This window comes from Odontesthes bonariensis, chromosome 14 (genome assembly GCF_027942865.1).
Source record: "Odontesthes bonariensis isolate fOdoBon6 chromosome 14, fOdoBon6.hap1, whole genome shotgun sequence".
NCBI lineage: Eukaryota > Metazoa > Chordata > Actinopteri > Atheriniformes > Atherinopsidae > Odontesthes > Odontesthes bonariensis.
The window spans coordinates 2,041,031-2,185,209 of record NC_134519.1 but is presented as its reverse complement, the minus strand read 5'-3'; the positions used below and the strand labels follow the sequence as shown (position 1 = coordinate 2,185,209).

At 39.1% G+C, this 144,179-nt stretch overlaps 4 protein-coding genes across 6 annotated transcripts in view; 3 read left to right on the top strand and 1 right to left on the bottom strand.

Annotated features, from left to right (window-relative positions):
- The window catches only part of smg7 (SMG7 nonsense mediated mRNA decay factor), a 32,333-nt gene extending 23,992 nt beyond the window's left edge, over positions 1–8,341 (top strand). For 2 of the 3 annotated variants that reach the window (XM_075482508.1, XM_075482506.1), the window contains exons 18-23: positions 1,339–1,488; positions 2,011–2,097; positions 3,229–3,379; positions 4,587–4,757; positions 6,211–6,371; positions 8,146–8,341. In XM_075482508.1, the coding sequence (XP_075338623.1) occupies positions 1,339–1,488; positions 2,011–2,097; positions 3,229–3,379; positions 4,587–4,757; positions 6,211–6,371; positions 8,146–8,259 (834 nt within the window). In that variant the 3' untranslated portion in view covers positions 8,260–8,341. The remainder of the gene's footprint in view (positions 1–1,338; positions 1,489–2,010; positions 2,098–3,228; positions 3,380–4,586; positions 4,758–6,210; positions 6,372–8,145) is intronic. The other variant, XM_075482507.1, reaches the window with a different exon arrangement.
- The window catches only part of LOC142398498 (uncharacterized), a 462,406-nt gene extending 439,341 nt beyond the window's left edge, over positions 1–23,065 (bottom strand). Inside the window, exon 1 of the mRNA XM_075482533.1 lies at positions 22,817–23,065. Within this exon, the coding sequence (XP_075338648.1) occupies positions 22,817–22,988 (172 nt within the window). The 5' untranslated portion in view covers positions 22,989–23,065. The remainder of the gene's footprint in view (positions 1–22,816) is intronic.
- Positions 23,066–29,035: 5,970 nt separating this feature from the next.
- On the top strand, positions 29,036–36,951 carry trdc (T-cell receptor delta constant). Its single transcript, XM_075482621.1, has 4 exons — positions 29,036–29,117; positions 33,515–33,796; positions 33,905–33,931; positions 36,532–36,951. Exons 2-4 carry the CDS (start codon positions 33,646–33,648, stop codon positions 36,639–36,641), a joined length of 288 nt encoding a protein of 95 aa, XP_075338736.1. The 5' UTR covers positions 29,036–29,117; positions 33,515–33,645; the 3' UTR covers positions 36,642–36,951.
- Positions 36,952–50,315: 13,364 nt separating this feature from the next.
- On the top strand, positions 50,316–114,519 carry LOC142398568 (M1-specific T cell receptor alpha chain-like). The gene is made up of 5 exons (XM_075482618.1): positions 50,316–50,385; positions 109,176–109,373; positions 109,473–109,514; positions 109,606–109,713; positions 114,263–114,519. Coding segments are annotated over exons 1-5 (390 nt in total). The 5' UTR covers positions 50,316–50,345; the 3' UTR covers positions 114,265–114,519.
- The last annotated feature ends 29,660 nt before the right edge of the window (positions 114,520–144,179 follow it).

The following is a 144,179-nucleotide window of genomic DNA, read 5'->3' as shown; positions in this document are numbered from 1 at the left end:
GTTTCCTGTGGTGGAACACCTGCAGATCCTCCTTACAGCCTCACAGATGCTGAATTTCTTTACAACATCCCTTAAAGGGACAGTTCGCCTCTTCTGACATGAAGCTGTGTAACATCCCATATCAGCAGCATCATTTCTGAACATGTTCTTACCCCCTGCTGCGTCCTGTGAGCAGAGTTCCAGCCTCGTTTTGGTGTTGATGAAGGTAGTCCGGCTAGTTGGCTGGGGTTTAAAAAATAAAGCGTTTTGCTTCTCAGAACAATATGCGTTCAACAGAGTAATACATTTGCATCACAAAATGGTTCTCCAGGAAAAAGTCAGACCTCACAATCGCTTGGCCCTATTTTCTCTCCGGCTAGCACCATGTATAAAATATATTTTATAAAAATATTATTATTTTATCAAAATATTATATTTTTATCAAAATATTATATTTTTATAATAGTTTATAAAATATATTATTTTAAAATGTATTTATTTTAATAAAATATCATGATAAAAATAATAATTATTTTATTATTATTATCAAATAATAAAAAAAATTATTATAAAAAAAATTATATTATTTATTAAATTATAAAATATATTAAATAATGAATAAACAATAAATAATTTATTAAATAATAAATTAAATTCGTATCACTGCCTGCTGTGCAGAGCGAGCAGCAAACACCGTAAGAGGCGCGGCTGTCGGCAGCAGGCAGTGATACAAAGGGAGAGAAAATAGGGCCAAGAGATTGTGAGGTCTGACTTTTTCCTGGAGAACCATTTTGTGATGCAAATGTATTACTCTGTTGAACGCATATTGTTTTGAGAAGCAAAACGCTTTATTTTTTAAACCCCAGCCAACTAGCCGGACTACCTTCATCAACACCAAAACGAGGCTGGAACTCTGCTCACAGGACGCAGCAGGGGGGAAGAAGATGTTCAGAAATGATGCTGCTGATATGGGATGTCATACAGCTTCATGTAGAAAGAGGCGAACTGTCCCTTTAACTTGAATGTTTTTGTTAGGCTTACATATTCACACCATTTTCAACCTCCTGAACTTTAGCTTCAGATCTGTGTGTCTGTGGACGAGCCCGTAATCGGCGATCAAAGGGAAACTCCACAGATGGAAACAAACAAAGACGTGAATTTTTAGTTGTGCAGATGGATGTGAAGGAGGTTCTTCTGCCTTCCGGCAGCTTTTTGACAGATTTGATTGCTCAGCTTGCTCTGTAGCTGTCGGTATAACTCCTTCTTTCCACCTCTCTCACTGGCTTGCTTCTTTCTTTTCTCTTGTTTTCTGCTCCTCTCCCTCTTTGTTCCCCCTCTCCTGGCATCATCTCTCACTAGGACAACAAGAGCTCGCCTCTTCTACCTCCTGACCTGTTAAAAACTCTAGCAGATTTTGAGGAAGAGGAGGAGCTCGTCTTTGCTAAGCCTCCTGATTTCTTCCAGGCCTTGGCTGGCCCTCTTAGCAATGCTCCTGGACCAAATATATTTGTATGTAGCCCTGTCTTCTTCATCCTGAACCCCACCTCCTGCATCCCTGCTCACCCCTTTGCATCTCTTTAGTACTGCCTCACATAAAAATATGTAATTTAGCCGTTTTAAACGGTTCATCCAAAGAGTTTTCCTGAAATGTTTCAGTGTAGCTGTTTTTGATTTTGGCTTTTAAATCGTTTTGAATGTGTTCAAACATCGAATGAAGTGATGGATCATGGAAATCTGGAGATTTAAAGGAACTGAAGACAAGGAACAAGCGGTTTAGAGCAAAGATGACTCGTTGTAATTAATAGTTATTAATTATTTTCTCATTAAAGACAAATATTTTAGGGAGACCCTGAAGTCTCCTTTAGGGCCCCTCTGTGGTCTTTGGGCCCCACAGCTGACAGATGAGTTACAGCCTCACCCGCAACATGTAAAGAGCAGAGATCAGTAAACGTAATTGATCTGATCGGATGATTTGTACAAATACAGATGCGTGTTGATGTTTTTCTGTGATCCTCCCGCATTTCTCTGCAGCTGCCAAACCAGACCAGGATGGAGAGTGGCCCCGAGGTGGTCAGCCAGTCATCCTCCCTGCTGCCCATACCTGGCTTCCCCATGCAGGTGAGAGCCTTCACCCGACCCCTCAAACATCTTTTATCTCCCCTGATCAAACGCACTCTTACACTGTTCCCCACTAAAATCCTCCCAATCTGTGACAGCCCCATTCCCACAGAGGCTGTATTCCTATAAGCGTTTAAACAATCAATGTTTCAGCTGATGGTTTGATGTCCACTGCAAAAAATCTAAATCTTATATGTGTCTCATTGAGTATCTCATTACACTTAATATCAGACACAACTGCCTAACAAGTTCCATTTCAGCCAGATATAGGGACTTGTTTTAATACAAAACATCTGGAATATCTTGTTAAGTGAAAAAGTCTTGAAAACATCTAATTTTGAGTCATATTTCACATGAAACAAGCTTTTTTTTTCCATTTTAAGAGGTTTTTAAGCTAATTTCAAGATCACTTTTATCTTAAAAGTCCTAAATATCACATTTTATTTCAAGAAATCTTGACAAGCTGATTTTCACTAGTTCCACTGGCAGATTTTTTTGCTTATTTCAAGCAAAAACGTCTTTTATTTGTTGTTTTTTTTACTTATTTTTGGAGGGGCATTTTTTCCAGTGTCGGAGGAAAACTGAATCTTCTTCTGGCTGAAAATAGATTTTATCACTTCAGATATTATTCAGTTGAAACAAACAATTCAATTAAGTGTTATGTGTATCGACAATTTCTCCCTGAAGCGCTCAGGTCCAAAGATAACAACTTCAGTTTGTCTGAATTTAGAAGCAGACAGTTCTGAGTCATCCAGGTCTTTATGTCTTTAAGACATGCTTGTAGTCTGACCAACCTATTGGGTTCATCTGGTTTTACAGATAAGTACAGCTGAGTATCATCAGCATAGCAACGGAACTTTATGCCATGCTGTCTAATAATGTTACCTAATGGAAGCATGTATAAAGTGAAAAGAATCGGTCCAAGCACAGAACCCTGGGGAACTCCATGACTTACTCTGGTGTGTGAGGAAGATTCTTCATTTACAAGAACAAACTGAAATCTATCAGATAAATATGACTTAAACCAGCCTAATGCAGTTCCTTTAATCCCAATAACATGAAACCTGGGGCTGTCCTTTATGTACCGCTCTGAAGCAAGCTCCTATGTTCATAACATCTGTGTGTGTTCAGGAGTACAACCAGAACAGCATCTTCAGTCAAGCTTACGGCAAAACCCTGCCGCCCAGCTCCAAGCCCGACGTTCCCATGGTGCAGCAGGAGCCGTCGCTGTACTCGCTGTTCGAGGGGACTCCGTGGTCCCCCTCCCTGCCGGCCAGCTCAGGTACGTCACACCTGCGCAGCTCAGATTTAAAGGGATAGTTCGCCTCTTTTGACATGAAGCTGTGTAACATCCCATATCAGCAACATAATTTCTGAACATCTTCTTACCCCCTGCTGCGTCCTGTGAGCAGAGTTCCAGCCTCGTTTTGGTGTTGATGAAGGTAGTCCGGCTAGTTGGCTGGGGTTTAAAAAATAAAGCGTTTTGCTTCTCAGAACAATATGCGTTCAACAGAGTAATACATTTGCATCACAAAATGGTTCTCCAGGAAAAAGTCAGACCTCACAATCTCTTGGCCCTATTTTCTCTCCCTTCATATCAATGCGTTCAGCCACCTAGCGACTGCCGCGCCTGTTACGGTGTTTACTGCTCAGAAGCAGGGGGCTGCTCGCTCTGCACTTCGTCTGCACAGCAGGCAGTGATACGAAGGAAAGGAAGGAAAAGAAACAAAAGGAAAGGAAAGAAAACAAAACTAAAGGAAACGAAAGGAAAGAAAGTAAGAAGGAAAGGAAAGAAAACAACAAAAGGAAAGAGAAGAGAAGAGAAGAGAAGAGAAGGAAAGGAAAGATGCCTGCCGACAGCCGCGCCTGTTACGGTGTTTGCTGCTCGGAAGCAGGGGACTGCTCGGTCTGCACTTCGTCTGCACAGCAGGCAGTGATACGAAGGGAAAGGAAAGGGAAAGAGAAGAGAAGGAAACCAAACGAAATTAAAGGAAAGGAAGGAAAGAAAGAAAGAAAGTAAGAAGGAAAGGTAAGAAAACAACAAAAGGAAAGGAAAGGAAAGAAAACAACAAAAGAAAAGGAAAGACGCCTGCCGACAGCCGCGCCTGTTACGGTGTTTGCTGCTCGGTCTACACAGCAGGCAGTGATACGAAGGGAGAGAAAATAGGGCCAAGAGATTGTGAGGTCTGACTTTTTCCTGGAGAACCATTTAGTGATGCAAATGTATTACTCTGTTGAACGCATATTGTTCTGAGAAGCAAAACGCTTTATTTTTTAAACCCCAGCCAACTAGCCGGACTACCTTCATCAACACCAAAACGAGGCTGGAACTCTGCTCACAGGACGCAGCAGGGGGTAAGAAGATGTTCATAAATGATGTTGCTGATATGGGATGTTACACAGCTTCATGTAGAAAGAGGCGAACTGTCCCTTTAAGGCTTTGTTTAAGGGATACGTGTTTCTGATGTAAGCTGCGCTCTGATTGGCAGACCACTCCACCCCGGCCAGTCAGTCTCCCCACTCCTCCAACCCCAGCAGCTTGCCCTCCTCCCCCCCGACGCACAACCACGGCGCCATGCCCTTCTCCAACTTCGGGCCCATCGGCACCCCGGACAGCCGGGACCGCAGGGTGATGGATCGCTGGAAGGCCGACAAGCCCGGTGAGTGAACCGAGGGAACCGGAACTGTTCCCAGAGTCTCTGTAAAAGGTTTGAGACGCAGTCGAGTTTTCCAAGCAGAAAACCCGACTCGCTCCAGTAATTATCCACGTCCAGCAGGTGAAGAGGCTGTGAGGGTTTCACATGCTGAGGACTGGGAACCATCTTCCTCTGTCAGTGTGCACGACCAGAGAGTTCTGCTCATGTGTCTCAGCTCAAAGGTTCATTCTACAACATTTTAATAAGGAACACGCTTAAAGGGACAGTTCGCCTCTTCTGACATGAAGCTGTATGACATCCCATATCAGCAGCATCATTTATGAACATTTTCTTACTTAAATAAAGCGTTTTGCTTCTCAAAACAATTTGCGTTCAAAAGAGTAATAAGGACAAACCTTTGTTATTTTATAAAACTTGGAATCCATTTTTAAATTATGTTGGTATGGAGAGTGCACAGACTCTACAGAAGGGACTTATCTGGTCTGAGTTGAGTTATGAAACCAACTAAACATCATAGTAACACCTGGATATCACTTTAACTGAAGAACAAATCTGAGCTCTTTATGTCGTTGTACGGTTTCTTTTTGTTTTGGTCCTTGTCTGTACTTCCTATTAATCTGTTTTGAATAGATTTTTTCCTGTTTTTTTTTTTTGTCTTTCCTTTCACTGTGTGGGTTTTTGCTGTTGTATGGTTGTTTGTTTGCTTGTTCACCTCGTTCTGTGTATTATAAGGCGCTTTCATGCTTCTGTACAAAGCTTTTCGTGTATAATTTCAATAAGCAATAAAGATATGTTTAAAAAAAGAGTAATACATTTGCATCACAAAATCATTCTCCAGGAAAAAGTCAGACTTCACAATCTCTTGGCTCTATTTTCTCTCCCTTCGTATCACTGCCTGCTGTGCAGACCGAGCAGCAAACACCGTAACAGGCGGCAGCAGGCAGTGATACGAAGGGAGAGAAAATAGGGCCAAGAGATTGTGAGGTCTGACTTTTTCCTGGAGAACCATTTTGTGATGCAAATGTATTACTCTGTTGAACGCATATTGTTCTGAGAAGCAAAAGGCTTTATTTTTTAAACCCCAGCCAACTAGCCGGACTACCTTCATCAACACCAAAACGAGGCTGGAACTCTGCTCACAGGACGCAGCAGGGGGTAAGAAGATGTTCATAAATGATGTTGCTGATATGGGATGTTACACAGCTTCATGTCAGAAGAGGCGAACTGTCCCTTTAAAGTATACGTGAGTGTCGTACGAAACGAGTGAACGAACTTCTGGTTGTTAAATCTTCCCGTTTGAAGTGGTGCGACTCGGACAGGATAAAGAGAAAACGTGTCGGTTGTAGCCAAACTGCTTGGGACCGGCAGCCCAAATTCTGCTGGTTCTGCCAGAAGCTTCTCCGGGTCTGAGCTTCGGTTCCAGGTGCTGACGTGTGCCCGTCCTGTCGTCTCTCAGGAACCGTCGGCGGGTTCGGGCTGGACTACCTGCCGGCCTCGGTCTCCTCCACGGCGCCGGACACCAGCTGGCATCAGGCCGGGTCGACGGGCAGCTCCTGGACCAATCAGGAGTCTCCGATGGAGGAGTCGTCCTCCACCGTGCTGCTCGACAGCCTCAAGGTGGGTGAACATCCTGTCGGGCACAGTTTTGGTGCTCTGGACATGTTTAATGATTCAGTTTTCAGAACTGATTGTTTATTACAAATCCCAGAAGGGTTTAGGCCCAGAATGCATCTGTGATCTGTTCAGAGAATATAAAGCCAGCAGAGCTCTTAGATCCAAGGACTCAGGTCAGCTGGTCCAGTCCAGAGTCCAGACTAAACATGGAGAAGCAGCATTTAGCTGTTATGCTGCAAACAAGTGGAACAAACTGCCAGTGGAGATTAAACTTTCACCAAATGGAGACATTTTTAACCACTTATTGTCGCATATATGCTACAAACCGTTTGACTCAATCAACCAGCTGAGATAGCATCTTTATTCCCCCAATGCCGGTTAGTCCATGTTCACTACGGACCCAGGAACCTTCGACAAGCACTTGTTTCTAGTGGGACCGCAAAGTGACGGACTTATTTCCTGTTGTTGTTGTTATCTTATTATTGACCATTATGCCTGGTGTTGCAAATTTGCAACATACCAAAATTTCTATTTATTTTTTGTGCAAAAGTGAAATGAATAATCTCGGCATTATTTACCATCTACTTAAAGGCTAAAACACACACAAAACATTTTTTTATATACAGCTATATAAATTCAGGCGTTTAAGGGGATAAATCCAGGTTAAAAACATTTATTTTCTCATGTGTCTATGCATGAAATCTGCACGCTATCTTTGAATTTATCTGGACTGTTGCTGGTTTTTAAATTCATTTAAATGATTTTATTTGTTTCTCTTTATATTCTGTTATGTATTTTTAATGCTTCTGCCACTCCCTGCTGCAATGCTTTTATTTTATGTGAAGCACTTTGAATTGTTTTGGACATGAAACGTGCTACAGATAAATTTGATTTGATGATTTGATTTAATTTTCTTTAATTTGATTAAACTTTGAGAACGGATTGGATTCTTTTCATAAAGTGTGAAGCTTCGTCGGTCTCAGTGGTTCTGTGTCACGAGTAGGGTTGCAAAGTTTCCGGTAAATTTGCATGGGAAGTTAAGCTTGGGAATTTTGGATATATTCCATATTGGAAACTTTCCATGGGAATTTAGGAGAACTAACTGGGAATATATTATATCCAAGCATAAATATAAACAGAAGTCATAAGAAAACATCCATACAAAATGTTTTCAACAGATATTTCAACAGATTTATTTGTAAGTAGAGAAGAACATGTTCTAATTACTTGTTTCAGGGATGAACAAAAACAATATTACCCATCCCCTAACTCCACTCATTCAAAAATCTCCACAAAGTCCCATTCAAAATGTTAAATGCCACTCTTCCTCCAAAACGTCCCATTAAACATGCAAATCTTCCTTCGAGCAATCCTCTGCGTTTTTGTTCAGTCAATAAACTCAAAACTTACTTCACTTTGTTAAGTCCACAGACTCAAAAGTGTGGTCCAGTCTTCTGGAAATCTTCTGTACACGTGATGGAGGCGTGCACAGTGCCAGTAGGGGGCGTGGTCTCAATAGCCATGCAGTAAGCAGTGTGCTCTGTGCGTGTGATTGAGGAATGGCATCTGTTTGTTTTAGTCAAGATAATGCTAAAATATACTTTCCTCAACTATATTTAAGTTCCCTAGAGGAGCCAACCTTATTATTCCCTTAGATTCCCATGGAAAGTTTCCGTCTTTGAAAATTCCGGGAATTTTGCAACCCTAGTCAGGAGTTCAGGAAGTTTGATCATTTCCGCTCAGCGGCTGTTTGCTAACTCTCGGCTGTCCTCCGCAGTCCATCTGGTCGAGCTCCATGATGCAGCCGGGCCCGTCGGCGCTGGAGCAGCTGCTCCTGCAGCAGAAGCAGAAGCAGCAGCGAGGTCACGGCGCCATGAACCCGCCTCACTGAACGGCAGCCCGAGGCGGTGCTTTGTGTCCGCACGTCAACGAACCACCACCAGGAGAAACGGAGGGGAAAAAAAACTCAAGTTTGACCAAGACCAGCTCCAATTGAAATGGGATATTAAACCGACGAGAAGCGGTGGAGGCTGGGGAGGCGACACGACCCCCCGACGAGGCTGACTCACCACCCCCACCCCCCTCGGCTGTTCGAGGAGCGGTGATGCCCCTCCTGGATCGGAGGGCGCGGGATCTCTTCGACCGCGGCGCCACGCTGCCGCCGGGTTTCCTTCAACCTGCGCACATCTGAACTTTAAGGGAACACCCCCCCATCCCCCACTCCTCACCACAACTAACCCTCCCTGATTTTTAACTGCCGCCACATCCGCACAACTCCCCTCCCCCCCCGAAGGACTTCCTCTTTCTCTGGAACAAACAAAAAAAGTTAAAAAGAAAAAACACGACCTCCTGGACGTCTGCTCGGCCCTGACGGAGCGCCGGTTTTTAGCGTCTCCGCCGCCGCAGACTGAAGCGGGGGTCGCTGTGAGAGGGCGAGGACGGTGTGGTGGTCGGGTTCAGGGGGGAGGTCGGGTGAAGCGCAGGGGGAGAAAAATAACTGGACTTTCTGATCTCTCCATTCATTTTCATTACTGTGGAGGAGGAGGAGGAAGGCTCTGCAGCCGGGGACGAAGGACGGTTTGGGTTACAGCTACATAAATATATATCGCCATAGTTGGACTGTAGGCGGGTTGTCTCTTAGCCGAGTTTGGACCGGGACCGGACGCTGCTTCGCGGAGCTGTCTGTCACGTCTCCCGCTCGCCATGTGACCTTTCTGAGGGAATAACCTCGAGGCTCCGGGATGCCGGGGAGCATCGCACGGCTGGAGCGGGTGCGGGGGCTAAGAAGATGAAACCCCGTCCATCTTAGGGATAGTATCGCCGTTAGCTTCAAGAGATCGCAGATATTAACAAAAAAAAGAAACTGTGCTTTGTGATTTGTTCGTAGCAGTTTTAGCTTCACGCCCTCTGAAGGCCGACGCAGGTTTATCTGTTAGCTTCCTGCTTCGGTTCTTCCGGGGGGGCTCTTCCTCTTCTTCCTGTTCTTCTTTAATTGCTGAAGAAAAAAAACAAAAACAAAAGGTGTAACCCTGCTTGCTAACTGAACCTTTTAGCATTTACTCTTTTTGTTCATGTTCTGCCTTTTTTGTTTCTGTTACTAGTTGGAAGCAGCTGTTGCCTCCTCTGTGCCTGCTCGCTGTCCCGTTACTTCTGATCTCTGTACAGGCAGGCGGGTGCGTCCGGCTCAGCCTGAGCGCCAGCCGTTAGATTCAGGTTTGCGATGAGCGTGGCGTCCCACAGTCGCTCGCTCTGCTTCTGTTTGATGTGGAAACGAAGCCCCCAAAAAAAATCTCGTTTTGTTTCTGCTGCTTCGTCGCATCCGACGACCCGCCGGGCCGGAGCGAACGCTGGTTCATCAAGAGGACGAAAGTCCCAACAGTCTGTGGCGTCATCGATCCAAAAACTTCAACCTGAACCTGAAACGAATTTAAAGTTTACAGACAAACGGCGGATTCTAACAAGGTGTTCGACCCGCCAACGGTCGGCTGTTTAGTTGCATCACGGTAATCTGGAATCTTCTGTTGGGACTCAACAACGCGATCAGCTCTGCTTTAATGAGACCCGAGCGGACTCGACCCGGATCTGTTCTGGTTCAGGTTTTTACTTCCGCTCAGTTTTTGTTTGACCAGCAATTTATTGTTCCATTAATTTATCTTAATGTCGGATCCAGGCAGTTGATGATGTAAATATTCAGTTGTGGTGACACAAAAAGCTCCAGTTTTTCACACTTTGTTGTTTTGTTCAGAAAAAAAAGTGTGAATTTTAGAACAGTTTCTGCTCAGCACTTCGTTTAAAGACTCGATGAAGGAACCGGTGGAACGTCGGCTCACCTGCGGGAAGTTTTCAGATTCATGATTCAACGTTTAAAATCATTTTGCTTTCACTTAAAAGAAAAGCAGAAAACACACATGAGACGTGAGAAAAGTGCAGCTTCTTTAAACAAAAGAAAAAAATCACCGTCAGCTCGTGTCGTTTTTTTTTTTTATTTGACTCGTAAAAGTAGAAGCCGGCCCTGAAAGTTCCCGGTCCGGGATGAGGGTCCGGATGGTGGAGGCGGACTTTGAGTTTGGGCTTTATTTTCTGCGGTTTCGCCCCTGCAGGACATCTTCACACCAGCTGTGTCATTTGTTTTCAGCCAATCAGAGCGCAGCGAGCAACAGCTGACCAATCAGGACACCTGTAGGCTTCAGCTGGACGTGACGGTTCAGACTGTAACTTCCTGTTCGAACCAGCAGAAAGCTGCTCCGTCTTTATAGAAGGGCTCGTTGTTTAGTTCTGAGGAGGAAAGAAAATCCTGTTTTTATTTCCCCGAGCAGGGCGTTTTATTAACTTCAGAGACGTGTCTATTTTCCGTGTGATTGTGCTTCATGTTGCATTTACAAAATGTATTTGAAAAAAAAACAATAAAGATGAAATCTTAATGAATGTGAGGACAGATGTGGCCAGAAGCATCAAGGAGAGAAGTCGTGTTTGTTTTCATGTCGGAGGCTCTCCACGAGGATCGGAGCCGGGCCGGTTCTGGTGGCGGTTTTTGGAGTAAGAACTAGATGTTCTCAGATCTGTCTCCACTCTGAGATGTTTGGAAGGTTTCAGGGCGGCAGGTCCTCGTGGTCCGGTTCAGATCTGAGCTTTGACTTCTTGTGTTTGTCTCTCTGTAGACTTTAAGAACTGGTGGAATCAGCCTTTAAATAAACTACTTTCTCCCTTGACGTTGTGTCCGCTTCTGTTCATTTTCAGCTCGATTTCATGATGGTGCCTTCCAGAATGTAGACCGTACCCAACAAGGCAGACCTGTCTCCAACCTCAGACTTTACTGTCGTCACAGCTCCATGAGCCACGAGGTCGTTAGGGATCATGGAAACAGGAAGTGAGGATTTAATTGGAAAAGCTATCCCACCAGACAGAATTAATTTGGTAGTTTCCATTGTAAGACTTAGACACACTTGACTAAAGCTACAAACATACAAATCCAACTCTGAGGTGGCAAAGTCTGCAAATCTGTAGTGTCGAGTGTCTTTTTGATCATTGGAGAATCTCGGAGGTCTAAAGGTTCAGAGCCTTCTTATCCAACTGGGTCCAACTGAATATCTGGAGGCTTTGAAGGACTGAGCTGAGGAATATAATGTTAATGTGGCTTTTGGTTGTGAATTGGTCCTATTTAAAATTTGTCTGGTGTAAAACATTCAAACACAAACAGCTGCTCGCAGCCGACACCGTTTGGTCTCGTCAAAGCTTTTACGGATGTTTCTCGTCCAGTCAATGAATTCACATGTCAGTAGGATGTAACTTATTTTAATCAGATGTCGCAGTAGGGTGCCTTCCAGTTATCTGTCGGTGTCGCTGTGACTACAACTCAACGCATCTATGAATGGGCTCAGACTGGAACTGATGAAAGATATAAAGTTTTTTAAAGGTAAAGTTAAAGCCATATGTTCTTTTTAAAGTGTTGACGGGACAATAAATCCCTTTCCACAGGTGCCGCAGAGATACAGCTTCTCACCTGTGTGAGTTCTCATATGAACAACCTAGTTGCAACTTTTCCCACATATTTTGCAAGAATAAGGCTTCTCACCTGTGTGAAATAACACATGCCTTTTAAGTGCAGATGATATTGAAAATCTTTTCCCACGTGTCTTGGCTGTATGCCTAAAAGTTTCTACATAAACATCACGTTGTACAACCCTTTTATCTGTGTCAGTGTTGTACTGATTCTCTGTCAGAGTAGAGTTGTCTGTATTGATAATATGACTCATCTTTGGCTTCACATCTGCATTTCTAGTGGATTCCAAGTCTTCATTGCTACCTTCTTCTTGATCTTGGTTCTCAGCTGCAGGTAAGTTGTGACAGAAGAGCTTTTCACTACTTGGTTCTTGTTCATTGTAGTGACTTTCCTCATAAATAGGTGTCACAATAAAAGTATTAGTCTCCTGCTTCGAAGCAAACTGCTTTTCCTCCTGATCTGTGCAGAGTTTCTCTTGCTCCTCTTAAACTTGAGGAGGTTCTCGTTCCCCCAGGTTCAGACTGAAGGTCTTCTCCTGGTTACAGAGCTGCTGATGGAGAGAACATCCTCTTCTTCTCTGACATGTTGCTGCTGAAGCTCTCGAAGGACAAAGTGAGACAAGGTAGGACAATGACAATGAGGTGATTTAAAAAAATAATAAAAAATCAAGGAAAATATATTAGAGTTTCAACCATTAGCAAAGCTCCAGAAGATGATTAGTCATATTATGAATAAACAATTTAGGGACCCATAAGTCATTCAAACTAGTCAGAATAAATTAAGTCACTTCTGTATGTAGCTGCTGTTGCTCGTCCCCCTAAGACATTACAGTCCGGTTTTATACTTTAAAACATGAAAATGGTGGTGAGTTAAACTATCTGCTATTTGTTAAGTCTGTGCAACAAATCCCTGTCGTCCAACTCAATCTGTCGTGCATTTGTTGTGTTTGTATGCCAACAACTCTGATAGTTTATTATCAATCCAAGACACACAAAGAAGCTGTTTTAACTTTGCAAACAGCTGCAGCACTACAGTCTACACCATGAATTAAAGATAATAATATAAAACAGCAACAAAAGGAACCAACATGTGAATGTAAATCAGAATAAACATTGAAGTAGATGGAAATGTGTCAAAAAGATTCAACTGTACTTCTACTGTGAAGCTACGCTGCCACCTGGTGGTCATTCATACGTATGGAAGTTTCTGCATTCAGATGATATTTGCTGCTCGGTGCTGCTGCTCATCGTTTATTAGTAAAATAAGAAACCACCCGTACAGTAATTATCAATAAATAACAAATTGAGCGAGTCAAATATCTTGAAATCAATTCTGCTAAAATATTCACCGACCTTGATGTCTTAGTAACTCAGTATGTTACGCACAAAGCAGCTCAACAAGTGCATGTAGCTCAGAAACTGTCCCATAATAATGGGCTAATTGGCTCAATCGCAGAGCAAATCCAATGAAATTCAGTTTTTTTTTTTTATGTTTTTCAACTACCATTATTTACTTGTGTGGTTAAAATAAGCTGAAATATGTAAAAATAAAAATTCTCAAAGTTCAAATACATTGAAGTTAGAGATGTCATATAATATTTTTCAAGACCTGATTTTGACTCGGAATCAACATTTTTGTACAATTTTCATTTAGATAAAGCAAAAAAAGTCCAGACCTTGTTATATTTTTTATTAGAATTGAAGCAATATGGTGACACAAAGTTCTCCAAAAGCTGAAAAGATACTTGAGTATTTTAAGTGAACGTCCTAATGATGATTGCTTTGTCCCTTTATTTTTTAAATGAACTATATCACTGATAAATTATTTAGTCATAAACAGACAAATTACTGAAATGGCCAAATTTCTATTTTATTTGAAAGGAAAAGTTTGTTTGAAGATGAATACATCCATTCACAGAAAATCTTTTCTATTGAATAAAAAAACAGTTATTTTGTGAGTTAAACTGTTCATTATCAAAACATTTATCAGTGACAATGTTAAAATGGAATAAATATTTATGCTTTGATCTGAATTCTGACTAAACTTATTTGAGACATTATTGTCACTTCCAACAAGCTGCACATGTTGTTTGTGACAGTCAGATTCAATTGGCAGCTCTTCCTTTCTAATGTGGTCAGATTCACTGAATTTTATGGTCCTTTCAGCCTCTTCTGCAGACGAATGAGTCTGAACCTGCCTTTAAAATGCTGCAGACAGACATGCAGGTCAGTGCTTTCGTTTATAGAGTTTATCCATCATGATGTTTGAGCTGTGATTGAGTCAGCAAACTAGTTATCCTAATTAATGTTGTTCCACAGCGACACAATTAACAGCGCTCCTTCTTTCAAATCTTGTCAGGAGATTTGAGAGCGATCTTTATCTGCCGAGTCTGTTTTTCATCATTTGTTGAGGACTGTCGCGTTTGTCAGTTCTATTGAAAAATGAACCCATAGTTCAAAGGTTCGAGTGAAGCAAGAGGAGAATGGGCTGCTAACTGAGCAGACACAGGGAGATGATGACCTGCACAGTCTCCACCTGGTGTGTTTATAAGGATTGTATTTAACATCAACTCTCAATTTTAATTTCCGGCTATTCATTGTTTTATTACAGAAACATGTATGCTGCACCACAAATCAAGCCAGACTAGCACCCTCTGAAGAGGGTTTTATGTCACTCAACTGGAGCTTCATGTTCAGTTTTACGTGGATTCAAACTGAAGTGCTACAAATGAAACTTTTCCCGTATATTTTACAACTGAATTAACTTTGAGAGTTCTCATTTGGACCAACAAATTATCACCACGCCAAACGTTTAAATCAGCTGGTGATGCCTTTAAGTCAAAGTACCTATTGATGCATCTAGTGATAATACTCTTATTTATAATTATTCAACTCTAACATTAAATCACACAATCTTTCCTCCATAATTAACATCCACTGTCACCAAGGCATACAGGTAGAGTAGTACCACGAGATTCATTTTTAATTGACTTGGTAAAGTTGGTGATGTTAAACATTTCAGAAATTTCTGCACATCTTTGTGAACAGGCACGATATGATTCATACAAGTTTATGAGCCAAGCCATTCCCATTGAGAGGGTGGATGTGGGCGTGAATCAGGAATCCAATCACACGTTAACCTGCGTTAACACCAATGTTCTGTCACAGCACTCATGGTGTTAGCTTTGACATTCGTGATAAAATTATTACTTGTGAATGAAAGCAAGATGTTTATTTTGTGGGTTGCAACAAGTTTTTCACATATTCAGCAACTTCAAAGGGTAATGTTAGCCTGGGAATTCCCATGCTGCTTTGCGCGCGATTTCATTCACGCTGCAAAGGCAGCCTGGAAACCACCGCCCTTATTTTTGCCTGAGTTAGGGAACCAATCACAGAACGGGGGGGGGCACCAAGACGATAGCGACGTCTATGTGCGACACCGAAGCTTGTAGAGTGTTAATCCAACATGGCAGCGGACACAGCGGAGGTAGCTGGAGAAGCTTCGCCTGAGAATTCGCTTTGGTAGCTTTGGTAGCTCGTGACATCACATTAGAATGTTCAATTCTTAAAGGCCCGGCTGTGCAGCACCCCCGTGAAAAAAAACATGAGGAAAGAGAGGGCAGGGACACGAATAAACGTGTTGTTATTTACAATTTGTTATACAAGATATACATCACGTTACAAATTATGTAAAACTACATTAGGTACACCTGAGAAGAGCAGGAATAGCAGAGGCAGCTGTGAAAAATAAACTAAATTTGAAATAAAATCCGAAATAAATCCGAAATAAAACTTAATTGCAGGGAGAAAGGTATGCGTGGGGTTACTACACTATTGTATTGAAGCACTCGACACGGCAATTGCAACAGTCTCAGGATTAAACGACTATTGTTTGGATAGGAAACAAAGTTTACACGTCTGTTTCCGCGAACCCCGCGGATTGTCGGACCCCTACAATCTGTGGATTGTCATTGGTTTTCGCCGAACCGCGTCATAGCTCATTACCATAATGTTAGCTTGAGTTTAATCGCTGGAATCCGCTCTGGTCGCCCAGTTAGCTCCCCCTCCATAGAGAAATAATGATTTCCGGCGCTCAGGTAGCGTAGGTCGCTCTTGGTGTACACGCAGCATTAGAAAGTGTTTTAAGTAGCTTAGAACGCAAGTTTACTTTTAAAAAAGAGCAACGTCTTCTCATACACAGTAAAGCGTCTTCTTCTTCCTCGTCGAATTTCTGTCGCTCTACATACGTCATCTGGTACAAGTGATGCAATTGGCTATGAATCGCGCGCAAAGCAGCATGGGAAGAACCAGACGCCATTTGATAGACATTCATAGCGCCCAATAAACGGCTCTAGGCATTCGTAAACCACGCCTCAAATACGAGAAAATGCACACCTAGTTCCCAGACCCCCATCTCATCGAGATGTGGACGCGTCAGCCAGGCTAGGGTAATGTAGCATTTCTTTACAATACAGTCTGTGGATTGATCAAACTCACCATCACTGCATAAAGACATATATATAGATATTTAAATTTTCATGTGGACCCAAACTGAAGTGCTAGAAATTAAACTTTTTCTGGACATTTTACAACAGGATGAGTTTTACACTTTGTGAGTTCTCATGTGTACCAACATATTGTCCCCCCGTTTGAACCTTTCTCCGCATATTTGACAGCAATACGGCTTCTCAGCATTGTGAGATCCCATGTGCCGTTTCTGTGTACGTGAGTCTTTAAATCTTTTCCCACAGGTATTACAGGAGTAAGGTTTCTCCCCAGTGTGAATCCTCATGTGGGCGGTCAAATGGGCACTCTGCCTAAAACTTTTCCCACAACACCTGCAAGAATATGGCCTCTCACCAGTGTGAGATCTGCTGTGACGACTCAGTTTCTTTTTTTCTGTGAACTGCTTGCCACAGGTGCTGCAGGGGAATGTTTTCTCTCCGGTGTAAGGAGCAGTCAAACTACCACTTTGTCCAAAACCTCCACCATTTGTCTTGTGAGAAAGTGGCTTCTCGTCAGCGTGGATTATGAGATGTTTCTTAGTTTGAGACTCAATCTGAAACGATTGTCCACAAACATCCCATTTTGTGGACTTTCTTCCTGCGTCAATATCAGCGTAACAGTCTGAGATGACAGAATTGGTCCCATTGTTGAAGTCATTTTTGTTCCAGCGATGTCTGTTTGGCCTCAGCTCTCCATGTCTTGCTGATCCTGAGTCTAAATATTTGCTTTTGTCCTGATCTGGGCTCTGTGGTACAGGAGAGTTGTGAGACAGGAGCTGGTCACTGTTTGGTTTAGGTCCACTGTGGTCACTTTCCTCAATAGTGGAAGTCACCATAAAGTTATCAGTCTCCAGTGTCAGCACAAGCTGCCCTCCTTCCAGGCCGGTGAAGACTTCCTCTTGTTCCTCTTTAACCTGCGGAAGTTCTGGTTCTTCCTGATCCAGACTGAAGTTCCTCTCCTGGTTTCTAAGCTGCCGGTCAGTCAGAACCTCCTCTTCGTTACAGACATAATGTTGTGGGAGTTCTGCAGGGATAAAGATAGAAGTTACTAAATCAGCAAGGCTCATCAACTCATGTAGACAAGAGAAATGTTGCAATCAAAAACACGAAAACTGAATATAAATGATGTATCCTAATGATGGTGGTTTGTGGACTGCTCTTTAGAAACCTGGACTTTAGATTCTGGCTGTTGCCATCTTGAGATTTTGAGATTGGACAAGACCATACTTTGCTGAAAGGGTGGAAGTGGAAGAGTGAAGGGTGGGACTACAACCCAAAGACGCTTTGCGTCCACTGACATGTTGCTGACTGAAAGCAAAATTAAGTCTTAAAGGGGACATATTATGAAAAAAAAAAAAAAAAAAAATCACTCTTCGCTCTTCTTTTTCTTCAACGCTGAAGAAGCTGAGCCACAAAGAGGGATCAGCTCCAGCTCTCAGAGCCTGAACTTCAGAGCAGGGAAATGGAAGCATCTGAGAAATAACTCCTCCTGGTTTATTTATGGAGTTATTTTCTCCTTTAGCAGCAGCTAACGCTAACAGCTTAGCTAATGAAGGTGACGTACACCAGCTTCTAAGGAGTTATTGCTGCTCCTTTAGCAGCAGCTAACGCTAACAGCTTAGCTAATGAAGGTGACGTACACCAGCTTCTGAGGAGTTATTGCTGTTCCTTTAGCAGCAGCTAACGCTAACGGCTTAGCTGATGAAGATGACGTACACCAGCTTCTAAGGAGTTATTGCTGCTCCTTTAGCAGCAGCTAACGCTAACAGCTTAGCTAATGAAGGTGACGTACACCAGCTTCTGAGGAGTTATTGCTGCTCATTTCTGAAAGATGAACATCATTGTTCCCACATTACTTTGTTAGCTGAAGCTTTCTAGCTGATCGCTTCCGTTCTGTAACTCAAACAACCTGTGCACTTTGCTCCTCCAAAGACCCAGATCTCAGAGCTGTGTTAAAACAGTCAGTGGGGTTACATAGCACTGAAAGGATCGGATTATTGGCTAAATTACAATCAGACTGAGTTATTAAGTTCATGTAGACACCTTAATCTGACTAAGAACTGGATCGGATCGGATTAAGACCCCGAGATTAAGGCCCCACCGATATATCGGGCCGATATTTAGCATTTTGGGGATATCGGCATCGGCCATACTTTCCATAAATTTCCACCGATAAGTTTATATAATTTTCACAACCAATTTTGCAGCCGTTTGGTTCTGAACGCGTCTTCTGCTCTTGCCACTTTGAGTTCATGAGCATTGCCCCGCCCGTCACAGCATCTGATTTGTTTGGCACACGGAATACAACCAATCAACACGCAGGGCTGCGAACGGTTTCAAGGCGGCCGTGGCACAAGTGGGGCCGCGGTGGTGGCAGTACTACTTGAAGCGGAGAGAACAATTTCCCTTCAAGGTAAGCATATACGAAGCCTTATCCCCTGCAATAAGTCACAAACACACCAACGTTGCAAAAGCACGGCAGCACAACGTCTTTATTAGTGTATACAGCTAGTGAAAATGGTCCGTTTGTTCTGTGTAACGACGCAAAGCTTTAGCTCACGTAAGGATAACCAGAATGACGGCGAATACTCCTCACTGAAACGGTTGTCCATAAAGCAGTCTCAGCATAGTGTACGGTCATTTTTAAACCCCCACATGGAAACGTGAACGTGTCTGTAGTTCTACACGAAAGGTGGACTGAAAGCCATGGTCAATGCAGACCAAATAAAACGTGTTTGTGTTTGTTCCTGAGACTAACCATTTGTTAGTGCAAGCCTGCTAGCTACTCGGTAGCCTGCCGGTGTGAGAGCCTATCTCGTTCCGTAACAACTGGTTACCCAGCACGTTAGAACCAACGGTGATTGGTCGTAATGTCCCTCTTAATTAACTTTAATAAAATTAAGTTTTGGCCAGTCGCTGCGTTTCAAACATCTGGAGTAACATCTTGTTACGGGTAGCCAGACAGGCTGTCACACCACCACCAAGTAGCTAGCAGGCTTGTGCTAACAGCCATGGTGTTAGGTGAACAACTTCATAAAGCCCAAAAGGCACATTGCACGTTTAGCTTATTAGTTACTTTATTATGCGTTGCTAAGCCCTTTGACCATTTAAACACGCCCGGTGTGATATCAAAGTGCCGATCTGTAGGGAGTTTGTCCAGACATTAGATGTGCGTGTAATATAAAAATAGCATATATTCAAGTATTCTCATAGCAGGGATTGATTTATTTTTTTATTGATAATTATGTATTTATATTATTATTTTATTTCCCGTTTTATTCTAAGTTTTGTTTGGCTTTATTTTACAAATGCTGCTGGCAGCTCCCTGCACTTTTCATTTTTACAATTAAAAAGACTTAATGAATATGAAAGTTTGTGTCAGTGTGTGCTATTTTTAACTTATCGTGAATAATGTTTCTATTTATCGGTTGCACATATCGGTTATCGGCCCTGAAAAAAACACATCGGTCGGGCCCTACCCGAGATAACTGGGTTAAAGTCACTCTAAACCAGCTTGTAGACGCTGAAGCACGTGGTGAATCAGACTTTGCGTTCTGAGCATGCTCCAGATGTTTTCCCGGGGTCGTGACCCGGAAGTCAAAGGAGACGATATTCCTGTTGTTGTCGCCGTCAGAAAGAAACAAACAACGCGATGGAGAATGCTCCGTTGGGCATCGAGTTTGTGCAACAAGCAGCTCATCACAGAGCAAATGTAGAGGGACGTAGCTTCATCTGGCTCTGCGTTCTCCATCTTTCTCCAATGCCTGAGTTTGTTGTTGTTGTTGGTGGTGAAGAGGTCAACAGGAAGTGGCTCTATTAGCAACAGCTGGAATGGGTACAGCGCCACCTATCATACCGGGGTATGACACGCTTTGTGCCTCTGATCCCATTCATTCACCGCCATATATCCAAGGAGAATTACCCTTTAATAACTCAGTCTGATTGTAATTTAGCCAATAATCTGATCCTTTCGGTGCCATGTAGCTAACCGTATTGACTGTTTAAACCAACAGGTATTTTGACTGAAGCCTGTCTCATGCATCTCAATCAGATCTCAGAAAATTGTGTCACATTGTTCAAAGGGGCATAATGTCTCACCTTCAATAAGTCTGAGTCATTTTTGCTAGACATATTCAATAAGTAGTAGTGCTGTGACTTTAAGATGGTAATTACCACACGTCATACATTTGTTTGCAGCTGACTGTCGTTAAAAAAAAAAAAAATCCTTTTAAAGGGGGTTATTATTTTAGCTCCTAATTAGAGTAAAAGCTTTCCCTACAGGACATGAACCATCTGCGACGGATGTGTATGGCAAGCGGTTAAAGTACCAGTGCTTTATTGGAACCCTCCATTAGAAAACAAACTTGTAAACATCTGTGAAACATTGTTATATGAACATTGTATCTGACAGTTGGCCACTAAATTCATTTAAATGATTTTATTTGTTTCTCTTTATATTCTTTTATGTATTTTAATGCTTCTTGCACTCCCTGGTGCAATGCTTTTATTTTATGTGAAGCACTTTGAACTGTTTGTACATGAAATGTGCTATACAAATAAATTTGATTTGATTTGATTTGATTTGATAAAACCTTAAAAAAACAGAGGCCCAGGCCTCCATGTGACAGAGGAATTATTACATGGTTTTGACTTCTGCATCAACTGCCACATGACCATTAGGTCAACAGATGTCCCAACACAGTGCTTCATGGTTCAGTACTTTGTGAAGCCCCAAACCAAAACAAAGAAACAGAATGTTGCTGATCATCAGTCTGAAAGAGAAACTTTTGTTCAAAGACAAACTTCTACTGGATACAGAGGTGCTCACACTGCTGTAAAACTTAGCTACGTCTGTCGGACTGAGAGGATAAAACCATCAGTCTGACACTGCATGATTCAGACAATGTTGAATAAAATGTTTTTAATTCAACAACTGATCCAGATCAAAAGGGAATCACTTCTAAATCTGGACGTCTGAAAAAAAGATCATCTTAAAACAAATTAAATGAATTGCATCTTCTTTGCCAGAGGTAAATATGACGTTCTTTTTTTTTTTTTACATTAATAACCAAGAATGAAATGTTACAACAACAAAAAAGAGAAACTCTTTAACAGGACAGAGCATCACCTTGTGAGGAATAGTTTCCCCTTACCTGTGATTTCTGGTTTAAAAACTAAAAATAGTGAACTGTAGTGAAGAAGGGAAAGATGGAAACAAACTGCCCGGGAACAACTTTTCCCACATCTTTTACCCAGGAACAACTTTTCCCACATCTTTTATCTGAAACTCTGAACACGGACTGTTAGGACATCTTAGGACATCACCTGCTTCGTCCCAGCTTCTTACGCACTTATTTGTTTCCTAAATTGTCTTCCCATTTGTCTAGGTACCTAACTTATCGCACTTACTCTAGCACTAGTTATGCTCTTAGCTGTTTGGTTTTGGAAGGAAATGCACTTATGATTTCTTGTGACCTGAAGTTCTTTTGCCTACTGATGTGGAACACACTTATTGTAAGTCGCTTTGGATAAAAGCGTCTGCAGAATGACCGTAATGTAATGTAATGTAATGAACTTTTCTGAAGCAGGTGATGAGGTCACCATCAGTTGTCCACCAGATTAAAAGAGGAACTCTTTAACGGGACAGAGCATCACCTTGTGAGGAATAGTTTCCCCTTACCTGTGCTTTCTGGTTTTAAAAACTAAAAATAGTGAACTGTAGTGAAGAAGGGAAAGATGGAAACAAGCTGCCCGGGAACAACTTTTCCCACATCTTTTACCCAGGAACAACTTTTCCCACATCTTTTATCTGAAACTCTGAACACGGACTGTTCTGAAGCAGGTGATGAGGTCACCATCAGCTGTCCACCAGGTTAAAAGAGGAACTCCTGCTTTACACTGAAAAAGTATCAAAACTTTCAGTTCAACAAAACCTTCATAACCTTTAACTTATCTAGACTGTTGCTTGTTTTTAAATTCATTTAAATTATTTTCTCTTTATATTCTTTTATGTATTTTAATGCTTCTTCCACTCCCTGCTGCAATGCTTTTATTTGATGTAAAGCACTTTGAACTGTTTGTACATGAAATGTGCTATATAAATAAATTTGATTTGATTTTGATTCATTCTTCCAGAACCTGGACTGTTGTTGCGTTAGCATTAGCTTCGGTTAGCCTAATTAGCATGTCCAGTTTGAGACTGTGAATCTTACCTTGATCAAAACTCCTCCAGCTCAGTCAGGTTCTCCTGTCTCCTACACACTTAGTTTAACTCTAAATGTTTCCGCTTTTAAACACAGATGCATTCATGTTATTTCTGTCTGAAAGTAACAGCAGCTGCACCGTAACTTTCCTCTGTGAGCCTGAAATAAATGTTAATAAATTACGACTTTTATGAATAACATTCAGGTTTGAGCTCACTCAGCCCATCACAGTGTTCCTCACCTGCTGTGTGGAGCTTTATTTGGGGTTTCCAGCTGATATCCAGCAGTCCGCGCTGACGGTCGATCTCCTCCTCGTACTGGACGATGGTTTTCTCAAACTCTGAGAATATTTCTTCAGCAGCAGCAGTTAGTCGCTGGCTGATAAACTCTCTCAGATGCTGAACTGAAGACATTGTTGCTGCTCACACTCAGATATTCAGCTCAGACACAACAACCGAGTCCACGGATCATCCCATATAGGAGCTTCTTGTTTACTTCCGGCGGTGTCACACTAAGAAGTTCCGTAAATGGTTTAGAGTTTGTTTTTTGTTTTTTTTGTTCCGCCTTCAGCTAAAAAAACAGTATTTCAAAACATGTCCACATTTGGCAAATATAAATTTAACCCCTTAACGCTAGAATTTACATAGCTGTATATATAAAACCGAAAAAAATATGACCGAAAAAAAAAAAGGAAATTGTTTTTGAATTGGCTCTATATGAACGAATTGGATTATTTTATGAATAATTATGATTACAATTAATTGAATTCCAACTGGCTTGAATTGGCCTTTATTATCTAAGTGCCTTGAGATGACATTTGTTGTATTTGGCGCTATATAATTAAAAATTAATTGAATTGAATTGAATATAAAAAAATGTTTTGTGTGTGTTTTAGCCTTTAAGTAGATGGTAAATAATGCTGAGATTATTAATTTCACTTTTGCACAAAATATAAATAGAAATTTTGGTATGTTGCTTATTTGCAACACCAGGCATAATGGTCAATAATAAGATAACAACAACACAGTAATATAACAGTGAAAAAACAATGTTTTTTTATTCACCATTTTTTAAAAAAAAACATATTTATTTATATAAAGGTTCCTAGGTCCGTAGTGAATATGGACTAACCGGCATTGGGGGCATAAAGATGCTATCTCAGCTGGTTGATTGAGTCAAACGGTTTGTAGCATTTATGCGACAAAAGGCGTTAAGGGGTTAAAATGGAGAAGTGTTGCATTTTCTTCACTGTGACAGAAATGCAACATTAATTTTTCAGTGTTCAAATCAAATCAAATCAGATTTATTTATATAGCACATTTCATGTACAAAACCGTTCAAAGTGCTTTACATAAAATAAAAGCATTGCAGCGGGGAGTGGAAGAAGCATTAAAAATGCATAAAAGAATATAAAGAGAAACAAATAAAATCATTTAAATGAATTTAAAAGCGAGCAACAGTCCAGATAAGTTCAAAGATATCGTGCAGATTTCATGCATAGACGGCACTTCACTTCATTTTTGTAGTGGCTATTCGTCCTCTTGTGTCAATAATCAAAACTAAAAAAATGTCAAAACCATAATAAACTAAGTTAAATCAAACGGCCACTGAGACACCTAGGGAGTGAATTTACGCAGGTAAATTGCGTCCATTGTCCAGGCAAAAAATTAGGTTTCTTTAGGTTTATTTCTCTAACCACAAGCAAACAAACAAAGAACAATGGGCCTTAGCTGCCTCTCTTGCCCTGGTAAAAACTATTAGCCCTCACAGGTGCCTGCTCACCTAAACAAACTCTCCCAGTGCGCCCCAGCTAACCCGTGCTTTCAAAATAAAAGCATAATTAAATACCCAAATTAACTCAATACTAACCAAACTCAATACTAAACAACCAAAAAAAGGTGTATTCCCCAAACTAAACCCCCAAAAAATAACCAAATAATAAGTGAGCCAAAAATACAAAATAACAAATAGCTCCTACAGTTTTATTCTTCAGTTTGGTTTAAAAAAAATGAAATACAACGTTTGAATTAGTGTCTTTGATAATATGAGAGCAGAATTGTGTTTCAAATGATCAGAGTTTGAAGCTGTCACGTGACCCTTAAGACTTTTTCAGACTGATGTTGAGCTCCATCAGATAACAGTCCTCCTCTCTTCAAACAAGCCACAGTGGGTTGATGTGAGAAAACCTCAAGCCGCCTTCAGCTGCTGCTGCAACTCTTCCATAGAGAAACCGTTCAACAGTTTTTGTACGAGTGTTTTTCACCGTGTATACGTACCACAGTGCCTGAATCAGTCAGACGGCTCAACAAAAACCCTCCAGAGACATTTCCAGCTCCGACTGGCCCTCAAGGAGAGCAGCAGAGCTCATTTCAGGGTGTCTTTACGTCACAGGAGGACCCCCACAGTCCTGCACAAAGAACACAGATTCATGGGTTTATTTCAGATGATCAGAGGCTGTTTTTCTCTAAATAAAGTGAATGAAATGAGTTCTGCAGGTCAGGAGTCAGGATCCCTAATTTGTTGAGTTTAACACTTTAAACAGTCATCAACATATTTTCCACATTTACTTCTTTTATCCACTAAATACTGCTTCTTAACGTGCTGCATAGAGTAGAGTACCATTTATTAATCCGGAAGGAAATTAAGGTGTCTAGTAGCAAACATATACACAAGGCACTATACACAACATTGCACATATAACAGCCAAATAACTCTTATATGGCTGTTATATCATATCAGGTTCATTCAAAAGTAAAATGAGTCGTCCTACAGCAAAATGCCCCATCTTTATTTAAAGGGACAGTTCGCCTCTTTAAAGGGACAGTTCGCCTCTTCTGACATGAAGCTGTGTAACATCCCATATCAGCAGCATCATTTCTGAACATCTTCTTACCCCCTGCTGCGTCCTGTGAGCAGAGTTCCAGCCTCGTTTTGGTGTTGATGAAGGTAGTCCGGCTAGTTGGCTGGGGTTTAAACAATAAAGCGTCTTGCTTCTCAGAACAATATGCGTTCAGCAGAGTAATACATTTGCATCACAAAATGGTTCTCCAGGAAAAAGTCAGACCTCACAATCGCTTGGCCCTATTTTCTCTCCCTTGATATCAATGCGTCCAGCCACCTAGCGATAGCCGCACCTGTTACGGTGTTTGCTGCTCGGTCTGCACAGCAGGCAGTGATACGAAGGGAGAGAAAATAGGGCCAAGAGATTGTGAGGTCTGACTTTTTTCCTGGAGAACCATTTTGTGATGCAAATGTATTACTCTGTTGAACGCATATTGTTCTGAGAAGCAAAACGCTTTATTTTTTAAACCCCAGCCAACTAGCCGGACTACCTTCATCAACACCAAAACGAGGCTGGAACTCTGCTCACAGGACGCAGCAGGGGGTAAGAAGATGTTCAGAAATGATGCTGCTGATATGGGATGTTACACAGCTTCATGTCAGAAGAGGCGAACTGTCCCTTTAAAACTTCGGATTATTACTTTTGAGTGTCAGCAGCATCTTTCTGTGTGAGAAGACAGACCTACTTCATGTAAAGTCATCTATGAATACTCATCAGGTACCGCTGTATTGGTGTTGGTTGTGCAGATGTTACCCCGCTGGAACCTCTCGCCGTGACGCTTCCTAGTGAAGCTGTTCTGGGCTCCTGTGGTACGCTTAGGACTTTGTTTGAGTCGCCTTTGGTCGCTGACTGCTTGTGGTGTTTATGGACAGGAGGTTGAGGCATAGTTCTGGAGAGGATTGTGTGGTTTGGGAACCTGCAGACGATGTGGTCTGTGGACCTCTGAGCCACGGGGACACTGGAGCGGGTGGAAGCCAGGTGAGGGGGCGTGGATGAGAGTCCATCCCTACAAATCTGAGGCCATGGTTCCCAACAGAAAGAGCTGAATTGCTCCCTCTTGGTTGAGGATGGATTTTGCTTCGATCCTAGGAGTTTCAGCACCTTGTTCGCAGTTGAAGGTGGAATGGAGTGAGAGACTGACAGGCTGGTTGGGACTTTGGCGTAAGGAGGGCGTTGCACCGGCACATTGTTGGAGAGAGGAGTCATGACCCAAAGCGTTTCCTTTCATAATTACCAAATGTTTCCTTGAATTCTGCATTTTAGATTTCGTGATTTTTGGGGTTTCTATTGTTTTCTTATTTCTAGGTTTCATGGATGCTCTCTGTTTTTGTTTGAGCTCATACCTTGTATTGGCTTTTAGAATCTTGTTCTGGTCATTACTCCCAGTTATCATCGGTTTTCCTGTTTGATCCGCAGCTTCACTTAAACATCTGCCTCCACTCAATCAGCCACGACTGCAGTCACTTCGCCATTTGTTTCTCCTCAGGATATATTTCCTTTGGGTATATCAGTCTTTGTCAGGATTGCTGTCTGCATTTGGGTCCTCATCTCTCCACCACCACCAAACCCAAACCCTACGAGGTGCCCCTTTACGATCCCCTGAGCTAAACCTCCCCCTGATGAATTTAGAACTGGTTTCCCTTAAATGACCAAACAAAAGGATCACAGGGTGTATGGGGTCATAGAAAAGTCAACAGACTTTTAAAACCATATGGGCAGATAAGGATTTCCCATCTCAGTACTTTCTGAACCAATAGAGTCACTCCCGACAAAATCGTCACGCTGCATATCTTTCAGTCAGGATGGGGTGTAACTATAGCAACAAACATGGACCCATGGACCAGCTTTCTCTGGAGGACTTTCAAACGCTGCATGTGCCTGTAAAAGTGCTGACTCACCTGAGACCCCAGACGAGGCAAGGTTCCCAAAAAGTGTTCCCTCTTCTCTTGGTCAGAGCACAGCCTGTTTCAGAGTCACAGCCACAGGCTAATACAGGAGGAGATACTCTCTCTGAGTATTTCCAAAGGCAGGAGGCCAAGAACGAGTGGGACCAGCTCCTTAGATCTCAGCTGTAGGTGAACCGTGCAGGCATGTGGGTACATTCCAGGAGGAGATTCTGCTCCAAGAAACTTCTCTGTACCAACAGTGTCCTTCCCCACAGTGTCCAATACAGCAGTAGTATTACATACCAGTTTCCATGCAGCGTGAAGGCTGAGCACTTTTGTTCATCTGAGCCGCCGGCAGTGTCCCGTTAATGTCGATGACAAACGGTGTTGAACAAAACAATCCATGCATATCATCAGTCCATAATCCAAGAAAATCCAATCTGTCCAATGATTAGAATAGAATCCTTCCTTTGAGTCCAAGGGCGGGTTTTTTACTTCCATAAAAAACAAATTAAACTTAAACCAAACAAAATCAAAAGAGCACTGATGCACCATGGGGGATGTGGTTTAACGCAGGCAAAAGAAGATGAATGTCCAAAAATCAATTCTTGCTTTTTCTGATGATTTATTTCCAAACAATAAAACAAACAAAAGAACAAAGAAAACCTGCTGCTCTCTCCTTTTTCCCTGATAAAAAACCATCGGTGTGACCCAATTAGCAAAAATATTCAAAACAATATATTAGCAAATATTAGCATAATATTAGCAAAACAAATCTGATCTAAATAAAGCTCTGAAATTAATCAAATAAAGTTACTCATAATTAGCAAATTAAATTTACAACTAGAACCAAAAAAACAAAAACTAACTTTACAAATAGCTTGTACATTCATGAAGCTTAAAATGTTTAAAATATCAGGAACCAAAATAGTCCCCACGTACCTTAGTGAGAGACATTTAGACTTGAATAGTCCAGCTGCTGGTGTCCGCTTAAACATTTCATCCAAAAACTCTACGTTCTAATGTTTGGATGTAAAACTCCCAAGTTTCCTCTTTCAGAGATCAGCTATAACAATGTTATTAATCATATCAATTTAATAGAAGTAAGCAGTTTTCCTTCTGGTGGGGCAGCTTGCTGCAGCTTCCTGCTTCAGCTGCCACAGGTTTTTGTTCAGGGGTTTTTCACTGTGTTGGGCTGGTCTCCACAGTGATTCAACTCCCTCAGAGAGCTGAACAAAAACCTCCAGCTTCATCTCAACCCCCCGCAGAAGGCCAGAAAGCATCCAAAAACACAAAAACACAAACCGTGAGCTCCAGGTTCCAGTTCCATCAGCAGCTCGTTTTTACAGGAAAACTTTATATTATATAAAGTGCTTTATATTCTTTATTTATATTCCCACATCCAGCTGCTGAGGTGCTTTATCCAGCTGCTGAGGTGCTTTATCCAGCTGCTGAGGTGCTTTATCCAGCTGCTGAGGTGCTTTATCCAGCTGCTGAAGTGCTTTATCCAGCTGCTGGAGTGCTTTATATTCCCACATCCAGGTGCTGAGATGCTTTATATTCCCTTTCCATTTGCTCCTCTGCCCGGCTCTGCCCGGCTCTGCCCGGCTCTGCCCGGCTCTGCCCGGCTCTGCCCGGCTCTGCCCGGCTCTGCACGGCTCTGCACGGCTCTGCACGGCTCTGCTGGAGGTGGGTTTTGACTGTTTTCTGCCGCTCTGAGGGCGCGCAGCAGCTCAGAGGTTTTTGTACGGGGCTGTAACACCGTGATGCTCTAACATTTGGAAAGCCGATCAGCCTCACCGTGAGCCCAGCAGGTAAGAAAACACCCGCTTTGTCCGTCTGTGCAGAGAGAGTTTAGGACCTTTAAAGGCTCCGTTTGGTTTGGGGGGAAGTTTTTGTGTTTTAAGACTTAAAACGTGAAGAATCAGTCGAGTTGTGAAGTGACGGCGAGCCGCGTGAAGCTGATCTGCGCGCACGTGCAGATTCAGTCTTTCCTAAAAATACTAAAATATTCAGAGGTTTGCATCATTCTGTCCTGCAACATGTTTGGAACGATGCGTTCAGTTCATTTAAAGCCTGAAACCAAAGCTGCAGATCCAAAGCTGGTCCTAAATACCCGTTAAAGCGCGTGCTTTGTGCGTAAAAGGCAGCTCGTGGTGCTCAAAATGAATGAAAACGATCACAGATGAAGATCTGAAAACTGAACAAAATGTGATGTTTGGAACAGAGAATAAACTAAATCCTTCCTCTGTAGAGTCCAGAGAGACTGCTGAAATAAACCGTTTAATAAAATATAAAATAAAAGCTTTAAAAGTCTGACGGCAGGTTTGAAACTTAGTCTTTGTTATTGGCAGTAAAGTTCAGACTGTTTGGAGCTTTTTTTACTGAAAATATATGCAGAAAACAGACAAAGTTTCAGTTTAAATCAATAAAAAGTGTCTGAAACGTTTTATTTTAATAATCAGAAATATCAATAAAACATAAAAAATCTTTCACATGAGGAGAGTTAAAGTTTTAATCTGTTTGAATCTGTTTTACAGCAAATTAAATTAATTATTTAGTCTGTAATTAGTTTAAATATAAAACTGATGATGACCTTATTTACTGCTAATATTTATTTGTATAATTCATGCGGCTTATTCCCTTTAGACCTTTATTCTTTTTAAAAAACAATATATTTATTTATTTATTGTTTTCTTTTTCCATCAAAAGTTGAACAAATAAAACATAAAACAACTTTTATGATATGAAGTCATCTTTTACCCTTCTGACGTTTCCCAATACGGTTAAAAGGTTAAAAAGGGCAGTTTTTGATCCATAAAGTAAATATATTGATCCGTAAAATAAAGATATTGTTCCATAAATCTCTCTTTTAGCACAAAGAAAAACTGGATCTGTTCACTTCTGTGACCTTTTTGGTAAATCCTAAAATAAACTGGGATATCCTCACAGATACTTTCTTCCATTACTTTGTACATAAAGCTGGGATATTACCATTGAACACATTAACCGGTTAAACGGTGACACTCAGTCGGGTTTGAACTGATTTAACTGGTTGTTCAGATCATGCATCCAGTTTATCATCAGAACATTAAAACTGGCCTCAGTCAGCGTTTCCTCTGAGCTTCAGTGTGAGGGATTAGTTCAAATGTTATATTTGGGATATTCTAATGGAATTCATGATTATTTAATGTAATTATTGTATTTGCATCGTATAAACAGGCTGTTTGGTGAAAACAAATCAAAGTGTTGTATTTTTACGTTTGTCAGAGAAAGTCATGATGATTCAAATGATTTTATTATTAAAATGTTAAAGATTATACAAAAACACAGCTTCTCTGAAGTCCTTAAAATATAGAAAATAAAGTTAACCTGCACACTGAAAAAAACAACTCATAAGATTTACTTAAAAAGCCTTTGTAAGTATTTGCACTCAAATGATTTAAGTAATATTCAATGCTGCAATATCAAGTAAATTTTACTTACCATAAAACACAACAGTTTTGAAGATATTAAGTAACATTTACTTAATTACATCTAAGTTATATTTATTTAAACAAATTAAGTAAAGTCTACTTGTTTTTCATAGGCAGGAACATCATTTTACTCAAAATGTTAAGTACATTTTATATTTCTGTAGTATTTGCTGTTATGAAGTAACTTAATAGATTTTAACGACACACTTTCAGAGTAAAGTTTATGTAGTATTTCTAGGTTTATGTACATACAGCTATTAAACATTTAAATTGTATGAGGAAACCTAAGTAAAACTTACTCTTCCCCCATAATTCATGTGTTACGTTAATAAAATGTTTAATTTGACTTAAGAAGCTCGAGTTCTTCCTGAATCTTAAAAATACAAGGTAGAGATTATTACTCTAATAGAGTTGACTTTTTTCAGTGCAGAACAAAGGACACGCCTGCAGGCATCGTGTCCATCACAAACTAAAACCTTAAAGTTTGACCGAGTGAATATAAGTTAACACAAAGGTTGAATGTTTTCTGCACTAATGAGTTTAAAACCGGTCTGATCCACTGCCTCAGAGAGCTGAAGGAATGTGTTGAACGCCTGGAAACTTCTGGATTATCTCCCAAACACCAGCTGATTTTCACCATAAATCAGAGGAATGTTTCAGTCCAGCACCGTGACGGTGAGCCGAAGGGCAGAAGTTAAAGGAAGCTGACGCAGAATCAGCCGGAAACACGATGAAGACTTTTTTATGACAGAAAAAGCACAGAAAATCTGTCACAGCCGGCCTGAAACTGCAGCTCAGCTTCTCAGAGCTCTGAAACGGGATATTTGTGACAGTTTCATGTGATCGTTTAAATGTGATCACATGACTGATCGATCAGTAGCTCCATAAAAGCTGATCTTTGGTCATTAATCAGCAGAATTTCCAATAAATCAGTTAAATCGTGAGATCTCCATGGTAACACAGTCTGATTTAACCCTTTGTTTGGTCTTAACATTGTGTTTACTCCCCTTTGTCCTACGGGTCAGAAATGAGCCGCCCTACCAAAGCCCCAAAATAAAGCAACTTAATTGAATTTTAAATCCAAAATCTATTTTGTATGATGAAACCACCTGTTATTTATCTATTCAACTCAATTCAATACATTTTTTATCATGTATTTTTTGTTACACAATACAAAAAGACAATCAGCAGCTTTCAGGATTACACTTTTTTTTTTTACTGTCAGCTGGACCAACAGTTTTCTTGTTTTCTCAGTTTTCTTTTACATAATAAAGGTTTATTATTGCTATTATATAAATGTGAAGTAATTACTTCTGAATTAATTATATTGAAAGGGAAAAAAAACAGTGAACTTTTTTCTGCTGTTTAAATGTTTTTATAATTCACGGGTCAAAAATGACCCATAAGACAATCTTTGTACCCTAGTGGTGTACAGCCCACATGGAGACATAAACAAAAATAAAGTGTGACTTTTTCTAATGATGGGGTCCCTTTAGGAAAAGTCAGAACATTTCAAGTTGGAAAAAGATAGTTTAAGGTGTTTTTTCTGCAGCTAAACATGGTGGTGGCTCACTTTTGACCCGCAGGACAACAGGAGGGTTACACAAACGTCTAAATTACAGGAAATGAATCGCGTTGGATCAGCTGGAAACATTTCGACCGTTTTAAATGAAAGTTTCAGTCTGTTGGTCACAGTTTGAGTCTTATGGTGAATCTTAGAGCACAGAGTTAAACTCAACCTTTGGTGGCGTAGTGGGTTAAGCAGGCGCGAAATGGCCGAGTAAAAGTTCCGTACCCTTCTCCATGTTTGGTGGATCCGCCGATTACTTTCTTTTCCTGTTCCGCAGCAGACTTTTACAAAATAAAAGCCTGAGAGCAACAGACTTTTACAAAATAAAAGCCTGTGAGCAACAGACTTTTACAGAATAAAAGCCTGTGAGCGACAGACTTTTACAAAATAAAAGCCTGTGAGCAACAGACTTTTACAAAATAAAAGCCTGTGAGCGACAGACTTTTACAAAATAAAAGCCTGTGAGCTACAGACTTTTACAAAATAAAAGCCTGTGAGCAACAGACTTTTTCAAAATAAAAGCCTGTGAGCGACAGACTTTTACAAAATAAAAGCCTGTGAGCAACAGACTTTTACAGAATAAAAGCCTGTGAGCAACAGACTTTTTCAAAATAAAAGCCTGTGAGCGACAGACTTTTACAAAATAAAAGCCTGTGAGCAACAGACTTTTTCAAAATAAAAGCCTGTGAGCGACAGACTTTTACAAAATAAAAGCCTGTGAGCAACAGACTTTTACAAAATAAAAGCCTGTGAGCAACAGACTTTTACAGAATAAAAGCCTGTGAGCAACAGACTTTTACAATAATAAAATAAACTAGAAAATTTCTGAAGAAATTTTGATGGGTGCCAATCTACTGCCCGCCCAATAAAATATTTTTTTAGTTTAGTTGAAATTAAGAGTCTCCTGTCACATATAAACTTTGAATAAGGTCTCTGTGATGTCGTATGGCTGAGTTATGAGCATGTTGTTCCCCCTCTCTCTGCCCCCTGCTTCCTGTCTCTCTCCAACTGTCCTATCCATTAAAGGCATAAAAAGCCCAAATATATATATATATATATATATATATATATATATATATATATATATATATATATATATAAAAAAAAATCTTTCAACCTTTGCTGGGATAAATCTGATGTCTGTTTGCTTCCGGTTGATGAGCAGATACTTCGGTCAAAGTCCCGAGCCTGTTCGTCCTGAGTCCCCTGCTGCCCCCGGGCTACCCGCCAAAGACGGCCGACCAGCTGGGCCCGGACGTCTGCCTGGCTACGGATTTCAGTTCGAAGGATGACGACATGGTTATGAACGTGAGGGGAGGTCCGACCAACATCAGCACCACCACGGCCGTCATGTCCACAGTGACCAAGTCCTACTACTTCGCCGGGTTCAGCAACAAGACCATCCACTCCTGCGAGATGAGGGGGGCGTCCACCAGCAATGAAGCCGGTACGGAGCGTCCCCTGCAGTGTTTCTGTGGTTCAACCATCAGTCTGACGTCATGCTTCTGCTCTCATATGAAATGTGTGTTCTGATGTGTGTTCTGTTTCCCCACAGATGATCTCTGCGAGGGCATTTATCCAGGTAAGGAAACACTCACCTGAAAGGAAAATGTCCCGTGGTCAGGGGGTCTGCAGATACCTTAAAACTTTAAAACTTTATTATCAAAGTTCGTAACAAAAGGTGAAAGCAGTGACGTCACAGCGTAAAAGAAGTAGATTTTATCTGAGCCGCAGCTTCCAGGATAAACATCTGAGCTTCAAACAAAAAGCTGGAATATAAAAACCAAAGTTTAAAAAGACGAGTTTTTAGGTCCCCGGACCTCAGACCCTGATCACATGATGCCCAATTGTTCTAGAAAAACGTACATTCATGGATATGTTATAGAGTGATCCAAACTGTGTCTAAATGTTCCAGATGTTTCCACTTTGCTCCAAAAAGTCCCATATTTCTACAAATTGTTCCAGAAAAACTTAAAAACGTTCCTGGATATTTAAACTTGTGACAGCAGGATAAATTAAACAGCAGCCAGCAGCTGGGTGAACAGTGAGGGAAACTCGGCTGTCAGAAGGTGTCTCAGGTTTAAAACACACCAGCTCTGCAGAGTCACATGATTCTGCAGCCTGGTGGACTTCATCCATCCGGACTCCTTCAGGGATTCACCGGGAGTTGGAAGATCAGCTCCAACGATAACGATGGTTTCTCAAACACTTCGAAGAAAAAAGGCACAAATTAGTAACAAGTGAGCCCAAAAAAAGAACCCTATTTTCCAGATAGTTTCAGGCTATTTCAGCTGGTCAGAGCTGAGCTTCGGTCAGGAACCTCGCAGTGCATGATGGGAAACGGCTTCTCTCCTTTACTGCTGGATATTTCTCATCCAGAGATCGTGATACACGAACCATCACAGGGAGTTATAAAGGGTTGTCAGTGTTGTGGAGAAAAAGGAGTCGGACGCGCCGTGGTCAGCCTCTTATGGGGAATTTATTGAACAGACCGTCACAGAGACATGTGCATTTCAGAATGCCGGAAATTCCCTTTGACCTCAGTTTGTGACAATCTTTCATACCAGAGTCTCTATTATGAGGAGAGGGAAAGCTGGCGGCTTTTTCCGGGTGGTACTGCAATCTAGGGGGCGCCAACGAATCAGTGCAGAGCACGCAGAACTCTATGGTGGTTTTATGAAATCCACCTTAGATGCAGCCATTGCTTTGGATATAATTTTTTATATTTTTTCATTTTAATTTTCCTAAAGGCAGGATAAATTATCCTTTCAATCGGCACTTGGTTTGATTTTTTAGACTCACTAGATCTTTTTAAAATACACATTTATTGTCAGTATTGCATCCCGAGTGACGTCACGCATGTGGCATCACTTTACGGCATGGTCAGTCCTAGCGCTGAGCTAGCAGAGAGGTGTTAGCTCAAATAGTTACAGATTTCAGCACAGCCCTTTTACATACTCTCTGACTAGCCTCTGGTTTAGCTTTGGTTGTTGTTAGCGGCACCAGGTTAGCACTCTGGCACAGTGGACGAGTGCCGTAAAGCAGCCGGTCGTAATCTGCCGTGCGTTCTTCAGATTCCGTTAGCTAGATGCTAGCGGATACTGACTCGCAAATGCCAGACCTGTAAGAAAACAGAAAGCTATAACTCCCAGGTTATTGTACTTTCGAAATAAATCCACATCCCTCTGTCAGAAATCACAGTATTATTTTCAGGTTTCAGCCGCTAGCGGGGACATTTTTTGAGTTATTAGCGCCAGCCCCATGGAAAATGGTCATTCTGCACTCGCTCGCCAGCGCCCCCAGAGAAAATCAACTGAACTGCAGCCAAATTTTGTATAATGGGGCGAATAGGAAGTGGAACGGCTGTCTGTAAAAGGACTGTGTTTATACCCTCCTGACTCATTCAATGCGTACGTGGCCCAAACCCAATCTCTTTTCGGCGCCTCATTTTCGCCATTATCTAGACAGAGCTCATCCTAACCTAAAACAATATGCATAAACCGGACAACAACAAGGCACACTGTGTAATTAGGACAAAGTGTCATGGCTCTGCTCTCCCACATAATCCCCCCCTGAAATCACTTATCAGTGATTTAATAAAGAAATAGTCTAATAACCTAATCTAGAAAAGAAAATCATCAGAATTATTCTAATAAATCTAAATAAACTGGGACATATTGAATAAATGAAAATACTGCAAAAAAAGGGAATATATATGTACCAAATCACATTAAATGATACTGAATTCAACAATCATTTAAATCTTTAACCACTTAATTACTCTTTCAGTACCAAAGGCCGATTAGTTATGAGTGATTAGTTATCTTTTTTATTGTTTAGTTTTTACTTCCAGCTCAGCTCTGCAGTTATTTCTTCTTCTCTAACTCTTTTCTAACTCTTCTCTAACTCTGTGCCGGGTGTTTTCCATGGATGCTGCGGGACGAAGAGGAAACTGAATCCTCCGAGCTGCTGTTTTAATCCTCCTTTCTGTTCTGATGAACGTTTAATGAAACGTTGGGGCCCGTTGGGCAGGCGGCTTGTGATAAATGGGAGCAGTTTCCTGTTTCCTCCTGCTCTCCTTTAAAGTTGATTTAGCTTGTGGCTGTTTGGACCTGCAGTTGAACCACTTCCTGTCTGTTGGGTTGATGAGTTTGGTCTGAACTCTGTTCCTCTGCCACCCAGAAAAGGCCCGGCTGAACTTCTACCTGCTGCTGATGAACTCTGTCCGAGTGGTGTTCACCAAATGTTTGGCCTTCAACACCATCCTGACCATCAGAGTGATGCTCTTCTGACCTCTGATCAGCTTCAGCTCCCCCGGGCCGCCGTCCAGGCTGCGAGGAAACCCAATCGAGTCAAAATTCACTCGTTTTTTCTTTATTTGATCAGTTAAACTGTAAATATGTTTTGGATTATTGCAGAAATGTGTCGATGAGCGGCTGAACCTCCTGTGGCTGATGTCACATGCTTTTACGTTGGCATCCCTATCAGATTATTTCTGTGTGTCACTTCTATAAGCAAGTTATTTTGTTGTAGCAGTTAAACGTCTGTTAGCTTCCATGTTGAGACGTGGCTCTTTGTTTCTAATAAACCTGTGATTCAGTATCTGTTGTGTTGTGGATGTTTGAAGAGGTTTTAAACTTTGTGAACATCGGGCCTCATGCAACACCTGTTCGTACGCACAGATTTGTTCTGAAGTCGTGCGTACGAGTGATTTAAGAGAACATTCACCAATCTTTTCGTATTTTACGTTTTCTTTCAGGTACGAACAGAATTTACAGTGATCCAGACCTGTCGGAGGAGTTTATTTAAATAGTCCGCTGTTATTCAAATCAAGTTTGCTTGACTATTGGATTGAATATTTAATTACTTTGAAGAAAACATAAATAAATATATACATTATACCCCATAATGATGCTGACATTATTCTGTTTGACTTAAATGATGCACTAATTGAAGGTTAATCTGACTGTATATAACAAGCTCAATGGGAAGCGTAACCAGCGGCTGATTTTCTACTTTTGGATGCCTTAGCACAGAGATACTCACTGTGCGGCTCCTCAAGCTTTAACTGGCGGCTCACACTCGCATAGTAGCTTATAATATATGCTAACAATAACAATACATTTTTTCAAATAACATACAGCGAATACGGCACAGTATTAGGTATTTGTATTAAGTGTTAATTAAGGCTTAATGGTGTTTCCTAAAGGGGGCTCTGTCAAACCTGGCAACGCAGCCCGCCTAAACCACCTCACACCTAGGGTTGCCAACTCCCTGAATAATAAATAAAGGACCCCTCATTGGCAGGGCCGGCCGACCCGATTGCCTTCACTCTTCCTGGTGAATTTTTTAGGCCATTTTTTTGTGAGTGAAATTATTTTTTTTAACTATTTGACTCGAACCTGAATTGAATTAGATGCATATTTTTGATTGACATTAACACATGGAAAACAAATTATTATCCAGCAATTCACTTTGATAAAAAATAACTGTTTATTAATTGAATAAAATCAGAAACCGGTCCTGCTTAAATTAAAACTGTACACATTAATATAAAACAATAGATAGAAAGCAGAACTTTCATCCTGTAATAGTGCACATTTTTAGTGCACAAAGCAAACAGAAAGTTTTCTACAGACTTTCTGTTTGCTTTGTGTCTTCCGCCATCTTCTTCGCGAGCAAAAATACCTCCTCGACCAATGGGATGAGTGTATTCTGTATCGTCATGCTTGTGTGTGAATATACTGTCAGCTCATTGGTCGCAGAGCAGGACAGGGCCTGGGAACAAGTTTACCGTACATTTTCACATAAAGCGCCCTGTTATTCATTTCCATTGGCATGATACTGACTATTTTTAGACTCTCACAGTAATACGGGACAAAGTGCTGTTGTTTCTAAATACGGGACGGTTGGCAACCCTACTCACACCTGACCGCAGCGCATGCTAGCTCCTTTAGCCAGCGCGAGATGCAGGCACAACGGATCGGTTTTTAATTAAAAAAAGCACAAAAACCAGCACGAAAACCATGCTCATCCTGAATGTCTCACTATGATTACAACAACAAACTACAAATACAACATGAAGAAAGTCGAGCACATGCACGCCAGCTTCCGCTCATCCCAGTATTAAGGTAAATGTGGTCTGAATTGAAAACAAAGTGCCTAAAGATCCAGTTTAAAACGGCTTCTTTGCTAAGTTGGACACAGCACTGGTTCATCCCTTGAGTTAGGAGCCTTTTTCCTGCCTGAATGCTTCATAGCTCAGAGTTCAGTGGCTTAATGAAGAAAAAACTGGACTGAAAATGAGTGAAAAAGCAGAAAATGTCCAAAGAAAAACGTTGAAAAACCTTCAGGAAGTGTTGAAACTGTTGCTGAAGATCACTTAAGCTGCTTGGATGCAAAATATAAAGAAATAAGAGGTATCTCATGACCAAAATGCTTCAAAAACCACATAAAATCCTTAAATGGCTGTCACAATCATACACATGTAGTTGGAAATTAATTGTTATACAAGAAATTATAATTAAATGTCTGTTTCTGTTCATTTTAGGCCACTATTTGAGTAAATGTAAAAAATATATAATAATTTTTTTGTTGCTCGTCTGACTCCAAATCTGAGGCAATTTAATTCCTGTTTGGTGATATAAAGTTCTGTTTTTCACTTTCACTGGAGGAGAATGTGTGACAGGCTGCTGGGAACAAAGTGCCTAAAGATCCAGTTTAAAATGTCTTCTTTGCTAAGTTGGACACAACACTGGTTCATCCCTTGAGTTAGGAGCCTTTTTCCTGCCTGAATGGTTCATAGCTCAGAGTTAAGTGGCTTAATGAAGAAAAAACACATTCCTCTGAAGATGCTCAGGTACAAGGACTGAAGATGAGGGAAGAAGCAGAAAATGTCCAAAGAGAAACTCAGAGAGCTTCAGGAAGCTGCAGAACTGCTGATCAGGACGTTAACAGATGAAAACTGTTTCAGGGTTCAGTTTTTACTTTCTTTATTTCAGGATATTTGGTGATGATGCTTATTAGCATCACTCAGATGACGTGGACATCTGGATTTATCCTCATAATTACTTTTGGTTGGAATTTGTTCTGTAAGTCTTTGTCATTCAGCCTGTTTGTCTCAGTGTGTCAGTTTCATCGGTTAAAACCACATTTCAACAGAAACCTGGAAGCAGAAATAGTCAAAGCCGAAGCTGCAGATAAAATCTGACAGAAACCGTTTCACATCAACAGGAAACGCTCTGGTTGAACATCCGCTCAGGCTGCTGCTTCTGTTCAACACATTTATAGTTAGTGACACACACCAGAGGTCTAAATCTTTACTTTGTCAGTTCAACACGAATCTCATTTTCAGAAAAGTTTAGTTCCACAGAAGAAGAAAGAAAAAAAAACAACTCACTGATGAGAAACGTCATTAAAACATCACAACATCGGCCACAAAAAGCACATTTTAAACCATTAATGTGAGAATAACGACCACAGGAGGAGAAAACACCCTCTTTCTTCCTCTTTCAGACTGTGTGCAGCATTAATAATTATTTTGGGACTATCAATGATTCAAGATGGTGAAACTCTGCAGAAATTCTCATCAATGTTTGTTTGGTTTGCAGAAACTCTTCTTCCTCACTGACAGAACCGTCCCGACTCTGTTTTACCAACAGGTAAGCATCTATGTTATATGTGTATATATATACTGCCTGTTTATTCCTATATTATTCACATAAGGTAATGTGTGGTGTGCCACAGGGTTCAGTGCCCGGACCCTTGTTGTTTACTTGATAAATTAATGAATCATGTTCGGTTTCCAAGTCTCTGAAGTTTATTTTATTTGCTGAGAAATTGTTTGATTTGAACAAATTATTAGAGGCGACACACAGACATCGATTCAATCGTTTCACTATAAAAAAAAAGCTTAAACTTAAACACTGAAACCGTTTGAATCGTGTGTAAAAATAACTGAATTATTCAGTGAATGTTTGTTAAATACAGAATGTCGTGACTATTTGTCCATGAAAATAATAGAAAAAACTTTTGACTTAAAGGTGACCAAACTAAAAATAAACATAACTCAAATAGTCACTTGACGCACTTCAGAGTTTCTGGTTTACGCCGTACTAAAGGTCCAATACGTCAAAAATGTAGTTCATCATGGATTTATTCCAAGTTTGCAGGCAGAACCACACATGGCAACTTCACAGGATCCTTCCTGTCTCTCCTGCTCTGATTCCCGCACTTTTTGTCCGATTGCATCACCTGTTCACCCACCGATTGACAACTGAGAACTGGTAAAAAACCATGTGACCACCCAAATGCGTCCAGAACTCCCTAAAACCCAAGTATTTATGTGTGAAACGCCCATTTCCCAAACAAAAAAATAATTAAATTGATTACAAACCAATTTATCCTAAACAACTAAAATTAAACAAAAATACTAATTATCAACCAAAAACTAAGGAAATAATATAAAATGAATCTAAATTCTAAGACTTAACTAAAAATAGAGAAATGGCTCCTACACAGAAAGTTCATCCATGAATATTTTCTCTGTTTCTCTTCTTTTGTGGTGATTTTGTATTTAAATCACAGGTGAAATGTTCCCGTCATGCTGAGCACAGTTTCAGGTGTTACATCTCATTTATTTTCTTGTGAGATAAATGAACCGATAAAGATAAGAGAAAGATTTTCTACATGACTGACTCAGGTTTATGTTTGTTTTGATGACGTGGTCACCTTTTGAAGGACAGGAACAAACTGATTGGTCAGCTTATTCTGGAGTCTCAGAGGATGACCAGCTCCACCTTAAACGATGACTCCACCCGGGGAGTTTCAGCTTCTCTCTGACGGAGGTCTGCAGGACAAAGCGTGTCTTTTTGGCCTTTTTTGTGGCCGTATTTTCAGCCTGCACTAGAAAAAATGCCCCTCCAAAAATAAGTAAAAAAACAACAAATAAAAGACGTTTTTGCTTGAAATAAGCAAAAAAATCTGCCAATGGAACTAGTGAAAATCGGCTCGTCCAGATTTCTTGAAATAAAATGTGATATTTAGGACTTTTGAGTTAAAAGTGATCTTGAAATTAGCTTAAAAACCTCTTCAAATGTAAAAAAAAAAGCTTGTTTCATATGAAATGTGACTCAAAACAATTTGTTTTCAAGACTTTTTCATTTAACAAGAAATTCCAGATGTATTGTATTAAAACAAGTCCCTATATCTGGCTGAAATGGTGCTTGTTAGGCAGTTGTGTCTGATATTAAGTGTAATGAGATATTTTGACGAGAAATGAGACAAATATACTTGGTAAGACTTTGATTTTTTCCAGTGTGAGGGTTTGAGGTTGTGGTTTTAGTGAAGCCTGGAGCTCGCTGGACTTTATCTGCAGTGATGTCTGATTCTGCCTGAATGCAGCGTTTAAACTCTGCTTCTGTCCATCTGACTGAGACAAACCGGACCGTCCAGCTGAAAGAACAGACACAGACTCTGAGTGTCGGCTCTGCAGCATCGAACCTGTGAGAGCACACCTCCTCCTCGGGGTCCTCACCCTGACCTCAGATCAGTTTCCATCCTGTGAATCAGGTGACTCTGAATCAGGTGACTCTGAAGCTGGTGGAGACGCTGCCCCCCGGTGGGCGACACAGAGAACTTCACCTGGACTGTTTGATCAAATCAAATCAAATTTATTTATATAGCACATTTCATGTACAAACAATTCAAAGTGCTTTACATAAAATAAAAGCATTGCAGCAGGGAGTGGAAGAAGCATTAAAATACATAAAATAATATAAAGAGAAACAAATAAAATCATTTAAATGAATTTAAAAACCAGCAGCAGTCCAGATAAGTTCAAAGATATCGTGCAGATTTCATGCATAGACACATGAGAACAGAAATGTTTTTAACCTGGATTTAAAAATGTCTCCATTTGGTGAAAGTTTAATCTCCACTGGCAGTTTGTTCCACTTGTTTGCAGCATAACAGCTAAATGCTGCTTCTCCATGTTTAGTCTGGACTCTGGACTGGACCAGCTGACCTGAGTCCTTGGATCTAAGAGCTCTGCTGGCTTTATATTCTCTGAACAGATCACAGATTGTAAACCATCAGCAGGCTTTTAAAACCTATTCTGTGACTGACTGGAAGCCAGAGTAAAGATTTTAAAGCTGCTGTGATGTGTTCAGATCTCTTAGTCCGGGTTAAAACTCCAGCAGCAGCGTTCTGGATGAGCTGCAGATGTTTAATGCTCTTTGTGGGAAGTCCAGTTAAAAGAGCGTTACAGTGATGGAGTCTGCTGGAGATGAATGCATGGATGAGTTTCTCCTGGTCTGTTTGGGAGAGGTGGTCTTTCTGATGTGGAGTTGGATGACTTTTTGATTTCTCACAACATAAATCAGAAACATTGGTCTAACACTACAGAAACTGCCTCAGTCGATATGGATCAGAACCAGCCCGACTTAGCTGCAGCCTCTGACACGTTCGGCCGTTCATCTCTTTTAAGACTTCCCAGTTTTATTGTCCTTCATTTCTAACAGAGTCTGGATCATCCAAAAGCTACAAAATCAGTCATTTTAGGTCAACTATTACTTATTTTGTTGTGGTTTTAATGTCCGGAGTTATGCTGATGACACCCAGCTGTACCCGACTGTAGACTCTTTAAACTCTGATGTTAAAACATGGACGGAGGAAGACTTTTTACAGCTCGACCAGGACAAGTTTTAACCAAGTGTTCTGTCACACGCTTTTATTTCCTCCAGAATCCATCCCTGTGATGCTCTGCCTCCTGCTGTGCTGATCTGTGTGTCAGACTGACACCATGCTGGGGCTTTGTGGGTACTGCACAGGTGACGTTCAATTGATTGATTGATTGATTTATTGATTGATGGTGAGCGATCGTCAGCTCATCTTCACCAAGCAGAGATAATTACCTGTCATATATATATATATATATATATATATATATATATATATATATATATATATATATATATACATATATATACATTTCATTTGCAACAGGAGAATGAGAATCAGATTGATGAAATTTACTGAATTAATGAGCAGTTTGTCCTCCACGTCGCCCCCTGCAGGACAGCTGGAGGCAAGGCAATTTTATTTGTAGAGCACAATTCGTACACAAAGTGCTTTACAGCTACATAAAATCACAAGAAGGCAATAAAATCATTAAAAAAATAAATAAAATAAAAAATAAAATAAAAACCCATTAAAAATAATCATTAATTAATCAATTTGAAAGCGAAGAGTGCAGATAAAATACTTTCAGGTGTCATATGCACAGCTAAATAGAACTGTTTTCAGCCTGGATTTAAACATTGTCAGAGTTGAGGCCTGTCTCACATCTTCTGGAAGACTGTTCCAGATTTTAGGAGCATAAAACTGAAACACAGCCTCACCTAGCATTGACATCTTTTATTCAAGTTAAAGGGATAGTTCGCCTCTTTTGACACGCAGTGATACGAAGGGAGAGAAAATAGCTCCAAGAGATTGTGAGGTCTGACTTTTTCCTGGAGAACCATTTTGTGATGCAAATGTATTACTCTGTTGAACGCATATTGTTCTGAAGGCTGAGTTATACTTCTTTTAACTGCCCTTGCGCTTGCGTCTTGCGCGTATGTTAATGGCTCGAGACGTTTATACTTCATTTTGCTTTGTCGGCGGTTGCGTGTGCTGCGTGGCGATTCACCGCCAGGACAGTAGGTGGAGTAGCGGGTTTTTTCAATGACAAGCCTACTATGATGAAAGGAAATTCACCGCCAGGACCTCTTTGGCAAGTCTCTCTTCCATAGATTCATGCTTCTTCTTCTTCTTGTAAATAGCCGGTATTTTGTCAGATTTTCAACACCTTGGGGGTCTAAACGACTACTTTCTCGCCTGAAAATGTTTCAAATGTTGCTAAAGTTATATATTTACAGAGTTTAGCCTATAGCTTAAGGGAAATCAGCTTTTCAGGCCGGCTGATTTGGGCTCGGGCAGGAGTGAAGTGCACTGTGTGTAAACGCTCTGCATGCTGTCAGATCGATCAAGTAGTAGGCGGTTTCGACCACAGCCAGTGGCTTGCGCTTGCGTCTTGTGTGAAGTTTAGAAAATTGAGGTGACACACGCAAGCACGCAAGGGGGGGCTTGCAACCGCGCAAGTGCTTGCGTTGCGGCTTGCGTTGCGTCTTGCGTTACCGACTATAAACCAGGCTTGAGAAGCAAAACGCTTTATTTTTTAAACCCCAGCCAACTAGCCGGACTACCTTCATCAACACCAAAACGAGGCTGGAACTCTGCTCACAGGACGCAGCAGGGGGTAAGAAGATGTTCAGAAATGATGTTGCTGATATGGGATGTTACACAGCTTCATGTCAGAAGAGGCGAACTGTCCCTTTAAAGTACCACAGCCATGTAAAAACACTAAAATATCTAAATCAGCCAGAATTAGTTGAAATATTAAAGTGTTGCATCAACTTCCCTTTTTAATCCAGTATTACAGCTGCTGCCAAACAACTGAAACACCATCTGCTTCTGGTAAAATAAAATAAACTAAAATCATTTTCCACGCAGTAATATCACAGATAAACATTTTTAGGCATTAAACACAGATGCAAAACCACACAAACTCCCTCCGTCTTTCCCTTCAGTTTTACTCTGTCATCCTGCTCTTCAGCTAAAAAACTGAATTTACTGAAGTCTGATCTCCTTAAAGTCAGATAATTATTCAGAAACAATATTGTGTCAGATTTAGTCTCCAGCTTAGGCTTGCTCCCTCGTCCTTTACTCTGAAACTCCTCCAGATTCCCTGAATGCTTTAAAGGAGCCACGGCATGAAATTTTCACTTTTTAAGGTTGTTTAACATTAATATGAGTTCCTCTAGCCTGCCTGCGGTCCCCCAGTGGCTAAAAATGACGATAGACCTAAACCATGCACTGGAAATTATTCTCCGCCTTTGGAAATGTGACCATGCAGATGGCCTGATTGGGAAAGCCGCCCCATGTGACGTGGAGGTTGTTTCCCCCCAGAGCCCATATATGGCTATGCCCAAACTGCCTTTCCCCGCCCACAGCTCTTTGGCCAGCTCATTGCTCTGTACATGGATGTAAAAAATCTGTTTATAGCTCCTGCATCAGAACCTCTAAAGAGCCAGTGGACAGATTTAGGTTTTTCTGGGAAAGTGACGACAGAACCGAAGAGATTTGTGTGTACGCCAAACATTTCACCTACGAATGTTTTCAGAACTTGGGCCAATACCGAGCTGGCCTTGCGAACGTCTGAAAATGAACCCTGGATCAGTACCAACTCTCTTTGGCCCAACTACAGACCTCAGACAAGTAAGTAATTTAACGCTCTATAACTGTGTTGCTTTCCTGGATGTACAGTATAGTTATATAGCTTGTTACCACAAGAAAGTCTCTGTATCATTAGCTATGCAGCTAATAGCATCAACTGGGCTGTTGGAGGTGTTTGCATGCCCATGAGATGGTTAGCTCGCTCATTTTAGACCAAAACCCCCTACTTCAAGCTTCCTGAAGAAGAATGAATCCGCAAATTCAGCATTCCATCAGGATAATGATTCATTCATGGTTCCAGAGTCAAAACGGTCAGTCTGTCTGTGTCGTTAGCTCTGCAGCTAATAGCTCGGTCACTGTCGCTAATGTAACAGTAAATAGCATGAGGTATGCGAGTGGACACCTCATTTAGTGTAACGCCAGTGTTGTGTACTTATTTGTTGTTTTGATAGCCGTCCTGCTGTTGGTGTTATGGCGCGCACGATATCTGCCTTTCCCCTGCTTGAAATGACTCGCGCTACGTGCATCTTTGCAAACCAGAGCAATCAGATGAGAATGTCAAAATCCTCACTCCTGCTTTCCCCTTCACGCACGCCTTTTTTGCTGTGTCTTGTGTAGCACTTGCTTGATGTTTGACTGTGTTAGGAGAGTTGTTCAGTAACTAGTTCGTCATATTGTCAAAGTAAGCTCATTTCAACAGGTTTCGCAAGTTTTAGTCGCTAGCATCTTTGCCCCGCCTTTCTCCTCCTAATTTGCATTTAAAGCTGCAGGATCCTAAGGAAAATTCATTTTTGGGACTGGCTGTAATTCTACACCAAGGCAGAATTTTTTGGGAAAAAAACTCAGATACAGTATTAGGGGCCCACTAAAGCCTATAAAATTACATAAAAGCCTCCATTTATTTCCATGCCATGGCTCCTTTAATGATATTCTGCTCTGCAGAGGGAGAAACATGCAGATCCCTTCCAGTCTTTCTCTGTGGAACTTTGTTTTAAACACATTTGTGGACAAACTGGAGATCCTCTGAGCATCTCTGCAGAGAAAACAACCGGATATGGATTCAAGATCCATGTGTACACATTATTCATCTGAACTATGTAGGAAGGAACAGAGTAACAAATGCTCACTTCTGCCAGCTGGAGCTTCCTGTTCCATGTTTTTAGGCCACAGGTGAAGTTTGGTTGAGAAACAGGTCGCATCAGTTCTGACTCTGCTTCCTGCCTCTGACACAGGATATAAATATCCTCCTGTGGGGGGGTGCAGTAGAAGAAGTAGTTGCTCTAACATGAAACAAACCTGGAGGAGGAACATGGAGAAAGCTTTGAGCTCTGACTCATCAGGAGACGTTTTAAAGCTGTGTATCAGAAAGTGGTTAAAGGTTGACGGAAGTATCAGAATTATACTCATTCAGCGTCATATGGAAGCACGCAGTGTCGGATTTATTCTGTTTTCTGTCAGGCCACGCCCCTTTTTGGAGGCGGAGCTTCTGTCGGGAAGTGGGAACCTGCCAGGGACTGTGGGATGCTGACTGATGGATAAAGTCATCATTTCACCCTCAGTGGAGCGGACCGCAGGAAGTGGCGGTTTCCATGGAGACGGCGGGCGCTCAGAGGAGGTCAGCGACCTTCTGTCTGAACCTGGAAAACAGAAAACTCTTTATCAAAGGTTGGTCCAATTATTCGTGTTTAACTGTTTCACACCGAGAATAATAATGATAAAAGCTGAGTGAACATATGTGGAACAAACAGCTTAAAGGAGAGAAAACGAGAATCAGGATCTGTAGCTTCAGTTTCTGTCACAGTGTGTGTCGATGTGTGAAAACTCAGGCAGGAAACAGACTTTATTTCAGCTCAGGGACCAAACTGAGAGTCCAAACAGGTAAGAAGGACATTTTTCTTGATTTTAAATAATTTAAATCATTGATAAAACATCTTCTTTTGTTCTTTCAATTTAGTTATTGTCCAACTTAACAGATTCTGATTGAAGCAAAGGAAACGTAGAAAATCAAATCTTAACGAGTCGTGATGAATTTAAAAGGAAAAAAAGCTCCAAATTACAACAGAAAACAACAGAAAATAATAAAGAATTAAATGACAGGACCATTAAAAAGCAGAATCCTGTTTAATCAGAGAGGAGGAGAGAAGAGTCCCAGGCCGAGTTTTATCCTTCCTGCAGTTTTAAAGAGTTTAAAGAATCAAACTGGATTCAGATTAAAGTGATAAATCAGCAGTGAAGCAGATACACGACCAAACATTCAAACCTGAATGATAATCAGGATTTTCTGCATCGTCAGAAGCAGGCGGGATCATTTCGGTTTGTAGCCTCAAACACACATTTATCAAATATTATTCATGATCAACACGTTTAAAGGTTAAAATAACTGATCAAATAAAACAACCTGCTGAGGGTTCAGCAGACTGTTGGGCGAAGCTTTTCCCGTCTTAACCTCTCTATCAATGAGCTGTTTCATGATGGATTTTATATCCAAACACAAAGTAAAAGCGCAGCAGTTTGTGTCACAGTGTGAAGAATCAGTGGGTCGACGGGCTTTATGTCAGCAGGGGAACCGAACTGAGAGTCCAAGCTGGTGAGACTTTTCATTTTTAATCTCTTGTTCAGACCAGACAAACACATGAAAATGATCAGAAAGAAAAGAATTCATCTTCACTCTGAAGATAAACTGGAGAGAGGTTGTGTGATGGGGACGAGCGGCCGTTTGCTCAGTGAATATTTCCAGGTTTAACCCCTTAACGCCTGAATTTATATAGCTGTATATAAAAAAATGTTTTGTGTGTGTTTTAGCCTTTAAGTAGATGGTAAATAATGCTGAGATTATTAATTTCACTTTTGCACAGAAAATAAATAGAAATTTTGTTATGTTGCTTATTTGCAACACAAGGCATAATGGTCAATAATAAGATAACAACAACACAGTAATATAACAGTGAAAAAACAATGCTTTTTTATTCACCCTTTCTTTTTTTTTTACATATTTATTTATATAAAGGTTCCTAGGTCCGTAGTGAATATGGACTAACCGGCATTGGGGGAATAAAGATGCTATCTCAGCTGGTTGATTGAGTCAAACGGTTTGTAGCATATATGCGGCAATAGGCGTTAAGGGTTAAAGGTGAGGATTTCTGCAGGATTCACCTGCAGTCAGACCTGAAACTCAGCCGGGTTTTTGTGGAGCTGCGAGTCAGAGTGTGACAGCTCAGGGAGGATACAGCACCAGGTTCGGGAGAGGAACCAAACTGTCCGTACAGAGCCGTGAGTCGCCTTCAAACACCCAGAAACACCCAGAAACACCCAGAACCCGAGTTTATCTGCAGATCAGAGGCTTCTGATCGGGTTAAAGGGGAGAAAAACCAGAGTTTATCTGCTTGGATCAAAATTGAGAAAACAACAATTTAATCTGTTTTAATTCTGCAAAATCAATTGATTAAAGTTAGCAAACATAAATCTAAATGTAAAAGTTAGCAAACATAAACCTAAATATAAAAGTTAGCAAACAGAAACCTAAATGTAAAAGTTAGCAAACATAAACAGATGTTTGATAACATCCTGCAGGTAAAAACAAACGATCGGCTTCTTATTTTCTCGTGTTTGTTAAAGTAAACAGATTTCCAGTTTAAACTGAGCTTAATCTGAGTTTAATCTGAGTTTAAACAGAGCTTAAACTGAGCTTAAACAGAGCTTAAACAGAGCTTAAACAGAGCTTAAACAGAGCTTAAACTGAGCTTAAACTGAGCTTAAACTGAGCTTAAACAGAGCTTAAACAGAGCTTAAACAGAGCTTAAACTGAGCTTAAACTGAGCTTAAACAGAGCTTAAACAGAGCTTAAACTGAGCTTAAACTGATGTGCGCAGCTCAGTGTTTTTGTTCAGCCGTGGGTCACAGTGTGAGAGGAAACGCTGAGAAACTCGTCTTTGGATCAGGAACGCAACTCTCTGTCGACTCAGGTGAGACCAAACTATAAAACAGGAGAAAAAGTTCCACTAAAACTAAAGAAATCTGCTTTAAATGGACTCAGATGGACCTCTGAAAGTCTTCTTCTGTCCCTTTAATGTGGGTTTAAACATCGTCTTCGTCCTCAGGCCAGAGAGATTAACTTCAGGGAGATTCACTTTTACAGACTTTAAAGGAAACTGATGCACAAAAATACCCTAAAACACTCTTTATTTATTACTTTATCTGAGGAGGTGAGAATGAAGGAGAGAATAAATCTACAGTAATCTGATTACATCGCACATGTTCTATGAAAAGCTCCTCAGACTGTAAAGTTTGTGTTTCTGGGTCGTCAGATCCGACCTCACGGCTTGTTTTTGGGACTGAAGGTCTGGTGAGATCAGCTGGAAGTTTTTCCTTTTAACTGACTGAAAGCTGCAGATGTGGCAGATGTGGCAGCAGCTGGAGCGGCTGCAGTTTGTGGCAGATGCAGGTGGAGAGCCGTGAGTTCACATTTAAACTGTTAAATGATTCCACGGCTGCTTGTGAGCAGGGAGCTGAAACTGTTCTAATTCAAACTGATGGTTTTGGTGCGGCTTTAAAAACTCAAACTGAAGAAGAACCAAGCAGAAGATTTAAAGTTTGACTTGTAAACTCTGCAGTTTAAGTCAATCCAAAGTAATTTAGCTGAATCAGTGAAATCCTGGAGGGAAGTGAAGCTGAGAGGTTTTCTGACGGCTGTCAGTCGCTGTGTGACGAGAGGCAACGATAAGATGATCTTTGGGAGCGGAGCTCAGCTGACGGTCCACTCAGGTGAGCAGAAGCTGGATTTTATTCATCAGGAGCAGATAAACGTCTGTGATCTGGTCCCGATCCGATGGTTGTCTGATCAGGATCAGTTTAAGATCCAGTTTGTTCAGCCGAGTCTCAGGTTGGTCTGAAACACACAAACTGTGAGTGAATCGGTTTTAAAGTCTTATTTAGTGTCTCAGCCTGGTTCTGATTAATAACTGGAACTGATTAACTACTGATCGGGTTCACCTGGTGTCCTGTTAAAGGGATCGAAACTGAAGTTTAACAGAATAACTTTCAGCTCAGAAACATTCAAATGCTTCAGTTGATTCAAGTTGAGTTTCTTAGCAGCTAAAGCTGCAGCTAAAGCTGCAGGTTCTGCTGGTTCTGTGCTCAGATTTACTGTCAAACACTGAGACGTTTCTTTGGATAATCACTGATAACTTTCAGTCACATCATGAATGTTTGGTTGGAAATCTAACAGGATGTAAAACCTGAAAATCCACTTCAATACGATTCAATAAACGTCAAAGTTTTACATCTGAAATGGGACTAATACACTAAAACATATTTAAAGGTCCGAATCTAAAGTTGTTGTTTCTGCAGCTGCTGATTGACACGGCTGCAGAATAATAACTGAGTCAGGTGTAAAAACGAGGCTTTTCTGAGGGAACTTTGGTTCAGTGGAGTTTGTGTCGTGGAGCTTTTTGCTGTGTGAATGCTGGATATAAGCTGATCTTTGGAGGTGGAACCAGTTTAAGCATCGAACCCCGTAAGTTTAAAGTTTAAAGATTAATCATTAAAAAAGTCAAAAAAGAAAAGAAAGAAAAGGGAAATATTCTCAGTTTTCAGGTGTTTGTAGGTTTTTGCATGTGAGACAAACATGCAAAGTTGAATATTTTTGCAGTTGATCGACCTAAAAATGTTGGATTTTAAATAAAGTTTGTGCTGTTCAGGCAAAATCAGAGCAGAAAAATTATGAAAAGGTTGATCAGAGACTAACAAGTAATCTGTAATAAAACTATGGTCCAGTTTGTGCTGTACGGGATCAGAAAGTAGGTGAAGTTAATCAGATTTGTAGTAAAAAAGGCATTTTTCTGTAAGAAGTCTGGTCTGCTGGGTTTGTGTCATGAAGCCTCCTGATGTGTGAATGCTGGGCAGAAGACTCTGTTTGGAAGTGGGACCAAAGTAACTGTGGAAGCCAGTAAGTTCTGATCAGAAACATTCAAACAGATCATTTTCTGGTGATCGGCATGTTTATAGGGGAAGTTATGAAGTGTGAGCTGGTGTTTAGACGCATTTCAAACATTTCAAATGTTGATTTCTGCCCAAGAATGAAGCTGAAAACTGGAGATGAAATGTTAAAATGTTGGAAGTTTGAGTGAAGTCTGGTACAGTTAGAGTTCAAACTTCTGAGTTTGTGTCATGAAGCTTCTTGATGTGTGAATGCTGGTGTGGACAAAATCTACTTTGGAAGTGGAACCAGATTAGCCATCGAACCCAGTAAGTAACTGGTGATAAATGTTTTCTACAGAATAAAAACAGTAAAAATGATGAATATTAAAACGTTATGTCCATGTAAATGATGCCGTGCATCAGAATCAGAGATGAGGATAAAAACTAATGTAAAATACGCGGGAAAGTTCAGTCATAAGAGTTAAATACGTCAACTGATGGACTCTGAAATATTATGTTCAGTAGTTTAATCAGATTTAAGGATAAATACCAACATTTATAAGCAACACTTGTGTTGATTAAGTGATCAGAAAGTAATTAAGTTTGGTTAGTTTGTGTCATGAAGCCTCCTGATGTGTGAATACTGGAGGAGTGAATAAGATCTACTTTGGAAGTGGAACCAGATTAACCATCGAACCCAGTAAGTAACTGGTGATAAATGTTTTCTACAGAATGAAAACAGTAAGAATAATGAATATTAAAACGTTATGTCCATGTAAATGATGCCGTGCATCAGAATCAGAGATGAGGATAAAATCTAATGTAAAATACGCGGGAAAGTTCAGTCATAAGAGTTAAATACGTCAACTGATGGACTCTGAAATATTATGCTCAGTAGTTTAATCAGATTTAAGGATAAATTTGTAAGCAACACTTGTGTTAATTAAGTGATCAGAAAGTAATTAAGTTTGGTTAGTTTGTGTCATGAAGCCTCCTGCTGTGTGAATACTGGTGCGCGGACCATCAGCTTTGGAAGTGGAACCAGATTAACCATCGAAACCAGTAAGTTCTGTTGTAAATGATCATCAGTGTTATTGAGAATCTTTGAGATTTAACATGTATAACTTAAAGTAAACGGATGCAGTAAATCTGTCGATAATAATAAGATGATATTTGGAAGAAAAAACAGATTAATCACTGAACACAGTGAGTGATATGATCTTTATTATGTATTTTTTTTATCATATTTATCTTTGTCAAACATTTAAAAGTCTGAGATGTGGCCACTTTTAAAACCACAAGACAGGAAAGAAATGCTAAAAAATGTTTAAAAGTAACAATTTAAACTAAATACAAGGCTGGATTTTTGCAAAGATATGTATAAAAAAAGACAAAAATAAACAAAAGTGTCAGGATTAATATTAACACCAGAGTCTCTGCTGTAGTTTTACATGTAAAATATGTTTTATAGAAAACAGCAGCTGGCTGGAGCTCAAATTTCTATTTATAATTTTTGATAATTTATACCTGAAACAATATCAATAATATTGATCTGCTGCTTCATATGTGACAGATGTGAGATATTTGGTCCAGGCAGGTGCAAGAAATGCAAAATAAGATATATTACAAATGATTTGAATGAAAAAAGCTTTTTGTAAAGAGCTGAATAATTGGCTTTTTTCTGAATGGAGTTTGGTTCAATAATCGTCAGCAGAGTTTGTGTCATGAAGCCTCCTGATGTGTGAATGCTGGAGGTTTGGATAAGATCTACTTTGGAAGTGGGACCAAAGTAACTGTGGAAGCCAGTAAGTTCAGATCAGAAACATTCAAACAGATCATTTTCTGCTGATCGGCATGTTTATAGGGGAAGTTATGAAGTGTGAGCTGGTGTTTAGACGCATTTCAAACATTTCAAATGTTGATTTCTGCCCGAGAATGAAGGTGAAAACTGGAGATGAAATGTTAAAACGTTGGAGGTTTGAGGGAAGTCTGGTACAGTTAGAGTTCAAACTTCTGAGTTTGTGTCATGAAGCTTCTTGATGTGTGAATGCTGGTTTGGACCAAATCTACTTTGGAAATGGAACCAGATTAACCATCGAACCCAGTAAGTGATGATACTGGTGATAAATGTTTTCTACAGAATAAAAACAGTGAAAATGATGAATATTAAAACGTTATGTCCCTGTAAATGATGCCGTGCATTAGAATCAGAGATGAGGATAAAAACTAATGTAAAATACGCGGGAAAGTTCAGTCATAAGAGTTAAATACGTCAACTGATGGTCTCTGAAATATTATGCTCAGTAGTTTAATCAGATTTAAGGATAAATTTATAAGCAACACTTGTGTTGATTAAGTGATCAGAAAGTAATTAAGTTTGGTTAGTTTGTGTCATGAAGCCTCCTGATGTGTGAATACTGGAGCAGTGAATAAGATCTACTTTGGAAGTGGAACCAGATTAACCATCGAACCCAGTAAGTAACTGGTGATAAATGTTTTCTACAGAATAAAAACAGTAAAAATGATGAATATTAAAACAACCTGAAGACTGAGGAGTTAAAACGTTATGTCCATGTAAATGATGCTGTGCATCAGAATCAGAGATGAGGATAAAAACTAATGTAAAATACGTGGGAAAGTTCAGTCATAAGAGTTAAATACATCAACTGATGGACTCTGAAATATTATGCTCATTAGTTTAATCACATTTAAGGATAAATTTATAAGCAACACTTGTGTTAATTAAGTGATCAGAAAGGAATTAAGTTTGGTTAGTTTGTGTCATGAAGCCTCCTGCTGTGTGAATACTGGAGCAGGGAATAAGATCTACTTTGGAAGTGGAACCAGATTAACCATCGAACCCAGTAAGTAACTGGTGATAAATGTTTTCTACAGAATAAAAACAGTAAAAATTATGAATATTAAAACAACCTGAAGACTGAGGAGTTAAAACGTTATGTCCATGTAAATGATGCTGTGCATCAGAATCAGAGATGAGGATAAAATCTAATGTAAAATACGCGGGAAAGTTCAGTCATAAGAGTTAAATACATCAACTGATGGACTCTGAAATATTATGCTCAGTAGTTTAATCAGATTTAAGGATAAATTTATAAGCAACACTTGTGTTAATTAAGTGATCAGAAAGTAAAAAAGTTTGGTTAGTTTGTGTCATGAAGCCTCCTGCTGTGTGAATACTGGAGCACAGACCATCAGCTTTGGAAGTGGAACCAGATTAACCATCGAAACCAGTAAGTTCTGTTGTAAATGATCATCAGTGTTATTGAGAATCTTTGAGATTTAACATGTATAACTTAAAGTAAACGGATGCAGTAAATCTGTCGATAATAATAAGATGATATTTGGAAGAAAAAACAGATTAATCACTGAACACAGTGAGTGATATGATCTTTATTATGTATTTTTTTTATCATATTTATCTTTGTCAAACATTTAAAAGTCTGAGATGTGGCCACTTTTAAAACCACAAGACAGGAAAGAAATGCTAAAAAATGTTTAAAAGTAACAATTTAAACTAAATACAAGGCTGGATTTTTGCAAAGATATGTATAAAAAAAGACAAAAATAAACAAAAGTGTCAGGATTAATATTAATATCAGAGTCTCCGCTGTAGTTTTACATGTAAAATATGTTTTATAGAAAACAGCAGCGGACTGGAGCTCAAATTTCTAGTTTTAATATTATATTTTTTAAACCTGAAACAATATCAATAATATTGATCTGCTGCTTCATATGTGACAGATGTGAGATATTTGGTCCAGGCAGGTGCAAGAAATGCAAAATAAGATATATTACAAATGATTTGAATGAAAAAAGCTTTTTGTAAAGAGCTGAATAATTGGCTTTTTTCTGAATGGAGTTTGGTTCAATAATCGTCAGCAGAGTTTGTGTCATGAAGCCTCCTGATGTGTGAATGCTGGAGGTTTGAATAAGATCTACTTTGGAAGTGGGACCAAAGTAACTGTGGAAGCCAGTAAGTTCTGATCAGAAACATTCAAACAGATCATTTTCTGCTGATCGGCATGTTTATAGGGGAAGTTATAAAGTGTGAGCTGGTGTTTAGAGGCATTTCAAACATTTCAAATGTTGATTTCTGCCCGAGAATGAAGCTGAAAACTGGAGATGAAATGTTAAAATGTTTTGAAGTTTGAGGGAAGTCTGGTACAGTTAGAGTTCAAACTTCTGAGTTTGTGTCATGAAGCTTCTTGATGTGTGAATGCTGGCGGAGGGAATAAGATCTACTTTGGAAGTGGAACCAGATTAACCATCGAACCCAGTAAGTAACTGGTGACAAACGTTTTCTACAGAATAAAAACAGTAAAAATTATGAATATTAAAACAGCCTGAAGACTGAGGAGTTAAAACGTTATGTCCATGTAAATGATGCCGTGCATCAGAATCAGAGATGAGGATAAAAACTAATGTAAAATACGCGGGAAAGTTCAGTCATAAGAGTTAAATACGTCAACTGATGGACTCTGAAATATTATGTTCAGTAGTTTAATCACATTTAAGGATAAAATCCAATATTTATAAGCAACACTTGTGTTAATTAAGTGATCAGAAAGGAATTAAGTTTGGTTAGTTTGTGTCATGAAGCCTCCTGATGTGTGAATACTGGAGGAGTGACTAAGATCTACTTTGGAAGTGGAACCAGATTAACCATCGAACCCAGTAAGTAACTGGTGATAAATGTTTTATAGAAAACAGCAGCTGACTGGAGCTCAAATTTCTATTTATAATATTTGATATTTTATACCTGAAACAATATCAATAATATTGATCTGCTGCTTCATATGTGACAGATGTGAGATATTTGGTCCAGGCAGGTGCAACAAATGCGAAATAAGATATATTATAAATGATTTGAATGAAAAAAGCTTTTTGTAAAGAGCTTTTATAATTGGCTTTTTTCTGAATGGAGTTTGGTTCAATAACCGTCAGCAGAGTTTGTGTCATGAAGCCTCCTGATGTGTGAATGCTGGAGGTTTGGAAAAGATCTACTTTGGAAGTGGAACCAGATTAGCCATCGAACCCAGTAAGTAACTGGTGATAAATGTTTTCTACAGAATAAAAACAGTAAGAATGATGAATATTAAAACGTTATGTCCATGTAAATGATGCCGTGCATCAGAATCAGATCAGGATAAAAACTAATGTAAAATATGCGGTAAAGTTCAGTCATAAGAGTTAAATACGTCAACTGATGGACTCTGAAATATTATGCTTACTAGTTTAATCAGATTTAAGGATAAATTTGTAAGCAACACTTGTGTTAATTAAGTGATCAGAAAGTAATAAAGTTTGGTTAGTTTGTGTCATGAAGCCTCCTGACGTGTGAATACTGGAGCAGTGAATAAGATCTACTTTGGAAGTGGAACCAGATTAGCCATCGAACCCAGTAAGTGACTGGTGATAAATGTTTTCTACAGAATAAAAACAGTAAAAATTATGAATATTAAAACAGCCTGAAGACTGAGGAGTTAAAACGTTATGTCCATGTAAATGATGCCGTGCATCAGAATTAGAGATGAGGATAAAAACTAATGTAAAATACGTGGGAAAGTTCAGTCATAAGAGTTAAATACGTCAACTGATGGACTCTGAAATATTATGCTCAGTAGTTTAATCAGATTTAAGGATACATTTATAAGCAACACTTGTGTTAATTAAGTGATCAGAAAGTAATTAAGTTTGGTTAGTTTGTGTCATGAAGCCTCCTGATGTGTGAATACTGGTTTGGAAAAGATCTACTTTGGAAGTGGAACCAGATTAACCATCGAACCCAGTAAGTAACTGGTGATAAATGTTTTCTACAGAATAAAAACAGTAAAAATGATGAATATTAAAACAACCTGAAGACTGAGGAGTTAAAACGTTATGTCCATGTAAATGATGCCGTGCATCAGAATCAGAGATGAGGATAAAAACTAATGTAAAATACGCGGGAAAGTTCAGTCATAAGAGTTAAATACATCAACTGATGGACTCTGAAATATTATGCTCATTAGTTTAATCACATTTAAGGATACATTTATAAGCAACACTTGTGTTAATTAAGTGATCAGAAAGTAACCAAAAAAAGTTTGGTTAGTTTGTGTCATGAAGCCTCCTGACGTGTGAATACTGGAGCAGTGAATAAGATCTACTTTGGAAGTGGAACCAGATTAGCCATCGAACCCAGTAAGTGACTGGTGATAAATGTTTTCTACAGAATAAAAACAGTAAAAATTATGAATATTAAAACAGCCTGAAGACTGAGGAGTTAAAACGTTATGTCCATGTAAATGATGCCGTGCATCAGAATTAGAGATGAGGATAAAAACTAATGTAAAATACGTGGGAAAGTTCAGTCATAAGAGTTAAATACGTCAACTGATGGACTCTGAAATATTATGCTCAGTAGTTTAATCAGATTTAAGGATAAATTTATAAGCAACACTTGTGTTAATTAAGTGATCAGAAAGTAATTAAGTTTGGTTAGTTTGTGTCATGAAGCCTCCTGCTGTGTGAATACTGGTTTGGAAAAGATCTACTTTGGAAGTGGAACCAGATTAACCATCGAAACCAGTAAGTAACTGGTGATAAATGTTTTCTACAGAATAAAAACAGTAAAAATGATGAATATTAAAACAACCTGAAGACTGAGGAGTTAAAACGTTATGTCCATGTAAATGATGCCGTGCATCAGAATCAGAGATGAGGATAAAAACTAATGTAAAATACGCGGGAAAGTTCAGTCATAAGAGTTAAATACATCAACTGATGGACTCTGAAATATTATGCTCATTAGTTTAATCACATTTAAGGATACATTTATAAGCAACACTTGTGTTAATTAAGTGATCAGAAAGTAACCAAAAAAAGTTTGGTTAGTTTGTGTCATGAAGCCTCCTGCTGTGTGAATACTGGTGTACGGACCATCAGCTTTGGAAGTGGAACCAGATTAACCATCGAAACCAGTAAGTTCTGACAAATATCTTTAAAATAAATAAATAAATAAATAAATAATGACAGTTAGTCAAAGTGTTAAAACGTTAGAAATTTAAATAAGGTTTGGTCAGGGCTGAGACTGAAATTAAATTCAGATTATGATCATGAGAACGTGTTAAACCTAAAGCATGAAAAATAATGTGACCATAGAGACAAACGTTTGGTTCAGTTTATGAACTGCAGTTTGTGTCATGAAGCTTCCTGATGTGTGAATTCTGGAAGCTACAATAAGCTGATATTTGGAAATGGAACCAGATTAACTGTTGAACCCAGTAAGTACTCATCAATGAAGCATCTTTTTTAAAAAGAAAACTGTAAAATGCTGAGTTTTCAGATCAATGAGAAGAAGCGTTGGTCAGAATAATCATGAAAAACTTGAAAAACAAAGTTCATGTAGGTAAAAACCAACTATTCTGGTGTTCAAACTACTTTAAAAAATACAAAGAAGAAGAAACATTAACATGTTTTAATGGAAAAAAAGGTTTTGGTTGTTGGAAATGAGGAATTGACTGTTTTCTAAATGGAGTTTGGTTCAGTTTGTTTGTGTCGTGGAGCTTCGTGTTGTGTGAATACTGGAGCTGTGAATAAGATCGTCTTTGGAGCTGGGACCAGACTAATCGCTGAATCCAGTAAGTTATGATGTAGATGTTATTTTTAAGAACAAGTCTGTTTGATCATGATAACAATGAAAACAACAAGACCTTTAAAAATGATCCATCAGTATTTATATGATACCATAAAGACAGAGTTAAACATAAACTCTTTGGGGTTTGTGTGCTGAGGCCTCAGACTGTGTGACATACGCTTCTGGTGGTGACAAGATAATCTTTGGAACCGGCACCAAACTGCTGGTTAGTGACAGTAAGTCCAGTTCTGTTGGTTCTGTTCTGGCTCCAGAACATCATCATCAGTTTGTTCCGTGTGTTTGTTTAAAGAAATGTTCAAAATGATCTTTGATTGATCAGAAGTAAAAATGAGGATTTTTTAAATGGAGTTTGGTTCAGTTTACTTTGTGTTGTGGAGCTTCATGTTGTGTGAATGGTGTTGCATATAAGATCATCTTTGGAGCTGGGACCAGACTAATCGTTGAACCCAGTAAGTTCAGATCATTGATCAATGAAATGCTTAAAACACTTTTAGGTTTTCACAGATATCTAATATTTGTGAATGTTCAGTGTGAAATCAGTTTGAGGTAAAAGTCTGGATTTTCAGCATGGAGTCTGGTTCAGTTTGTCTCTGCTGAGTTTGTGATGTGGAGCTTCATGCTGTGTGACTGATGGAGGTCGACAAAAGATCATATTTGGAGTTGGGACCAGACTAATCGTTGAATCCAGTAAGTTCTGATGTAGATATTATTTCTAAGAAGTCTATCAATAATAACGTAAACAACGAAACCTTTAAAAGGTTAAAGTAATCCATCAGTATTTATATGGTACCGTAAATATCACGTTTGGATAAACAGACTGTTTCATTGTGAAATGTTCAAAATGATCTTTGATTGATCAGAAGTAAAAATGAGGATTTTGTGAATGGAGTTTGGTTCAGTTCAGTTTGTGTTGTGGAGCTTCATGTTGTGTGAATGATGGAGGATATAAGATCATCTTTGGAGCTGGGACCAGACTAATCGTTGAACCCAGTAAGTTCTGATCGTTGATCACAGTTAAATTATTATAATTATGGAGAATCTTAACATTTAAACTCGGCAGTTTAACACAAACTGATATAATTCTCCATAATTCTGTAAACTCACTTTTATTCTTTTGAAATCGCTACAGAAAATGTAATTTATTTTTTATGTTTTTGTTGGAAAAACCTAAAAAACTGGAAGCTGTGCATGTACATTAAATTTTAGTGCACGTTACAGTTTCTAAAGACTTTATTATATCAGGATGTAACTCAGTTTATTTAATGTCAGACATGTTTGGATGATAAAATATAAGGAAAAATGATCAATAATCAGTTTTATGGACTTGTTTTAACCATAAAACCTTTTCATAAGGAAGTTTTGTTCAGCTGGTTTCTCTGCTGGGATTTTGTTGTGGAGCTTCATGTTGTGTGAATACTGGACAAAAGATCCTCTTTGGAGCTGGGACCAGACTAATCGTTGAACCCAGTAAGTTCAGATCATTGATCAATGAAATGCGTAAAACACTTTTAGGTTTTCGCAGATATTCTAATATTTATGAATGTTCCGTGTGAAATCAGTTTGAGGTAAAAGTCTGGATTTTCTGCATGGAGTTTGGTTCAGTTTGTCTCTGCTGGGATTTTGTTGTGGAGCTTCATGTTGTGTGAATACTGGATATAAGATCATCTTTGGAGCTGGGACCAGACTAATCGTTGAACCCAGTAAGTTCTGATCATTGATCACAGTTAAATTATTATAATTATGGAGAATCTTAACATTTAAACTCAGCAGCAGTTTAACACAAACTGATTTATCGTACATCAGACTCGTGTCTTAGGGTTATTTACATGTTAATGTGACAAAATAAAACGTGTTGTTGTTGTAAAAACTAAAATTTCAGCCTCCTGTTGGGACTCTGAGGAAAGTAAAAGTACATTTAATGTAAAGTACATAAATACTTAAAAGACTTTAGGTTTACGCAGATGTTGGTGGATTTATGTTCAGCATATCACTAAAAAACTAGATATTATTTACACATCTACACACATGTAAAATAATATAATACATAATATACAACAAGAAAATGACCCAAAACAGAAACTGAAGACAGAAATAAACTGCAAAAATCTGGATTTATCCATCATATGTAACAAATTCAGCATTGCTATTTGATTTTTTTATCAATTCAAAACTAAATTCATATGAAGAAACTTTGCAGAAAAGTAATATTATAGTATGGAAATAGTATTATTTCCAGTTTAATTAAGTTATTGTAACAGAATAATTTGGGTTTCTGTAAAGTTTTTGTTGTTGAGCTTCATGTTGTGCGTCTGCGTTAAAGATCATCTTTGGAGCTGGGACCAGACTAATTGTTGAACCCAGTAAGTGCTGATTATTGATCATTAATTACTTCTATAAAGGAACTTTACATGAAAACCTAAGCAGGTGTTAAAAGTTTATTAAAATGAGCAAAAAAATATATTTTTTTAAAAAGTTTTAAAAACGTGACAAAATTAGACAAATTGTAAATATTAATAGATTATCAATAGAATGTATTTAAAGTAAAAAATATGTATAAAAGTCTCATGAGAAACAATATTTCTAATTGTCAGTTAGTCTCTGTTGAGTTTTTGTTGTGGAGCTTCATGTTGTGTGAATACTGGAGGTCAACAAAAGATCCTCTTTGGAGCTGGGACCAGACTAATCGTTGAACCCAGTAAGTTCTGATCATTGATCACAGTTAAATTATTATAATTATGGAGAATCTTAACATTTAAACTCGGCAGCAGTTTAACACAAACTGATTTATCGTACATCAGACTCGTGTTTTAAGGTTATTTACATGTTAATGTGACAAAATAAAACGTGTTATTGTTGTAAAAACTAAAATTTCAGCCTCCTGTTGGGACTCTCAGAGGAAAGTAAAAGTACATTTAATGTAAAGTACATAAATACTTAAAAGACTTTAGGTTTACGCAGATGTTGGTGGATGTATGTTCAGCATATCACTAAAAAACTAGATATTATTTACACATCTACACACATGTAAAATAATATAATACATAATATACAACAAGAAAATGACCCAAAACAGAAACTGAAGACAGAAATAAACTGCAAAAATCTGGATTTATCCATCATATGTAACAAATTCAGCATTGCTATTTGATTTTTTTATCAATTCAAAACTAAATTCATATGAAGAAACTTTCCAGAAAAAAAAGGAAGTTTGATATTTTCCAGTTTAATTAAGTTACTGTAACAGAATAATTTGGGTTTCTGTAAAGTTTTTGTTGTTGAGCTTCATGTTGTGTGAATGATGTTGGATATAAGATCTTCTTTGGAGCTGGGACCAGACTAATCGTTGAACCCAGTAAGTGCTGATTATTGATCATTAATTACTTTTATAAAGAAACTTTACTTGAAAACCTAAGCAGGTGTTAAAAGTTTATTAAAATGAGTAAAAAAATATTTTTTTTAAAAAAGTTTTAAAAAACGTGACAAAATTAGACAAATTGTAAATATTAATAGATTATCAATAGAATGTATTTAAAGTAAAAAATATGTATAAAAGTCTCATGAGAAACAATATTTCTAATGTTCAGTGTGTCTCTGCTGAGTTTTTGTTGAGGAGCTTCGTGTTGTGTGACTGTTGGAAATAAGATCATCTTTGGAAGCGGGACCAGGCTAATCGTTGAGTCCAGTAAGTGATGTAGATGTTATTCATTAAAACAGTGATAACCCAAACAAGACGACCCTTTCAATGAGTTGAAATGGTTTGGTCTGATTTGTAAACATTACAAATTAGTTTTGGAGCCAAACTGAGATCAAACGGGTACAAAAACTAAGACTTCACAGGAAGAAACTAATAATTTTCATCCCATTGGAGTGCGCAGGGAATCCTTCGTTGTTCATTATATGCTGAGTTTCTGTTGAGGAGCTTCGTGTTGTGTGAATGACGGGAGGAAGATCTGGTTTGGAAGCGGGACCAGACTAATCGTTGAGTCCAGTAAGTTCTAACAAATGGTTTCTCAGGAAGTTCTTTAAATGGAAATTTCAATTGTAAATGCGAGAAATAGTTAATCGTGGTGAGTTTGTGTGACTGCTGTGATCTTGGAACCAGGATAATTACTGAACCCAGTCAGTTCTGATCATAATTATAGATATTATCGTCTCTGAGAACAAACTAAAGCAAAGCCATGAATTCCTCAGATTAAACATGAATCAGAGGAGAATTGAACTTTTCACACGTAGATGAAGCATCACTGATGGTTTATGTAACGGAGCTTCATGCTGTGTGACTACGACAAATCAATATAGGCTCTACTTTGGAAGCGGGACCAGACTAATCGTTGAAACCAGTAAGTTCTGACACACAGCAGAAACACGTGGAACAGATTTAAAACAAACTTCAGAGAAGAAGAAGAAAAAAAACTAAAAATCTGCTGTACAACCGTTGATTTCACATGTCAGGGTTCAAATAATTTATTTAGGTTAAATTAGAACCAGTTTCATGAAAAGTCACATTTTAAGAAATTAAAATCTTCATTAAAGTTTGGTCCAATTCAAGATTTCACAATATGATGTAAAAATATAATTGAACATATAATATAATAATTCTCTGTAAAACAGCATATTCACGTAAATAAGATTAAATATTTAAGCAAAAGTCTAAAATTGATGTTTTTCTGAATGGAGTCTGGTTCAGTTTGTGTCATGAAGCTTCGTGTTGTGTGAATGCTGCAAACAAGCTGATCTTTGGAAGTGGAACCAGTCTAACCATTGAACCCAGTAAGTGTGGAGTTTGATTATTAATAATTTTTACATGGAGCTCCGTCCACAGAGAGTCAAAACTGTACAGATATTTATGATGAAAAAAACAAAATATCACCAAAATCAGGTTAATTTGTTGTGAGAGAAATTTATAAAAACTGTTTTTCTTAATGAAGTTTGGTGCATTAAAGATCTGTTTCTGCTTCACAGTGAATATCAGGAAGGTTCAGTTATGATGAGGTGAAATAATTACTGGTAAATTCAGTCATTTTTTAAATGGAGTCTGGTTCAGTTCATCACTGCTCAGTTTGTGTTGTGGAGCTTCATGTTGTGTGACTGGTGCAGGTGGATATAAGATCTTCTTTGGAAGCGGGACCAGACTAATCGTTGAATCCAGTAAGTTCTGACACGCATCAGAAACACGTGAAACAGATTTAAAAAGAAACTTTACAGAAAAATCAGGAGAAAACATGTGAATCTGCTGTAAAACTGCTGATTTTTACACATCAGGGATTAAAGATTTAGTTTTATTTCAGGACTAATTCCACAAAAATGATTTATTTCAAATGAAAAAGCAGCTGATTTTTGTGTTGAAATGAAATCAGTTTTCTGGTCTGAAGCTGAAACTCATTTTAAAGGAAGTTTGAACGATAAATCATCCTGAATCAGAAAGAATCAGCCTGGAAAAGCTCCAGTTTGTGTTGTGGAGCCTGGTGTTGTGTGACTGGATTTAGTCAGAATGAGATCATCTTTGGTTCTGGAACCAGATTAACCATCGAAACCAGTAAGTAGTGAACCACATGTTTTAATATGATGTTTAAAAGTGAACTGAGTGAACATTTCATTCTTCAGTTTAATAAAAGTTCAGATTAAAATCGTCAGAGAGGTGATCAGAGAACGATCTCGTTATTTCTGAACAGTGTTTTAAAAAGGTGTTTTTCTGAATGGAGTCTGGTTCAGCTGGTCAGTGAGTTTGTGTCATGGAGCTTCGTGTTGTGTGAATGACGGCGCTGGAAGGAAGGTCGTGTTTGGAGGGGGAAGCAGGTTGATTATTGAACCCAGTGAGTATTGATAAGCAGCCTGTAAACGTATGAAAACTCAACGTGCTTAGTTTTATGAGACAAAGTTTGTCTCTGATTCTTACAGCTGATGTTCATTAAGTGTTTGTACCCGTTTTAAAACTTAAAACTATAATAAAATAATCATTTTTATGACCTGACAAAAAGTTCATGTGTTCAAAGAAAATCTAATCTTAAACTTTAAACTTTGTTCAAATTAAGGATTTCAAAATTAAACTGACAGATAAGAAATGGTATTAAAAGTATGTAATGTCCTGTAAAACAGCAGATTTATGTTATTAGGATTTGGTTTTAGGCAAAAGTCTAAAATTGTTGTTTTTCTGAATGGAGTCTGGTCCAGTCGACCATCGGCTCAGTTTGTGTTATGGAGCTTCATGTTGTGTGAATACTGGTGGAGGTAAACTGATTTTTGGAAGTGGAACCAGTCTAACCATTGAAACCAGTAAGTACTGAATCTGTAAAAACACTGAACATCTTTGAAAGTAGAAGTTAACAAAAAAACATATGCAGTTTAAAATTCATGTAGATATTTGGACTGTATAATCAAAAATGAACTAAACTTCCTTACACGAACATTTCAACATTTTAAACAATGTGATGTTAAAGTTTTTATGAGAATTTAACTGTAAAATGTTTAAATGTTCTCATTTAAATTCACTGAAAGTAGAAGTTTGACCATAAAGAAGCTGAAACATTCTGTAGAAGATGAAAATACTTTGTTCAGTGAGTTCATTTCAGAAAATTTCAGGCTAAATGTATGTTTTTCTGAATGGAGTCTGGTCCAGTCGACCATCGGCTCAGTTTGTGTTATGGAGCTTCATGTTGTGTGAATACTGGTGTTGCAGTTAAACTGATCTTTGGAAGTGGAACCAGTCTAACCATTGAAACCAGTAAGTACTGAATCTGTACGACAACTGTAATGTTCCGATTTCTGTTTATGTTCACAGATATTTAGTTTAATCTGCGATCATTCAGGAAATCATCATAAATATAAATGTTCATCAGGATAAGCAGTATTTACAGTAGGAGCTTCGACACTAAATCACCTGAGAACCTTTGATTTTTGATCCATTTATAGCTGAAGTATTAGAATTATTGAACTTATTTTTCAGGCTGCAGATGTCCAACAAGTTAAAATGTCAGAAGTTTACTTCAGATAAACATCAAAGAAAACATATAAAAGATTAAGAAACATGTTCATTAACAGTAAAAACAAACATTTTTCTGTGTTTCAAATCAAAATTTGAATTATTAAATTCCCCTAAATGACATTAATTTTATATTAGTTACAAGGAAAAAGTGCTTCCTTATATAACTCCCTTAAATCTCAAAAGTAAAATTGGTATTTTTCTGAATGGAGTCTGGTCCAGTTGACTATCTGCTCATTTTGTGTTATGGAGCTTCATGTTGTGTGAATGCCGCTGGAACTAAATTGGTCTTTGGAAGTGGAACCAGTCTAACCATTGAAACCAGTAAGTGTGGAGTTTGATTATTAATAATATTTACATGGAGCTCCATCCACAGAAAGTCAAAACTGTGAAGATATTCACGATAAAACAAAAATATCACCAAAAAGACGCTCAGCATCAGGTTAATTTGTTTCTGAAAACAATGTTTTTCTTAATGAAGTTTGGTTCAGTTGTTATGAGGTGAAATAATTACTGGTAAATTCAGTTTTTTCATTTTCCATTTTTTAAATGGAGTCTGGTTCAGTTCATCACTACTCAGTTTGTGTTGTGGAGCTTCATGTTGTGTGACTACTGGTGGAGGTGTAGGTAAACTGGTCTTTGGAAGTGGAACCAGTCTAACCATTGAAACCAGTAAGTACTGAATCTGTAAAAACACTGAACATCTTTGAAAGTAGAAGTTAACAAAGAAAAACTTATGCAGTTTAAAATTCATGTAGATATTTGGACTGTATAATCAAAAATGAACTAAACTTCCTTACACGAACATTTCAACATTTTAAACAATGTGATGTTAAAGTTTTTATGAGAATTTAACTGTAAAATGCTTAAATGTTCTCATTTACATTCACTGAAAGTTGAAGTTTGACCATAAAGAAGCTGAAACATTCTGTAGAAGATGAAAATACTTTGTTCAGTGAGTTCATTTCATAAGAGTTTATTTCAGAAAATTTCAGGCTAAATGTATGTTTTTCTGAATGGAGTCTGGCACATTCGACCATCGGCTCAGTTTGTGTTATGGAGCTTCATGTTGTGTGAATACTGGTGGAGGTGCAGTTAAACTGATCTTTGGAAGTGGAACCAGTCTAACCATTGAAACCAGTAAGTGTGGAGTTTGATTATTAATAATATTACATGGAGCTCCATCCACAGAGTCAAAACTGTGAAGATATTCATGATAAAAAAAAAATATCACCAAAAAGACGCTCAGCATCAGGTTAATTTGTTTCTGAAAACAATGTTTTTATTAATGAAGTTTGATTCAGTTGTTATGAGGTGAAATAATTACTGGTAAATTCAGTCATTTTTTAAATGGAGTCTGGTTCAGTTCATCACTGCTCAGTTTGTGTTGTGGAGCTTCATGTTGTGTGACTGGACTTAATCAGAATAAGATCTACTTTGGTTCTGGAACCAGATTAACCATCGAAACCAGTAAGTAGTGAACCAGATTCACTAATCAAAACAGTAACAATGTTTTAATATGACGTTTAAAAGTGAACCGAGTGAATAGTTTAATAAAAGTCTTGTAAAAAAGCAGATATATGTTATTAGAATTTGGTTTTAGGCCAAAGTCTAAAATGTATGTTTTTCTAAGTGGAGTCTGGTCCAGTCGCCCATCGGCTCAGTTTGTGTTATGGAACTTCATGTTGTGTGAATACTGGTGGTGCTGGTAAACTGATCTTTGGAAGTGGAACCAGTCTAACCATTGAAACCAGTAAGTACTGAATCTGTACGACATCTGTAATGTTCCGATTTCTGTTTATGTTCACAGATATTTAGTTTAATCTGCGATCATTCAGGAAATCATCATAAATATAAATACTCATCAGGATAAGCAGTATTTAAAGTAGGAGCTTCGACACTAAATCAATTTTGATCATTGATTATGTTTACATGGAGCTCCATCCACAGAGAGTCAAAACTGTGCAGATATTTATGATAATAACCAAAATATCACCAAAATCTTATTTATTTGTTTCTGAGAGAAATTTATAAAAACAGTTTTTCTTAATGAAGTTTGGTTCATTAAAGATCTGTTTCTGCTTCACTGTGAATATCAGGAAGGTTTATTTGTTATGAGGTGAAATAATTACTGTTAAATTCAGTCATTTTTTAAATGGAGTCTGGTTCAGTTCATCACTGCTCAGTTTGTGTTGTGGAGCTTCATGTTGTGTGAATGCTGGCAGTGGATATAAGATCTTCTTTGGAAGCGGGACCAGACTAACTGTTGAATCCAGTAAGTTCTGATATAAGTTATAAGTATTTTGTAACCAGAATTATTACTGATGGACGTTAAAATCCCAAAAAGTGTGAAAACGTTGAACTGAATCAGGGTACAGTATTCAATGAAAAAAAACGGAATATTTCCATAAATTTAAAAGTGAAGAATTGATTGAATTTTTTTTATATGAATCAACACTGTTCAGTGTTTTACAGACCGTACAATCCTGAAATGGTGATTTACGGGTTGACTCAGATCCTTAAATCAGCACAAAACAGAGAATAAATGTCACAAAGAAAGGTTTATATCCAAAAAAAATCACAAAATAAGAAAAAGATGATAAAACAGAAAAAGGTGAAACAAAGATTTTCTTTCATTGTTACATTAATTAAATGTTGATATTTACGTATTTATGTATTTGATTCATATTTAAGCAGAAATCTTCAAACATAAAATTCTCAGTTCAGACATCAGATATTTTCTAAATGGTTCAGTTTGTCTCCGCTGAGTTTCTGTTATGAGGCTTTGTGTTGTGTGAAAGCTGCAGATAAGCTGATCTTTGGAAGAGGAACCAGTCTGACCATTGAACCCAGTAAGTGCTGGTTTACATCAGAAATGTTTGACTGGCTCATCAGCAGCGGGTCCTTTATGTTCTGTTCTGATAATTAAAGTTATAGTTGAACAGCTGCTGATTCAGCAAACTTTTCAAACTTCATGAAATAATTCAGCAAGTCACTGAAAATCTGAGATTAAAAAACCTCTAAACAAAACGTTTCTTCTTCTGCTGTTAACTGTTGAAACATTGTTAAAATAATTAATTTAACTGCGATTCGTTAACATTAAAGCCGAAAGCATTTAAACAAAGACTTTAGTTTCAAATTTTAGCTGCTCAGGAAACACAAACATTCACATTTCATTCATCACCTGTTGGAACAACTTAAATTAAGTGTTAAAAGTTTAGCTGGTAACTGAACATAAAGTGAAAAATTTGGAATGAAAACAATGTAAAATCAAAGTTATTTTAACTGGACTCTGGTTCAGTTTGTCTCAGCTGAGTTTCTATAATGGAGCTTCATGTTGTGTGACTGGAGGAGCAAATCAATACAAGATTTTCTTTGGAAGTGGGACCAGTCTAACCATTGAACCCAGTAAGTGATATTAATCTCAATCAGTTTTTAACACATAAAACCAAAAATATTGTCTTCACCGTTAATTTATGTAGAAATGATAAAATAAATGTATTTAACATTTAGTTTTGATTAAATAATTTAATATTTATGTGGACATAGTAGTTCAGTGATATGGAAACAGTTTTCAGTGTAGAAATGATGTTTTTCTGAATGGAGTCTGGTTCAGTTTGTGTCATGAAGCTTCATGTTGTGTGACTACTGGGGCAAACGTAAACAAGTTATTCTTTGGAAGTGGAACCAGACTAACCATTGAACCCAGTAAGTGTGGATTTTGATGATTGATAATATTTACATGGAGCTCCGTCCACAGAGAGTCAAAACTGTGCAGATATTCATGATAAAAAACAAAAATATCACCAAAATCAGGTTAATTTGTTTCTGGGAGAAGTTTGTAAAAACAATGTTTTTCTTAATGAAGTTTGGTTCATTAAAGATCCGTTTCTGCTTCACTGTGAATATCAGGAAGGTTCAGTTGTTAAGTGAAATAATTACATTTTAAATGGAGTCTGGTTCAGTTCATCGCTGCTCAGTTTGTGTTGTGGAGCTTTAAGTTGTGTAACTACTGGGGCAAATGCATACAAGCTGATCTTTGGAAGTGGGACCAGACTAACCATTGAACCCAGTAAGTGAAATTGATCCCAATCAGTTTCTATGTAAAAACCATCAGAAAGCAGCAAACGGTCCAAAGACCAGCGTTGGGTTGAAACTCAGAATCAGTTTTGGTTTTATCCAGATGAAGCTGCAGTTTCAGACTCAGACATTTAAAACTAGATTTAATGACTTTAATAGATTTTTTTCATCGTTGCATCAAACAAAGCACCAAATCTCCAGTTATATCCAAAATATCCATCCAAGTTTATGTTTGAATACGTAAAAGCAAGAGAAACTTTGACAATATGCAGACGATGTGATTGTTTTTAACTTATTTACGACCTGAATACAAAGCTTTAAAACAGCTGTATTTATGTTTAAATATGTAGAAACAAGTTTTAACAAGACAAAAGTGTCTAAAATAAAAGGTTTCAGTTTAACCCAGTAAGTGGATATAAAGGCATGTTTCCAGTGTTTTTCAGGAATACTTTACATGGATAAATGTAGTTTAATAATTGTTAAAACTTGAGTTTAATCTGTTCTACAGTCGTCAGTATTTGAGGTTGTTTCATGTGAAGGAGGTTTGGTGAGTTTGTGTTGTGAGGCTTCAGGTTGTGTGAATGTTGCCGGAGGATTTAAACTCTTCTTTGGAAGTGGAACCAAATTAATCATTGAAACCAGTGAGTAACTCATCATTTTTAATTCTAAAATCAGTTAAACTAAAGTTAAACAGAACATCAGTGTTCTGTTGTTGGTGATCCAAAAAGCTTATTTTTCTGAGATGTTTCGTCTGAATGAAGCTGCAGTTTGGTTTAATCCAACCGTTTAAAGATTTTACACTTAAATATTTTGATGATAAATACAAAACTGAGCCCAGAAATCTGAGATAAACCCGAGTAGTTAAGATTCTCCAAACAGTTTGTTCGCTCTGTGTTTGTGTTACGGTGTTTCATGTTGTGTGAAGGATGGAATTAAGCTGATCTTTGGAAGAGGAACAAGATTAACTGTTGAACCCAGTAAGAGCTGATACTTTATTTCTATTTTAATGAAATTAAAATTTAAAGTTGTTGGGCTGGTTCCACAGTTGATTCATGAAGAAGTTATAAAAAACATGTAAAAGTAAATGTAATTAACATTTAGTTTTGATTAAAGAATTTAATATTTATGTGGACAGAGTAGTTCAGTGATATGGAAACAGTTTTCAGTGTAGAAATGATGTTTTTCTGAATGGAGTCTGGTCCATTTTGTGTCATGAAGCTTCATGTTGTGTGAATCAGTTTGGTGGAAACAAGCAGATCTTTGGAAGTGGAACCAGTCTAACCATTGAAACCAGTAAGTGTCGATTTTGATTATTGATTATGTTTACATGGAGCTCCGTCCACAGAGAGTCAAAACTGTGCAGATATTTATGATAAAAACAAAATATCACCAAAAAGACGCTCAGCATCAGGTTAATTTGTTTCTGAAAACAATGTTTTTATTAATGAAGTTTGGTTCAGTTGTTATGAGGTGAAATAATTACTGGTAAATTCAGTCATTGTTTAAATGGAGTCTGGTTCAGTTCATCACTGCTCAGTTTGTGTTGTGGAGCTTCATGTTGTGTGACTACTGGAGCAAATCAATACAAGATTTTCTTTGGAAGTGGAACCAGTCTAACCATTGAAACCAGTAAGTACTGAATCTGTACGACATCTGTAATGTTCCGATTTCTGTTTATGTTCACAGATATTTAGTTTAATCTGCGATCATTCAGGAAATCATCATAATTATAAATACTCATCAGGATAAGCAGTATTTAAAGTAGGAGCTTCGACACTAAATCAATTTTGATCATTGATTATGTTTACATGGAGCTGCGTCCACAGAGAGTCAAAACTGTGCAGATATTTATGATAATAACCAAAATATCACCAAAATCTTATTTATTTGTTTCTGAGAGAAATTTATAAAAACAGTTTTTCTTAATGAAGTTTGGTTCATTAAAGATCTGTTTCTGCTTCACTGTGAATATCAGGAAGGTTTATTTGTGATGAGGTGAAATAATTACTGATAAATTCAGCCATTTTTTAAATGGAGTCTGGTTCAGTTCGTCACTGCTCAGTTTGTGTTGTGGAGCTTCATGCTGTGTGACTGATGGAGGTCGACAAAAGATCATATTTGGAGTTGGGACCAGACTAATCGTTGAATCCAGTAAGTTCTGATGTAGATATTATTTCTAAGAAGTCTATCAATAATAACGTAAACAACGAAACCTTTAAAAGGTTAAAGTAATCCATCAGTATTTATATGGTACCGTAAATATCACGTTTGGATAAACAGACTGTTTCATTGTGAAATGTTCAAAATGATCTTTGATTGATCAGAAGTAAAATGAGGATTTTGTGAATGGAGTTTGGTTCAGTTCAGTTTGTGTTGTGGAGCTTCATGTTGTGTGAATGATGGAGGATATAAGATCATCTTTGGAGCTGGGACCAGACTAATCGTTGAACCCAGTAAGTTCTGATCGTTGATCACAGTTAAATTATTATAATTATGGAGAATCTTAACATTTAAACTCGGCAGTTTAACACAAACTGATATAATTCTCCATAATTCTGTAAACTCACTTTTATTCTTTTGAAATCGATACAGAAAATGTAATTTATTTTTTATGTTTTTGTTGGAAAAACCTAAAAAACTGGAAGCTGTGCATGTACATTAAATTTTAGTGCACGTTACAGTTTCTAAAGACTTTATTATATCAGGATGTAACTCAGTTTATTTAACGTCAGACATGTTTGGATGATAAAATATAAGGAAAAATGATCAATAATCAGTTTTATGGACTTGTTTTAACCATAAAACCTTTTCATAAGGAAGTTTTGTTCAGCTGGTTTCTCTGCGGGGATTTTGTTGTGGAGCTTCATGTTGTGTGAATACTGGACAAAAGATCCTCTTTGGAGCTGGGACCAGACTAATCGTTGAACCCAGTAAGTTCAGATCATTGATCAATGAAATGCGTAAAACACTTTTAGGTTTTCGCAGATATTCTAATATTTATGAATGTTCCGTGTGAAATCAGTTTGAGGTAAAAGTCTGGATTTTCTGCATGGAGTTTGGTTCAGTTTGTCTCTGCTGGGATTTTGTTGTGGAGCTTCATGTTGTGTGAATACTGGATATAAGATCATCTTTGGAGCTGGGACCAGACTAATCGTTGAACCCAGTAAGTTCTGATCATTGATCACAGTTAAATTATTATAATTATGGAGAATCTTAACATTTAAACTCAGCAGCAGTTTAACACAAACTGATTTATCGTACATCAGACTCGTGTCTTAGGGTTATTTACATGTTAATGTGACAAAATAAAATGTGTTATTGTTGTAAAAACTAAAATTTCAGCCTCCTGTTGGGACTCTGAGGAAAGTAAAAGTACATTTAATGTAAAGTACATAAATACTTAAAAGACTTTAGGTTTACGCAGATGTTGGTGGATTTATGTTCAGCATATCACTAAAAAACTAGATATTATTTACACATCTACACACATGTAAAATAATATAATACATAATATACAACAAGAAAATGACCCAAAACAGAAACTGAAGACAGAAATAAACTGCAAAAATCTGGATTTATCCATCATATGTAACAAATTCAGCATTGCTATTTGATTTTTTTATCAATTCAAAACTAAATTCATATGAAGAAACTTTCCAGAAAAAAAAGGAAGTTTGATATTTTCCAGTTTAATTAAGTTACTGTAACAGAATAATTTGGGTTTCTGTAAAGTTTTTGTTGTTGAGCTTCATGTTGTGTGAATGATGTTGGATATAAGATCATCTTTGGAGCTGGGACCAGACTAATCGTTGAACCCAGTAAGTGCTGATTATTGATCATTAATTACTTTTATAAAGAAACTTTACTTGAAAACCTAAGCAGGTGTTAAAAGTTTATTAAAATGAGTAAAAAAATATTTTTTTAAAAAAGTTTTAAAAAACGTGACAAAATTAGACAAATTGTAAATATTAATAGATTATCAATAGAATGTATTTAAAGTAAAAAATATGTATAAAAGTCTCATGAGAAACAATATTTCTAATGTTCAGTTAGTCTCTGTTGAGTTTTTGTTGAGGAGCTTCGTGTTGTGTGACTGTTGGAAATAAGATCATCTTTGGAAGCGGGACCAGGCTAATCGTTGAGTCCAGTAAGTGATGTAGATGTTACTCATTAAAACAGTGATAACCCAAACAAGACGACCCTTTCAATGAGTTGAAATGGTTTGGTCTGATTTGTAAACATTACAAATTAGTTTTGGAGCCAAACTGAGATCAAACGGATACAAAAACTAAGACTTCACAGGAAGAAACTAATAATTTTCATCCCATTGGAGTGCGCAGGGAATCCTTCGTTGTTCATTATCTGCTGAGTTTCTGTTGAGGAGCTTCGTGTTGTGTGAATGACGGGAGGAAGATCTGGTTTGGAAGCGGGACCAGACTAATCGTTGAGTCCAGTAAGTTCTAACAAATGGTTTCTCAGGAAGTTCTTTAAATGGAAATTTCAATTGTAAATGCGAGAAATAGTTAATCGTGGTGAGTTTGTGTGACTGCTGTGATCTTGGAACCAGGATAATTACTGAACCCAGTCAGTTCTGATCATAATTATAGATATTATCGTCTCTGAGAACAAACTAAAGCAAAGCCATGAATTCCTCAGATTAAACATGAATCAGAGGAGAAGTGAACTTTCAACACGTAGATGAAGCATCACTGATGGTTTATGTAACGGAGCTTCATGCTGTGTGACTACGACAAGTCAATATAAGCTCTACTTTGGAAGCGGGACCAGACTAATCGTTGAAACCAGTAAGTTCTGACACACAGCAGAAACACGTGGAACAGATTTAAAACAAACTTTACAGAAAAATCAGAGAAGAAGAAGAAAAAAAAAAAATCTGCTGTACAACCGTTGATTTCACATGTTCAGGGTTCATATAATTTATTTAGGTTAAATTAGAATTCATGAAAAGTCACATTTTAAGAAATTAAAATCTTCATTAAAGTTTGGTCCAATTCAAGATTTCACAATATGATGTAAAAATATAATTGAACATATAATATAATAATTCTATTTAAAACAGCATATTCACGTAAATAAGATTAAATATTTAAGCAAAAGTCTAAAATTGATGTTTTTCTGAATGGAGTCTGGTTCAGTTTGTGTCATGAAGCTTTGTGTTGTGTGAATGCTGCAAACAAGCTGATCTTTGGAAGTGGAACCAGTCTAACCATTGAACCCAGTAAGTGTGGAGTTTGATTATTAATAATTTTTACATGGAGCTCCGTCCACAGAGAGTCAAAACTGTGCAGATATTTATGATGAAAAAAACAAAATATCACCAAAATCAGGTTAATTTGTTGTGAGAGAAATTTACAAAAACAGTTTTTCTTAATGAAGTTTGGTGCATTAAAGATCTGTTTCTGCTTCACAGTGAATATCAGGAAGGTTCAGTTATGATGAGGTGAAATAATTACTGGTAAATTCAGTCATTTTTTAAATGGAGTCTGGTTCAGTTCATCACTGCTCAGTTTGTGTTGTGGAGCTTCATGTTGTGTGACTGGTGCAGGTGGATATAAGATCTTCTTTGGAAGCGGGACCAGACTAATCGTTGAATCCAGTAAGTTCTGACACGCATCAGAAACACGTGAAACAGATTTAAAAAGAAACTTTACAGAAAAATCAGGCGAAAACATGTGAATCTGCTGTAAAACTGCTGATTTTTACACGTCAGGGATTAAAGATTTAGTTTTATTTCAGGACTAATTCCATAAAAATGATTTATTTCAAATGAAAAAGCAGCTGATTTTTGTGTTGAAATGAAGGCAGTTTTCTGGTCTGAAGCTGAAACTCATTTTAAAGGAAGTTTGAACGATAAATCATCCTGAATCAGAAAGAATCAGCCTGGAAAAGCTCCAGTTTGTGTTGTGGAGCCTGGTGTTGTGTGACTGGATTTAGTCAGAATGAGATCATCTTTGGTTCTGGAACCAGATTAACCATCGAAACCAGTAAGTAGTGAACCACATGTTTTAATATGAAGTTTAAAAGTGAACTGAGTGAACATTTCATTCTTCGGTTTAATAAAAGTTCAGATTAAAATCATCACAGAGAGGTTATCAGAGAACGATCTCGTTATTTCTGAACAGTGTTTTAAAAAGGTGTTTTTCTGAATGGAGTCTGGTTCAGCTGGTCAGTGAGTTTGTGTCATGGCGCTTCGTGTTGTGTGAATGACGGCGCTGGAAGGAAGGTCGTGTTTGGAGGGGGAAGCAGGTTGATTATTGAACCCAGTGAGTATTGATAAGCAGCCTGTAAACGTATGAAAACTCAACGTGCTTAGTTTTATGAGACAAAGTTTGTCTCTGATTCTTACAGCTGATGTTCATTAAGTGTTTGTACCCGTTTTAAAACTTAAAACTATAATAAAATAATCATTTTTATGACCTGACAAAAAGTTCATGTGTTCAAAGAAAATCTAATCTTAAACTTTAAACTTTGTTCAAATTAAGGATTTCAAAATTAAACTGACAGATAAGAAATGGTATTAAAAGTATGTAATGTCCTGTAAAACAGCAGATTTATGTTATTAGGATTTGGTTTTAGGCAAAAGTCTAAAATTGTTGTTTTTCTGAATGGAGTCTGGTCCAGTCGACCATCGGCTCAGTTTGTGTTATGGAGCTTCATGTTGTGTGAATACTGGTGGAGGTAAACTGATTTTTGGAAGTGGAACCAGTCTAACCATTGAAACCAGTAAGTACTGAATCTGTAAAAACACTGAACATCTTTGAAAGTAGAAGTTAACAAAAAAACATATGCAGTTTAAAATTCATGTAGATATTTGGACTGTATAATCAAAAATGAACTAAACTTCCTTACACGAACATTTCAACATTTTAAACAATGTGATGTTAAAGTTTTTATGAGAATTTAACTGTAAAATGTTTAAATGTTCTCATTTAAATTCACTGAAAGTAGAAGTTTGACCATAAAGAAGCTGAAACATTCTGTAGAAGATGAAAATACTTTGTTCAGTGAGTTCATTTCAGAAAATTTCAGGCTAAATGTATGTTTTTCTGAATGGAGTCTGGTCCAGTCGACCATCGGCTCAGTTTGTGTTATGGAGCTTCATGTTGTGTGAATACTGGTGTTGCAGTTAAACTGATCTTTGGAAGTGGAACCAGTCTAACCATTGAAACCAGTAAGTACTGAATCTGTACGACAACTGTAATGTTCCGATTTCTGTTTATGTTCACAGATATTTAGTTTAATCTGCGATCATTCAGGAAATCATCATAAATATAAATGTTCATCAGGATAAGCAGTATTTACAGTAGGAGCTTAGACACTAAATCACCTGAGAACCTTTGATTTTTGATCCATTTATAGCTGAAGTATTAGAATTATTGAACTTATTTTTCAGGCTGCAGATGTCCAACATGTTAAAATGTCAGAAGTTTACTTCAGATAAACATCAAAGAAAACATATAAAAGATTAAGAAACATGTTCATTAACAGTAAAAACAAACATTTTTCTGTGTTTCAAATCAAAATTTGAATAATTAAATTCCCCTAAATGACATTAATTTTATATTAGTTACAAGGAAAAAGTGCTTCCTTATATAACTCCCTTAAATCTCAAAAGTAAAATTGGTATTTTTCTGAATGGAGTCTGGTCCAGTTGACTATCTGCTCATTTTGTGTTATGGAGCTTCATGTTGTGTGAATGCCGCTGGAACTAAATTGGTCTTTGGAAGTGGAACCAGTCTAACCATTGAAACCAGTAAGTGTGGAGTTTGATTATTAATAATATTTACATGGAGCTCCATCCACAGAAAGTCAAAACTGTGCAGATATTCACGATAAAAAAAAAATATCACCAAAAAGACGCTCAGCATCAGGTTAATTTGTTTCTGAAAACAATGTTTTTCTTAATGAAGTTTGGTTCAGTTGTTATGAGGTGAAATAATTACTGGTAAATTCAGTTTTTTCATTTTCCATTTTTTAAATGGAGTCTGCTTCAGTTCATCACTGCTCAGTTTGTGTTGTGGAGCTTCATGTTGTGTGACTACTGGTGGAGGTAAACTGGTCTTTGGAAGTGGAACCAGTCTAACCATTGAAACCAGTAAGTACTGAATCTGTAAAAACACTGAACATCTTTGAAAGTAGAAGTTAACAAAGAAAAACTTATGCAGTTTAAAATTCATGTAGATATTTGGACTGTTCTGAACTAAACTTCCTTACACGAACATTTCAACATTTTATACAATGTGATGTTAAAGTTTTTATGAGAATTTAACTGTAAAATGCTTAAATGTTCTCATTTAAATTCACTGAAAGTAGAAGTTTGACCATAAAGAAGCTGAAACATTCTGTAGAAGATGAAAATACTTTGTTCAGTGAGTTCATTTCATAAGAGTTTATTTCAGAAAATTTCAGGCTAAATGTATGTTTTTCTGAATGGAGTCTGGCACATTCGACCATCGGCTCAGTTTGTGTTATGGAGCTTCATGTTGTGTGAATGCTGGTGGAGGTGCAGTTAAACTGATCTTTGGAAGTGGAACCAGTCTAACCATTGAAACCAGTAAGTGTGGAGTTTGATTATTAATAATATTTACATGGAGCTCCATCCACAGAAAGTCAAAACTGTGCAGATATTCATGATTAAAAAAAAAAATATCACCAATAAGACGCTCAGCATCAGGTTAATTTGTTTCTGAAAACAATGTTTTTCTTAATGAAGTTTCAGTTGTTATGAGGTGAAATAATTACTGGTAAATTCAGTCATTTTTTAAATGGAGTCTGGTTCAGTTCATCACTGCTCAGTTTGTGTTGTGGAGCTTCATGTTGTGTGACTGGACTTAATCAGAATAAGATCTACTTTGGTTCTGGAACCAGATTAACCATCGAAACCAGTAAGTAGTGAACCAGATTCACTCATAAAAACAGTAACAATGTTTTAATATGACGTTTAAAAGTGAACCGAGTGAATAGTTTAATAAAAGTCTTGTAAAAAAGCAGATTTATGTTATTAGAATTTGGTTTTAGGCCAAAGTCTAAAATGTATGTTTTTCTGAATGGAGTCTGGTCCAGTCGCCCATCGGCTCAGTTTGTGTTATGGAGCTTCATGTTGTGTGAATACTGGTGGTGCAGGTAAACTGATCTTTGGAAGTGGAACCAGTCTAACCATTGAAACCAGTAAGTACTGAATCTGTACGACATCTGTAATGTTCCGATTTATGTTTATGTTCACAGATATTTAGTTTAATCTGCGATCATTCAGGAAATCATCATAAATATAAATGTTCATCTGGATAAGCAGTATTTAAAGTAGGAGCTTCGACTCTAAATCACCTGAGAACCTTTGATTTTTCTTACAATTTTAATTTTCATTATCAGATTCTCTAAAAAAAATAATTATGAAATAAGTTCTGTTTTTTTGGTTTTGGGGGTTCATTTAAAGTAGTCTTTCATATAAAAATTGAAAATTCAGCTAAAAATAACTGATGGAAAACGTGTCAGAAAAAAAAAAAATCTTTAGCTAAATTTGAAATTAGGAGTTTTCTTATGAGAAAGCAGAACCGACTTAGATAAAATGGTAAATAAATAATAAATAAAAAGGAAATTTCAACATTTGTGTTTGAATTGTTATAAATATTTAAATTTATTCCAGTGAATTGATGTTTGACCCATAAAAAGCATGGAGTCTGGTTCAGTTTGTGCTATGAAGCTTCATGCTGTGTGAATACTGGAGGAGTTTATAAGATCATCTTTGGCAAAGGAACCAGACTAACCATTGAAGCCAGTAAGTGCTGTTTTTACAAATAAATCATTCCAATATTTTACTGAAAGACATTAAAAACTTTGAGTTGGAAATGTAAATATTTAACGAGATAAATCAGATCAGATTCATTAAAACCTCTAAAATGTTTCTATTTCTACTTTATTCATAATAGATTAAATAATCGATCCTCTGAGGTCTGCTGATGAGTCTAAATGGTGCACTGATGTTTTTCTTATTGAAGTTTGGCTCATTAAAGATCTGTTTCTGCTTCACAGTAAATGTCAGGAAGGTTCAGTTGTGATGAGGTGAAATAATTACTGTTAAATTCAGTCATTTTTTAAATGGAGTCTGGTTCAGTTCATCACTGCTCAGTTTGTGTTGTGGAGCTTCATGTTGTGTGAATGCTGGCGGTGGATATAAGATCTTCTTTGGAAGCGGGACCAGACTAACTGTTGAATCCAGTAAGTTCTGATATAAGTTATAAGTATTTTGTAACCAGAATTATTACTGATGAACGTTAAAATCCCAAAAAGTGTGAAAACGTTGGACTGAATCAGGGTACAGTATTTAATGAAAAAAAACGGAATATTTCCATAAATTTAAAAGTGAAGAATTGATTGAACTTTTTTAAATGAATCAACACTGTTCAGAAAATTTCAATCAGGAGAAATAATTATTATATGAATAAATATGTTTAATAGAACTGAAGGGGTAAAAATCCATTTTTTAAGTGAGGTCTGGTTCAGTTTCATCACTGCAGAATTATTGTGATGGAGCTTCATGTTGTGTGAATGTTGGAACGAAGATGATCTTTGGAAGCGGAACCAGATTAACTGTTGAACCCAGTGAGTGCAAATGTTGATCTTTCATATTTTTATGGAGAATATTTAAAATGAAGTCAATGCAGTGTTTTACAGACCGTACAATCCTGAAATGGTGATTAACGGGTTGACTCAGATCCTTAAATCAGCACAAAACAGAGAATAAATGTCACAAAGAAAGGTTTATATAAAAAAAAATCACAAAATAAGAAAAAGATGATAAAACAGAAAAAGGTGAAACAAAGATTCTCTTTCATTGTTACATTAATTAAATGTTGATATTTACGTATTTATGTATTTGATTCATATTTTAGCAGAAATCTTCAAACATAAAATTCTCAGTTCAGACATCACAGATATTTTCTAAATGGTTCAGTTTGTCTCCGCTGAGTTTCTGTTATGAGGCTTTGTGTTGTGTGAAAGCTGCAGATAAGCTGATCTTTGGAAGAGGAACCAGTCTGACCATTGAACCCAGTAAGTGCTGGTTTACATCAGAAATGTTTGACTGGCTCATCAGCAGCGGGTCCTTTATGTTCTGGTCTGATAATTAAAGTTATAGTTGAACAGCTGCTGATTCAGCAAACTTTTCAAACTTCATGAAATAATTCAGCAAGTCACTGAAAACCTGAGACTAAAAAACCTCTAAACAAAACTTTTCTTCTTCTGCTGTTAACTGTTGAAACATTGTTAAAATAATTAATTTAACTGCGATTCGTTAACATTAAAGCCGAAAGCATTTAAACAAAGACTTTAGTTTCAAATTTTAGCTGCTCAGGAAACACAAACATTCACATTTCATTCATCACCTGTTGGAACAACTTAAATTAAGTGTTAAAAGTTTAGCTGGTAACTGAACATAAAGTGAAAAATTTGGAATGAAAACAATGTAAAATCAAAGTTATTTTAACTGGACTCTGGTTCAGTTTGTCTCAGCTGAGTTTCTATAATGGAGCTTCATGTTGTGTGACTGGTGGAGCAAATCAATACAAGCTTTTCTTTGGAAGTGGGACCAGTCTAACCATTGAACCCAGTAAGTGATATTAATCTCAATCAGTTTTTATCACATAAAACCAAAAATATTGTCTTCACCGTTAATTTATGTAGAAATGATAAAATAAATGTATTTAACATTTAGTTTTGATTAAATAATTTAATATTTATGTGGACATAGAAGTTTAATGATATGGAAACAGTTTTCAGTGTAGAAATGATGTTTTTCTGAATGGAGTCTGGTTCAGTTTGTGTCATGAAGCTTCATGTTGTGTGACTACTGGGGCAAACATAAACAAGTTATTCTTTGGAAGTGGAACCAGTCTAACCATTGAACCCAGTAAGTGTGGATTTTGATGATTGATAATATTAACATGGAGCTCCGTCCACAGAGAGTCAAAACTGTGCAGATATTCATGATAAAAAACAAAAATATCACCAAAATCAGGTTAATTTGTTTCTGGGAGAAGTTTGTAAAAACAATGTTTTTCTTAATGAAGTTTGGTTCATTAAAGATCCGTTTCTGCTTCACTGTGAATATCAGGAAGGTTCAGTTGTTAAGTGAAATAATTACATTTTAAATGGAGTCTGGTTCAGTTCATCGCTGCTCAGTTTGTGTTGTGGAGCTTCATGTTGTGTGACTACTGGGGCAAATGCATACAAGCTTTTCTTTGGAAGTGGGACCAGACTAACCATTGAACCCAGTAAGTGAAATTGATCCCAATCAGTTTCTATGTAAAAACCATCAGAAAGCAGCAAACGGTCCAAAGACCAGCGTTGGGTTGAAACTCAGAATCAGTTTTGGTTTTATCCAGATGAAGCTGCAGTTTCAGACTCAGGCATTTAAAACTAGATTTAATGACTTTAATAGATTTTTTTCATCGTTGCATCAAACAAAGCACCAAATCTCCAGTTATATCCAAAATATCCATCCAAGTTTATGTTTGAATACGTAAAAGCAAGAGAAAATTTGACAATATGCAGATGATGTGATTGTTTTTAACTTATTTAAGACCTGGATACAAAGCTTTAAAACAGCTGTATTTATGTTTAAATACGTAGAAACAAGTTTTAACAAGACAAAAGTGTCTAAAATAAAAGGTTTCAGTTTGACCGAGTAAGTGGATATAAAGGCATGTTTCCAGTGTTTTTCAGGAATACTTTACATGGATAAATGTAGTTTAATAATTGTTAAAGCTTGAGTTTAATCTGTTCTACAGTCGTCAGTATTTGAGGTTGTTTCATGTGAAGGAGGTTTGGTGAGTTTGTGTTGTGAGGCTTCAGGTTGTGTGAATGGAAACAAGTTCGTCTTTGGAAGTGGAACCAAATTAATCATTGAAACCAGTGAGTAACTCATCAAATTTAATTCTAAAATCAGTTAAACTAAAGTTAAACAGAACATCAGTGTTGTGTTGTTGGTGATCCAAAAAGCTTATTTTTCTGAGCTGTTTCGTCTGAATGAAGCTGCAGTTTGGTTTAATCCAACCGTTTAAAGATTTTACACTTAAATATTTTGATGATAAATACAAAACTGAGCCCAGAAATCTGAGATAAACCCGAGTAGTTAAGATTCTCCAAACAGTTTGTTCGCTCTGTGTTTGTGTTACGGTGTTTCATGTTGTGTGAAGGATGGAAGTGGAATTAAGCTGATCTTTGGAAGAGGAACACGATTAACTGTTGAACCCAGTAAGAGCTGATACTTTATTTCTATTTTAATGAAATTAAAATTTAAAGTTGTTGGGCTGGTTCCACAGTTGATTCATGAAGAAGTTATAAAAAACATGTAAAAGTAAATGTAATTAACATTTAGTTTTGATTAAAGAATTTAATATTTATGTGGACAGAGTAGTTCAGTGATATGGAAACAGTTTTCAGTGTAGAAATGATGTTTTTCTGAATGGAGTCTGGTTCAGTTTGTGTCATGAAGCTTCATGTTGTGTGAATCAGTTTGGTGGAAACAAGCTGGTCTTTGGAAGTGGAACCAGTCTAACCATTGAAACCAGTAAGTGTCGATTTTGATTATTGATTATGTTTACATGGAGCGCCGTCCACGGAAAGTCAAAACTGTGAAGATATTCATGATTAAAAAAAAAATATCACCAAAAAGACGCTCAGCATCAGGTTAATTTGTTTCTGAGAACAATGTTTTTATTATTGAAGTTTGGTTCAGTTGTTATGAGGTGAAATAATTACTGGTAAATTCAGTCATTGTTTAAATGGAGTCTGGTTCAGTTCATCACTGCTCAGTTTGTGTTGTGGAGCTTCATGTTGTGTGACTACTGGAGCAAATCAATACAAGATTTTCTTTGGAAGTGGAACCAGTCTAACCATTGAAACCAGTAAGTACTGAATCTGTACGACATCTGTAATGTTCCGATTTCTGTTTATGTTCACAGATATTTAGTTTAATCTGCGATCATTCAGGAAATCATCATAATTATAAATACTCATCAGGATAAGCAGTATTTAAAGTAGGAGCTTCGACACTAAATCAATTTTGATCATTGATTATGTTTACATGGAGCTGCGTCCACAGAGAGTCAAAACTGTGCAGATATTTATGATAATAACCAAAATATCACCAAAATCTCATTTATTTGTTTCTGAGAGAAATTTATAAAAACAGTTTTTCTTAATGAAGTTTGGTTCATTAAAGATCTGTTTCTGCTTCACTGTGAATATCAGGAAGGTTTATTTGTGATGAGGTGAAATAATTACTGATAAATTCAGCCATTTTTTAAATGGAGTCTGGTTCAGTTCATCACTGCTCAGTTTGTGTTGTGGAGCTTCATGTTGTGTGAATGCTGGCAGTGGATATAAGATCTTCTTTGGAAGCGGGACCAGACTAATCGTTGAATCCAGTGAGTCATGATTTTTATTATTAATAATATATACGTGGATCAATGTCAAAACGGTGCATGCAGCAGCTAAAACAGTCACTGGTGATCCAAAAAGTTTATTTTCCTAAAATGTTTTGTCTGAATCAATTTGCAGTTTGGTTTAACCATTTAAACTGTCCTTGTCTTTTGAGTTATCTTTATGATAAATACAAACCAGAAATAAATCTGAGTAGTTGTGTTTCTCCAAAGAGTTTGGTCCCTCTGTGTTTATGTCACCGTGTTTCACGGTGTGTGTCTACTGGAAACCAAAATAAGATCTTCTTTGGAAATGGAACCAAACTGACAATTGAAAGTAGTAAGTACAGATATTTATCATAAATTCTGTTATTATAATTTACTGTTTCAAATAAAAAATACTCTTAGTTGCAGAAATTTTAACATATATAGAACCAAGATAAAAAGTCATTTTACAAAAAGTAAACCACTTAAAATCCAGTTTTCCTATGTTGATCAGCTTTTATCATTGTTTAACCTGCAGCTCTCCAGTTTCACTGTGTTATTTGAATAATTCTAACAAGCAAAGTGAGACCGAATGTTTAGACAAGTAAGACTGAGAAACTTCAATAACAAACAGGCTGAAACCAGCTTTACCCGCATATTTTGTCTAACGTACATTTGACATTTAGTGAATTTAAAGCCTGAAGCCAATCTCGCAGTCACTAAATATGTTCACTCAGTTAAAACAGTTTAAAACACAAAACTACCCTGAACCAAACTGAACTCATTCCCAACATTTCCAACCTGTCACTAAATCATATTAATATTAATGAATTAATAGATTCTTTAATATTTGGTTCCCAAAACTTTAGCGGACCTCTGTAACTCTGATCAGTTTGTGTACTGACTCGTCTCAGTGTGTGAATGTTAACAAGCTCATCTTTGGACGAGGAACTAAACTACATGTTTATGCCAGTAAGTTGAATTCTTTTCAATCTTTTGTGAAAATCTGAAGTTATTTAAAGCTTCTTTTTTTTTTAAAAAACTTTTATCCTTTAACAGCTCACAGATGAATTACTGTTTATTAAATCTGAACATATTTCTATGCATAACGTTCAACGACGAAGCCTAAAAATATTAGATGAAAGTGATCATTTATGTTAAAGTTTTACTTAATGTACAAAAACATGGCGCCAGTTTTCCTTTTAATTAGAAAAAACAGTAAAGTCGTGTTGTTGTCTAAAAGCAGAAAACTGTAATGTAGCAAAGTAAGCTAAATTAAATCTTATGTCAGCTTAGAAAAGAAACGCCAGTTCAATCATTGGATTTGGTCTGAGAGGGTTTTTGTGCCCTGGTTTTGTGCTGTGGGACAAATGCGGGAAAAGTGACGTTTGGATCTGGAGTCAAAGTTTCTGTTGAAACACGTGAGTCTGAAATGATTAACTCAGAAAGACTTGGTACATTTTTTAATTATCAGAGGCTTTTGTTCACTTTTCTTATGTTTATATGTAAGTGAATTAAACCATTTAGGAGGTGGATGTGTTTACGAGTGAAAACAACAAACTGTATCTCCTCAAAATGTCCAAAAGTGCCAGAAACATCTCATATTTATGTAATCAAAATGTTTTCCTCAGTTGCCGCAGATTTTAGATATTCTGCAGATTTAACTCAACAACCCTGCAGCTGTTATATGTTCATGAATCACCAGCAGAAACCTGCAAACTAACAGTTATAATGAAGAATACATCCATATTTTCACTTCATGATAACGTTGCTCTTTATAGCTGTAAAAGATATCACATAAAAATGGTAGATTATGTTTGCATTTCTGGGGACAATTTTAAACGTTTCTTCTCCAGATATACTTCAGTTTCTATCAAATGTCCAAAACATCTCGTGTAGTGACTGCTTTCTTTTTAAAGTTATCTTTTGGATCTGCAGTCTTAAATTAAAAGGGAAATAAATCATATCCGTGTTCAGATAATCCTGTTCTGGGACTCCCTGTCAACAGGAAGCTGTCGCACACAGTTTATGTTGAGGTGTTTTTCATTGTGTGAATTCTGTAACCGACAAGCTGATCTTTGGATCGGGCATCAGACTGAACGTTGAACCCGGTAAGTCCAGTCAGTTGGAAATGTTTTGAATATGCAGTTCTGCTGATCTGTTCAGATTAGTTGAGAGTTGAATCACAACCTGTGACACTCACGTCAGTCGCTCAGAAACGCTGCTGTTTGCCTCCAGAACATTAACAAAGGAACTGAAATAATACATCAGATAAATTATTGTTGTTTATTCGTTTTTGTGGTGGAAACAAACACTGTGTGTCATATTCAAAGATCACATTTGGTCATGGAATAAAACAGACAGTCAACTCAAGCAAGTTCAGATGATGAAGACAATAGGTGATTAGATTGAAATTACTTTCTTATTGTGAGATTATTTTAGTGTAATTCATCCCGTAGTCTTAATGCTCTTTGAGGAAGTCTTCACTTTGAGTTGTAGTAATTGTTTGGACCTGATTCCCTGTGTGACTTACACTGGAAACAAAGTGATGTTCGGAGCAGGAACCAGATTAATCCTAGAGAGCAGTGAGTATTTCCAGCTTTAATATATTTAAACATGCGTTTGTAGGTGGGAATTCAGGATGTAATTATGTCAGAATCAGGAGATCGGTCAGAATTATAACACTGTGATCAAAAGCTTCATATTGATACCAAATCTTCAGGAATAAAGTAAACTGCAGGTTTTTTCTCTGTTTTAAAAAGATTCAGAGCATTTTGAGGCCCTTGTTGATCTATCACTTTATAGTCAGACTGTTGAATCCTTTTACTTCTAATACTTCCAACTAATTAAAACTTCATTTACAATTTTAGAGATCCCAAAGTTTATAAAATTAAAGTTAAATGAGGAAAAACATTTGTAAGACATCCTCTAAATTGTCCCTTTTAAAATCTATTTACAAAAATCAAATGAGAATGTTTATTCTGTATTAGAAACAATGTAAAACCTCAAAAATAGCAAATGACAAATTGTAACGTAGTAAACATAGAGCTGTGTGAGTTTTGTAGTTCTTGTTAGAGGCTGAGATGATGTGTGACTGGAACTGGAAACCTGAAAATACTTTTCGGTGAAGGAATATTGTTGACTGTAGAATCCCGTGAGTATCATCTGAACTTTTTTAATTTATCAGTAGTTTACGATGTAGAAAAAAATATTTTTACCTTACTCACAAGATGTGATTCATTATTTTTACATTTTAAACTCCAATGGAATCTACCACAGGTTAAATGTAGTTTAAAACCTCACCTATGCTCGCTAAACTGCACGAGTAACTAGTTATTGTTCATGTCACATTGACTGTGTGACTACGTCTGGAAACAGGAAAATCTTTTTTGGAAATGGGATGAAACTGACTGTAGAAAGCAGTGAGTATCCAACACACACTTACTGATAAAGCAGTGACACATATTTAAAGTTATTTAATGCATGAAATGCTGCTGAGAAGCAAAAAAAAAAAAGAAGAAGAAATGATCGCACTAAACTTCGACAACAGGAATACTTTACATGGATAAATGTTGTTTAATAAATGTTAAACTGAGTATTTTTTAAGGAAAACAGTGAGTCATCTAACTCAAAGTGAACGTAGAATCAGTGTTTTTTTAAGTGGAGTCTGGTGCAGTTTATCCTACTCAGTTTATGTGATGGAGCTTCATGTTGTGTGACTATTGGAGCAAATCAAAACAAGATCTTCTTTGGAAGTGGGACCAGTCTAACCATTGAACCCAGTAAGTGATATTTATCAGTTTCTATCTCAGAAAACCAAAAACATTATCAAATATCACATCATTATTAAAAATGATTAACTGTTGAACCCAGTAAGAGCTGATACTTATTTTATTTCTATCTATAACATTTATACTATATTTTACAACAAGAATTATTTCCAGGTAGAAAACTTGTCTCTGTTATATAAAATATATATATATATTAATAAATATCACATCTGTTGTAATTAAACACATCCTCAGCATTAATGCATTATTAAAAATGATCAACTGCATACACAGTTAATTTATGTAGAAATGATAAAAAAAATAAAAATTAAAATTAACTTTTGATTGAATAATTAAATCTTTGTGTGGACAGAGTAGTTTAATGATATGGAAACAGTTTTCAGTGTAGAAATGATGTTTTTCTGAATGGACTCTGGTTCAGTTTGTGTCATGAAGCTTCATGTTGTGTGAATCAGCTTGGTGGTGGAAATAAGCTTTTCTTTGGAAGTGGGACCAGACTAACCATTGAACCCAGTAAGTGAAATTGATCCCAATCAGTTTCTATGTAAAATCATCAGAAAGCACCAAACGGTCCAAAGACCAGCGTTGGGTTGAAACTCAGAATCAGTTTTGGTTTTATCCAGATGAAGCTGCAGTTTCAGACACAGACATTTAAAACTAGATTTAATTATGTTAATTGATTTGTAATCATAGCATCAGACAAAACACTAAATCTCCAGTTATATCCTAAGTAAAACTGCCCAATTTATGTTTAAATACATAGAAACAAGAGAAAATTTGACAATATGCAGACGATGTGATTGTTTTTAACTTATTTACGACCTGGATACAAAGCTTTAAAACAGCCGTATTTATGTTTAAATATGTAGAAACAAGTTTTAACAAGACAAAAGTGTCTAAAATAAAAGGTTTCAGTTTGACCCAGTAAGTGGATATAAAGGCATGTTTTCAGTGTTTTTCAGGAATACTTTACATGAATAAATTTAGTTTAATAATTGTTAAAACTTGAGTTTAATCTGTTCTACAGTCGTCAGTATTTGAGGTTGTTTCATGTGAAGGAGGTTTGGTGAGTTTGTGTTGTGAGGCTTCAGGTTGTGTGAATGTTGCCGGAGGATTTAAACTCTTCTTTGGAAGTGGAACCAAATTAATCATTGAAACCAGTGAGTAACTCATCATTTTTAATTCTAAAATCAGTTACACTAAAGTTAAACAGAACATCAGTGTTCTGTTGTTGGTGATCCAAAAAGCTTATTTTTCTGAGATGTTTCGTCTGAATGAAGCTGCAGTTTGGTTTAATCCAACCGTTTAAAGATTTTACACTTAAATATTTTGATGATAAATACAAAACTGAGCCCAGAAATCTGAGATAAACCCGAGTAGTTAAGATTCTCCAAACAGTTTGTTCACTCTGTGTTTGTGTTACGGTGTTTCATGTTGTGTGAAGGATGGAATTAAACTGATCTTTGGAAGAGGAACATGATTAACTGTTGAACCCAGTAAGAGCTGATACTTTATTTCTATCTATAACATTTATACCATAAATTGCAACAGGAATTATTACTGACATTAAAATTTAAAGTTGTTTGACTGGTTCCACAGTTGATTCATGAAGAAATTATAAAAAACATGTAAATGTAATTAACATTAAGTTTTGATAAAATAATTTTTAATATTTATGTGGACAGAGTAGTTTAATGATATGGAAACAGTTTTCAGTGTAGAAATGATGTTTTTTCTGAATGGAGTCTGGTTCAGTTTGTGTCATGAAGCTTCATGTTGTGTGAATGCTGGAGCAAACGTAAACAAGCTGATCTTTGGAAGTGGAACCAGTCTAACCATTGAACCCAGTAAGTGTGGATTTTGATTATTGATAATATTAACATGGAGCTCCGTCCACAGAGAGTCAAAACTGTGCAGATATTCATGATAAAAAACAAAATATCACCAAAATCAGGTTTATTTGTTTCTGAGAGAAATTTATAAAAACAGTTTTTCTTAATGAAGTTTGGTTAATTAAAGATCCGTTTCTGCTTCACTGTGAATATCAGGAAGGTTCAGTTGTTAAGTGAAATAATTACATTTCAAATGGAGTCTGGTTCAGTTCATCGCTGCTCAGTTTGCGTTGTGGAGCTTCATGTTGTGTGACTACTGGCAGTGGATTTAAGATCTTCTTTGGAAGCGGGACCAGACTAATTGTTGAATCCAGTAAGTTCTGATATAAATTATAATTATTTTCTAATCAAAATTATTACTGATGGACGTTAAAATCCCAAAAGTGTGAAAACGTTGGACTGACTCAGGCTCAGTATTTAACGTGAAAAACAGAATATTTCAATAAATTTAAAAGTGAATAATTTTCTGAAGAAACAAAGATTTACATTTTTTTTATTTGAAACAACACTGTTCAGAAAATTCCAGTCAGGAGAAATAGTTATTATACGAATAAATGTGTTTAATAGAACTGAAAATAAGAACTTTTATAACTGAACAGAGGATTGGGTGGTAAAAATCAATTTTTTAGAAATGAACTCTGGTTCAGTTTGTCTTAGCTGAATTATTGTGATGGAGCTTCATGATGTGTGACAACTGGAGGAAATACATACAAGCTTTTCTTTGGAAGTGGGACCAGACTAACCATTGAACCCAGTAAGTGAAATTGATCACAATCAGTTTCTATGTGAAATCATCAGAAAGCACCAAACGGTCCAAAGACCAGCGTCAGGTTGTAACTCAGAATCAGTTTTGGTTTTATCCAGATGAAGCTGCAGTTTCAGACTCAGACATTTAAAACTAGATTTAATGACTTTAATTTATTTTTCATGACAGCATCAAACAAAGCACTAAATCTCCAGTTATATCCAAACTATCCATCCACGTTTATTTTTCGAATATGTAAAAGCAAGAAAAACTTCAACAATATGCAGACGATGTGATTGTTTTTAACTTCTTTACGACCTGGATACAAAACTTTAAAACAGCTGTATTTATGTTTAAATATGTAGAAACAAGTTTTAACAAGACAAAACTGTCTAAAATAAAAGGTTTCAGTTTAACCCGGTAAGTGGATATAAAGGCATGTTTCCAGTGTTTTACAGAAATACTTTACATGAATAAATGTAGTTTAATACTTCCAACTAATTAAAACTTCATTTATAATTTTAGAGATCCCAAAGTTTATAAAATTAAAGTTAAATGAGGAAAAACATTTGTAAGACATCCTCTAAATTGTCCCTTTTAAAATCTACTTACAAAACTCAAATGAGAATGTTTATTCTGTATTAGAAACAATGTAAACCCTCAAAAATAGCAAATAACAAATTGTAACGTAGCAAACATAGAGCTGTGTGAGTTTTGTAGTTCTTGTTAGAGGATGAGATGATGTGTGACTGGAACCGGAAACCTGAAAATACTTTTCGGTGAAGGAATATTGTTGACTGTAGAATCCCGTGAGTATCATCTGAACTTTTTTAATTTATCTGTAATTTACGATGTAGAAACTAAATATTTTTACATCACTCACAAGATACGATTCATTATTTTTACATTTTAAACTCCAAGGGAATCTGCCACAGATTAAATGTTGTTTGTTGACAAAAAATCTGATAATTTTGTTTTAAAAAACTAATTCTTCAAACAAAAATTAAATCAAACACTAAAATCTTAAAAATACATTTTATTTGTCAGTTTAAAAAAAACCTCACCTATGCTCGCTAAACTGCACGAGTAACTAGTTATTGTTCATGTCACATTGACTGTGTGACTACGTCTGGAAACAGGAAAATCTTTTTTGGAAATGGGATGAAACTGACTGTAGAAAGCAGTGAGTATCCAACACACACTTACTGATAAAGCAGTGACACATATTTAAAGTTATTTAATGCATGAAATGCTGCTGAGAAGCAAAAAAAAAAAGAAGAAGAAATGATCGCACTAAACTTCGACAACAGGAATACTTTACATGGATAAATGTTGTTTAATAAATGTTAAACTGAGTATCTTTTAAGTGAGTCATTTAACTCAAAGTGAACGTAGAATCAATGTTTTTTTAAGTGGAGTCTGGTGCAGTTTATCCTACTCAGTTTATGTGATGGAGCTTCATGTTGTGTGACAACTGGAGCAAATCAAAACAAGATCTTCTTTGGAAGTGGGACCAGACTAACCATTGAACCCAGTAAGTGATATTTATCAGTTTCTATCTCATAAAACCAAAAACATTATCAAATATCACATCATTTATTAAAAATGATTAACTGTTGAACTCAGTAAGAGCTGATACTTATTTTATTTCTATCTGTAACATTTATACTATATTTTACAACAAAAAATATTACCAACATTAAAAGTTGTTGGACTGGTTCAGGTTCACTAAACAGAACCAGGTAGAAAACTTGTGTCTCTGGTATATCACATAAAATAAAAACAAATATTATTAAATATTACATCTGTTGTTATCAAACCCATCATCAGCATTAATGAATTATTAAAAATGATCAGTTAACCCACAGTTAATTTCTGTAGAAATGATCAAATAAATGTAATTACCATTAAGTTTTGATTGAATAATTAAATATTTATGTGGACAGAGTAGTTTAATGATATGGAAACAGTTTTCAGTGTAAAAATGATGTTTTTCTGAATGGACTCTGGTTCAGTTTGTGTCATGAAGCTTCATGTTGTGTGAATCAGCTTGGTGGGGGAAATAAGCTGATCTTTGGAAGTGGGACCAGACTAACCATTGAACCTAGTAAGTGAAATTGATCCCAATCAGTTTCTATGTAAAAATCATCAGAAAGCAGCAAACGGTCCAAAGACCAGCGTTGGGTTGAAACTCAGAATCAGTTTTGGTTTTATCCAGATGAAGCTGCAGTTTCAGACACAGACATTTAAAACTAGATTTAATTATGTTAATTGATTTGTAATCATAGCATCAGACAAAACACTAAATCTCCAGTTATATCCTAAGTAAAACTGCCCAATTTATGTTTAAATACATAGAAACAAGAGAAACTTTGACAATATGCAGACGATGTGATTGTTTTTAACTTATTTACGACCTGGATACAAAGCTTTAAAACAGCCGTATTTATGTTTAAATATGTAGAAACAAGTTCTAACAAGACAAAAGTGTCTAAAATAAAAGGTTTCAGTTTGACCCAGTAAGTGGATATAAAGGCATGTTTTCAGTGTTTTTCAGGAATACTTTACATGGATAAATGTAGTTTAATAATTGTTAAAACTTGAGTTTAATCTGTTCTACAGTCGTCAGTATTTGAGGTTGTTTCATGTGAAGGAGGTTTGGTGAGTTTGTGTTGTGAGGCTTCAGGTTGTGTGAATGCTGCCGGAGGAAATAAACTCTTCTTTGGAAGTGGAACCAAATTAATCATTGAAACCAGTGAGTAACTCATCATTTTTAATTCTAAAATCAGTTACACTAAAGTTAAACAGAACATCAGTGTTGTGTTGTTGGTGATCCAAAAAGCTTATTTTTCTGAGATGTTTCGTCTGAATGAAGCTGCAGTTTGGTTTAATCCAACCGTTCAAAGATTTTACACTTAAATATTTTGATGATAAATACAAAACTGAGCCCAGAAATCTGAGATAAACCCGAGTAGTTAAGATTCTCCAAACAGTCTGTGTTTGTGTTACGGTGTTTCATGTTGTGTGAAGGATGGAATTAAGCTGATCTTTGGAAGAGGAACTAACCTGAAAATTGAAATTAGTAAGTACAGATACTTTAGATAAATCCTGAGTAGAGGGATTTTGGTTTACACAGAACCAAGATAAAAATAAATGGTAATTCTACCAGAAACAAACAGTTTCTCATCATCATTAAACCTGCAGCTCATGTTACATTCTGGTATTTTAATAAAAGGCTTTAAATCATAATTTGTTAATAAGTAGACAAACTGATTCAGATCTTTGTGTTACTATTATGAGCTAACATGTGACACACACAGCTTTATTGGCCAAAAGCATCAGTCAGCATATTCTAAAGTATCCACAGTGATGGATGTTGGTCCTCCAGTCCCACTTTTAAACATTTATTGAACTTTAAGAGGGAGCAGTTGTGTTTGTTGTTGCTGTCGTCAGTTTATGTCGCTGTGCTTGTCAGAGTGTGTATGCAGCTTCTACAGCTAAACTCACCTTCGGTTCTGGCACAAAACTGACTGTTTTCTCAAGTAAGTTACAGATTTTGTTATTAAATCTAATAGTAAAATGTTAATTTCTGCTCTTTGAAATTTTCATTGCAAACATTTCAGATTCTACAACTCTTTATTCTTTTATTCAAAGCAGATAAAACCAAGATTAAGTCATATTTCCTACCTGTGGAGATATCTGAAAACTTTTTTTTATTATTTCAGAACAAAAAGGTTAATCATAACTCGGGATAATCAATACAATGAACTTTATCATGCAAATTAAACTTAACAATTATTCCCTTACTGAGTTTCTGTTTTCACCTATAGGGTATAAAATGTTAGACGCTGACTGTCGTGCAGATTTGAGCTGCAACAGTTGACAAAGTTATTGTTGAGCTTAGATCCACTGTGTGACTTATGGATCAGGAAGCTATAAGCTAATATTTGGAGAAGGAACCAGACTTCATGTTAATACCAGTGAGTATAAAGAGTCATCGCATCTTTATTTGTCATCGCATCTACTTCAGTACATTGAATTCATCTGTTCACAACTGCTGTTCACAATCAAAGTATTTTTTTTTATAGTTTTACATTTTAACAGCTAGTTAACTGGTAGTTGTTGCTCATTAGTTTGATTTAAGTGTTGATAGTTTATGTAGTTATTGTTCATATCTGATCCACTGTGTGACTGTAAACTACAAAGTTGTGTTTGGACCAGGAACCAGGCTGATCATAGAGAGCAGTGAGTATTGAATTGTATTGAATGGGAATTCAGACAAATCTTGGATCATTAACTTGTGGAAATGCAGCATTTAATTCAGGATTCACTTGAAAGACGGAGAATAAGAAAAATGCAACAATACAGTCCAGATATACTGAGTCGGGATTGTTTCTCTAAAAGTTAAGTTAAACTCGGTTTTCTGTGGCTGTGGCTCCACTGTTTTGGCTAAACATAGATTCATTTATTTGAAATTATAGTGGATTTTCCAACTTTTACAAAGATTCCTGAATACAGAATGTCTGAAACAACAAGGAATAACAAAAAACTGCAAATAAAGGAAAATCACAAAATTGGATAAAGTAGAGCAGCATTTTAATTAGAATTTAGTCTAACCTGAAATTAAAAGCTAATTACAAATCTTATGGAAGTCTATACGAAGCTATGTGAGTTTCATAGTTCTTGTTCAGGGCAGAGATGATGTGTGACTGGATCTGGAAACAGAAAAATGCTTTTCGGTGAAGGAATGAGGCTGACTGTTGAATCCAGTGAGTATAATTTTAACTATATTTTTACATCTTATCAACATAAGATTAATTAACTCTACGTGTATTTAAGACTTTAACAACAAAATTTGGTCTATTTGTCACAGATGGAGAGTAATCTCTTTTTTGCTTACATGTTTTTGTATTTTACGATAAGACTTAAAATAATCGGTTCAGTAAAAGCGTAAATCATTCCCTAAGTATACGTCTAAACCAAACAGCCAAACTGCAGTCGCCTGTTGTAAGCTAGCTGTGATCAGTCTTCTGTCATCAGGAGTAAACAGTTATTGTTCAGATCCCACTGATTGTGTGACTGGGTCTGCAAATTGGAAAATCTTTTTTGGAAAGGGGATGAAACTGGCTGTAGAGAGCAGTGAGTATCCAGCGCACACATATAAAACAAAGACACATGATTACAGTTACATTATTCGTGAAATGCTGCTCAACAGCTAAAGAAGTTGGTTAGAAAACTGACGTCTGAAAAACTTTGACAGTATGCAGATGATGTGATTTTTGTCCACAACTCCTTAATAACCTAAAAATAAGGCTGTAAATAGTTTTTTTCTTTCAGGTAAACAAATGGATTGATTTTAGTGTCACTAATGATAGTAAACATGCTCGGACAACATGTTCATCAATCAAACTGATTTAAGCCACTACAGACATTTAATAGACAAAATGATAATTATAGCTCAAGGTTTGCTCCCATAATATGCTGAACTAAAATGAACTGTTTATATGAACGGTTCTTGGATCTCATCTAAGTTTTTATGAAGGTTTTGGACCTGAGGATGGAGCATGTGACAGTTGGTTGTCAGTTTGTGTGCTCATGTTTATCACAGTGTGTCTACTTCTGCTGCAGCCAAACTCTTCTTCAGTTCAGGCACAAAACTAACTATCGATTCAAGTAAGTCACAGAGTTTTCTTTCAACAAGTTTGAATCTGTCATCGCTGAAATGTTAGATCAAAAACTCTTCTATAAACACAAATGTACCCAAAGTAATCATGTCCAATTAAGACATTTCTGAACTCTTCACTCGCGTTACTCAAACTTTTCTAAAAACCCAAACCTCATAAAAGTGGAACTTCTTTTACCTCTTATTTAATGTCTGTGCTAATTGATTACATATCGATTGGCAGATGTTATTAATAGTTGTGCAGATTTGAACTGCTGCAATGCACGTAGTTATTGTTGAGCTCAGATCCACTGTGTGACTGTCACATCAGGAAACTATAAACTAATATTTGGACAAGGAACCAAACTGACTATTGAAACCAGTGAGTATGAACAATGAACATATTCATGTTTATATATTTATATTTATCAAATTTCATTTGGGAGCTCAACTGTAGTTTTGTGTTGCTTTGCAACTGTGTTTTTGCTCATTTGTTGCACAAAAACCCCCACACGATATGTCAGAATTGTGAAATACATTGTTGAGAGCTTCAGAATTCACATTAAACTCAACTTTATTTTTTCTACAAAACGCATTATACAATGGTGCAAATTCACAAAAAATAAATGTAAAATATTACCCAGTTTTAACTGGACATGTTGTCGTCGGCTGCTGTAATTACCGTAACTTGTTGGTTAGATAGTCGTCACGGTTACTGTGCAGATCTTATCCACTGTGTGACTGCAGCAGGAAACTTTAAACTCATTTTTGGAAAGGGAACCAAGCTCGCAGTGTGGACCAGTAAGTATTAAACATGTAAATAGTCTTTAGAGGAATTAAAATGGCGTTATTGGAGGGATCTTTTTTTTGGAAATGGTGCATTATTAAAATAATAATTCTTCCGTGTTAATGATATCTGAGGGATAAAAGATTCAAAGTGTTAAGTTTAGTCGTTTTCTTAAATCTAAGGAAGATTGGTTGATTTCTTACTGTTGAACTTCTGCAGCATAGATTAATTGTTTGCCCCCTAAAAGAAATAAATAATAATAAAACACTGATGATGTGCTGAACATTTATCAGAGTGAGCACATCAGTTCTTGTACTCAGAGGAAACATTGTGTGAGTAGTAGTGGAAGAGCAACTTGGAAAACCCTTTTTGGGAAAGGAGTTAAACTCACAGTTGAGACCAGTGAGTATCATTCATTAATGTGTAACTGTTTGAGGTTTCACACTTTAACATGTGGCATTTGTTCATCCGATAGAAACCAAACTGTAAAGATCTTTAAATCTGTAATTCCATACAGAGATAAAGGAATTTAACTGAAAAGTTATGAAAATCGTGTTTTAAAAGATAAATATTCAACGTTTGCGAAATATTTCTTCAATATAGTTCTTTAACTTTTTGAATTTTTATATTGTCGCAAACATTTAAGACCTATTAAATCACATAGTTCATGTGAGTAAACCCACTAAGTGAATTTAATCCTCCACTCGTCCATATCTGAGTTTACGTAGCTGAATTTCTCTGAGTGTGATGGGCTTCGGAGCCGGTAAACTCACCTTTGGATCTGGCACTGAACTGACAGTCTCCTCCAGTGAGTACATTTTAATACGAACAATTTAATATAATTTGATGTTTCAGACCATGAAATTTACTCTGGAAGCTAAAATGATCTGCATAAGGCAGCACTTTAATATTTTTCAGTTTGAGTAAATATTTAAACACGTATAAAAGTTAAGACACATTTTAAGGACTTTAAAGTGTTTTATTAGTTATATTACACACTGACATCCAGATTAAGTTGTTAGAAATTAGAAAATCAACATCGCATCGTTTATAATAATCACCTTCGGAGCCGGGGGAATCTGACAGTTAGCTCCAGTAAGTACATTCAGCCATAAAGCTCTTTCTATAATGCGTCGCTGATGAGTCATAAAGCATCATAAATTTCATTCTTTCAAACACACCGATGACACGATCATCAAACAACAATATAGCTTTTGTGTTAATTGAAATACCGTAATTGAATCTGGTTGATAACAACAGTATGATATTTAGTTAGTTAATAGTTAGTTAGTTGAACTGGAAGCTGAAACGGTTCTTGTAGTTATTGTTCAGGTCACATTTACAGTGTGACATCAACAGGAGACAGAAGGCTGATCTTTGGAAAAGGAACTAAACTAACAGTCGAAAGCAGTGAGTAATAAAAGGGTTTTATTCAGTTTATCTGAAAGATTCAGGTTCAATTTGTTGTTAATGTGTCTGATGAAAACCAGCTGGTTTGTGATGAATATAACACAGAAGCTTTAAGCATTCTGTCAGTGGAAGTGAAGCTGTTTGCAGATGATGGGATTCTATTTCTTATGCTGCAATACAGCTGAACTATATCTGCTAAATTGAATCATAAAAATCACAGTAACATACTGGAGTTTTACTGTTATTTTACAGTAATATTCGCTGTGTTGTTAGGTTTCCGACACTTTAGTTTTAGTTGTGAGAACAAACACTGTGTGACTGGAATCGGAGGCTGGAAAATTATTTTTGGGGAGGGAATCAAGCTGATTGTTGAGGACAGTAAGTATAACTTTTATTTTAAATGATCTAAAGTTTATTCAGTTGACCCACAGCGGACCTAAAAACAACTGAAAAGTAAAATTTATAGATCAGTACTTTATCTGTACAGGACATGGACTCTGAGAGAATCAATTATTTCCCAAACAGAAACATTTCTGTGATGAGAAGAAGCTGAATAAAAGATAAGTGACTATGTTTGACATTTAGTCCTCCCAGATTCATGTTGAACAGCTGACTCGTAAAACACAGATATTTGCGTTCCTGAGCTGGTGTTTGTCAGCCACAGTTCATGTGAGGGGAGTTCCTGCTGTGCGAATGGTGTTGGGAACAAATTCATCTTTGGTTCTGGCACCAAACTGATCGTTCAGTCAAGTAAGTTTCATGTGATTTACACGACACATCACCTGAAACACTGATGGTTGATTTGAGTTCTGATGTTTCTGCATAACCTGGACCTTCAGGCTCCTAGTGCAGCTTGTTAGAATGGATGTTTTCCATGAGCGGGTCATGTATGAATGTTCATTTCTTTCATGATCATGTACAGTGGTCATCATTCTTAAATGAAACCCCTTTAACATCCATGTAATGTAATGTCTTTAACATCCCTGGAGAATCACAGAGTTTACTGATCATTTAGCTTCACACTGAGTAAAAGTAAATTACATTATTCATTTCTATAGAATAATGCTCTAAATGCAACATTCACACCTGAATCACATATAAAAACCCTCTGACTTTAATTATGAACATTTAAATGAAGTTATTTAACAATTAACAACTGACTGAGTCGGATCATATCTGGGGAAGTATTTCAGTAATTTAACACAACGTAATATTAATGTAGTTTAACCTTCTAAATCCAACGTTCTGCAGATAAAAACACACAAATGAACATTGAGACACATTTATGGGGTTGAATTCATTTCCAGAATGTAAACGAACTCCCACTTTCATCCCTGGGTTTCTGCAGTCACTTTTCTTATTGTGTGACCAACTCTGGCAACACAAAGATCATCTTTGGTTCTGGTTCAAATCTGAAGGTTGAATCAAGTAAGTTATTTTATTCTTTGTTAGAAACCCACATTTGTTGCTTGTTTCTATAGTTGGCCACAGTAAATGGCAGCTGATTTACTCTGTAAATATTCTTTATTTCAGCCTCTTAAATCGAAACATGCTGAGAAACTGAATAGTTTAATTTAATTCAGGTTTATTCAGCACCAGTTATTGGACTTTGGATCAAACAGTAAAAACTGACAAACTGCACATTAACCATCACTTTTTATTATTATATTTTTTAATGTTTAACGAGTGAAATATGAAATAAATCTCAGTGGGAATAGATTCTTTAAACTTCCTATTCTGAGGACAGTTTTTGCAGTTGGGTTTCTTATTGTGTGTCTGGATATTCAAATACCAAACTCATTTTTGGTTCTGGTACGCGACTAATTGTTGGATCCAGTAAGTCACCTCATTTATTTCTATCAATATTTAAGTCACGTTTGCTCTGTTTTGCGTCTTTAACTTAATTATCTGGCTGTACAGATGCTGAAATATCACAGAGGCTAAAAAAAAAGTTAAAAAGCAACAGATTTACCCTCAGTTCAAACAAATATGTCCCTTTTAAACATCCTCTTCACTTCTATCATAATATTTATGAATGGTTATATTCTGTAATATGATGTCTGAGTGAAGCCCTCTCTGACATCAGGGTTTATGTAGTTTGGTTCCTCATTGTGTGAATAATTATGGGCAGAAACTCATCTTTGGCTCCGGCACAAAACTGAGAATTGAATCAAGTAAGTGACTAAATTAATTTATGAAAATGATGTTCGTCTGTCTGAAATCTGCATTTAAACTGTTTCACAGACTCTAAAATGTCTTTAGCTAAAAACAAAAATGTGTTTGATCAGATTAGGATTAAATTGGATTCTAACTTAATTTGAATGGACGTTATCTACCTGAACAAGTTTATTCTCTCTTTAAGATGACATTACACGTGAATTGGTGGTATTTAACTAAACTGAAATGACTTGAAATCGTTTAACAAAAGCAGAACTTTTAAGATTCACTTTCTCCTGGAATTTATTCTTTTTTGTGGTCCTGGTTAGGCCTCATGTAGTGATCCCACAACTTGAATGAAACAGTGTTATTAAAGTCATTAGTACTTAATTATGTAGTTTATTTTGCATTTGTTAGTTTCGAAGATCTTTGTGAGGAGTCGGTCAGAGTTTCTGCTCAGAGCAGATCCACTGTGTGAGTGATTCATCTGGAACAAGGAGGCTGATTTTTGGAAAAGGGACCAAACTAACAGTAGAAAGCAGTGAGTATTTACTGCTGAAATCTAAGAAATGATACTGATATTCAAAGGTAATTACAAATTTGTTGATTTATTTTATGATGAATAAATATTTTGGGCAATGCCGTCCCATGAGAGGGTTAGTCTTTTCTTACGGTTGTTTGCAGATGATGTGATTGAGTTAATCTCTGCTTGTGATTTCTAACCAAAGATAAAGAACATCATAGTTTTTCTTTTCTATTTGGAGAAGTATTCAAGACCATTTAATATGAATAAGAGTTTTTACTGTTGAGTTTACGTCTGAAGTTTTGTTCCAGTTTCAGTTGAATTAGAAACCAGTAACATGTTGAATTTTTGTTAAAAGTTATTGTTGGGATAATTATTTGTTATTCAGGACAGTAACACATTCATGGCTGAAGGCTTGTGATGAAACAGACATAGTTAATGCTCAGGTTAGATCAGCTGTGTGACTGCATCTGGATCAAGCTGGAAAATTTACTTTGGAAAAGGAACCAAACTGATCGTAGAGAGCCGTGAGTAGAATTTAAACGGTCAATATGAGTATTAAAGGCCAATTTATACACAACAAGGAAACATTTAGTGTTTAAATCAGAATATTATGAGTTCACACGTTTACAGATAACAGGGATCACACGAGATGTAATTATGTCTGTAATGAGAGATTACGTAAAGATGCTATAATCATAATCAAGTCAAATAATTTCAAATCGGTATGAGTCCAATTCATACAGCGCCAATTAAAAAAACAGTTGTCTAGCTAAGGAAACCAACAGATTGAGTTATTTCTCACCATGTCTATGTATACACATTCCTATTCACAATGTTTATGAATGAATATGAATGAATACCTTTCTAAACATAGAATGCTCCCAGCTTTGATTAAAACACCTTTATTTGTTCCCTGTTGGTTCTCTGCTGAGGCTGCAGGTGTTTCTGTTGAGTCTGTTTGCAGTGTGTGAATGATGGGCTGAAGCTCCTCTTCAGTTCTGGGACAACTCTGCATGTACAAACCAGTAAGAAAAACACATCTTATTGTTATTTATGTGCTTAGGTAAGCAGTTAATTAGCCCATCAGGGTACTTAATGACGAGTTTTCATTTTAGAACAAGAATGTGGAAGTCAAGCACTTAAATACAACCTCTCAGTCTCCTTTAGAGCAGATTTATTTAAGCTAAATCTTAGATATTAAAAATAAAAAAGCTTATAATGCGAACACTGATGGTGGCAACCATCTTAAAACACCACTCTTAGGTAGGAAATACTGCCAGTAATTTTCTAAGTTTGAGCTGTTGTGACACAAATGTGTCGTTGAAATAAATCTGATTGTTTGCAGATGACGTGATGATTTATTTAAAAGGTTTGTTTTGATAAACTAAAGGCAGAATGAGTCATTTTGAGGGAAGTAGATGTTTTTGTTTTACTGGTTTTATCAACACCATCCATTCTCGTATTATTGGTAATGATGCCAAACAAGCCTTGCTGAGGTAGAGGAAGGCACCTATTGTAGACCTGAGTGGATCTCAGAAGTTTGTGTATGTGCTGGTGTCACAGTGTGACTGGCTCTGGGGGGGTTAAAATCGTCTTCGGTTCTGGTGTCAAACTGACAGTTGAATCCAGTAAGTTTGTTAATTTAAGCTAATTTTACTCTTTCTTTAACTAACATACTTTTACATGGTTAAATCTGATCGTAAAGTTGCTAATTTATTATTCAAATATCAACAATCTAAATGAACTATCTGTGATCATAGTACAGATCCAAACACATTTCTTCCTGTAATGAAGATGTAAAGTATAGAGTAAGGTGAAAGCAGACATTGAATGTCATCTGGCTCATGTCTTTAAATCACCTTCTTTGTTCGATTTAATCTAAATTCAGATCAATTCGTCCACACTTGGCCTTCAGATGAGTTTTTGTTCACGCTCTTTATGTTGTGTGAATCTTGGAGGATCAAAACTTTTGTTTGGCAGTGGAATGACTCTGTTGGTGCAAAAAAGTAAGACAATTACCTTTTTGACAACAATCAGACTTATTAATGTAAGTCCCAGTTGACTGTGGTTTGTTTGACTTGTTCCCATAAAGAGTAAATTATATATATATTTTATACATCAAATATAATTAATTTCAACAAAAGTTTTTAAGTCTTTTCCAAACAAAACCATGAACAACATCTCAATGGTGTAGCTGAGGTTTGTGCTGTGTGACCACCACTGGAGCCAGAAAACTCAAATTAATCACTGAAATGCGTATGTCTATAGTTAATTATTTATTTAGCATTCTGTTGGACACCAGCTTTATGCCATAGTCACAGTAAACACAACCAAATTCTATAAAAATGTACATTTGTGAATTCTAGTTTTTTTAGTAGCATCTCTAGAAGCTTCATATTCTGTTAAATATTTTATTTTTAATGGATTGATAAAAAGAAAATCAACACTTTTCAGTTTTAACCAAAATATTAACGCAGGCTTCAACACTAAATGTTAAAATCTCTTCATCACCATCAAATCAAGGCAAAACCCTTCAATAGATACACAAAATACACATATTTAACATTAAAAATGACCAACAACCCCCTTTTAACAAACAAATAATGTAAAAAAAAACCATGAAAAGTCTTTGAACAGCTGATTGATCAGGTTCTGAGTTATTGATTAGCTATTCTGAACTGTGTGACTACTCAGAAACTTTACTTTGGATCTGGAATTAAACTCGTCGTCCAGGACAGTGAGTAAAAACTGCAAATATATAATACATATATTTATGTATCACACATCTCAGTCACATGACTGAAGTCAGATTTACATTTAACGTATTTTCACATTTTTCATGAGAAGACGATATAGATTTATTAGGGTTAACAGTTAACATCTAACATCTATCTACAATGATTATTTGGACTGATTCAACACTTCAGCAGACACGCAGAGTTTTCAGCTCATGTGAAATCAGCTGTTCTGTGAGTTTGTGTTGGGAAGCGTCTCAGAGTGTGAATGACTGGACGGGAAGGCTGAGGTTTGGACGAGGAACTGAGCTGGAAATTCACAGCAGTAAGATTGTTTCACTCAAAACACTGAAGCCACTCGTTAGAAAATGATTTAAAAAGGCTAAAACAACATTTAAACATGCAGTTGGATCATTAACAGTGAATGTTTATTACACTGAATAGACACAAGTACAGGATGAACTAGTCTGAAAATGTATTGATGAGGAAATAAATGATAAAACTGAATTACATTTTTATTAATAAATTGTTAATTCCTCAAAAAAAAACGTCTTTAATAAGACAAATGGTCCTCATAAGTCATAATTTAGAAAAAAACACAATGAGTTATTGATTGGGCTGAACTGAACTGTTATTGATCCTGAACTGTGTGAATGATCCAGTTTGGATCTGGAGTGAAGCTCATCACCACGACATAAAACGAAATGTCACAAACAAGTCTGCATTAGATGTAAATAAATCACATTTTTTTTATTACTTTAAATTTTTTTAAATAAAGTTTAATCAGAAAACATGAAGTGAACATTTTGTAATGTGGAGAAAGTCCAACAAATATCAGATTTATTGTTTAATCAGTTGGGTTGATGTAAACAATCTGTAAATAAATTTAACTCAATGAAAAATGAACAAAAACAAGTTTTAAAAATAAGTTAGTTAAAGTTCATATTAATAAGTTATTCAAAGTTAAAGTTTAGCTCATTTTAACGTCTTTGTGAGGATTCAGAGTAAATGTTGTGAGCAGAGTTACTGTGTGACTTCATCCGGATCATGGAAGCTGATTTTTGGAAAAGGGACCAAACTAACAATAGAAAGCAGTGAGTAAAAGTTTAAACTCAATGTGGAATATGACAAATTAATGATAAAAATTCATATTTAAGGATAATTTAAAGTCCAATTATGCACTTTTGATCAAAATAAGAACCGCCTTATCATAGAAAGTGTTGCTGCTCATCTTTTTTGTCAAATTCTAACCCATCACCTATTTCAATGTTAATGTTAAATTAATTTAATATCTTTAAAAACTTTATAAGGGAGCCTCTGAGTTTCCTCTCAGCCTCTTTACACTGTGTGACTGCGTCTGGTTCCCAGAAACTCCAGCTTGGATCTGGAATTAAGCTTTTAATCTACAGCAGTAAGTAAATACAATTTGTTACCGTTAAGCCACGAAGAAACTGAAAAGAAACCAAAACATCTGCTTTAATTTCCACTGTAAATGAAGTATTTACAAGACTTCATTTACAATGGAAATAATTTTGAAATTGATGTATAAAATCACATTATCTGCATACGGTTTAATCTGAGTGTGCACATGATAAATACTGTTATCTGCCTTATTTATGGAACCGTAAACGCTGCAGATGACCTAACGGCTCAGAGGTTTTTGAGCTGATGATGTGTGAATGATGCCACGAGGAAGATCAGCTTTGGCAAAGGAACTAAACTCTTTGTCCAGACAAGTAAGAAACAAATAGCACTTTAATTTATCATGTAAATGTGACTTTACAGAAATACTGCAGATTCAGCAGTGCAGACCCTTAAAAAATCACATAAACTTTAATATCGTCAACACAAATCCAGTAAAAGCTGAAATGTTTACTTTCATGTAAATCGAACTGGAATTCTTGAATATATAGAAAATATTTAGTGGTTGAAACAGCTTTTCACCAACTTTGTGTCCTTAAACTCATCATTTAACTCATCGTTGATCAAACACAGCAAAATGCTGCCATAAAAATCTGTTATCTTTCATATTTCAGATGTAAATTATCGGTAAAAGTGTTCAGTGAGTCGTCCCGCTGACGAACATCCAGAATAAGATGCTGTGAGTTTGTGTTGTGAAGCGTGTCGGTGTGTGAATGATGGGAGTTGGCGGCTGATCTTTGGACGAGGAACTGAGCTGAAAATACAGAAAAGTAAGAAATTGTTTTAATGAAACCATCCTTACCTGAACAGTCACCACGTTATCAACATCACAAATGATCTTCATCAACAACGGCTGCAGTACGCCATCAATCATAAGTTAAGAATCATTGAACTATTAATGATAATGAGTATCATCGTGGCAAAAAACTTTTATTATATGATAATAATAATGATAATAATAATGATAATGATAATTATAAAACAGTCAGCAGCAAAATCCTGAAGTCTTCAAAAAGAAACTTTGGCCCATTTTTAAAAATTAATATCATTAAACTTTGCAGTCAAGTAAAAATCTGAAAAATACACTAAATACGACTCAGATTATCATATTTTTATTGTCTCGACTGAACCGGAGGATGAGCGGATGTGAGCGGGTTGTTGTTGAAGTTTGCACTGATGTGTGACTCAGTCTGGAGCTCAGAAGATGTTGTTTGGATCAGGAGTTCAAGTTTCAGTGGAAACGAGTGAGTCGGTTTTTAAATTCTTCTTTAAAAGTCAGAAATTAAACACGAGTGAAGCCAAATAACTGCCGCTGGGTTTCTAAAGGAAGAAACATTTATAAATGTGTTGGGAATGACTCGCATATGAATCCATTAACACAAAATAAGTTGCATTAAGCTGTAAAACCGAACTGTTCTAAATGTAGACGAACATTTAAACCTTGTTTATGAAACAAGTTCTTTATTAATTAATTATTAATTCATTTAATTCCACCTGCTGAAAAACTAAAAAATAACGAAACTTTTAGGTCGAGAGACTAAATAAAAGCACGACTTTAAGGAAAATAGATCTAAACCGGTGGTTAGTCGGCAGGTTTTTGTCGAGCTCTCGTGCAGACCAGCAGCAACGTGAAAATAACTTCTGTTCAAAAAGTTTTAGATTTTAATGGAAGAGCCCATTTAAGTCCCATTTATGGCCCATTTTTTAAATTCTAGGTGATGAAGATGGTGATGTTTTCAGTACTTTCTGACATGCTGCGATCTAAAGAGAATCAGGACTGAATGAAACACAAAGTCGGGCTTAATTCAGGCTTCTTCTCTGAATCACTCACAGAAAACCAATAGACATTAAAAAGAAACAATATTCTGGAATAAATATCCACTCTTTGTAGCAACTAAAACGGGAGCCTGAGCCGCTCAGGGCTGCTGTAGTTTCTGCATGTGGATGATTTACTGTGTGAACAACAACAACAACAAAGTCCTGTTTGGATCAGGAGTCCGAGTCACCGCGTCCTCACGTGAGTTGTTCTGGACACGTTTCATGGATTTATGCAACATCTGTAACTGTAAAGAGGTGTGAATGAGGAGTTGAACTGGGATTCAGTTTATTCAGTCCAGAATGTAAATACATGAGGTGTCGGTCCTCCTGAATTCTGTGACTTTTTAAGCACCTCATTGCGTGTCGCATCTCTGGAAAAAGATGGGACTAATCTGAATTTCCAGCTGTGGCTTCAGAATGAAATCCAGTGGTTTCTGCTTGTTGTGTGACAGTCTCAGTCGGTAGACTCTGGTTGGAGCTGGGACTGAACTTCATGTGGATACGAGTGAGTCCATTTGTTGGTTTTAATTAGATTAGTTTAGACTCGTCTTGAAAATAAAAGGTCAAAGGTCCTGAACTGCTCATAAAAACTAATTAACTGTTCAATAACTGTAATAAATCAACATTTGAGCTGCTTGCATCAGAAAAACAAGTAAAATTCAGAATTAACCAGAAATCCGAGCTTCTTCTGTACTCTGATCCATTGTTGTTTCTTTTGGAGCCGAGTCGCTTCAGAACAGATGATCTGACAGGTTTCCATTTTATTATCATTTAGCTTCAGTCTTTCTTTTCAAGTCATTTTAAGGATTTTCAGTAACTTTAAACTTCTTCATTTCTAATCAGAACCAAACCAATAAGATGATGATGCAGCTCAGCTGTTTGTTTGAGTTAAAACTTTAGAGCTGAAGCAGAAATATTCAAGTTAACGCCCTGAAATTCAACTAAATGTGGTTTAGTATGAATAATGAACAAACTTGGCTTTTTATGCAGCAGTTCTGCAAAATGAAGCAGTGAACTGAATTATAACAAAAAAAACTTATCTTATAAAAGACAGAGAGTCCATTATTAGTTATGAATCAACCAAGCAGCCAATCAGAACTGAGTATTTATAGTGAACCTGACCAACAGTAAATGGTCTAAATGTAAAAACATGCTCTGAACGGAACTTCTGTGGTTCTGTGTGTCGGGGGTTTCTGAGCTGGTTTCACTCACTGTGGGCGGCCGTGGCTCAGTGGTTAGAGTTGGTCGTTTAATAACCGGGAGGTTGGCAGGTTCGATTCCCACTCTCGCCACTCAAAAAAAAAAAAAAATAATTGGTGGAGCTGGAGGGGTGTCTGTCCACCTCCTTGTCACGGCCAAGGTGCCTTTGAGCAAGGCACTGTGAATGGCTGTGAAAGGTGCCAACCTGGATGGGTTAAAAGCAAAGGACAAATTTTGTGTGTATGACCAATAAATCTGATCTTAATCTGTGAGTTCTTCGTCTCTGGATCCAGTTCTGGTTCTGACACCTCGTGTGTTCATGAGTTTTGCTTCTGTGTGTTTCAGAGGAAAAGGTCGAGCCGGATTATTTCACATTGAAGGATGAAAACAACACGTTGTGCCTGGCCACCGGCTTCTCGAGATACGAGGCGACGCTCGGAGGAAAGTACAATGAAGAGTTCAATCGGACGAAGCCCGTCCGGATAGCTGAAGACTCCCTCTACAATCAAGTGATCTTTTTAAATCCAGACGCCACATGTGACAGTGAGTGTTCTGTCCATCGGATGAATGAAGTGGTCCTAACAGCGATGTAATATGAAGCATCAGTTTGGCTCATGAGCAGGTGTTGTGTTTGTCTTTCAGACTCCACAGAGACTCAGCTGTGCGCCGCTGTACTGAAACCAGGTGCGTGTTGAACCCGAGCGAACAGCCGGCCATGTGTTGGGAACGCTGTGCGTGTTTTGGTCTAATTCATGTGTTTCGCTGCTGCTTACAGATGAAATGGTGAACCTGGCGTCGCTGACCATCCTCGGCCTCAGGGTCATCTTCTTCAAGGCCGTCATCTTCAACGTGCTGATGACGCTGCGGCTGTGGATGAGTCAGTGTGAGTACACAACACAGATCCTGTTATCTATCCCAGGTTCCCTGCATGGGAAACTCAGACCAACACGAGTCTTCATCTGTGACGTCCGGGCCTGATGAGCAGAAATCCTGTTTCCTAAAGAAATGGGAACAAATAATGTGTCTCTGTGACAGGCTGCTGGGAACAAAGTGCCTAAAGATCCAGTTTAAAACGGCTTCTTTGCTCAGTTGGACACAACACTGGTTCATCCCTTGAGTTAGGAGCCTTTTTCCTGCCTGAATGGTTCACAGCTCAGAGTTAAGTGGCTTAATGAAGAAAAAACACATTCCTCTGAAGATGCTCAGGTACAAGGACTGGAGATGAGGGAAGAAGCAGAAAATGTCCAAAGAGAAACTCTGAGAGAGCTTCAGGAAGCTGCAGAACTGCTGATCAGGACACTTTAAAGGTTCCAGGAAGGCAGGAAGACATGAGGAGGATCAGGACTCTGGGTGGGGACTCTGGGTGGGGACTCTGGGTGGGGACTCTGGGTGGGGACTCTGGGTGGGGACTCTGGGTGGGGACTGGAGGTTTAACAGGGTAAAAGTAAAACATCAGGGGCCAGATACATAGAACTGAAACTTCTCCTTTGGGTTTATAAACCGTTTCTCTTTAATGAATTCAATCGTCGTGGAAACTGAGTGAAGCTTCGGTTTTCAGCCGGATCTCATCAGACGTGGTGGAAGCAACAGCAGAAATCTTTCTCAGACAGACGATGAGTGAAGTTTTATTTGGGCTCAGTTCTGTGATCACCAACAGAACCTCTGCTCACATTTAAAGAGAGGAACCCACGTCAAGGCTCGGGTCCTGATGTGGTCGGGAGTTACAGACGGACGCAGTTAGACCGCCTTTTATGGCTCGTTGTTGGTCCAGATTTAAAAAGTCCGGTTTCTCCTGATCACCATATAACCAGTGACCTAGTTCTTCTCGGAAGTGTTTGCTGTCAGCAGGGGCTCCTTAAGGAGGTCCGATCCGTAAGGAGGTCCTCTGGTCCTCTGGGCTCCGTAAGGAGGTCCTCTGGTCCTCTGGGCTCCGTAAGGAGGTCCTCTGGGCTCCGTAAGGAGGTCCTCTGGGCTCTGTAAGGAGGTCCTCTGGGCTCCGTAAGGAGGTCCTCTGGGCTCTGTAAGGAGGTCCTCTGGGCTCCGTAAGGAGGTCCTCTGGGCTCCGTAAGGAGGTCCTCTGGTCCTCTGGGCTCCGTAAGGAGGTCCTCTGGGCTCCGTAAGGAGGTCCTCTGGGCTCCGTAAGCAGGTCCTCTGGGCTCTGTAAGCAGGTCCTCTGGTCCTCTGGGCTCCGTAAGGAGGTCCTCTGGGCTCTGTAAGCAGGTCCTCTGGTCCTCTGGGCTCCGTAAGGAGGTCCTCTGGGCTCCGTAAGGAGGTCCTCTGGGCTCGGTAAGGAGGTCCTCTGGTCCTCTGGGCTCTGTAAGCAGGTCCTCTGGGCTCCGTAAGGAGGTCCTCTGGGCTCCGTAAGCAGGTCCTCTGGGCTCGGTAAGGAGGTCCTCTGGCTCCGTAAGGAGGTCCTCTGGGCTCCGTAAGCAGGTCCTCTGGGCTCCGTAAGGAGGTCCTCTGGTTCTGTAAGCAGGTCCTCTGGTTCCGTAAGCAGGTCCTCTGGTTCCGTAAGCAGGTCCTCTGGGCTCCGTAAGGAGGTCCTCTGGTTCCGTAAGCAGGTCCTCTGGGCTCCGTAAGGAGGTCCTCTGGTTCCGTAAGCAGGTCCTCTGGGCTCTGTAAGCAGGTCCTCTTGGCTCCGTAAGGAGGTCCTCTGGGCTCTGTAAGCAGGTCCTCTGGGCTCCGTAAGCAGGTCCTCTGGGCTCCGTAAGCAGGTCCTCTGGTTCCGTAAGGAGGTCCTCTGGGCTCCGTAAGGAGGTCCTCTGGTTCCGTAAGCAGGTCCTCTGGTTCCGTAAGGAGGTCCTCTGGTTCCGTAAGCAGGTCCTCTGGTTCCGTAAGCAGGTCCTCTGGTTCCGTAAGGAGGTCCTCTGGGCTCCGTAAGGAGGTCCTCTGGGCTCCGTAAGCAGGTCCTCTGGGCTCCGTAAGCAGTTCCTCTGGGCTCCGTAAGCAGGTCCTCTGGGCTCCGTAAGCAGTTCCTCTGGGCTCCGTAAGGAGGTCCTCTGGGCTCTGTAAGCAGGTCCTCTGGGCTCCGTAAGCAGTTCCTCTGGGCTCTGTAAGCAGGTCCTCTGGGCTCCGTAAGCAGGTCCTCTGGGCTCCGTAAGCAGTTCCTCTGGGCTCTGTAAGCAGGTCCTCTGGGCTCCGTAAGCAGGTCCTCTGGGCTCCGTAAGGAGGTCCTCTGGTTCCGTAAGCAGGTCCTCTGGGCTCCGTAAGGAGGTCCTCTGGTTCCGTAAGCAGGTCCTCTGGGCTCCGTAAGCAGGTCCTCTGGGCTCCGTAAGGAGGTCCTCTGGTTCCGTAAGCAGGTCCTCTGGGCTCCGTAAGCAGGTCCTCTGGGCTCCGTAAGGAGGTCCTCTGGGCTCCGTAAGCAGGTCCTCTGGGCTCCGTAAGGAGGTCCTCTGGTTCCGTAAGCAGGTCCTCTGGGCTCCGTAAGCAGGTCCTCTGGGCTCCGTAAGCAGGTCCTCTGGGCTCCGTAAGGAGGTCCTCTGGGCTCTGTAAACAGGTCCTCTGGGCTCCGTAAGCAGGTCCTCTGGGCTCCGTAAGCAGGTCCTCTGGGCTCCGTAAGCAGGTCCTCTGGGCTCCGTAAGGAGGTCCTCTGGTTCCGTAAGGAGGTCCTCTGGTTCCGTAAGGAGGTCCTCTGGCTCCGTAAGGAGGTCCTCTGGGCTCCGTAAGGAGGTCCTCTGGTCCTCTGGGCTCCGTAAGGAGGTCCTCTGGGCTCCGTAAGCAGGTCCTCTGGGCTCTGTAAGCAGGTCCTCTGGTCCTCTGGGCTCCGTAAGGAGGTCCTCTGGGCTCTGTAAGCAGGTCCTCTGGTCCTCTGGGCTCCGTAAGGAGGTCCTCTGGGCTCCGTAAGGAGGTCCTCTGGGCTCGGTAAGGAGGTCCTCTGGTCCTCTGGGCTCTGTAAGCAGGTCCTCTGGGCTCCGTAAGGAGGTCCTCTGGGCTCCGTAAGCAGGTCCTCTGGGCTCGGTAAGGAGGTCCTCTGGCTCCGTAAGGAGGTCCTCTGGGCTCCGTAAGCAGGTCCTCTGGGCTCCGTAAGGAGGTCCTCTGGTTCTGTAAGCAGGTCCTCTGGTTCCGTAAGCAGGTCCTCTGGTTCCGTAAGCAGGTCCTCTGGGCTCCGTAAGGAGGTCCTCTGGTTCCGTAAGCAGGTCCTCTGGGCTCCGTAAGGAGGTCCTCTGGTTCCGTAAGCAGGTCCTCTGGGCTCTGTAAGCAGGTCCTCTTGGCTCCGTAAGGAGGTCCTCTGGGCTCTGTAAGCAGGTCCTCTGGGCTCCGTAAGCAGGTCCTCTGGGCTCCGTAAGCAGGTCCTCTGGTTCCGTAAGGAGGTCCTCTGGGCTCCGTAAGGAGGTCCTCTGGTTCCGTAAGCAGGTCCTCTGGTTCCGTAAGGAGGTCCTCTGGTTCCGTAAGCAGGTCCTCTGGTTCCGTAAGCAGGTCCTCTGGTTCCGTAAGGAGGTCCTCTGGGCTCCGTAAGGAGGTCCTCTGGGCTCCGTAAGCAGGTCCTCTGGGCTCCGTAAGCAGTTCCTCTGGGCTCCGTAAGCAGGTCCTCTGGGCTCCGTAAGCAGTTCCTCTGGGCTCCGTAAGCAGGTCCTCTGGGCTCCGTAAGCAGTTCCTCTGGGCTCCGTAAGGAGGTCCTCTGGGCTCTGTAAGCAGGTCCTCTGGGCTCCGTAAGCAGGTCCTCTGGGCTCCGTAAGGAGGTCCTCTGGGCTCTGTAAGCAGGTCCTCTGGGCTCCGTAAGCAGGTCCTCTGGGCTCCGTAAGCAGGTCCTCTGGGCTCTGTAAGCAGGTCCTCTGGGCTCCGTAAGCAGGTCCTCTGGGCTCCGTAAGGAGGTCCTCTGGTTCCGTAAGCAGGTCCTCTGGGCTCCGTAAGGAGGTCCTCTGGTTCCGTAAGCAGGTCCTCTGGGCTCCGTAAGCAGGTCCTCTGGGCTCCGTAAGGAGGTCCTCTGGTTCCGTAAGCAGGTCCTCTGGGCTCCGTAAGCAGGTCCTCTGGGCTCCGTAAGGAGGTCCTCTGGGCTCCGTAAGGAGGTCCTCTGGTTCCGTAAGCAGGTCCTCTGGGCTCCGTAAGCAGGTCCTCTGGGCTCCGTAAGCAGGTCCTCTGGGCTCCGTAAGGAGGTCCTCTGGGCTCTGTAAACAGGTCCTCTGGGCTCCGTAAGCAGGTCCTCTGGGCTCCGTAAGCAGGTCCTCTGGGCTCCGTAAGCAGGTCCTCTGGGCTCCGTAAGGAGGTCCTCTGGTTCCGTAAGGAGGTCCTCTGGTTCCGTAAGGAGGTCCTCTGGTTCCGTAAGGAGGTCCTCTGGTTCAGTGGTTCTGTGGGAAGCTGCTGTTGTAGAGATGTTTAAACGTAAAGTTTAAACCCCGAGCAAAGACACCACAGATGAGATTATTCTTCTCGTGTGATGACGCGGTTCTTTGGGTCGCATGAACTAAACTTGTTTTTCTCGTTTTGTCTTTTAGAGACCCGTCAGAAAAGTCCAAGAAGACGTTCAGACCCACGTTCTGATGGAGCGGACGTTCCTGATTCCCTGTTTGTCTGTCGGTGGGAGACGCAGTGAGGCTGGTCGTCCCGCCGGTGGTCCCGCCGGTCGTCCCGCCGGTGTCTGCTCGTTGCTTCGTCTCGTTGCTTCTTATGAATGTTGGTGTAAATAGAACAGATTTATCAGCTGTAATGATCCGCTCTGTGTGACCCGATTTTAATAAAACTCAGAAACAGACGAAGACTTTCTGTTTTTATTTCCGTATTTATTCATTAAAATACACTTTATTACAACTGAATTCTAGTGTTGATGCAAATTGGACCAGATCCTGATTGTTTGATGCGTGTCAGGTTCCCAGGTTCCCCTGTTCAGGTGTTCTGGCCCGGGTTCTGCTCCTCTGACCATCTCACTGGTCCTGAAATGGACCCACCAGCTCTGTGTTACTGATCCGGCTCTTTGTGGAAATGATTTAGTGGTTTAGAAGAAGACTCCACGCAGAGTTCTGACCCTAAATGTAAACCTTAAACAGGTCGGTATGATGGGACAAAGACAGGATTCTCTGAAATAAAACATCAGAATATTCTGATGCTGGCTTTAAACACTCATCATTACATAAGACCCAGACAGCATGCGGATGTGGGCCACTTGAGGCAACGATCCGGCACTGTAGGCATTCATCTGGCCCGGACAAAACAGATGTGAGCCTAAAGTGGCCCATGTAGTAAATGCTACTTTTGAGCCAAATTTCACAAAACGAACACGGCCCAGCTTTGGCCGATATATGGCAAGTTAGCAACGACTAATCCGGATGTGATCTAGGATTCTGACATCCGCTTCAATTCTGTCACAGCAGATAATGTGCAACCTGTACTAACACAAAAAAATGGCATTTAACTGGGTATTTTAAATCCAAAATTACAGGGTTGGTTTTTTTACATTTAGAATAATGTTTCAAGACTAAAACTGTCTTTTTTTAATCAGTTTTCACTACACAAATATCAGTGCTAAAAGCCTTCAAAATAATGCTTTTATCACAATATAAATAGAAAAGTTAGAATTGAATAATTTCTATAAAATAAATTAACTTTTGTAGTCTGTAGTCTTAAATAATTGCAAATATTCTGATTTTAAATCATATATATAATCATATGTGCATTTCTAACACAATATCAATATTTTCAGTTTTTTAAAATCATCATTACCATCAGTACTGATATCAGCTCAGAAACAACAAACCCCGCCCACTTTCGTGTAAACAGGAAGTGTGTGTTGGGTGGAAAGCAGCTTGTTCCTGTAACGTGTGGCTCTGATAATCTGATGTTGACACACTGAGCACATCGAGTCCAACATGAATAACTATGAAGCCATTAAACAGAAACTTTGTGTTTCTGCTGCTGCTGGTTCCGAACAGAACAAATAAACCACAGAACAAATAAAGAACAGAACAAATAAAGAACAGAACAAATAAAGAACAGAACAAATAAAGAACAGAACAAATAAACAACCGAACAAATAAACAACAGAACAAATAAACCACAGAACAAATAAACCACAGAACAAATAAACAACATAACAAATAAACAACAGAACAAATAAAAAACAGAACAAATAAACACCAGAACAAATAAAGAACAGAACAAATAAACAACCGAACAAATAAACCACAGAACAAATAAACAACAGAATAAATAAACAACATAACAAATAAACAACAGAACAAATAAACAACAGAACAAATAAACAACAGAACAAATAAACCACAGAACAAATAAAGAACAGAACAAATAAACCACAGAACAAATAAACCAAAGAACAAATAAACAACAGAACAAATAAACAACAGAACAAATAAACAACAGAACAAATAAAGAACAGAACAAATAAACAACAGAACAAATAAACAACAGAACAAATGAACAACAGAACAAATAAACAACAGAACAAATAAACCACAGAACAAATAAACAACATAACAAATAAACAACAGAACAAATAAACAACAGAACAAATAAACAACAGAACAAATAAACACCAGAACAAATAAACCACAGAACAAATAAACACCAGAACAAATAAAGAACAGAACAAATAAACAACAGAACAAATAAACAACAGAACAAATGAACAACAGAACAAATAAACAACAGAACAAATAAACCACATAACAAATAAACAACAGAACAAATAAACAACAGAACAAATAAACAACAGAACAAATAAACACCAGAACAAATAAACCACAGAACAAATAAAGAACAGAACAACTAAACAACAGAACAAATAAAATTGCTGAAACTTCCATCCTTCATGAGCCTCCATCCTCAGAGGCTGAATGAGGTCAGCTGGACTTCCTCTTCTTGGTGAAGATGTTTAACCGCTCCTCAGAAAGGCTTCTTCAGTTTGACAGGAACCTGTAAAGTCCAGCTGTCCTTATTCAAGCTCTTCTGGTTTCCACCACCTGAGAAACTAAGCCAATGTAAGAATCCACACAGTTTATTCTTCATGCAGAAAATGTCTGATCTTATCAATAAAGATGAACAGATGATGAACATGCTGTGAAAAGCATGAAATAATAATAATGTGAGATGATTAAGTTCAAATGTTTTTAAGTGGACATGACCTTGAGAAAGCCATATTTTAATGCCCTTTATGTGGGCGTCTCCCAGTCTTCTCTCAGCCGCCTTCAGCAGGGGCAGAACGCTGCTGCCCGTCTTTTAACCAACACCAACAGACGTGTGCACATCACTCCTGTTCTTAACTCCCTCCATCGGCTTCCTGTCCTTTATAGAACTGATTTTAAACTTTTAATGTTGGTTTTAAAGCTCTTAACGGCCTCGCCCCGTCGTATTTATCTGAGCTTTTAACAGTCCTGGTAGAGCTCTGAGGTCAGCAGATCAGTTTCTGCTGGAAGTGCCCAGGTCAGAATACAAACCCTGGGGTGAGCGAGCCTTTTCCCAAAGCTGCCCCCAGGCTCTGGAATAAGCCCCCCGTCCAGCTGCGTCTTATTTCTGACCCGGGCCTCTTCACATCTGGGCTAAAAACCTACTTATTTAGGATGGCTTTAATACCCAGTAGCATGATGACACTTTTATCTTATTGTATTTTGTTGTATTTTATTACTTTGCCTGTTCTTTTATTTGTTTTTATTTGTTCCAACTTCTTCTTCTCTTTATTTATTACCTGCTGTAAAGCACTTTGGTACATCGTAAGGATTGTCTGTAAAGGGCTGTATAAATAAAATACATTTACATGATATGAAGACGTGTTTTAGTTCTAAAATGACCTTTTTTAAAATGAAAAAGGTTTTCATTTAAGGAAGTCTGAACTGATGAGAAGCTGTGAAACATTTCAGCAACAAAAGTTCAGACTTTCCGTGTTTAGTCATCTGATCCGTTTCACTGTTAGAAACTCTTTACAGTTCTCCTTCCACTGAAGACGCTGCAGCTTTCTGCACATGCACGTGCACACAAACACACACACACACGTGCACACTCATAACCGATTAATCAAACAGACTGATCTGTGATCGGCAGGGCGGCTGAAACTAGATGGAGCTGCTCATGGTTTCCTGTTTGTTCTACTGCACGACGTGCACGATCAGAGTGAAAAACAGGTGACCCCATTAAAAGCAGCTCAACAGCATCAACTGAAACTCCCACAGAAATCTGCAGGAAACAACAAGACAAACACTTTCTGTTGTCTGAAGAAACTTAAAGATGTCTGATTATAGAAATACTGACTTTCAGATTTCCCTTCATTCAGCCCAGCTCGTGACTCATGACGATCACTGAATGTGTGTCATCACCTCCAGGCTCCACAGCCACGCTGAATGGAAACCATGGAAACCGCACAGTGGCACACAGCTGTGTGGGATGCACAGATGCTGTAAACTCACCCACTTCCACCTGCTTTCCACTAATATTCAGAGCTTTTATTTCTCTGGGGTTCCAACAAACGGAACAAGTTTCCACTTTGTGATTAAAGTGTTTTAGTGTTTCATCTGAACACGTTAAGTTGGTGTTTACCATTTCTGAGTCGGCCCACGTTGAACATGTGCAGCACAGAAAGTGGCCATCGGTCCAGGTGATGGTTGAATTAGGAGCTCATCTCGCTGTGAGAGTGGATCATTAAATCCGTTTACACCAATGGGAGGAAAAAATCCAGGGAAACACTGAGACTAAACACATCTGAATAAGAATGATAAGAAACCAGTAGAACTAAAGTGTCCCATCTCATCACGGCCTCGCTGCTACGCTGCTATTCTCTGCTTCTGCCTTTCCTTTAAAAGGCCAAACATACAGCAACCCGACACTTTGTGTTCCCCCATCACTATAACCCGCATCTGACCAGCAAAGTAGCTCATAGTTAGACTACACTTATAGAAGGAACATTCAAAGTCTGCATTAAACTAAAGTCATAGAACCAGAAACATGCAGAGTTTTAATTCATTCAGCGAGATGTTCTCCTTTAACTTTGAGTGAATTAGAGGTTAATTCCCTGCAAAGGAAGCAGAAGAATTAAATGTCTCCGCTCTAATAATCACATTAATAATGTTAAAACCTTCACTGACAGGTGAAGTGAGCCAGACACCCCCCCAAAGAAAGCAGGTCAAAGAGCCTGAGGTGCCCCCCTGACCTCTGATGGATCTGATAACATCTGTGAGAAGCAAGCTCCGTATCTGAAGACTCTCCCCACAACTGCCAGGCCCAAAGGTAGTCATGATGTTATGGCTGATCAGTGTAAATCCTGATAGTTTGAGTCTATTTGGAGTGAATCTAACAACCTGCCATTCACCTGCCGTTTTCTGTATTTTCGCCTCTTCCTCCTGCAGTGCCAGATCAGCTGTTGCCGTGAGCTCAAAGATCCAGTGGCTTCCACAGAGTGACCCACCTGGTTCCCCTTGGATATGTTTCAAATCAAATCAAATCAAATTTATTTATATAGCACATTTCATGTACAAACAATTCAAAGTGCTTTACATAAAAAAATATGTTTGGGGCCTTCATGGTGACCACTTTGTAAATGACCCCTTGCTATAAGTTAAGACTTTTCATTCCGGGTGTGGTGGTAACTCGAGTCGTGGTTTTATTTACATGTAAACATACACACTTACATTACATTCATAGGTACATAAACATGCATACATATCTGTTACACTTTTCAGGTTCACACAGTGAACAGTTCTATTCAGCTGTGCATTTGACACCTGAAAGTGTTTTATCTGCACTCTTTGCTTTTAATTTAAAAATTGAATGATCATTTTATTATGAAATGATTTTATTTGCCTTCTTGTGATTTTAAGGAGCTGTAAAGCTCTTTGAGTTGTCCTCTTCAGATAAACTGGCCTTCCCAACTCATCCTGAACCAGGATCTCCGGGGCAACCTGAGAAAGGTCTTAGAACCCCACACACAGACCCTACATGTGAGTTTTATAGCTTCGTGCTCGTCCTTATCTCTCTACACGCCACCGTTTTGAGGTATTTATGATCTCAGAAGAGTAAATTCTCTGAAATGGAAACAGTGAAAAGTAGCAGATCCACTCCACACGGCAGAATCGAGCTGATTAAATACAACTTTACTCAGACATTGTTTTAATTATCTTATTTATTATTTTGTTTTTGCCTTTTTTTAGATAACAGTTATCTTAAGTATAAACCTGGCTTAACAGCCCATATGTTTTGTTTTCATAACGTTGTTGTCTCATTAGATATTTTAAAGGGGAACTCCGGGGCATTTGAAGCGCATTTCCATTGCTAGAGGTTGTCAAATACTGACAGTAGGACACAGACAGGTGCAAATCTGCGCTCCCTGTGCGGCGATCGCTCTGTCCGCACAGCGTGTCATGCGAGGCTAATACGTGGTGGCTAAGGGGCAAGCGCTAACCCTTCCATGTAAAACAACAACTTGCGCACTGCAGAAACGTCACACCACTTTATAACCCATCCGACAATAAAGTCACAAGCCTTACCATCAAAACCATATGCATGGTTCTGACATTACTGGCATGGGGACGTTACAAAACAACTTTATAAACAGCATGTAACTCACCGGCTGGTTGTACGCTCGCGCATGTGAAAGCCCAAAAGAGTCGATGGACGATAATCCCATATACAAAACAATTATATTCTCTAGAAAAACTGCGTTCAAGTATTTAAAACATTACAACAATACATGCCCAGTAATATTGTTGTAATGTTTTAAATACTTGAACGCAGTTTTTCTAGAGAATATAATTGTTTTGTATATGGGATTATTCTCCATCGACTCTTCTGGGCTTTCACATGCGCGAGCCTACAGCCAGCCGGTGAGTTACATGCTGTTTATAAAGTTGTTTTGTAACGTCCCCATGCCAGTAATGTGAGAACCATGCATATGGTTTTGATGGTAAGGCTTGTGACTTTATTGTCGGATGGGTTATAAAGTGGTGTGACGTTTCTGCAGTGTGCAAGTTGTTGTTTTACATGGAAGGGTTAGCACTTGCCCCTTAGCCACCACGTATTAGCCTCGCATGACAGGCTGCGCGAACAGAGCGATCTCCACACAGGGAGCGCAGATTTGCACCTCTCTGTGTCCTACTGTCAGTATTTGACAACCTCTAGCAATGGAAACGCGCTTCAAATGCCCCGGAGTTCCCCTTTAATGCTTTTGTTTACTAACAGTTTGAATCAGCTCATGTAAATATAAATGTACTTTATTTCTACAGCCCTTTACAGACAATCCTTACGATGTACCAAAGTGCTTTACAGCAGGTGATAAATAAAGAGAAGAAGAAGTAAAAACAAACAAAAACAATAAAAGAACAGTGAAAGCAATAAAATACAATAAGATAAAATAAGATAAAAGTGTCATCATGCTACTGGGTATTAAAGCCATCCTAAATAAGCAGGTTTTTAGCCCAGATGTGAAGAGGCCCAGGTCAGAAATAAGACTTAGCTGGACGGGGGGCTTATTCCAGAGCCTGGGGGCAGCTTTGGGAAAAGGCTCGCTCACCCCAGGGTTTGTATTCTGACCTGGGCACTTCCAGCAGAAACTGATCTGCTGACCTCAGATGATCTGAGAGCAGAGAACAGTTTTGGTAAAAATGTGCTGAAGGCTTGATGCACTTTTCTTCGGCTCATCTTATTCATGAGGTTAAAGACAGAATAAGGCCCAACATGTGCAGAGTGATGACCTCACTGTGCTGAGCTCAGGTGTCAGATCCACCATTTGAACTATTTTAAAACGCACATAATCTACAGATCATTTGTTTCTGGGTGATCATGTAAAGCTGACATAGTTTTAAAGGTGGGGATGATTACTTGTCATTTCGTGGGGGTGTTTGCATCTGTGATCTGATTGGCTGCCGCTGGAAAACTTTCCGCCTCACTGTTTCCACAGGATGTGGCCGCCGGATGTGATCGAGCTGCAGCGAGACGCCTGCGTCACAGACGAAGGCGGCGGCGGTTTTCCGGCTCAGAAACAGGATGTGTGCGAGGGGGCGGGCAGATGGAGGTCAGGCGGTGCAGAAGGTGGAGGCGCACCATCAGGTGTGGCCTCAGAATCAGTGTGAGAAAACCTAAATATAACCCGAGTGGAGCAGGTCACGCTGCGGGCTTCCGTGTCACAAATACAGAGAGAGAAATCCACATGTTGGTCCAGGTGTGCGTGCACCAGCAGCTGGACTCAAGCAGCTGCTCAGCGGCCTCAAGCCACTGTAACGTGTTCCAGAAACAACCAGCTCCGTCTCATCACAGCCTCAGTGCTGTGGTTCATTCCGGGCCTTCACACTTACAGTTTACACTTAGGACTCAGAAGGAAAGATCAGATGTAACCCTCAAAAAGAAAGAAATGAATCAGAGATCTGTGTCGTTAATGTTTGTTTCACGCCTCTCAGAAGGTTTAATGGTTGGATCCTGAAACGAAATCATTTAAACATCTAGAATACTGAGAATAGATTGAATAGTTGTATCAGACTAAGTAATGTAACACAACTAAAAGAGTCTGGTAAATATGTTTGTTGGGTCCTTTTCTTTCAGAACATCTCACTTTCTATTTGAATCTGGCCACATTTATCTTTTGATTAGATTTGACTTTTCATCTGACGCTTTTGCATAACGCACATGTTTACTGTTATGCAGAATAATTAACAATCAAAGTTTGTGTAGTGATTTGTGTAGTGATGTGTAGACAGTTTGTTTTGGATGATAATGGCGTCATACCTGATCTAATGGCCCTGATGTATTACTGAAGTGATGCTACTGAAATATTACTTCACTGATGTACAAAGTGTTGCAGAATTGAAGCTGTTTGTCTTATTATTTATACATGTGTCAGATGATCAGTTAGATTTTAATGTTTGCTTTTTGCAGTTTAAATATCGTCATCTACATTGTGTCACCTTAACCCTTGTTTGGTCTTAACATTGTGTTTACTCCCCTTCCCCTACGGGTCAGAAATGCCCCGCCCTACCAAAGCCCCAAAATAAAGCAACTTAATTGAACTTTAAATCCAAAATCTATTTTGTATGATGAAACCACCTGTTATTTATCTATTCAACTCAATTCAATATATTTGTTACACAATACATAAAGACAATCACCAGTTTTCAGGATTACACTTTTTTTTTTTTTACTGTCAGTGGGACCAACAGTTTTCTTGTTTTCTCAGTTTTCTTTTACATAATAAAGGTTTATTATTGCTATTATATAAATGTGAAGTAATTACTTCTGAATTAATTATATTGAAAGGGAAAAAAAACAGTGAACTTTTTTCTGCTGTTTAAATGTTTTTATAATTCACGGGTCAAAAATGACCCTTAAGACCATCTTTGTGCCCTAGTGGTGTACAGCCCACATGGAAACATCAACAGAAATAAAGTCTGACTTTTTCTAATGATGGGGTCCCTTTAGGAAAAGTCATAAAATTTCAAGTTGGAAAAAGATAGTTTAAGGTATTTTTTCTACAGCTAAACATGCCAGTGGGTCACTTTGGACCCACAAAGTGAACAGGAGGGTTAATCTTCATATTAATATCAATAAATATATCCCTTTTATTTTCAAAAATCTGGAAAGTAACAGTTTAAATGTAAAAGCATTGTTAGGTATAAAGTTACATGAAAGAGTTGATACTTCAGTGCTCTTCCATGTTGTTTCTATCCACAAGTGTGCAGCTTCATTTGTAGAACGTTCTGTACAAAATGGCCAATCATGTGTCATATGGTACATATTTCTGAATAAGTTAACATTATATAGCTCCCACGTGTGGCTGAGCTTGATTTGAACGGATTATGATGTCAGTTAAATTGCTTTTCACAGCCAGACTGATAAGAAACTGTGATGCTGAAAAACAGGCATTTAGCTTGATAAACAGTTTAGTTTCATGTTGAAGATAAACGATCTGGGAGCCAAAACGATCATGTAAATATATAAATGCTTGAGGCACAAACACAGTTTCATGTAGGAACGAACTAAAATGGAATTTTAATGCTGCAAAAATCCCAAAAAGATCGAATTAATCATGATTTGTTTGGGACATTTTTTCACATCGCACACTTATTTCAGCCTCTGCGTCAGTCATTTTGTCCGCTGTAATCACACAACTTTTCTTTTATTTGTCCTATATAATACGACTGCTTGCATTCACATTGTTTTTCATGTTACAGTCAAAAGTTCCTGTAGAAAGATTTAAATTAAAAAAACAACCATCATTATCATTGTGAACGTAGAATTTGACCTCATTTTCTGTCAGCATCGTGTGACCTGCTGTGAAAGTAACCACATGACTGTGTGCTAGCTAACAAAACATCACTGTTTGTTTGTTTGTGGGTTTTGCATGTTGTTTTCTGCAGCTTCATTGCTGACAGGAAGGCAGCAGAATGTGGCTAAGGTTAAAGAAGCACAGAGAAAAGCAGAAGGCTGCAGCAGAGGAAGGCTTTGAGGTCGGGTTCGAATCTGACAAACATCCGGCTGCAGACGTAGAAAAAGAAACACTCAACCTCAGAAAGTTTCCATGACGATTGGTGGAAAAAAAAGGCTTCTGCAAACTTTCAGGAACTTTGCACAAATGAAGAAATAATGGTGTAAGCTTAATATAATAAGCATGCATGTAAATGATAAAGTATGTCTTAAATTGCAAAACATACGGGAAAAGTGCACCGCCTCAGTATGAGGACACCTTTGCTTTTTTGGGACCACAGAAGTTGTAGCTGTTAACAGATCATGTTATGATTTGAGTTATGTCATCTGTTCATTATTTATCTTACATGCTGATTAGAAATATTAAATAGGGACACTTAAAGCAAAATTTCATCCTGACTGAAATTTCCTGACTGTCTGTGTCCAGGGCCTGAAGAAAGGTTACACACTGTAATTCTACACATGTGGACACTGCGTTACATTAACGCACTCTTCTTACAAATACTTTGTACATATATTTTTACATTTATTACTTTATTTTATTATTATTATATTTTTTGTTTTTATGGCACCAAACAGACCAGGCCAAATTCCTTGTGATGTAAAAATTACTTGGCAATGAAACCTTTTCTGATTCTGATTCTGATTATTACTTTATCATATTTATTTTCATCTCATATGTGAAACTGCAAACTGGACTCAATCATTGAAATTATGGAACTGAAGCAACGTAATCATGAAGGCAGCCGGCTCTCCTTTAGACGTGTGAAGGGATTGTGCCTCGAACAGGCTCCGCCGGACAGCAGAAAAAGCTCCAACACTGAGGATGTCCGATGAGGTCTGGATCACCGGTGGTGTTGAACTGGTTTCTGTCTCTCCACCTGTAAAGTTCTACTCCACGGAGCTGCTTTCTATCAAACATACAAAGTCACAAGCAAGGTACAAACAAACTGTTGGTTTTTATTGTTGAGTCATTGTCTAAAATCAGATGAGCGGAAGAAAACAGTAAAGACTGATGAGCATGAGAGCTGTGCTCAGCCAGGTTGAAATGAAACGCTGCCACATTAGTGCACGTGATGCCAAAGAGGAAATGATTAAATCAGTCATTGTGGGTCAAATAAAATGGGCCTCCATGAAGCTCTGTGCAGAGACAAGAATTCATTAGGAAGAAACAAAGGCTCAACATTACATGAAGAAACTTCAGGTCATCACAAGTGAACATGGGTTCACATGCTTTTTATTATGTTATTATATATATCTATATTATTATATGAGTTAAGACCTGTAGCTTTAGATGAAGTAAAGATTCATGAGAACTGTGATAAGAAATATTATGATCGCAACAGTTGAGTCAGATTTCATGAACACATTGTAAAGAAAGAACACTCTGCACTGTGTGTCTTTGTTGTTTACCAGACTGGTTTGCTGGTCCTGCTCATGGACATAAAGCCGTGTGCAGGTTTGTAGATCAGTCACCGCTGGCTGTGTCTGGGCCAGCTTAGCCGTCACAGGAGGAGGATGTGTGTGAGTTCAGATGTGATTCAACATTATGTCAAAGAGAATCTGATCCAGTTTCTCTCCATAAAATAACAGGAAAGGGATTCATTTGAACAGAAAGTGCTGATATTATACGCTGTAAGTGGGACGCAGAACTGATTCATATGAAGTGACATCAGGAGTCCAACAGTGACATAAAACTTTGAGTCTAATCTCTGACTTTTGATGTTGAGCTCTCAGATATCCAGTGCGGGCAGCAAAGCAAAGAATTTCATTGTACAGGAAAACACGTTTCTAACTGCACATATGATAATAAACCTTTCATATGTTCAGACATCTTCCACATCATGATGGAGATCTTAGCTAAATGAACCAGCAGGGACGCCAGTGAGGAGTCATGTGACCTGGAGGTGGCGTTGTTCAGGCTCTGCTGAATGATGTGGCACCAGCACCACCATGAGGCTTTTTAATGAACAGCTTCTGGAAGAAAAGGATGCTCTCTGTCAGATCTTCAGCTTTATTGAGGGGAGTGAATATAAGCAGTTTGGCCTTAATAATAATAATAATAATAATAATAATAATAATGATAATAATAATACATTTTATTTTTCGAGGCGCCTTTCAGGTCACCCAAGGTCACCTTACATTAAAATTTGAGAGCATTAAGAAAAATAATAAAAGCATAAAAACATGAGACAACATAAAACAGAAGTGCACAGAGTCCAGTTATAGGGAGAATGCCAGTTTGAATAGGTGAGTTGTTTTTTTTAAAAATATTTTTTGGGGCTTTTTATGCCTTTAATCAATAGACAGTTGGAGAGAGACGGGAAAGACACGCAGCAAAGGGCCGTCCTGTGCGGGACTCGAACCGGAGCCAGCTGCAGCAAGGACTGTAGCCTCTGTACATGGGACGCCTGCTCAACCCACTACGCCACCGCCCACCCTGAATAGGTGAGTTTTAAGTTGGGATTTGAATGATGTGATGGAGTCTGACTGTCTTATGAGTGGGGGGAGGGAGTTCCAGAGCCTGGGTGCTGAGCAGCTGAAGGCTCGGTCAGCCATGGTGCTGAGGTGTGACGTGGGGATGGTTAGCAGTCCAGCAGAGGTGGAGCGGAGGGTGCGGGAGGGAGTGTGTTGGTGAAGGAGGTCGCTGAGGTAGGGGGGGGCTGGGTTGTGGAGAGCTTTATAGGTGAGGAGAAGATTTTTGTAGTGAATGCGGTATTGTACTGGGAGCCAGTGAAGTTGAATGAGAACAGGGGTGATGTGGCCTTACGTCTCACTTCCTTCCTGAGAGCAGAGCCTGAACATTCCTGCAGCTTAATGCTGACTGTTTTATTCCTGCGTCATAACATCTGCTGACAAATACATGGTGAAGCTGTCACTGCAGTTTGAACAATGGAGGAGCGTGTAGGAAAGGTTAGAAGTTGGGTTTTAGTTGAAGGACTCAGCAGCGCAACAAAAAGAAATGACTTCAGACTCAACAGGTGATCCATTTTTTATTTTTGCATCAGTTTACATTCACCGTGGTCTGTTGTGTTGCCACGGTTTAATCAAAGACTTAAGAGTAACTGTTACGGATGGGTTAGGTCTCTTTCCTTTCTATTTTTGTTTTGTTTGGAGCTGGTGGTGGACACTGATGTGCAGCTGTCACCATGGCAACTGTGACATCACCTCCGGTCCGTGGGTTGGCGCAAGGTTTGATTACCTTATTTAGTTCACCTGGGAGACGGTGAATAGTTGAACTGACAATCACTCTGAGAGACTGAACACACGCACCAGCTACCATAGACTCTCTCTTCCCCCCCCACCTGAGTTTGTGACTCGGTCACCACGCGTGAGCTGGTCCGCTCAGGAGAGCGGGGTGCGGGCTATCCGGACCGTGTTCGAGGACGCCATCGACATCTGACCGGTGAGCTGAGCTGCACCTCTCCCTCACCTCTGTCCACCTGCCAGCTCTTTGTTTTTTCATTTCTTTTCATATATTTAAGTTATGGAGACAGGGTTTGTACCTGTGTCTGTTGTCTCGCATAACAGTAACACTTCACCCACACTGCAGATTTAACGGTTTTTAAATCTCAAACTTAAGACCATCCAGGCTGTGTTTGAGCCTCATGATTTTATGATTATTATGATTTAACTATCTTGAGTGTTTCCATTTTATGGAATTTAACACATCTACTTTAAAAAGGTTTAAACTTTAAAAATTTGTCTTGTCTCAGGTTTCAGACGTTCAGAGACATGTTCTATTATTAGTTCCACTAAAGGGATTTTTTCACATCTGAACTTCTTTTAACATCTTTCTTAAACAAACTATTTAAGAATAAATCACACAAGCTCGTGCTGTATATCTGTGTGTTCTGAGTCCAGTTTTGTACATGCTGTACACCCATAACTGCGTCACCACAGACAGATGATACAACCATAGCAGGTCTGATTAACAACGATGATGAGGCACCATAAAGGGAGGAGGGCCCAGCACTGGCACCTGATGGATGGATGGATGGATGGATGGACGGATGGATGGACGGATGGATGGATGGATCTTTTGAGTATGTGGTCTCTGACTGAACTCTTTCGGTTCATCAGAGCTTCACATTTCTTCATCACAGTCATACAAGCCTGACTTTGTTTCCTTGAACAGTAACGGACCTCAGAGAGTACGTCAGTGTTATTTCTGATGGAGCAGCAGCGCCACCTCATGGCTTTTCTGTAACTTTCAACAAGTCTTGAAGGAATAAGATGAATGAATTAGCTGGAAATGAATGAACACATGAATGCATTCTGGCTGCCAGCAGTGAGTAGATTGAACTTTTTTCTCATTGTTTTACTCTCCATCTTACTGTTGATGTGCTGATGCTCTGTGAGCATTACCTCACTGACATGTTCTGTCTTACTGTCCTCAAATAAAACTGAAATATTATGGTGTGTCTGCTTTGACCTCTGAATATCGACAGCAGGCTGTTTAACACCAAATGACAGCAGGAAGGTTCCTGGTTCAAATCCCAGCTGGAGGCCCTTCTGGATGCTCCATTCTGGCACTCCAGCTTCCTCCCACCATCCAAAAACGTTCATGTTAGGATAACTGGTGACTCTAAAGTGACCCCAGGATTGAGTGAGTGTACACAGTACCCCAAAGGTACTGGGTTTGACCCTGAACTCGATGTAGAAAATGAATGTGAGTTAAAAGTTAACTCTTCTGAGATAAATAGAAACCATGTGGAGGACTGTTGGATAAATAAAGACACAGAAACCCAATAACCTGATTTGTCTTTATTAGGACCAAAATAATTAGTGACCATAAAAACTGTTTTTAAGGCTCAAACTAAGAAACAGAAGACTTGATAACCAGACCAAAATAAGAGCATTAAATGTTAAGAAGTGGTCACAAAGTTGCTGAACTTTGCTCAGATTGAGTTCGGACTCTAACTGCAGCAGAACTAAAGGCTGCCAACAAAAAGCTGCCGCGTTAAATCACATTAAAGTCAAACAGCTGCTCAGACACCTGCAGCTTATTCAGAACTCTGCTGCTCGAGTCCTCACTGAGGCTACGTGCCCACGACAACGGTAACGACAGATAAACGTAGAACATTTCGACACTGCGACGGCGTTTTTAGGAGTTCAAAACGGAGAAAACACAAACGCCCCCCAGAGTGGAGATCTTAAACTTTCCAACCTCTCGTCGCCGTAGGAACAGTTCAAAACGCAGAAGTGCGTTTTTTGCACACGTTTTTTTTTGCACACGCATCTGGAAGTAGCCCACTGACGTTCTACCGCCAAATTTGAGCCTGGTATATGAGAACAATATGGATGAACGTGTAGCAGTAGCCGCGTTAAATACTATGCATGAATCATGCCAACAAATGGCGAGACTCTTGACCGAGAGTCATTTAGATCTTGGTATTGTTGCTACTGCCACCTACGTCCGGGGCGTGCATACTACATCGGCAAACTGCGAGTTTTATGAGTTTTATACGTTTTCCCTGTTCCCATGGATAGACAGATATCCACCCCTAAGACGCTCGTGAGAACGCAGATAAATTGTGTAGGAAAAAAACGGACATCTGCGTTTATGCTTCAGAGCGTTGTCGTGGGCACGTAGCCTGAGACAAAAGACCTGGACCACATCAGTCCAGCTCTGAGCTCTTTACACCGGCTGCCTGTCCATCAGAGGATAGACTTTAAAGTTCTGATGCTGCTCTATAAAGCTCTGAATGGTCCAGGACCAGAATACATCAGGGACCTCCTGACCCAGTATGAACCTTCCAGACCCCTCAGGTCATCTGGATCTGGTCTTCTATCAGTTCCCAGAGTCAGAACCAGACATGGAGAAGCTGCATTCAGCTTCTATGCTCCACATGTCTGGAACAAACTCCCAGAAAGCCTCAGATCAGCTGAAACGCTCAGTGTGTTTAAGTCCAGGTTGAAGACACACCTATTTTCAGCTGCGTTTCAATAAAGTTCCAAATCTGAAGCCTGAGTTTCAAAACTTAATCACATTTTAGCTCCTGATTTTATCTATTGTTCTTATATCTGTCTTTTCTGTTTGAATTTTAAATTATGCTTGTTATTTCTACTGTTTTAATGTCTCTGTAAAACACTTTGAATCACCTTGTTGAATTGTGCTGTACAAATAAACCTGCCTTGCCTAGATGTGCTTTAAATCAGGAAAAAGTCCTGAACAGGTATTCAGTTTGCATATTTACAACAGCACCAAAGCACGCGACCACAACTCTCTGGTTCATTTAACCTCTGTGATGAAATGCTCCACTTTTCTCTGTCTCGTACGATAACGAGCTAAAACAGCATCTAAGATCAATAAGAGAGTAATCAGACATGAAGTTAAACGGATCATTTTACAGCCAAACTTCTGCTGACAGAAACTGACAGAATATTTTACAGCTGAAGGCTGTCCTGCTGCCAGATGTTTGCCTGATGTTCCATCTAACACAAACTCACCTGTTCAAAGAGGATTCCCGTTCCGACGTAGGGTTGTGTGAAGTGAAGACACTTTAGTCTCCAGTGAAAGGTAAGCAGAAGGAATCAAAGCTCCTGAACCGTCACTCAGTTTAAAAATACAGCACTTCATTTCCAACAGTTTGGATTTAAAGAAGAAAGAGTTGGGTTTGTAGTTTTTATGAGTCTTTTACTGTGATCAGTTAAGTGATAAGTGGTCTTATCGTCCCCTGGTTTCCTCACTTCCCCCCGCCTGGGCCTTACTGCCTCACCTGTGCTCCTCAGCTGCATCATGCGCCAGTCCCCACAGTATTTAGTCTCCCTGCATTCTCAGTGTTTGTCAGATACTTGCTGTTACAACCTCATCTTCTGTTTTGTGATTTGTCCAGCTTCAGTTTCTGTCCTGGACTTTGTTTTGTTTTATCAAGTTCAGTTTAAGTTTCCTACAACCCCCTGAACTTTACCTGTGTCTGTATTTGGGTCCAAAGTGTTTCTGCAAAAATTCCCTCCGTCAGAAAAGTCAAGTCCACCATGATGGCTCCGTTTTGTACTTTGTACTTAGTATAGTAAAGATTTATCATCATTCATTATATCAACCGTTCTGTTATTAGCTATATTTTTAAATGCCTCCTCTTAGAGGAAAGTTTATTCATGTTTGTTAGTTTACTCAAATGACCTGTTATAGTTATACCAATCCTACTGTTAGCTAAATTTACTTTTGCTCTGTTATAGTTATACCAATCCTACTATTGGCTAAATTTACTTTTGCTCTGTTATAGTTATACCAATCCTACTGTTAGCTAAAATGACCTGATTGATGTTCTGTATCTGTATTTCTGTGATTTTTTTTTTATTTCTGTATTTCTGTACCTGATTGTTGTTTCTGTGTTGTAAAGCACTTTGGATCGCCTTGTTGCTGAAAAGTGCTATATAAATAAATTTCACTTCACTAAATACTGCGGTGATCTGCCTTTGGGTGACATGAGAATGAGTTTGCATTAAATCGGAGTAGGAATGTTTTTTATTTACTGGAAAGGCCAAAGATTGTCAGTCCTCCCAAGTAACTGCTTCCTTTGCACCATTTCTGAATTCATGTTAAACATGTTAAAAATTTGAAAAAAAATAAATCATTTATAATCCATCAGGAAGAAGTTTGCAGATTTGTGACATTTTATCAAAAAAAGGAAAATCCTGGAGAAGTCCACTTGATGGCGCTGTTGTTGAATAAATGTGGGAGCTGAAGTGTTTCTCTGATGGGTTTCTGTACGGGGATGGTGGGTTTCTCACAGCAGAGTGTGTCTCTGCAGCCGGAGATCACCAGACGGATGAAGCTTCTCTCCTCTCTGATCTGCAGTTCAGGAACTGCTGCCGTTAAAACTGTTCCCGAGGACGAGTGTGAGATGAAAAACTGTGCTGGTTTTCCTGGATACAGTTGGTACTAGAATAAGAAATAAGTTGATGAGGACAGAGAAACAGTGTTTCCTGCCAGAACAAACTCTTCACCGTTGACTGGACTGAGCTCCAAACAGCTGACATCTGCCAGAGAAAAGTGGAATCTTTACATTAGTGAGCAAATGTAACTGACGGAGTTGTAATTGAATGATCAGGCACAAACATATTTTAGGTGTTAAAATAGTTTATCTTCCTTACCGGTGTAGATATACAGAGGAGCAGCAACTACACCACGGAGCAACAAGAAGATCTCCCATCAGTACAGGAAGCTCCTCCCCCTCATGATGTCACTGTAACATAAATCAGCTGTCTGCATTCATCTGCCACCGCTTACATTATATCCTCACAGCGTTACAACTCCATCAGGTTACAGTTTATTTGGGAAGGTATGTCTGCACCAAATGCTTTTACATCGTTTATAGTTTCTATGCTTGAAGTAGTCTAAAAAATGACATCAGGTTCTGCTAAGAGTTCTTGTGTTTTCACAGCCAGCTGCAGGTTCGGAGTCTCCAGAGGTAAGTTTGATTATATTCATTACCTCCTTTGTTGTTAAGTGTTTTAGGTAAAAACTCAGGTCACATTTATGTCAGTTTGCTGCTCTGCAGCATCCAGGTGTGTGTTAACACAATGCCAAGGAGGAAAGACATCAACAACGATCTCAGAGAAGCAACTTGTTGCTGCCCATCAACCTGGGAAGGGATATAAGGACGTTTCCAAACTATCTGGAGTCCACCAGCTGTTAATCTTCCCAGGAGTGGACGTCCCAGCAAGGTCACCCCAAGGTCAGAAACCCAAGAGCTACATCTCAGACTCTGCAGGCCTCAGTTAGCATGTTAAAGGTTAAAGGTCACCCCAAGGTCAGAAACCCAAGAGCTACATCTCAGACTCTGCAGGCCTCAGTTAGCATGTTAAAGGTTAAAGTTCATAACAGCACAGTTAGAAACAGGCTGAACAGGTGTGGCTTGTGTGGAAGGGCTGCAGGAGAAAGCCTCTTCTCTCTAAAAAGAACATGGCAGCACAGCTTAGGTTTGCAAAGCTGCGTCTGAACAAACCACAAGACTTCTGGAACAATGTCCTTTGGACAGAGCAGACCAAAGTGGAGATGTTTGCTCATAATGCACAGCAGCACATTTGGAGGAAACCAAACACAGCATATCAGCACAAACACCTCACACCAGCTGTCAAGCACGGTGGTGGAGGGCTGATGATCTGGGCTGGTTCTGCAGCCACAGGACCTGGGCACCTCGCAGCCACTGAGTCCACCATGAACTCCTCTGGATACCAAAGTGTTCTAGAGTCAGATGTGAGGCCGTCTGTCCGACAGCTAAAGCTGGGCTGAAACTGGCTCATCAACAGGACAAAGATCCAAACACAGCAGCAGATCTACAACAGAATGTGTGAAAAAGAGAAGAATCAAGGTGTTGCAACGGTCCAGTCAGAGTCCAGACCTCAGCCTGACTGAGATGCTGTGGTGGGACCTTCAGAGAGCTGTGCAGAAACCAAAGCTGCAAACTTCAATGAGCTGAAGCAACGCTGTAGAGAAGAGTGGGCCGAGATTCCTCCTCAACCATGAGAGAGACTGAGAACGTCCCACAGGAAACCAGCTGCTGGATCAGGGATTCACTTAGTTTCTCACTCACTGCTTCTGTATTTTGTCTCGGTTTGTGTTCCATAGATAATGACTCAGTGTGTTGTACTCTGGATTTACTGAATTTGAACACCTGCTTAGGAACAGATGATTTGTTATCTTGTCCTGAAACACAAGTCCTGAAAAAAAAAGTTGTAATTTTAGCATTTTTAGCTTAAAAAAATGGTGTGGTAATTGGTGACTGGTTGGAATCCTGGCTGGTTCTTTCTGTGTGGAGTCTGCATGTTCTCCCCGTGTATGGGTGGGTTCTCTCCGGGTACTCCAGCTTCCTCCTTCCACTCAAAAACATGCATGTCAGGTTAACTGGTGACTCTAAATTGTCGCTAGGTTGTTTGTCTTGTTTGTCTCTGTGTGGCCGTGTGATAAACTGGTGACGTGTCCCAGGCGTATCCTGCATCAGGCTCCCTGAGCTGGATTTAGTGGGTATAGAAAATGAATGAATGGATGATTGTCAAGGAATATCTTAAATCAGAAAAAAACAAAATTTCACATCTGATTCTTTAAAAGCTTTGAAATGTTTGATGAGCTGCATACACCTATTCAAAATATTTTAGATCTATAACCTAAGATAAGTAAAGTAAATAAAACAATATTTTCCTGTTAAATATAGTTGATTAGAAGGAAGTATAAGATAGCAGAGGTACTTCAGTTTTGTAGTGTTGTACTGAACTGACAGTAATTAGTTACATTCTTTTATTGTAGTTTGTTAGTTTGTTTCTCCGAAGTTCACCAGAAGTCACCATCTAAGGGCTGATGTTTGGAACCTTAATTCTATGAGGTCGCGAACACGTCACCTGGAGGTTATTCAGCTTCAGTTTTAAGCGTCATACTCTTCTTTCAACCAGCAGCCACCATTGTGTTTGCAGCATCATGTAGTTGTTTTCTTGTTGATGTGGATCTGCTGCTCATGTGAATCCTCCCACAGTGTTTCATTAGCAGCTGGAACCACAGTGACTGATAAAACAGGAATTAGCAGAATCCATCTGATATGAAGCTGTGGTTTGAACACCACTTCCCTCCTCTTTGAAGAGTAGTCAGATATCTGAGTTCAGGTTTTTGTACAGCCTCTTCTACACTTTGTATCACTGTGTTTCTACAGCACAGTAGTAGAGAGCTGTGTCTGCCAGGGTTAGCTTTGTGATGGTCAGTTCAGTGGATGTAGCTGATGTTTGGGAGCCATATCGATTATCTGGAATATATTCAGCTGTGTAGCCTTTTGCTCTTTTCCAGAGTATAAACTGAGGAGCCTGAAGGTCAGAATGATGTTTGTACCAGTAAAGCCAAACACCACTGTTACCTGTCTGATATGTACATGTGAGAGTGACAGATTGTCCTTCTCTTCCACTGACTTCATCTTGTTGAGGAGAGATTGTGTCTCCAGCTATTAGTCCTGGAAAAAGTAGAGAAAATGAAGCCATTAGACCAAGATTGTCCATGAGGCTGAGAGGAGAAGACAGTGGAAATGTCACCTGTACAGTGTTACTCTGTGGACATTCACAACTAAATCAACTGTAGAACTCTGTCAGTTCAATGTACAAGATGATCCAAACATGATTTTCATTGTATCAGAGCAAAGAAAGAAGAAAAGTAGTGAAATGCAGTCTGTATATCTGGTTAATGCAGCAGCTTCAACAAAACTTTAATCCCTGTTCTTAAACTCACCTTTAATGTGAGATAGAAGTAAAAAGAGGTAAAGCAACATGTCTTTGGAGTTCTTAAAGCCAGACAGACAGCAGATGAACAATGTTCTTCCACTGCAGTAGAATGAGGAAGAAATAATGTCATTGGATGAGCTGAAGTTCAGTGGGCGGGGCCCATTACCTGTTGATGTTATTTTTTTACTTCAGCTCAACCAATCAAATTCTTTTCTGCTTCCACAGCAGCTCTGTCTCTGTCTCTGATCTTTACTGCTTCATTTCTCTGTTGTCTTTGTCATCAGTCCAATGACTCAACAATCAGTGCTTTAACAGTGTGTGAGTCCCTCTAGTGGATGTTGTGGAGTATTGTGTTGTCTTTGCTCCAAAGGTTTTTGTACAGAGTTTTGGTGTTTCCTGTCACTGTGGGCTGCACAGCACAGTAGTACACAGCAGAGTCTGTCACTGCAGCAGAGGAGATCACCAGGTCCATTTGCTTTTTCTCTTTCTTGTGTTTTAAAGAAAACCTTTCTTCTTTTTCATCTGATAATCCTCTGATGAGAAGCCGTGGAGATGAACCAGAATTCTGTCGGTACCAGCAGAGATAATTTACAGAGCCTGAATAGTTGCAGGAGAGAGTCACATCGTCTTCTTCCAAACCCATCAGTACATCTTTAAATGGTGTCAGTAAATCCTCAGAGGATCCTGAAAACCACAAAGACAGATTTCAGCATGATCTTTTGATTTGAATTCTTTCTCTGTAATCTCAGTTTAGTTTTATAAAAAGTGAATCCAAACATCAACTAAATGTTTTTCATGTCTATCCTCCATTTTACAATCTGGCTCCATCTTCTGTTGACTTACCCGTCTGAAAGGAAACGATCATCATCCAAATGAAAAGCAGAAACATTATTTTCACTTGTACTGAGTGAACAGCAGAGAGAACACAGCAGCTCCTCAGTTACAACATGAAGCCTTTCATATTCAGCTGTGTAGCTCCTCCTCCTGCTGTGTTCTGTTTCCATTCAGGCTGATGGAAGCTTTAGAAATGACAGTGATGCTGCACTCAGCATCATCATCATCATCAGCAGCAGCAGCAGCATTGTCCATGTCAGATTTAAAGGAGGAATCTTTAGAAAATACATATGTAAAAAAACAACTTTGGGACAAATCTAACAAATCAGAAAATAAAACTGGGCTCAGTGAGGTACTTGATGACCATCTGTAGCTACTATCAGAAAAGCTGATGTGTAGTTTTCAGCAGTAACATATTGAGGATTTTTGGAAGGATAATTATTTAAATAGTTCAGAGATATTTCGCGTTGTACTCTGGGAAATATATCATACCCCTTCGAACGGAATCTGCCTGGTCGAACCCCTCCGTTTGAAGGGCTACAAAGCCCTTCCCCTAGGCCTACCCCTCGGTCTTAAGGTGAATTGGGACACCCCTACCCCACACGTGAATGCGCAAAACAGAGGGGAAGGGGGAAGGGGTAAGGGGTAGGGCCAAGGGGTGAAATGGGATTGGGCCTTGTTCTCTTCACAGCAGCAGTTCTTATTGACAGAATGCTTGAACACAGAGCAGAAGGAGAGCACCGCCTACTCTTAACGTCGCCCTCTGGTGGAGGTAAAAAGTTGAGTTTAAAGGTGGAAAAACAGGCTTCCAGCAGCTTGTCAGTGAGGTTGTTGGAAGGCCTAAAGGGCGGATTATAGTTCTGCGTCTATCGTCTTGACGTGTTGCTTTGCTCTGGTCGCGAACCACTTTTCATGTTATGGTTCTGCAACGTCGGTCTGGAATTTCTCGGGACGCACAGCAGTTTCCCCTCGCAAGAATTTCGGTGGGCGGTGACGAGAACTACGGCGGCGCCGGCGGAAGTGTTTATCTTTCAAAAAAAAAAAAGTGTACGCAAGATATGGATCTGGAGTTGCTCGACATCGAAGAACAACAGCTTCTTTTATTGGAGTTGGCGAAAATGCAAAGGAGGAAGCCACACAGACAACCGGAAAGGCACACCGAGGACCAATCACAGCCGCTTTTGTCTGCGCACTTCCGTTGGTGGTCTGCGTGCGTCTGTCGCGTAGTCAGGATTTTTCTGAGGTGCACGACAATGCGCGCAGAGCCTCTGCGTGGGGGAGTGGTCAAGATTTTGACGCTCGCAGAGGCTCTGCGTCCGAGCGTCAGTGGCTTTGCGTCTGAAGCATAAATCAGGCTTAAGAGTAAGTTGGAGATAAAACATTCTGGTCATTGGTATTGTGAGTCTGGCTGAATTGTTTTTTCTCCTCATTTTATGAGCCCTTAAAGACAAATGAAAGAATAGAAAATCATTTAATCCTTTCTCTAAGTCTGACCAAATTAACCTTTTTTTTTCTCCTGACTTTATAACTTTAATCATCAAACATTGACTCTTTATAACTTCTAATTACACCAAAACATTACATTACATTACGGTCATTTTGCAGACGCTTTTAACCAAATCAACTTACAATAAGTGCGTTCAGCATCGGTAGGCAAAAGAACTTCAGGTCACAAGAAATCATAAGTGCATTTCCTTCCAAAACCAAACAGCTAAGAGCAAAACTAGTGCTAGAGTAAGTGCGATAAGTTAGGTACCTAGACAGATGGGAAGACAATTTAGGAAACAATAAGTGCGTAAGGAACTAGGACGGAGCAGGTGATGTCCTAAGAGGGCGGATCAGGGTAGTGTTTCCTGCAGAGGTGGGTTTTCAGCCTGCGGCCAAAGATGGGCAGCGACTCAGCTGTCCTGATATCAGTCGGGAGATCGTTCCACCATCGGGGTGCCAGAACAGAGAAAAGCCGTGACCGTGTGGATGGTGCGCAGGGACCCCTGAGTGACGGGGCAGCCAGGCGCCTGGTGGCTGCAGAGCGAAGTGGTCGCCAGGGAGCCAGTGTAGAGAGCGGAGAAGGGGAGTGGTGTGGGAGAACTTGGGGAAGTTGAAGACCAGACGAGCTGCAGCTTTCTGAACCAGCTCCAGAGGTCTGATGGCAGAAGCCGAGGCGCCAGCAAGGAGGGAGTTGCAGTAGTCCAGGCGGGAGATGACAAGAGCCTGGATGAGCACCTGTGCTGCCTTGTCGGTGAGGAAGGGGCGAATCCTCCGGATGTTGTAGAGGAGGAATCGGCAGGAACGGGTCACTGATGCGATGTTTGGTGAGAACGACAGTTGGTCGTCCAGGGTCACACCCAGATTCCTCGCGGTCCGGGTTGATGTCACCACAGAGGCATCCATGGTGATGGCCAGGTCTCGGAACGGGCAGCCCTTCCCCGGGAGAAACACCAGCTCAGTCTTGGCCAGGTTGAGCTTAAGGTGGTGCATCAACATCCACCCCGAGATGTCTGCCAGGCACGCAGCAATGCGTGCTTCCACTTGGGTGTCAGAAGGGGGAAAAGACAGAATCAGCTGGGTGTTGTCTGCATAGCAGTGGTAGGAAAAGTTATGGGAATGGTTGACAGAACCAAGAGATGATGTGTAGAGGGAGAAAAGAAGAGGACCCAAGACCGAACCTTGGGGAACCCCAGTGGTGAGCCTACGTGGCTTCAACACAGACCCTCTCAGTGTGACCTGGTAGGAGCGATCTGTCAGGTAGGATGAGAACATGGAGAGTGCAGAGCCAGAAACCCCCATTCCCTCCAGGGTAGAGAGAAGGATGTCGTGGTTCACTGTGTCAAATGCTGCAGACAGGTCCAGGAGAATCAAGACAGAGGAGAGAGAGTTAGCTCGAGAAGTTTGGAGTGACTCAGTTACTGCTAGGAGGGCCGTCTCAGTTGAGTGGCCCACCTTGAACCCGGACTGGTAGGGATCCAAGAGGTTGTTCTGGTGGAGGTAAGAGGACAGGTGTTCGCGGGGCTCTTTGGGGATGTAGGCTGCCCGGAGGGCCACGCTCCAGCGGAGTTGGGGGATAGATGCATGTGTTATACGAGTTTTTCTCTATTTATGTTTTTATTTATTTATTCATTTTTTTTCTTATATGATTTATGGGGTGACTGGGTCTGGGTCTGGATCCTGCTGTCCTCTGGCCTGCTTGTGCTGTTCCTGATGGGGGGGGGGCATTGCTTCTCCCCGCTGCTCGCGGCCTCACCCACCTGTGGGCACGTCTTGACTCCCGGGGCGCTTGCCCAGGGGCACTGGGGCGTGCGCTGGCCCACTGCGGTTGGCTGTCTGGGGTGCCTGGCCCTCTCGGGTGTTGGGCGGGGCCCCTGCCGGGGGGTTTGGTGGCGCTTGGTCTCGCGGGGCCGGTTCCGGCGTGCGGCCCATGTCTGGGTGGCGGAGGCTTGGCGGGGCTGGTAGGCTGCCACCTCTGGTCGCCGAGGGGGCTCTGCCCGATGCTTTTGGGGGCTCTGTCCGGGGGCTTCCTCTGCTGTCTTCTAGGGGGATGCGTGGTCGTCCCTATGGTGGGCTTCCTGGGTTCTGTGCTCCTTGGGGGCTGTTGGTGGCCTGGGTCTGGGGGCCCTCTCGGCCTGGGGGGGGGGGGGGGGGGGGGGTTGTGGCCCTCTACACTTATATTTAAGCATGGTTATTATGTGGGACCATCTATGTGTATTGCATGTTCATGCACACACACACACACACACACACACACACTCTCTCTCTCACACACACACATTCATTAGCCCAGTAGCATGCTCACTAAGCAGTTGTTGTGCTGTCCTGTGGTTTAAGGTCACCTGTGTATTATATGAGATTGCTGCTGCTTGTGTTTTTTTTTTTTTTTTTTTGTATGTTTGTCTTCTGCTTGTCTGCTTACAGGTGCTCCTGGTGCTTCTAAGGCTGGATTCCCCACAAGAGCCGTGAATCGTCTTCAGTTTTGTTTTTACAGGTGTAGCAGCTGGTTGTCTGATTTTTCATTGTTTTTTATGTTTGTCTCTTCATTTTTCTGTTCCTTTTTTTCTTTCCTTTTTTCTCTTCTTCGCTCTCCCTCTCTCTCTGTCCCCCGGTCCGGTTCGGCACTATTATCATATCATGTTAAATATTGTAACAAAAATAAATAAATAAAAATGAGGAGTTGATGGGCATCAAGGGGAGCTTTACATTCATAAAGCTTCCCTTGGCATAGCAAATGTGTTTAGCATAAACGGTATTCAGATTACAATTCTGCTGCCATAATGCTGGACAGGACAAGGGAAAAAAAAAAAAAAGAGGACAGTTGTTTAAAGACAGCACGTTCAATGGTTTCTTTAGAAGAGGAGTGACCCTGGCAGTCCTGAAAGCAGAAGGAAAAGAGCTTGTTTTCAAAGATGTGTTAATGAGGTAGGTCAGGTAAGTAAGAAGATCAGGTGCAGCAGAATGAAGGAGAGGGGAAGGGACTGGGTCAAGGGAACATGTGGTGGGGCGGCTGGATGTTACAAGGTGAAGGACCTCATTTGCAGAGAGGGGAGAGAAGTGGGACAGAGAGGGAGGTGAGGGAGAAGGTGGTAGGGAGGGAGGAGTGGGAGAGCGACAGGTGTGGGTGGTGTGGACAGCTGGGAGGTGAGGGAAGGAAGATCGGATATCGTTAACCTTCTTGTCAAAGAAGTCGCTTGGTTTTTTTTGGGGGGGTTGGAAGCAGAAGTTTGAACTGATCCAGGTTACAGGGCTTCTGTATCTTTTACTGGAAACCTACAAATAAAGAGCTCCATGTTACCGCACAACGGTGTTCATACAAATAAAATCCAAATGACAAGAATTGTATTGTTCATCACCATTTATGGATCAGATTATAGGTCTCTATGATTTCTCTCTTTATTGAACACCTCAAATTGTAAAAGTTCAACATATAACAGAACAATTATTTTCACCTCAAACCTTCAACTTAAAATAAACTGCTGTATTTGTACCTTTCCTAAATAAAACAGGTGAACCAGCAGTCTTGTAAAATATGCGGAAAAAGTTTGTCTCAAAGTGATTGTTGTTGGGACCACAAAGAAATTCATAAAGGTGAGAATATTCAATTTTCTTTTTTTTAGTCGCAAATTCAACATGACAGACTCACCAGCTGTGGCCAATCGCTCATCAACCGTCAGATCCAGATATAAGACGCTCCTTCCTGGGTTCTACCTGTTCGCCAGCAGCTGCATGGTTCGCCAAGCCAAACTGCAGCCCGGTAACCAGCCTGGTAACAGCCCGGTAACAGCCCAGTAACCAGCCCGGTAAACAGCCCGGTAATCAGCCCGGTAAATATAAAGAGACGCTCTCTCTACCCACCTCCAGCCCGATGTAGCAGCCAGTCGCGCAGCCTCCGCTCTGACTTCTTCGGTTCAGCCGAACCAGCCGGCTTCTCAGCTCTTCCAAAGGAGCGTTTTCCCTCGCCGACGCCCGCCCTGCCCATCGCAGTTTTAATATGTTTTCCAGGTCTCACGCTTGCTTCTCTCGCCTAGGCCAGCCGTATGTGCCTGCTCACGCCCATGTCTCGCCTCGTCTTCGCTCCAAAGATCCTGCAGGGGCAATATATTAACTTGGTTCTCCCTGTTGCTCCCCTCTCCTGTGGTCGACCGGCAGGTCGCTTCCTCTTCTGATTTCACGGCTGTGTTTCGCTCGGCCGATCCCTGCCTGTCCAGGGATCTTTCCATCTGCGAGTTTGTAGCTGCATTTGGGGTCTACAGGGACGTTATTTGCTCTGTTTATCCCGAGCGCCGAGTCGAGCTGGACTCCTATCTCGCTCTGATTGCTGATCTCAACCTAAAATACGGCCGGTCCCTATTTTACCATTACCATTAGGGGTTCTCCTCTAAAGCCGCCTCTGTTCTGTCACAGTCGGGTGTTCGCCTGGACTGATCCGTCCTGGACACCGAGCTCCTGGTTATGTTGACTCACGCAACCCCATGCTTCTCCTGCTCGGCCGTCGGCCATCGTAGCGCCCTCTGTCCCTCCATTCCGTTGAGCCGGCCTCCTTGCTCCTTCAGCCGGCTCACCGTACAGTTAACAGCCCGGCTAGCTCAGTCGTTAGAGCATGAGACTGGTTATCTCAGGGTCGTGGTTTCGAGCCCTATGTTGGGCGTAGCAATTTAATAATCAACAGATGTTTGATCCAGCACTTAAAGTCAAAGTTCAGCTCTGTTACCACCATCACAGCGTCCTCAGTGGTGCTTCTTTGAATGATCACAAACCATGATGTCTTGCAAACCAGGACCATTTATTTCTTAGCCTAACGAAATGATGTCGCAGCCTAAAGCCAGCGAAGAACTGACCAAACTGTTTGGGTAAGGCGTTGTTAACACATGATCAGCAGGAAAAGATGTTGGTGACGCCATGTTTTAAAAAGTGTTGCAGCTCAACTATGATAGATAATTAACTTGTAATGATATTGACTAAATCAGACCAGGAAGTGACTGAATTATCGATAACGATGGAACTGACTATGATGTTGACTCTGATGTGAAAACAGTCGTGTGTGTATTAAGTGAGAGAAATGCAGGCGTATTTTCTCATGCTGTCTGGAAGGCAGAACTTTACAATTGGAGGAAATGTTCTCATTACCTTAAACGGTCTTCACATTGCATCTCTCCCACAAGGAAAGTCAGGGCTGTGCTGTGACACAGTACGTTTTGGTATGCGGATGTGTTGCAGACCACATAAAGAGTCCTTCAGCTGTGGCTGCATGTACACAAGCTACACCACTGCATTCAAAAAAGGAAATAGAGGAGCTCCTTGAACAGCTAGCTGCGATTGTGAGTGCAGCCTTGAGATGAAATAGCTGTCACTGGGGCTGCTGTTGGCGTTGTTAGGATTATGGCTGCAGCACATTTGTTTTTAGTGTTTGATGACATGCAACAGCTCGATGTAAAGCGACGGCAGCTTTAATGCAGCATTAAAGCTGCTGTGTCTGGAGCAGCATAAGAAGCATAAACTGTTACAGCTGGACATAACCACAGCAGTAGCCATCACAGCGAGTGACTGTGCTCACATCCGGGGATGTCTGCCCTGCCCTGCTCTGCTCTGCCCTGCTCTGCTTTGCCCTAATCTGCCTGGCTCTGCCCTGCTCTGCTGTGCCCTGCTCTGCCTGGCTCTGCCCTGCCCTGCTGTGCCCTGCTCTGCTCTGCTCTGCTGTGCCCTGCTCTGCTCTGCTCTGCCCTGCTCTGCTCTACTCTGCTCTGCCCTGCTTTGCTGTGCCCTGCTCTGCTCTGCCCTGCTCTGCTCTGCCCTGCTCTGCTGTGCCCTGCTCTGCTCTGCCCTGCTCTGCTGTGCCCTGCTCTGCCCTGCCCTGCTGTGCCCTGCTCTGCTTTGCCCTGCTCTGCCCGGCTCTGCCCTGCTCTGCTGTGCCCTGCTCTGCCCTGCTCTGCTCTACTCTGCTCTGCCCTGCTCTGCTGTGCCCTGCTCTGCTCTGCTCTGCCCTGCTCTGCTCTGCTCTGCCCTGCTCTGCTGTGCCCTGCTCTGCTGTGCCCTGCTCTGCCCTGCCCTGCTCTGCTGTGCCCTGCTCTGCCCTGCTCTGCTCTGCCCTGCTCTGCTCTACTCTGCTCTGCCCGGCTCTGCTGTGCCCTGCTCTGCCCTGCTCTGCTCTGCCCTGCTCTGCTCTACTCTGCTCTGCCCTGCTCTGCTGTGCCCTGCTCTGCCCTGCTCTGCTCTGCCCTGCTCTGCTCTACTCTGCTCTGCCCGGCTCTGCCCTGCTCTGCTGTGCCCTGCTCTGCCCTGCTCTGCTCTACTCTGCTCTGCCCTGCTCTGCTGTGCCCTGCTCTGCTCTGCTCTGCCCTGCTCTGCTCTGCTCTGCTCTACTCTGCTCTGCCCTGCTCTGCTCTGCCCTGCTCTGCTGTACCCTGCTCTGCTGTGCACTGCTCTGCCCTGCCCTGCCCTGCCCTGCCCTGCCCTGCCCTGCCCTGCCCTGCCCTGCCC

Coding starts and splice junctions, on each gene's coding strand:
- LOC142398568 (XM_075482618.1), top strand. CDS start 50,346: ATGATCTTTGGGAGCGGAGCTCAGCTGACGGTCCACTCAG. Junction 109,374..109,472: donor TCCAGACGCCACATGTGACA/GTGAGTGTTCTG, acceptor TTTGTCTTTCAG/ACTCCACAGAGACTCAGCTG. Junction 109,515..109,605: donor CGCCGCTGTACTGAAACCAG/GTGCGTGTTGAA, acceptor TGCTGCTTACAG/ATGAAATGGTGAACCTGGCG.
- trdc (XM_075482621.1), top strand. CDS start 33,646: ATGGTTATGAACGTGAGGGGAGGTCCGACCAACATCAGCACCACCACG. Junction 33,797..33,904: donor GTCCACCAGCAATGAAGCCG/GTACGGAGCGTC, acceptor GTTTCCCCACAG/ATGATCTCTGCGAGGGCATT. Junction 33,932..36,531: donor CTGCGAGGGCATTTATCCAG/GTAAGGAAACAC, acceptor TCTGCCACCCAG/AAAAGGCCCGGCTGAACTTC.